The 144,179-nt window shown below is 41.7% G+C and overlaps 1 protein-coding gene across 1 annotated transcript; it reads left to right on the plus strand.

Annotated features, from left to right (window-relative positions):
• The first annotated feature begins 7,604 nt into the window (after positions 1-7,604).
• LOC148045665 (uncharacterized) lies at positions 7,605-86,132 on the plus strand. Its single transcript, XM_087717049.1, has 3 exons — positions 7,605-7,617; positions 9,768-10,346; positions 85,825-86,132. Exons 1-3 carry the CDS (start codon positions 7,605-7,607, stop codon positions 86,130-86,132), a joined length of 900 nt encoding a protein of 299 aa, XP_087573175.1.
• The last annotated feature ends 58,047 nt before the right edge of the window (positions 86,133-144,179 follow it).

Consider the following 144,179-nt stretch of genomic DNA (forward strand, 5'->3'; position numbering starts at 1 on the left):
TACCATGTATTATGATTTTCAATTGCTCGATCTATTTTGCCTAGCAAACACAACTACTTTGGTCTTTGATACATTAATCCTCCAATCCATACATTTTATTGCATCAGACAACCTATCTAATAGCCAGTGCAAATTAATTCAGTCCTCAATTACAATAATAACACATCATCCACATGCAGAAGTGCAAGCACATTCATGTCTCCCAGCCATGTACCTCTTCTGTCACTTCAAACATTACTTATCTTTTTCTCCATAAATACGTTAAACAACTAAACAAGTTCTGTGCTTCCTTGCCTTGTTTCTAGCTCAATGTTGAACTATTTACTAAGCTTTCTATTTTTCTCAAACATGATTTATTCCACCATAATCCTACTCTTACTATATTCAGCAACCAACCTTCAACTCCCCTTCCTGCAAAATTTGCCATAATTCACATTTTGTCATGTGCTTTCACTGAATCAAAGAAATGTACAATAAACGTGTTTTCTCACATTCACGTATATCTCAGGGACCCACTAAAGCAGTGTTTTTCAACCTTGGCAACTTGAAGATGTCCGGACTTCAACTCCCAGAATTCCCCAGCCAGCATTCGCTGGCTGGGGAATTCTGGGAGTTGAAGTCCGGACATCTTCAAGTTGCCAAGGTTGAAAAACACTGCACTAAAGAACAAAAATCGTATCTGCTCCTCCATCCTATCAAAATGTTAACTGCGTTTCTCAAATTTTACTCACTTTCACTTTTGTAAGCTTTCAAAAAGAATTCTATGGTACAATTTCCTTTAGCACCAAATCCATGCAGCCCAGATCTTACAACCAGTAGGTAGACCAATAAACATTGAGGGTCAGAGTTAAAAGTTGCTTTATGTCCTCTATTGCAGAGGTGGTATTCAGCCGGTTCTGACCAGTTCTGGAAAACCGGTAGAAGAAATTTTGAGTGAGCAAAACTGGATGCAGTATTCCAGATGTGGTGAAGTAGTCCTTCTTTTACACATTACACCTAATTGTAAAAGCAGCATGGATTGACATACAGTGTATGTGCATGATACAGAACTGTTCTTCAAGGTGATTGATTTTATTAATGCATATGAGTTTGCACTACAACATGTGCAAAATGATAAATGAATGTCTGAGAGTTTCTGAAGATAAATAGCATGGGAGGAATACATAGTTGTATCTCCTGGTGTTATACAGATTTTTTTCCTTTCTTTTTTTGCTCAGCTTTGACAAGTATTAGACCATGTGGAACCATTACCTACCTCCCCCAACTCATCCTCTTAATTCTGCATACACTTGTCTATTTTAATACAGATCAAGAGGATTTTTAGCTAGTTTGTTTACACAGCTATCAAAACTTTCAGAGGATCCCAGGTTGCCAGAGTAAAAACTTGAGGATGGGGGAAGGCAGACAGGAATAGCAATTTTCCCTCATGTAGGATTCATCATTTTTTTCTTTCTTTCTTTACCCATCAGCTCAAACATTAAGTAATTACGCTTTTTAGACTTCTGCAATGAACACAGTGGAACTGAAAAATAAGCATTAGGGCCAATTTCCTTCCATCTCCCTCTCTCTCATAATATGTTCCTTTGCACGGGTTCCAAAAGCCACTCTCCCTGGTAGCAGAAATACCATAGCATTGATGTCTGTCAGCTACTCTATCACACCCCACCCCCAACATACATACACACACAAAACAATCACCTTCTCTTCAAGTTCTATTACCTACTCCTCCTTCTCCAAAAGGCAAACACTCTGAGGAGCAGTCTCTTGCTTAACATGTCAAAATGTGAGTTCTGGCTGTTGATTGCTTCAGCTTGTATCCCTTGAGGACTGCCAGTGCCAGAAATCCAAGTATAATTTTGCAGATGTTAGGATCTTGTGAGCCCCTAAGTTGCAAGGCTAAACCATTGAGCCAGTTGGCAACTTCCTCTAGTGTGAAGAATGTAAAAGTATACATTTTTAGTTTTCAACCAACAATGACCGACTGCTGGTAACTCCAACAAACAAAATCTTTCTTTCTTTCTTTCTTTCTTTCTTTCTTTCTTTCTTTCTTTCTTTCTTTCTTTCTTTCTTTCTTTCTTTTTGTCTTTCTGTATTTCCTTCCTTCTTTCTTTGTTTCTTCCTTCTTTCACTCCCTCCCTTCTTCCTTCCTTCCTTCCTTCCTTCCTTCTGTTCTTCTTTCTTTCTTTCTTTCTTTCTTTTTTTCTTAGTTTCTCCTTCCTTCCTTCCTTCCTTCCTTCCTTCCTTCCTTCCTTCCTTCCCTCTTTCTCTCTCTCTCTCCCCACCTCCCCCTCCCTGCCTCCCTCTCCCTCTCTCTCTTCTGAACACTGCTCCACTACTGAGGCTATTTTTGAAAAATGCTGTTCAAAACTATGAAATGTTCATCTGCCCTTCCAATCCTCTGCTATTCTTTAAGGGGATACTGTTCTTTGAGGGTAGCAACACCTCATGGCAGAAAATGTGAGGTGTTATTTCAGCAAAGTTTCCCCTTGTCAACTTCAAAAACTTTTTAAAGGCCCCCTCTGGTAAAAATGCATCAGAAAAGAAAAGAGAAAGGGGTGGAGTAAGAGGGATAACCAAGGTGGGGCAGAACCCCACTGAAGGCAATAGTCTTAAGATGGTAGGGTGATATATGTCTTACGAGCATTCATTTGTCTTCTAAATAAGTAAAGCAAATAAACAAGCAGGAAAATTTATTTTCTGTGGTGGCATTCTCTGTCTGGAATTCCTTCTGAAATTAAATGCATGCCAAATCCTTGGATGTTTGCCTTGATGTCTGCTTGAATTTGTTTTATTTTTTTAAACATTTTTAATATGCAAAACATCCCCTCTGTTTACAAGAATGCCTCTAGCATCTTGCATGTATATGAAAATGGTGGCTGACTAAAGCCAAGTGCTTTGTTTGAGAAGTTGCCCATGCTTCCCAAAACAAGTTATTTTGGGCTAGTGGAAGCGTGACAGAGAGGTAAAGAGTATGCAGGATCCAATCTGGGTTGGTCACGAGGACCAGAGGTTTTGTCTTCCGAACTTTCGAATGCGTGCTGGAGCCCATTTAACTAGACAGAAGTTCCCTCAAGACAGGAGTCTTTAGGGATGAGTCTGAAAACTCAGAAGACAAACCCTGTAGTCCCAGTGACCGGCCCAGGTTGGATCCTGCAACATTATCCTAGGACACGTATATTTGCTTCCATTAGTAAAGAGTGTGTCAGGGATCAAGCTCATCATGTCTTACTGGTAAACATAAATTTTGATTGGCCAGATCCACATAATAGCTATTTTGGAAATGTGCCCATCATTTGCTTTCTACATTCTAATTTGGTCCATGGTGCTAAAAATATTGTCTACCTCTTTTAGAGCTGAATCCATTCTCCAGTGGTTTCATTTTCCATCATTAATAGAACCAGAAGTGAAGGATAGTTTCTTTTCTTTTCTTTTCTTTTCTTTTCTTTTCTTTCTTTCTTTCTTTCTTTCTTTCTTTCTTTCTTTCTTTCTTTCTTTCTTTCTTTCTTTCCTTCCTTCCTTCCTTCTTTCTTTCTTTCCTTCCTTCCCTACCTCCTTCACTCCATCTTTCTTTCTTTCTTTCTTTCTTTCTTTCTTTCTCTTTCCTTCTTTCTTTCCTCCCTCCTTACCTCTTTCTTTCTTTCTTTTTTCTTTCTTTCCTTCTTTCCTTCTTTCTTTCTTTCCTTCTTTCTTTCCTTCCTTCCTTCTTTCTTTCTTTCTTTCTCTTTCCTTCCTTTCTTCCCTCCCTCCTTACCTCTTTCTTTCTTTCTTTCTTTCTTTCTTTCCTCTTCCACCGTATTTTTCCTCTTTTTTTAAGAAAAAAGGAACTCATTTTTGTCAGAGAAAGCAAGTTGTTTATTACGGTTTACATCCAAGCGTTCTCTATAGAATTTAGTATTCAACTGTACCCCAGAAAATTGTATAACAACATTAGCTTGCAGAAATGAAACAAGAATCATTATTCTTATGGATACCACTTAGTGTTAAGAAAATGCACATTTTCAAAGGAAGAAAAAACATGGCATAAATAATCTCTTTGCCTTATTAGGTCCAAATGTTAAAGTTTAAATTATTTTACTGCACAAACTTTCTTTCATATCTTGGCAGTAGCGATTTCCATTTTTATTCCTTCAGCATCCATAATCTCGTCGGAATCAAAAACAGATGGTTTGAGATCATTGGAAAGCTTTCCCTGTTGCCCCCTTCCCTAGTTTGAAAAGAAAAGGTCCTAAAAAGTAACCAAGAATAATGGAACCGGTACAGGAGAGAATTAAATGGATTGCCTTAGGAAGAATGGGGGAAACGATTCAAAAAACTACTGTTAGTTTTTATACTTTTGTTTTGCTAGTCATTACAATAGAACAGCCTGTGTCGCCTGCTGGCAACCATTCAGAATCCTCCATAACCAAAGAGGCTTGAACAACAACTTCGGATTTATTTCATAAAGAAAGCTCGAGGGATTTTGAACTAACTCTTACAAGGATATTACACTTCCTGAAATCCATAAGGCACTTATCAGGGGACTGATATGCAAGATCATTGCTGCAGATTAATGGCTACCCTTTCCTATCAACAGAGTGACGATCAGTCTCATCTCTGGAGCCCACCAGCTCCAGATGGAGCATCTTCAAGATGTATTTCTTAGGCTGTGTACAAAGAAGGATCTTACTGAAAGCTAGACGAGAAATTTAAAAACTACCAGTTCCTTTGGCATGTGTATTCATTCTTCTTGCTTCCTTTCATGAATTATTGCCCAAAAGTACTTTGGTGGGTTTCTAAGGTACCACAAGCAGGATCTGGAGAGCAGCTTTGTGCAAAGTAACAATTGAGCATTGTTCCAGCAGATGTGCGAAATACCAGTTAGTAGCATCAATTCTCACATTCTGCCACATCAGCACCGTTTCTAAGGCTCACGAGTTAATCTCGATTAAGGTTAAATTAACTTCTAACGCTCATGAGTTAATCCCATGCATTTTCTCTAGGGATAAGCCTCCTGAATGCAGTAGAAATTCAATTCTGATAAAAATGCATAAGGTTTTGTTTCGTTTTAAAGAAGTAAACGCATAAAGGTTTGGTTAATTCCCTCATGCTTTACATGTATCCCTTAGAATAAAAGAACATTCCAAGCAAACCTCTGTTTTGAAATGAAATAGACTGCCTTTGGATCTGGCTAATTTCATTTCAAAACTAATGCTTTGAACAGTGAAGTTCTTTCTGTATCAGCAAGCTACTCCTTAAGCACTGAATTACACAATAATTTATTATGTGTTTAATAATGCTTGATTGATTCAATGGACTTTTCCCCCACCCCTTCTTTTCACTCTTTTGGAAACTATTTGCAAAGGTTCCATTTCAGCTATTTTTGAAATACATATCAGCTTTTTTAATCTGTTAGCACGAGCAAAAGCAAATGTATGATATTCATAATTCCATTGACAATTCTCAATTGTCTTAAGTGAATTTTTTTCTATAATGGTGGTGAGCAAGAAGAATACCAGCTGAAATACAGAAGTGTAAAATCTTGAATGTGACTAATTCTTCCTAGATGGTTCTGTTTGAAGCTTTTAGAAAGAAGCCTCACTTCTCTTTGCTACATTTGGAAATGAAAAGCCCATTTCTAATTCTTAAAGGGTTTCTCTAGATTTCCTCCCCCCCCCCCAGACCATAAAATGTTATTCCATTTAGTATATTGCCTTTTGTTGAACAAACTGCTCTCCTGGAGTGGGAGGTAATAACAACATAACAGCAATCAACATCCACATTGCCTGCTCACAAGGATGCTTTTCTAACAAATAAAATAGTCAAGAATATTTGTTGCCAAAATCATGTTGGTTGTTTAATCTTGACCCAAGGAAACTGAATTGCGCTGAATATGTAGCTTAGGCTAGCCAAGGTTAAAAGCCTCATTAAAGTCAGCAAGTCTAACTTTTCCTAAAGTTTCTTTTTTTTTTATTAGTAGCAACAACAGTACCTTTCATTTACATAATTTTTCTCAGACAAAATTCCATCATATTGCTGCTGTTGAGATCAACTGCACTGACTCACAGTAACTTAAAATAGATCGGAGCAAATAGTTTAGGGGTGTGGAAGACATGGTTTGACAAAAGCTACTGAATTCCCAACAGCCTTGGCCAGCAAGACTAATAGTGAGGGATGCTGGCTTGCAGTAAATTCTTAAATTACACATGTCTGCATTTGTACAGCACCCACAGGGGCACTCACATCTCCTTCTTTCTCCTTTATAGGGATAACCGAATAACAGAGTTGGAAAGGACCAGTGGGGGGTTTCAAAAATTGTTTGAACCTACTCTGTGGGTGTGGCATCCTTTGTGGGAGTGGCTTGCCACCCATGTGACCGGATGGGAGTGGCTTGCCGCCCATGTGACCGGATATGAAGATGCCGATGACACTTGTCAGAACCACCTTAAATTACCTCACACACAGCACTGGCATGCATAAGAATATGATGTAAACTTGTTTTTTAAAAGGCATCTTTGGTTTGCGTTAAAACAACTTCAACACACGCAATGTTCTGATTGCACCACAAACGCAGTAGTCATCCTTACCTTTCACAGAGGCACTGAATTTTATAAATATGAGCATGATAGTGTAGAATAATCATATCCAAGGACCAGTGGTGGGTTTCAAAAATTTTTGGAACCTCTTCTGTAGGTGTGGAACCTCTTCTAACCGGTTTGGTAGATTTGATGAACCGGTTCTACCAAATAGGTGCGAACTGGTAGGAACCCACCTCTGGAAAGGACCTTGGATGGTCTTCTAGTCCAACCCAATGCTCAAGCAGGAGACATTATACCATTCCAGATGAGTGGCTGTCCAGTCTCTCCTTAAAAACCTCCAACAACTTCTGAAGGCAAAGCTATTCCACTGGTTAATTGTTCTCACTGATAGGAGGTTAGGATGGAAAAACAGCGCTTCCATGATTATCCCAGGAAGGAAAAGCGAATGTATTATTATTGTAAGTAACAAAGACATAAGCAGACAAATGCTGTGACATACATGATTAAGTCAAATGTCCTGACACAACAGCAGCATTGTGTGATTACATCATTGCATGTCTGTTTTCATTTTGGTTTCTCTGCAGTATTTTTCTGCAAATGCAGCTGAGGACTTGGCTATGTATTTTATAGAATGTTTAACTGCTAGGAACTTCTTACCAAGAATGTTGTACTATCCAAGGAAATAATGCATCCAGGCTGTTACATTATTCTGTTGAAGACAGTGGAGCATATTAGTGTAAACACATGAACATTACATTCACAATAATTTACATAAGCCATGAAAGACAAGCCAGCCTGCTCTCCCAAATCTGTTGGTCAAGAATGGTAGAGGCAATCTCAGAAAGAGGGTTGGTTCAAATAGTCAATATTTGGGCAACAGTTTAATGGCGTACTACTTAAACCTCAAATACTATATCCAATCTTCAGCTGTTGCACTTTGTAGGGTTCGTGTCAACTAGGCAATAGTCAGATGATTTCTTTTCTTCCCCTCCCCCTTCCCCCTCCTCCTTCTTTGAATGAGAGAAGGGAAACCATGAGAGAGGGAGGGAGGGAGGGAGATGCAAACTGTGCTTTTCATTAGTGAGAACTATGGTAAATCATGGTAAATTGCAACATTGATCTATGATTTCTACCCATAGCATATTTTATTTACTTTACAGATTGTCAACAATGTACTGCATGACTATGATTAGTTGATTGGTTGCTGCTGCAGGCTCAAATCTGTTATATTATTTTCTGGTGTAGAAAGTTGTGAGTCAGTTCTAGAATATCTTTGTTCCAAAGTAGATCACATCAGGATCAGTGTAGTGGACTTATTTCTAAGCTAGCATGCTTAGGATTACAGCCCCTGCCCGTTACTTTATTTCTTGACTCTAAGTTATACAACATTTGTTATTTTGATTGAACTATGATGGGCAATTCTGCGTAGCAGACAAAGCTATGTATATCCCATGTTGCTCCACATTGCTCCTGAAACCGACTGAACCACTTCAGTCTGGGTATCACTGATTTGGCAATATACTCAGCCCAAAGAGATCTGAGAACCATCAAACCCATCTCCCTGTTCCTATCATTGAGTTGAGCTTTGCCTGTTTGTCAAGTTGATTTCCAGGTCTAGCTTGCTTAGAAAAGTTGACATATCAATTGACATCAAAACAAAAGGTAAAAAGAGCATCATTATTGTTGTTGTTGTTGTTGTTGTTGTTGTTGTTGTTATAATATAATATAAGTTATAATAATATATCTAATATAAATAATATATAAAAATAATATAGTTAACTGGACACAAGCTGATTTGGACATTTTGGACCGAAAAACCAGGAAACTAATGATAATGCACTACAGTTTACATCCACGTGGTGATACTAATAGATTATACCTTCCCCGAAAATCAGGTAGCAGAGGATTATTATAAGTGAAGCAAATAGTTGAAGAAGAAAAACATGCACTGGCTGATTATTGAAAAGAAAGTCAAGAACATCTATTAATCAAAGTAAAGAACAAAAAACTATTGAAGGTCCAACAGATGAAACAAGAATATAGAAAAGATGTGATAAAATCAAGAATGGAGAGTTGGCGGAACAAAGCACTGCATGGCCAATTTCTGAAAAAAATAAAAGATAAAGTGGACAGTGAACAAACTTGGTTATGGTTAACATCAGGTACATTAAAGAAAGAAACAGAGTCATTAATCCTGCCTGCGCAAGGACCAATTACATGGTTTCTGGCTCAAATATCTGACCAGTTTACATGCAATATTGGCCAGGCAACTGAATGAAATTTTACAAAAGGGCCAAATTGATGAATGGTTGACAACTGGAAAAACATACTTGATTCAGAAAGATGCAACTAAAGGAACAACACCTGAAAACTACAGACTAATAACATGCTTGCCAACAACCTTCAAATTACTCACAGGCATTATTGCAGATAACATGATGGATTATTTGGAAACAAACAACATCTTGCCAGTAGAGCAAAAAGGCAACAAAAGAAGGAGCAGGGGCACAAAAGATCAGCTCCTAATTGATAAAATGATTTTAGAAAATTGTAAGAACAGAAAAACAAACTTGAATATGGTCTGGATTGATTACAAAAAGGCATTTGACTCACTGCCACATAGTTGGATCATAAAATGCTTAGAAACAACTGGCATTAGCAAAAATATTACATCCTTTACTGAAAAGGCGATGAAACAATGGAGAACTGAGTTGGCAGTAGGGAATGAGATCTACGGAATGGTTAATATCAAGCGAGGAATTTTCCAGGGTGATTCACTTTCACCTCTTCTCTTCATCATCGCAATGATCCCACTATCAGTAATCTTTAAAAAAATGAAATTAGGCTACCAAACAGCCAAAGAAGCTGAAAAAATTTCGCATTTACTATATATGGATGATTTGAAACTCTATGGAAAGTCAGAAATAGAAATCCAATCATTGACAAACACAGTCCGAGTATTCAGCACCGATATTTCAATGCAGTTTGGCATGGAAAAATGTGCCACTGTATCCATAAAAAGAGGCAAAATCACTGCATGTGTAGGAATTGAAATGCCCAATGGCCAACTAATTAAATGCAATGAAAATGAAGCCTACAAATACTTAGGCATTCTGCAGTTGGATAACATTAAGCATGGAGAAGTAAAAACTATTGTCAGGCGAGAGTACACCAACAGAGTTAGGAAAATTTTGAAATCTAAATTGAATGGTGGAAATACAATCAAGGCCATAAATACCTGGGCAATACCAGTTATAAGATACACAGCTGGTATAGTTAACTGGACACAAGCTGATTTGGACATTTTGGACCGAAAAACCAGGAAACTAATGACAATGCACTACAGTTTACATCCACGTGGTGATACTGATAGACTGTACCTGCCCCGAAAATCAGGTGGCAGAGGATTATTACAAGTGAAGAAAACAGTTGAAGAAGAAAAACATGCACTGGCTGATTATTTAAAAGAAAGTCAAGAACATCTATTAATTGAAGTAAAGAACAAAAAACTACTGAAGGCCCAACAGACGAAACAAGAATACAGAAAACATGTGATAAAATCAAGAATGGAGAGTTGGCAGAACAAAGCACTGCATGGCCAATTTCTGGAAAAAATAAAAGATAAAGTGGACAGTGAACAAATTTGGTTATGGTTAACAACAGGTACATTAAAGAAAAAAACAGAGTCACTAATCCTGGCTGCGCAAGAACAAGCTATCCGCACAAATGCCATTATGGCCAAAATCGAAAAATCCTCTGATGATGCCAAATGCAGACTTTGCAAAGAAGCTGATGAAACTGTTGATCACATACTCAGCTGCTGTAAAAAAAATCACGCAGACTGATTATAAATTGCGGCACAATTCAGTAGCACAAATGATCCATTGGAATTTGTGCAAAAATTATAATATTAAAACAGCAACAAACTCGTGGGAACATCACCCTGAAAAAGTCACCGAAAATCAGATGGTCAAGATCTTGTGGGATTTTCGCATACAAAGAGACAAAATACTGGTGCATAATACATCAGACATCACACTGGTTGAGAAAAATAAGGGCACAATCATAGACATCGCAATACCAGGTGATAGCAGGGTCGCCGAGAAAGAACATGAAAAAATAGCAAAATACCAGGACTTAAAAATCAAAATTCAACGACTATGGCACAAACCAGCAGTGGTAATTCCAGTGGTAATTGGCACACTGGGTGCTATTCCAAAAGCACTGGAATTACATTTTAAACAGTTAAAAATTGACAAAATCACCATCAGTCAAATGCAAAAAGCCGCACTGCTTGGATCTGCACGCATATTACGAAAATACGTTACGACGTCCTAGGCCCCTGGGTGGGGCCCGACTAGTAACCAATGCCAAATCCGGCGAAACAACTGGCCGCTGTGATACAATTTTATAATAATAATACTGTTTTACTCTGAGCTGCCATAGATTTTATAATAATAAGAATCACCTCATTGAGCAAATGACCAAAACTGGCAGCAGACACTGTGACAAGAAGCTAATTTTAGTTTGTACATGCTTTTAATGGATTTTTACTGTCATCTAAATAAAAGGAAATAAGTTGCTTGCTCATCTAAATCCTCATCCTTATCTTGTGAGATATTTATTTATCTAGTTACATGAAAAAAAAAATAATTAAAAACAATCCAAGCAGCATCTGCAAGGAGATGCTGAATAGATATCAAACCGCTCTTCTCCTTGAAAAATTTGGAGCCCAGGAGCTGGGAGATACAGTAAAGAAGATGTTCCTACCAAAAGGAAAATTGGCTGTCTACAGATATATTTCCTTCTTTCTTTTTAAGATAGACCTTCCTGCCATTTAAAATGCAGTGAGGCTGAGCAAACCATAATATTAAGTCATGGTATTACGAATGTCCGGATTGGCACCAACGCCTGCTTCGAAAGTACTCTGATTCCTGTAAAGCTTTTCATTTTCTGCTTCATCGAGTTTTTCAGAATTGCAATAAATCAGGAGCCCGAGAGCATTTTTTTTTTCCTGACTAAACACATTTCGTTAATAATGAATCATTTATTTATGATGGAAGAAAAAAAAAATGCTACTGACTTCTTCAAGGTTTTAGCCTACCATAAACTGAGAAAGCTCTCCTTTTATGAAGTTGCTGTTGAATACTAGCGCGGGAAAACTAGCGCGCGAACAAAGGGCTCCTTCCTGATTGGTTCCCGGGCGGAGCCGGTTCAATCCTCGCCCTGATTGGCCGAGCTACTCGACGCCCCATTGGCTCCTCGTTCAAATCCGGGGGTATAAATGTAGGGCGCGAAACACGCCACGTTGAATCGCAGTTTACTATGAGCTGAATAAAGTCACTTTCCTCTTAACTCTTGTCGCGTCCTTCCCTTCGCTCCAAGCTACAAAACTGGCGACGAAGGTGGGATCCCGATTCCCGCGACCACGGAGAAGAACAGCCAGCTGCCACCGCGTCTGAACCAGCTAGCACGCTATCCTCGGACCAAGAACGCCGGCAGCGAACGCGAAATTTTCTCCGTCATTCTCTCTCTCTCTCCGGCTCCACATCACGATGGCGTCATCGCTTCCTCCTTTCGCGCCATTCGGCGGAGCCACCGGAGAATCATGGGACGGGTTCATGGAGCGGTTCGAGTGCTACCTAATCGCCTCGAAAAACCAGGCTCAGACCGACGAGGAGAAGTGCAGTTTCTTCCTGTCCTGCTGTGAGCCGTCCATGTTCGCCTCTGCGAGAGCCCTGGCCGCCCCGAGGCCAGCCTACAAACTTGGGTGGGCCGAGCTGATGTCCAGGCTGAGGAACCACTACGCTCCCTCACCCTCTCTGTTTGCACGCCGTTTCGCTTTCCGCCGCCGAGTGCAAAGGGCCAACGAGTCCATTAGCCATTTCCTGGAGGCTTTGCGCACCGTGGCCGCCCAGTGTGATTTCGCAGACCTGGAGGAGAATCTTGCGGAACAGTTTGTGTGCGGGGTCCGCGACGCACATTTACGCGGCCGATTACTCCGGAATCACAAGATTACCCTGATGCAAGCCGTGGAGATAGCGCGAGCAGCCGAACTCTCCGAACAATCCACGGCCGACATGGAACGCCTCCAGCTAAACCCCCCCGCACAACCCGCCGCGGGGCCGTCCACCCAGACGAACCTCGTCGACGATCTCTCCCCTGCCGAAGACGAGGAGGAGGAGGAGGAAATCGTTGGCCAGATGAGGATGCAGCCGAAGCAGAGGCCACCCCAGCAACCGCCGGCGCCCGTTCAGCCAGCATCAAACGCACCTTGCCGCGGATGTGGCGGCCGCCACAGCCGCGCAGCCTGCCCGTACCGCTCTGCCGTTTGCCGCCGCTGCCGAGGAGAAGGGCACCTCGCCAGAGTATGCCGGGCTCCCCTGCCAGCCCCGTCGTTCATGCAACCCAGCAACCAGCGCCCGGCGCCGCAACGCCGCCAGCAACCACGTCCCGCGAAGCGCACTGAGGACTGCTACTCAACCTACCAGCCCTCCAGCGCTGACTGCGTGGTCTACCAGGCATCCCACGTTCCTGCCGGCCACCGGAAAATAAGCACCGCCGTCCGGCTCGAAGGTCAGCTTTGCCAAATGGAGGTGGACTCCGGTTCATCCCGTTCTCTCCTATCTTGGGCTTTGTTCTCCCGCCTTTGCCCCGGGGTTCCCCAGAGAAAGCTGCGCCCCGCCCGGGTCTCCCTCCTAGACTACCAGGGAAATGGGATTCCCACAGCCGGGATATACCACATCCGGGTGGAATACGGGAATTTTAAAGGGAAACTCCCAGTTTTAGTCGTTAGAAACAACCTGCCCGCTCTCCTGGGGTTGGAATGGTTCTCCGCTTTGGGCCTCACCATAGAAGGGGTACACAGGGTAGTTCCCCTCGCCGTAGATAGCGTCCTAGACGAGTTCTCAGATGTATTTGATGGGAGATTGGGCTGTTATAAGGGCACCCCAATTTCCCTCTGCCTCGATCCCCAGGTCGCTCCCGTTAGACTAAAGGCACGCAGGGTTCCCTTCGCATTGCGAGCAAAGGTAGACGCAGAACTGGACAAACTTATTGAGCAAGGGGTACTCGAGCCCGTAGATCACGCCCGTTGGGAAACCCCCATAGTCCTCCCGGTCAAACCCGACGGATCGGTGAGAATATGTGCCGACTACAAGTCGACCATCAATTTGGCCCTGCAGGCAAACCCGTATCCGGTTCCCGTAGTGCAGCACCTACTCCACTCCTTAGGACAGGGCCGCATTTTCGCCAAGCTAGACATGGCACAGGCCTACCAGCAGCTTCCCGTAGACGACGATGCGGCTACAGCCCAGACCATCGTCACCCACCGTGGGGCCTTCCGTTGCCGCCGCCTACAATTCGGCGTCTCGGTTGCCCCTGGGATTTTCCAGAGCCTCATGGAGCGGTTGCTCCATGGGCTCCCAGGCGTCGTTCCCTACTTCGACGACGTCCTGGTCGCAGCCCCCAGCCACTCGGAACTCCTGAAAACACTGCGGGAGGTCCTCACACGTTTTAGGGAGGCAGGACTGAAATTAAAGCGCAGCAAATGCGAAATTGCTGTTCCCAAAGTTGAGTTCTTGGGGTTCCTCATTGATGCCCAAGGCATCCACCCCACTCCTTCCAAAGTTGCCGCCATCAAAAACGCACCCGCACCCACCTCTAGGGCGGAATTACAGGCGTTCCTGGGGCTTCTAAATTTCTACGCCCCTTTTATCCCCCACAAGGCGTCACTAGCTGAGCCGCTACACCGACTACTTGACCGGTCAGCGGCCTGGAAATGGGGTAGCCGTGAAGCGCACGCGTTCGCGGCTATAAAAGATATTTTAACTTCATCGGCAGTCCTAATCCAGTACAGCGATAGGATGCCTCTAATTCTGACTTGCGACGCCTCCCCCTATGGCGTTGGGGCGGTCCTGAGCCACGTCCTCCCGAACGGCTCAGAAGCCCCCATAGCTTTCTATTCCCGGACACTCTCCTCCACGGAGCGGAACTACAGCCAAATCGATAAAGAGGCCCTGGCTGCAGTCTCCGGCATTAAGCGGTTCCATGACTACCTCTACGGTAGGAATTTCACCCTGGTCACGGATCACAAGCCCCTCTTGGGGCTACTGGCGGGCGACAAGCCAACCCCCCCCATTTTGTCCCCCCGCATGACTAGATGGACGGAGTTTCTAACAGCGTATTCATATACGCTGTTATACCGTCCGGGCAAACAGCTAGGGCACGCAGACGCTCTAAGCCGTTGCCCTCTGCCAGAGACGGACACAGCCCACGTGCCCGCGCTCTCTGTTCTGTCCATCGCCGAATCCGACCTCCCTGTCTCGGCCGCGGACGTCGCAGCCTGCACAAAGGCTGACCCCGTCCTATCTCAGGTTGCTTCATGGGTTTTGAGGGGGTGGCCCACGGAAAAGGTAGCGGAAGAATTCCGTCCATTCAAAATGCGACAAGCCGAACTCGCCCTTCATGGGGGGTGTCTTGTCTGGGGGGATAGGGTAGTGATCCCCACAGCCCTGCGGGCACGAATCCTGCCTGCACTCCATAAAAACCACCCAGGCATAGCACGAATGAAAGCGTTAGCCCGTAGCTATGTGTGGTGGCCCTTGTTAGATTCCGAAATCGCAGATTATGTAGGCCGATGTAGAATATGCCAAAATTCCAGGCCGAATCCCCCCACAGCCGCCCCTCGCGAGTGGGAAATCCCTAGAAGCCCATGGTCCCGTTTACATATTGATTTCGCCGGTCCCTTCCACGGCCGAAATTTTATGATAGTGGTAGATGCTTACTCTAAGTGGGTGGAGCTGGTGATCATGACCTCCACCACAGCGGAGAGTACAGTGAGGGCCCTCCGTAAGATGTTCGCTACCCATGGGTTACCGGATGTGATAGTTTCCGATAATGGGCCCCAGTTTACCTCCACCACGTTCCAAGAATTCCTGGCCGAGCAAGGAATCAGACACGCGGCCACAGCCCCCTATCACCCAGCTAGCAATGGCCGGGCGGAGCGCGCAGTTCGCTCAGCGAAAGAAGCCTTGGGCCGCATGGGCCAGGGCGACTGGCAAGAAAGAGTGGCGGCTTACCTCTTGAGCCAGCACTCCATACCCTGCCCAACGACGAATAAAAGTCCCGCAGAGCTCTTGATGGGTAGGAGATTGCGAACCTCCCTAGACAGGCTCCATCCACTCTACGCAGGGGATCTGCCGAGCAACCTGGGGGCCCTCCCTTCCCACGCGTTTAAGTTAGGGGATCCGGTATGGGCCCGCTCCTTTTCCGGGGATCCACGGTGGGTTCCCGCAACCATCACAGCTCTGACCGGCCCCTGTTCCTTCAGGGTCGGCCTGGCCGACGGAGCACAATGGAGGCGCCACGTGGACCAATTAAGGCGTCGCCTTCCCGCGGAAACAGACGGCCCGAGCCCTGCGCACACCCGCTCACACCAGGAGCCAACATCGTTGATTTTTTCCCCATCGGACCGTTTCCACCCGGGGAACGAGAGGCAAGCCGATGCGAACTTTCCGGACAGGCACGCCTCAACCGGCTACTCTTTTCCTCGAAGCCCTTATCGAGACTCTGAACCTACACCCCAACCAGACTGCACGGGACCGCAACCGGACACTCCGGTTGCCACGGAAACGCCACCCCAGACAGTTGGACATTGGACAGGGGACCCGGGGCCAGCTCTCTCCCGCGGGCCCGAACCACAGGTTCACCGCCCTACCACGGACACACCTCCGCCAGCGGGTTCCCCCCCGTCAACGACCGCCGGGGAGCCACGAAGGTCAGGGCGAGAACGCCACCGCCCCGCCTACCTACAAGACTATGTTTGCCCTTCCCAAAGGAACTCTTTGACTGGGGGGGGAGGGGTGTTGAATACTAGCGCGGGAAAACTAGCGCGCGAACAAAGGGCTCCTTCCTGATTGGTTCCCGGGCGGAGCCGGTTCAATCCTCGCCCTGATTGGCCGAGCTACTCGACGCCCCATTGGCTCCTCGTTCAAATCCGGGGGTATAAATGTAGGGCGCGAAACACGCCACGTTGAATCGCAGTTTACTATGAGCTGAATAAAGTCACTTTCCTCTTAACTCTTGTCGCGTCCTTCCCTTCGCTCCAAGCTACAAAAGTTGCAATACTGGAACAAACCTACGATAACCCTCTTGCCAAATCTTTCACAAAACCAGATAGTATGTAAGAAGTTCATTGAAGACCGTTTATATGAACAGACTGAAAGAGCTGAGGTGGCGCAGTGGTTAGAATGCAGCACTGCAGGCTACTTCAGCTGACTATTAGCTGCAGTTCGGCTGTTCAAATCATCACCGGCTCAGGGTTGACTCAGCCTTCCATCCTTCCGAGGTGGGTAAAATGAGGGCCCGGATTGTTGGGGGCAATATGCTGACTCTGTAAACCGCTTAGAGAGGGCTGAAAGCCCTATGAAGCGGTATATAAGTCTAACTGCTATTGCTATTGCTATTGCTATTGCTAAATCCAGAGGGCACAGATCACAGGGGAAGTTGCAATCTTCCTCTCTTTCCCATGCCAATTCATGAATAAAATTCTCTTATACCAATGTTCGTATTGTTTTGAGATAAAAAAATTAAAAGAGTAGGATGCTACAGGGGGGGAAAAAGAGGCAAATTGCAAGCATAGGTTTTCTTCTTTTTGCCAAAGAGGTAGGTCTTGGCTTTCTGCTTATCAAAACTTAGTAACAGCATTTTTACAAGAGCAATTTTGTTCACAGGACCTCAGAATTCACACATAGTTTTGCCATTATTCGGTTTAACCCGACTTAACAGTATTAATTCCAGGTAAGGAACTAATGATTTGAAATTGCTTATTTTCTGTCTCTCCTTGCTGGGTTTAGATTTCCTGTGTAAATTTGTGATTGGCAGATACCAAATACAGTTTTGTAAGCCTCCCATCATGTTAACAATTAGGCAGCAAAGGACATTTCAGCAGAAATGTAGCCACCATCTTAGCTCTGATTACTATCTTTCTACATTTTTGGTTTTCCATCTCCTCTTTAGTAGAGACACCCAAAGTCTCTCTCAACCCTCAACCATCTTATTCTCCCCAACACCCCACCAATATTTTTTTTTATACAAAGAAAAGAAATTCTACTCAAGAACGAAAATAGTTTCAAGAAAACTCCAAACCGGAAATTCCAAAGGTCAAGGTTAGTCAAGTAAAAATAATGTTGATATCCTTGTGCACAGGCCTTAAAAATACGGTCTTTACTTATGTCATTAGGTTGTATGTAATCTGACACATAATGAAATGCAAACTGGCTTTTCAGGTTGGATGAAGCAGCCAGTTTAACTTTGGCATTTCCTGGCTGTAAAGTGAATGAGAATGCGAATATCAAGGGCTGAAGCAGAGGAACGTTGTCCAATCTGGTTTTCCCAGGCAGTATTAAAAATAGTTATATAGCAAGAAGCGTCCTGGGTTAAAAGTTTTTAAAACTAAACCTGTTCTAGTATCTCTCAGTTCTCAGGGGGTCACACATTTCCCATCCCATTGTGCATATTTGGTCTGAAGAGAACCATGTGTAGGATTTCTTCCAATGATTTGTTCATTAAATATTCCATTATCTCAAAAAAAGGGGGGTTAAAAGCAATGTTCAGTGTGCTTACCAAGATTATACAGTTGGTGTTCATTCATACTTTCCCAATATTTCTAAAGTTTTTGATAATTGTGTCAGACAATAAAGTTAATTGATGTCAATGGATGTCAATGGAATCATCTTCATTATTCTTAGGCTTTTGCCTTGTTATCGCTATTGGATGTACATGTTATTTAAGCCTTAATATTACATGACAGTATTAAATGTTGTTGATAGTCTGATGTTCTGTCCCCCCTTCTCGGCTCGATAACAGACGACAGGCAAGCAACTTAAAAGGAACTCTCTTTATCAGTTCTTGGCTCAGACTGGCTGTGAGCCCAAAAATAACGTAAATAAAGTCTCTAACGAGATAACAAAATACCAAACAAAAACTCTTACAAGCAAGGCACTTCTCCAAGTGTATCCTTGAATCAGGGTTACAGCAATACAAAGCACTTCTCCAAGTGTATCTTACATAAAACACGACTGATGATCAATCAATGTTGAACGAACCAAGGAACATTGACTCCTGCAACTAGGGCGTGGCACCATCCATCCTTTTATCCCCAGAATATGCCCCTAACGAGCCACAGCTGCATAATTAAACTTGTATCCCGAAAAGACTCACAGAAGACTGCTGCTGAGTCACAACAGTCTGAGATATATCTGAGGTATATTTTTTGATATACAACTAAAGTGTATTATTTCTGACTGAATATGAAAGGAAGGAAAGGGGCGTAGAATGACAAAACCGCGGTCCCCTAAAGCGCGCTCGACGAAAACGCGTACCTGACGTCATCAGCAGCGTGACAAATATGACCGCAGAGAAAAAAGGGTGCTTTAAAAAGCGCTTTTAAAGCAAGCCGATTCACATAAAGGTAAGGGTTAGGGTTAGGGTTAGGGTTAGGGTTAGGGTTAGGGTTAGGGTTAGGGTTAGGGTTAGGGTTAGGGTTAGGGTTAGGGTTAGGGTTAGGGTTAGCTTAAGGGTTAGGGTTAAGGTTAGGGTTACGTTAAGCGTTAGGGTTAGGTTTAGGGTTAGGTTAAGGGTTAGCGTTAGGTTTAGCGTTAGGTTAAGGGTTAGGTTTAGGGTTAGGTTTAGGGTTAGGTTTAGGGTTAGGTTTGGGGGGGTTAGGTTTAGATTTACGAGTTAATTTTAACTTTACCGCTCACAGTGTGCTGTTTTCGTCGCGCTGTGATGACGTCACGTACGCGCTTTCGTCGAGCGCGCTTTAGTCTACCGCGGTTTTGTGGTGGAACCGGAAAGGGGAAGGTAGCAAGGTAGCAAGGAAACTGAAGGGAAGAGAAGGGGAGGGGAGGAGAGAGCAGGGGAGAGAAGGGGAGGCGAAGAATGGAGGGGAAGGGAATGGAACGGAAAGGAAACGAAAGGAAAGGAAGCAAAATACCAGCAGGCAAAGCAATTTCATCATAGATTAAAATGAAATGGTGTCATGCAGAAAACTGCAGGGAGGAGACAGGGAGTTTATCAGGAATCAACACTGATTCGAAGGCATAGAAAACAAACATGCCAAAAAGATATGAAAATAGAACCAAATGATATCCATCCAAATGGAATTTCCAAATATTTTCTAACTGCATAAGCGTAGGGCATGTCAAATTTTTCAATTTTCAATTTCCAAACATGGGGGTTACTCAAAGGTTGTGGTCCCGTCTTGGGGATTGTAAAGATACTTTTGGTTCCTTTAATATAATTTAGATGTGCTTGGTAAGCAACTACATAAGTATCATAACTTTTTAACATTTTGTTTGTTTCATCAGTGTCGCCTGACGCATTAGAGGCTACACTGTGAAGCAAAGAGAATAGAAACTCTGTGACTTTCTTCTCTTGAGTTCTTTATCCTAGTTTAAATGAACACCTTGATGTTTTCTGCCAGTTTCAGTAAAGGGATCTGTGGTTCTTTTTTCCATGGAATTTTCCATAGATTTCCTTATCAGTTCATAATCCAGTTGAGTAGAAAAATAACAGGAAAGGGGTCAAATATTCGAATTTTTATTGAATACCTTTTCACAATAGACTGTATTTCCATTGATTATGTACCATCAAGTCAGCATCAACTAAATCTATGTTAGGCATTCCAAGTGGCCTTGGCAATTTCTAAAATGTTGAAATAATTTGATTGGTAAGAAGCTGGTCTAAAGGAATAAGTAGGGTAGGGAAGAATAGGATAGAATGGAATAGAATAGAATAGAATAGAATAGAGCAGAAGAGAGCAGAATAATGGAATGGAATGGAATGGAATGGAATAGAATAGAATAGAATAGAATAGAATAGAGCAGAGCAGAGCAGAGCAGAGCAGAGCAGAATAATGGAATGGAATGGAATGGAATGGAATGGAATGGAATAGAATAGAATAGAATAGAATAGAATAGAATAGAATAGAATAGAATAGAATAGAATAGAAGCAGAGCAGAGCAGAGCAGAGCAGAGCAGAGCAGAGCAGAGCAGAGCAGAGCAGAGCAGAGCAGAGCAATGGAATGGAATGGAATGGAATGGAATAGAATAGAATAGAATAGAATAGAATAGAATAGAATAGAATAGAATAGAACCGAAGGCAAAGGTCTGAGAGAAGAGCCAGGTCTTCAGGGTCCTTTGAAAGGGGTAGGGGACCTGCTTGAATCATAGAGGAATTTAGTCAGAGACAGAACTGAGCATAAAGAGTAGTAAAATAAGCCTTTAAAGAGAAGTGGGGGACTCTAGTCTTGCCAGGTGAACAGTAGAAAACAGGTTCGCCTGGTACATCAGTTGCGCCCCTTCCTGGATCGGGATGCTCTGTGCACAGTCACTCATGCCCTCGTCCTTTCTTGCCTGGACTACTATAACGCTCTCTACATGGGGCTGCCCTTGAAGAGCACCGGGAGGCTTCAACTGGTCCAGAATGCAGCCGTGTGGGTTATCATGGGGTCACCTAGGTGCTCCGATGTTACACCCCTTTTAGGCGGCCTGCACTGGTTGCCGGTTGTCTTCCGGGTGCGACTCAAGGTACTAATTATGACCTATAAAGCGCTCCATGGCTTAGGCCCAGGGTACCTGCGAGACCACCTACTGCCACCGGTAGCCTCCCACCGTCCAGTGCGATCCCACAGAGTTGGCCTCCTCAGGGTGCCGTCGGCCAGACAGTGTCGGTTAGTGACCCCCAGGGGGAGAGCCTTCTCTGTGGGAGTGCCTTCCCTCTGGAATGAGCTGCCCCCGGACCTCCGATCCGTCCAACATGCCCTAAAAAGTTGGCTTTTCCAGCAAGCCAGCCTGGCCTGAACAAAACAAAATAAATTATTGGCCATTGTTAATTTTAATTCGATTTTTTTTTAAAAAAAATGTTATTGTCAATTCTTATTGGGTTTGTTTGGATTATTCTATTTTTTTTTAACTTTTGTATTATGTGTTCCTTTTAATGTTGTACGCCGCCCTGAGTCCTTGGGAGAAGGGCGGCATATAAATCTAATAAACCTAAACCATAAGATTGGCATTTTAGGGCAGCCTTGCCCTCTGAGAAAAACCTAAACTCATTACAGGAGCCTTTTTTTTTTTTAATTTTGGCTTTTGATTTTTTTTGTAAGTTGAGTCCTCATTCCTCAATTCTTTTCTTCATAAAATCTATATATGTAATTGAACTCGAGCTGAAATCTGCCTCTGCAGTCCTAGTGTCAGAGGGGAAAAAAACATAAAATAAAAATATTGGGATAAGGCAAGAATTAGTAGGCAGAACTCCCCTCAAATTCACACAGCTGTGATCCTGCAACATTATAGGTGCTCATCATTTTTTTTCCCTCCATAATCCTCCTAGGTCTCATTCGTGTGACATGGAAACAATTACATTAAAATGCAGATGGAGATTCCAGCAATCTCCCTGGAATAGACAAATATACTTTGAAATAATTTACAAATGATGCACAGAAAACTGCGTGCCATCTGGTCCTGGGGAGAAAACACTTTTCTCCCCATAGGCTTTTTATGTACGATGTTTCTGTTTTCACACAGAGAACAGAGAAAAAACAATGAAGAGTAGGCTTTAACTCATTCAGAAACAAGCGGTTTCCCAAGGCTGAATGCAGATAGATCGAGAGAAGAAATATTTTATATTTGCAGAGAGAATTCTACATTTCTCTCTAGGGCTGAAAAGATAAACATTAAAGAACAATTAGGAAGGAGTCCGTAACAGAATGGATTCCCAAATCAATAGGTCACCCAACTTAATTCTTACATTGTCAGCTCATTTGATTGATACTCTTTTGCATTAGTCAGAGTTGATACCTACACAGCTACCCCCCCCTTCATTGATTGATTCAGGCACAATGATATCATTAATGTGACTTTTAAATAAAGAATCAATAGGTAGCTTTAACAGCAACTTGTAACTCTTGACTTCTGCCCAGCTTCCAAAAAAGGTTGAGTATCAGTGTTCTGAGTAACACATCCGCCAAAAGCAGAACTCTGAGGCAGGTAGATTCCTTAAAGAACATGTTTATTGGATACATCATATTGGCACAGCTAGTGAAAACCAATTCTAAAAGTTCCCACAGTTTTAGTCTAATTAAAAGAGAAAATACCCCCCCCCCCCCCCAAAATGTCACTGTTCACATTGTCCAATGAAAGTTGCTAGCAGGCTGCTCGGTCACGCCTCTCCTCTTTCAACTGCCACTTGTTGGGATGACCTTGGTTTTCACAAGAAAACTTTTTGTTTTGACTGTTAGCCAGTTTATCTATTTCCCCCCTCCCTTCCCCCTCTCAGGGTTTGTGGCAGCTATGAGGCAGCAAAAGATGGTTTCAGCCGGGTTCGCTTCAGAGTTGACATTGAGATTCTCAAGGATATTAGTATTAATATGGGTCTTGGACTACAACATTAAAACAAGTTTGAATTTGAGGTTTGATTTAAATAGCTTTGTATTTTGTAGCAAGTTTCGGCAGAAGGCATTGACCAATTTTTAGCACCATAACTGGTGTCTGAAAATTGCTGGACCAATTGCAAAGAGCAAGAGATTGCACATATGCTAACTTTCAATCAATCAATCAATCAATCAATCAGAATAGAGCTGGAAGGGACCTTGGAGGTCTTCTAGTCCAACACCCTGCTCAAGCAGGAGACCCTATACCATTTCAAACAAATGGCTCTTCAGTCTTTTCTTTAAAACCTCCAATGATGAAGCACCAACAATTTCCGAAGGCAAGCTGTTCCACTGGTTAATTGCCCTCACTATTGGGGAGTTTCTATTTAATTCCAGGTTATTTCTCTCCTTGATTAGTTGCCGTCCATTGTTTCTTGTCCGGCTTTCTGGTATATTGGAAAATAAATTGACCCCTTCTTCTTTGTGGCAGTTCCTCAAATACTGGAACACTATTATTATGTCATCCCTTCTTTTACCTTAATGTAGGAGAGAAAGTCTTTGTTTTCAATAATGTCTCCATTGTACATTTAAGACAGGGATTAGCAGGGTTTCTTGGCTTCTTTCTGTGTCTTGCACAATTGTCTGAACTCAAAACTTATCATATATATAGAAATGTTGAGTTGAAATTCTAGAAAGAGTGCAGAGAAGAACAACAAAAATGATTAGGGGACTGGAGACTAAAACATATGAAGAACAGCTGCAGGAACTGGGTATGTCTAGTTTAATGAAAAGAAGGACTAGGGGAGACATGATAGCAGTGTTCCAATATCTCAGGGGTTGCCACAAAGAAGAAGGAGTCAAACTATTCTCAAAATCACCTGAGGATAGAACAAGAAGCAATGGATGGAAACTAATTAGGGAGAGAAGCAACTTAGAACTAAGGAGAAATTTCCTGACAGTTAGCACAATTAATCAGTAGAACAACTTGCCTCCAGGAGTTGTGAATGTTCCAACACTGGAAGTTTTTAAGACGTTGGACAACCATTTGAACTGAACCAACTGAAATAGCATAGGGTTTCCTGCCTAAGCGGGGGGTTGGACTAGAAGACCTCCAAGGTCCCTTCCAACACTGTTACTCCATTCCGTTCTGTTCCATTCTGTTCTGCAAATCTCATGGGTTCGGGCATGATTGCCAAAATCTCATAAGGTACCAGTAATCTTTGAAAAAGGAGAGCTAAGGCTCCTTTTGCTGCCTCATAGCTGCCACCTGTCAAAGTTCAGAAGACATTACTGTCACCTTGCAGAACCCTGGGAAACAGTGAGAATTTCATGCACTTAATATTCTTTATATGTGCCTGTCAAAATATATACATATACTTTCATAGAACAGAGTTTTTTCCCCCCAAGATTAAAAGACAGGGGGAGGGGACAGAAATTCATGCAGTTAGAGATGGCTTTGTGTGTTTTTCTTTTAAAGTTTGGGTTTGGGCCCTTTCTTATTCAGCCACACTTCTTAAGCTAAACTGAACCTGTCACACTTTTTCCTGTTTCCTTTTTCCCCTGTCACCTCCCTCATCTTTAAGAGATGCATGAGAAATGCCACACATGCCACTCTATGTTGGGAATAATTTGGGCAAAAGGTTTGTCCAATTCACCATTTCCTTGATAAATGGGAGAGAAAGTACATCATCTTTTTTTTTTTAAAGAACGTGGGCAGAGTCAAAACTGACAAGACTATTTTGTATTGTGTTTACACTCTTGACTTTCTCTCTGGAGCATTATAGGTATTCCCTGACTTACAACAGTTTGTTTAGGGACCCTTTGAAGTTACAACAGCACTGAAAAAAAATGACTTATGACCCTTTTTCATACTTAACAACTGTTGCAGAGTCACCCGTGGTCGCATCCATCAAAATTCAGACGCTTGGCAACTGATTCCTATTTTTTAGAGCCGAGGTGGCGCAGTGGTTAGGGTGCAGTACTGCAGCCTACTTCAGCTGACTGTTATCTGCAGTTCAGCGGTTCAAATCTCACCAGCTCAAGGTTGACTCAGCCTTCCATCCTTCCGAGGTGGGTGAAATGAGGACCCAGACTACGGGGGTGATATGCTGACTCTGTAAACCGCTTAGAGAGGACTGAAAGCCCTATGAAGTGGTATATAAATCTAACTGCTATTGCTATTGCTATAGAGAGGGCTGAAAGCCCTATGAAGCGGTATATAAGTCTAACTGCTACTGCTGTTGTTATTGCTATTGCTATTTTGATGATTGCAATGAGACATGGGATCACTTTTTGCAAACTTCTGACAAGCAAAGTCAATGGGGAATCCAGATTCACTTAACAACCATGTCATTAATTTAACAATTGCAGGGAGTCACTTAACAACGGTGGCCCGGAAAATAAATTCATAACGAAAATTTACAAATATTTATTAGAAGTAACATTAGAAGAAGAAAAAGTTAAAGGTTGCGTGATAGCGTGGGCCAAAAACTTTGGTTACAACATAGATCTAGTGGATTGGGAAAGAATTTGGAACACAAATTATAAACTAACACGATCAGCAGCACTTAAAGAAAATATATACAAAATGTTTTATCGTTGGCACTTATCACCAACAGGATTGGCTAAAATGTACCCAAACATGAAGCCCACCTGCTGGAGGTGTAAAAAAGTACAAGGGACTTATTATCACGTATGGTGGACCTGCCTGGAAGCACAAAAATATTGGACAAAAATTTCGAAATGTGTGCAAGAAATTACAGGAGAACAGATAAAATACAAACCCGAAATCTTTCTACTGGGAATAATCAAAGGGAAATATACAAAGAAAATTAAGTACATATTAACACATCTGCTAACTACAGCTAGAATAGCATTTGCCCAATGCTGGAAACAAAATAATACCCCCTCGGACAAATTAGTGATAAAAAAAACCTTTGGATTGTGCAGAGATGGACAAATTAACACTGAAATTAAAAGATAAAGAAGAGTCGGAATAGTATGAAATTTGGAACAATTGGTACAAATGGCCGCAAAACAGGAATAAAATTAGTTAAGCCAAAAAAAACTATACATAAATATATATAGAACTGTGTATAAAGGTGTGTAAATATAGAAGTGAAATATTATATACATGTAGAGGTATGATGACACAACAATGTTGATGTAATGACTGTAAGGTGTTGTAGAAGGGGGAAAAAATCTGCAAAAAAAACAACAACAACAACGGTGGCAAGAAAGGTTGTAAAATGGGGGAAATTTCACTTAACCATAGGAATTTTGGGCTCTGTTGTGGTTGTAACTCAAGTGCTACCTGTATTTTTCAGAATTCATGTCCTTCTGGAAGAATTTGAGGTTTTGCCTCTTTTCTAATGTACATCATGTCTGAGAACGCTAACTATGATGAAGCAGCCTCGAGAAAGTTGCTTGATTACACAGTGTCTTGGGTATCTCATTTTCTGTTGCTGGATGTAATAATAGGGGTATTTTTCTTGCAGCCTTTTTACCCTAATTCCTAAAGTTGACAAGAGTCACTAACAAACAGTAAACCTTTGATGTAAGGGACTTTGGGGCAGGTGTGTTTGTTTAGAATGTCCATTCAATCCAAATGGTGTTTTTGTTTAATTATCCGCCATCGAGTCATTGTGGACTTTTATATAGACCACAATGATAAATGTTCTGATGACAATCTGCCTCTAACATGGTCTTTTAGGTCTTCCAATGATGCACTTGAATCTATTCACCTGGCTCCTTGCTCACCTGATTCTCTTTCCTTCCACCTTTCTGAGCGTCTCAACCTTTTCAAGACAGCTGGGCCTTCGGAGAATGTATCTGAAGTAGGGTCATTTGAACTTGGTCATTGGTGCCTCAATTCAAAACTCTGAATTGATTTGTTTGATGATCCATTGGTTTGTTTTCTCAGCTGTCTGTGGTATCCTAAATTGTCTAGAATGATTGCCTAGAATCATTGACTGAAATGGGCGGTTCACCGACAAAAGGGCGAACGACAAAACCGCATGTTCTAAAGCGCTCCGACGAATGAGTGCTGAATCGCGCCAACAGCGCGGCGACAGAAGCGCGCTGTAAAAATAAACCTAACCCTAAACCTAAACCTAACCTTAAATGTAACGCTAAACCTAACCCTAAACCTAACCCTAAACCTAACCCTAAACCTAACCCTAACCCTAACCCTAAACCTAACCCTAACCCTAACCCTAACCCTAACCCTAACCCTAACCCTTACCTTAACTTAAATCGCCCTTCTGTCGATTGAAATCGCCCTTCTGTCGACTGAAATCGCCCTTCTGTCTCCACGCTGTTGTCACCGCGCTGTTGTCAGCGCATTGATGATGTCACGGTTTTAGCAACGCGGTTTAGTCGGCGCGGTTTTGTCGTTCGCCCTTTTGTCGGGTCACGGAAATGGGCAGCTATAGAAATTGAATAGATGGATGGATAGATGGACGGATGGGTGAATGGATTGATTGGTTGATTGATCAATCAATCCATTCAACCATCCCTCCATCCATCCATCCATTGATTCAATTTCTATAGCCACCCATTTCAGTCAATGATGATTAATTTATTAATTAATTCTCAGGAGTCCTCTCCAACACCAAAGTTCAAAGGCATCAATATTCTTCTTATTCTGCTTCTTCAAAGTCCATTTTTTGCCTCCACGGGTTAAATGCTGAATGGTATTTATAGATGCAGAGAAGCCTATAAAATAGTTTGCCCGGTGCTTCCAATGTGCATTAAATTAAGAGGTTTTTTTGGTAATAATGTTGGCAAACCACGAGTAGTCTTTGCCTAGTTCTGCCGCATTCAGGTGAGAATCAAAGAGGGAGAGAGGATGATGCTCTAAGAAAATGTCCATCCTTGGCATTATAAACAGACATAGTCACAGTAATGTGAAAGTAAAATGGCTTGTGATTTGTCAGGGGATAGACCTTGTTCTTTCAGCAGTCTGGGTTATTCTATTCTGGTGGATAATATAGAAAGCCGATGTATAAAGTAATAATATTACCTAGTAATAAGCAGCATCCAGAAATCATGAGTCACTGACCAGCAATGAAATTAAAATAATAACCGTGGGGTTATTTTTAGGTTTGGTTTCTGAGGTTTTAGATGGCACCGAAGACACATTTTCCAGCTGTTGTTTGCAAACTTGGGATTCAAGACTGCAGCTGCAAACTACACACCCATCTCCTCAGACTAGTTTAGTTCTAGCCTTAAGAAGCAAAAGAATGCATAGAAGTCTATGGAGATTCTCCAGGTCATGGTTGTTCCAAGGTAATTTTTCAGGAGGCAACTGAACCTTCTCGTTTTTCTTTGAGAACAATTCACTTCTCAAAGAAGTTTCTTCAGCTCTGACTAGATGGTAGGGAATGGAAAGATGTATATTCCTTGCAGACAAGACTTTCTCCACACCCATTTGCACTACTCAGGTGACTCTGAGGACACAGATAAACCTTCAAGTGGCCTCAACAACTCTCCAAAAGAGTGCAAATGACCAGCTGTCTGCAAGGAGTATAAATCCTTCCATTCCCACCATCCAGTTCAGAGATGGGTTGCTCACAGTTTGGCCCGGATCGAGCGAACCGCTAGTGGTGGTGGTGGGAGGCTCTTCCCACCTGCCCAGGTGCTTCTGTGCATGCGCAAGTGCGCATGTGTACACAAACAAACCTGTAGTAAAAAAAATGGAAACCCACCACTGATCCAGTTCCCCACCAACCATTGCCTTCTTCCAATATTTTTATTTTTCAGGGGAGGAATGGGAAGAAGAGGGGAAGGGTAAAGGGGAGGAAGGGGAAGGAGAGAAGGGAAAGGAGAGGAGGAAGGAAGGAAGGAGAGAAGAAAGAGAAGAAAGGGGGTAGGAAGGAGGGAGGGAAGGAGGGACGGAAGGAAGGAGGGAAGGAAGGAGGGAAGGAGAGAAGAAAGGAGGGAAGGAAGGAGGGAATGTAGGAGAGAAGGAAGGGGGGAAGGAAGGAGGAAAGGAAGGGGGAAAGGAAGGAGAGAAGGAGAAAAGAAAGGAGGGAAGGAAGGAAGGAGGGAAGGAAGGAGAGAAGGAGGGAAGGGGAAGGAGGGAGGGAAGGAAGGGGAGTAGGAGAGAAGAAACGAGGGAAGGAAAGAGGGAGGGAGGGAAGAAGAAGTAGGACCGTTGTAAGATAAGATGGATCTATGGGATGTTAAAAAAGCAATCTTCAAGTATATTGTCAACAGCAGGGAAAAATTGTTATAAATACATATTATTAATAACAGTTATGAGATCATATAATTGTGAATGTATATATGAAATTGATAAAATTAAATTTTATTAAAAAAAATTAATTTTTTTTTTAATTTTTCAACTTTTGAGATGACTTTAAGCCCTGAGATGGTCAGGACCAAAGTTATGTAGCTTCTGACATGAACCAAAGTTAGCTAAGTACTGCCACATTCTGAATTGCTGGACCAAACACTTGATTAAACATTGAGATCTTCAACTGATATATAAAAACAAAATAATTTTAATGTTCAATTTTAATGTTTATGTTCAAAAGCAAAACATTCTCTAAACAACCTGGAATGCTTGTAGCAAATAAAAAATGTCCATGGCTGGCTGGGGAATTCTGGGAGTTAAAATCCATACATTTTAAATTGAATTGAATTCTTTATTGGCCAAATGTGATTGGACACAAAAGGAATTTGTCTTTGGTGCATAAACTCTCAGCGTACATAAAAGAAAAAATATACATTCATCAAGAATCATAAGATACAACATTTAGTGATAGTCATAATTTACTAAATAATCAATCAAATCATACTAGGAACAAATAAAGCAATATAAATCATAGAGATGCAAGCAACAAGGTTATACACTATATTGCCAAAAGTATTTGCTCACCCATCCACATAATCAGACTCAGTGGTGAGCGAATACATGTAGTTGTAAGCGGGAGGAGATAGGCAATTTAAAGTTGCCAAGGTTGAACAACACTGCTCTAAGGGCTGGATGACAAAAACGTATGGACTCATATTAATTTTGAATTGACACTAAATTAGCTCCAAACTACAATACTTTGTTCTTTTATGTCTCTTACTCTTTTTCCAACCTAGAACTGCAAATATTAATTGGGATGCTTTCAGCCAGTAAGAATTTTAAAAAAGTTCAAGTGGAGATTGAGAACTCTGGATTCACTGAAAGAATATTTATTTATTTAATACATATGCCACCCAGCTCACTATCCAAAGCACCGTGGGCATTTGTGTGCCACGCAAAACTGCTGCCCAGGATGTAAATATTCCTCCACTTTTTGACATACTTGTAAAGAAATTTAACACCATTTAACCCCATCGCTATAAGTGAGCAAGACTGAGGCTGTGATCCCACACCTGTTTTCTTAAGAATCACTGCCAGTGGGCTTTATTTTTTGAATATACATTCATTGAACTACACAGCTGTAGGAAGTTATCACCCAGCCCTCTCCCAGAAAAATGAAATATCCTAGGAAATATTGAAAAGGCAGAATATTTCTCTGGATGTGAAAAGAAAGAAACATGTTTTAAAAGACAGAATAGCTGCCTGTAGCTTCCTGCCCATCCCCACTTTGTCAATGGGCCATTAAGAAGGCCAAACTAGTCCACTCTACATAATAAAGGCTTCTCCACTTCAGATGCAGGGGAATGGGATTAAAGCATGATAATATTGCCCCCAACTGACCACATGGCATCTGAGAACTCAACCAAACCTGGATCCAAAACACAGCCTGGAGAGTTGCCCCTGCATGGTTCCATGGGAGTCTGACAACCAATCAGAATACATTTCTTACACAGGAACAGGAAACAGGGAGGTGGGACTGAACAGGTTATAAAAAGCCTAGCAAGCCCCTCCTTCAGCCCTTCTCTTCTTCTCCACCAACATTGAAGCATCTGATTCCCCTTTTCTGTTCAGGACTCAAGCCATGTGGTCCTGTCCACCAATAAACCATCTTTCCAAGCAGCCTCCATGTCTCCAGTGTCTTTTTCCCCACTTGGAGCCGAACCCAGAAGGACATTTCTTTCATCACAGCCAAGCACATACCTTGTCTGGTAGCTGCCCAACATCACTCCGTGCTCAGGTCACCTAGATGAATTGGTGAATGCCACAAATATTCCACTGGCATGTTAAAATCCGTGCATTACAACTACATGGTTGCTTATTCAGAGTACTGCTTACAAGTATGTAAATTTGTCCCTAAGAGGGAAACATTAAGCAGTGCTGACTTATTTTCAGAAGCAAAGTGGAAAATAATAAAATAAAAAACAGATGTAAAATCTCAAATACGAACGGAGAACAAAGGGACTGGTCCCAAGGACGGTTTCCAACACCTGTTTAAAATTCACCCATTGCTTATGTTGGTGGACTATGTTAAATTCTGTTATTTTTAATTATTTATTGATACGCCTTTTATGGCTCTCTCTCTCTCACTCTCTGTTCTCTTGATTTCTTTCTGGTATGAATAAGTCAGGGCATACATTAAAAACGACAGAGCCAAGATCTGCTGAGAGGAAGAGAAATGCAAAACTCAGCATGTTCAGTGGTGCAGTTTAAGGCCCATTCCCCCTTGATCTGCTAAGCAAGGAGCTTTTTATGGAAAGCCACTCAACAGGTCTCGCTTGTTAATGGCTCCCCTGCTTTTATCCTGTTAGCAAATCAAGCTACACTCCAGCTTTTTCCCCTCCTGCTCTTAGAATACTCCGCTCCATTTGGCTTCTATCACCGTGTGAAAATATAAACTTCCAAATAACTTTTGGAACGCTGGTCTGAAACTTTTGCTACCTGAAATAGACAAAATCTCTCCCACCTTATTAGGACCAACAATCACTCACACAAGTGATACGTGAATGAGTCAGCTTTGAAAGCCTGAATGAAAGTAAGAAGTGGTGTGCGGAGTAGGTAGCCAGATGTTCAGCTTTGAAAGAGCGGCTACTTCATTCGCACACCTCTTCTTACTTTCATTCTGCTTCCTTGTGATGTGATCTGAGCAAGGTGTCAAGCCAGCCTCCCTCAGCAACCAAGAAATAAACCACTTAACTCCATTTCGCAGAATTGAGAGTACTTTTACTGGTTATGGAAAGACAGCAGCTAAGCAAAGCAAGATCTGAGGCAAAAGCGCGCAAAATCATAGATATCAATATGTAACGCAACCCTCTTCCCCTGGTTACCCCATCCCACAGTCCAATCTGCAAATCCCTTAGGTGTCATATGAGTTCCATCTTCAAAGAGCATCATCAGGTTGGTATGCAGGACAGTTGGCCTTGGCCACCCCAATCACTATCTCCAGCATGTGCAGTGGATGGTGAGAACAAAACTCCCTTTTTACAATCTCTCCTGTACTTAAAACTTCCCTTCCCAAATACCAGCCACCCCCCTCCCCATTTCAATGGCAGCCGAAAGCAAATAGCGAAACAGAGGCTAACACAAGGTCTATATGCCAGGGAGTATGCTTTGCATCACTTCAATAGTCTTCTGCCTGTCTGAGTGCCTATTTGTTGTTGGTATGGTTGACTTTCACAAGAGAGAAAGATGGAGCTGTCTTAATTTCCTTCCCATTTATCTTAGTTTTTCTTCATTTCTTCATTTACCCTACCTTTTCTGTGTGACCTGTCAAATGCGTGCCTGACAAAAGCATGCCGACAAAACCGTGGCAAGAAAAGAGCGAGGTCGAAATCGCACCCACAGAAGCACGCCGATAAATGTGCGCCGACGAAAGCGCGATTAGGGTTAAGATAAGGGTTAGGGTTAGGGTTAGGGTTAGGGTTAGGGTTAGTCTTAGTCTTAGTCTTAGTCTTAGTCTTAGTCTTAGGGCTAGGGCTAGGGCTAGGGCTAGGGCTAGGGCTAGGGCTAGGGCTAGGGCTAGGGCTAGGGCTAGGGCTAGGGCTAGGGCTAGGGCTAGGGCTAGGGCTATGGTTAGGTTAGGTTAGGTTAGGTTAGGTTAGGGTTAGGGATATTACATTGTTTTTGCGTTGTTTCTTGATGGCGCGCTTTCATCGCTGTGCATTTATCGGTGCACGTCTGTGGGCGCAATTTTGACCTCACTCTTTTCTCGTCGTGGTTTTGTTGGTGCGCTTTTGTCGAGAGCACATTTGTCGGTGAACCCCTTTTCTGTATCCAGAGAGGCCTCTCATTTGGCTGGAGTTGAAGCCCATCCAGGTCCCAAGGAAATCAACTTCATCTCCATTGGTTCCTGAATATGATGGCTCTTCTTTTTGCCATCCATCCTATCTTATTCTATTTTTTCCACCTTTCTTACTTGCTTTTTATTTAGGTTAATTTAATTATTATATTTGTAGACCATCCCAAGACATTTAGACAGGAGTCATGGCCCACAACCAGGCCATGGCCTATTTGCAATTGGGCCATGGACTGGCAAACACATGCACATGCAGCTTGACTCGTGTGAGTGCCGGGCCAGTGCGCACCCCCTGCACACACAGTTCAACTTACAGCCGAGCTGTGAGTCAAGCTACATGCATACCAGCTCATCGTTCATGCAGCCCAGTTCCCCTGTCTCCTGCAGCAGGGCCGCTAAGCCGACTATAGATCAGGTTTCTCAACCTTGGCAACTCTGTCATACTGGCTGAAGAATTCTGGGAGTTGAAGTCCACGTGTCGCTTATTTATTAAACTACCTGCCATCCATCTCACCAATGCTTAGCACTGTTAAGGTTGAAAAACTGCTGTGGATGGTCTACGATGTGATGATAATTCTCAGAGCAAGAACAAACCATTCCTTCTCTCCATTTCTCTTAAAAATCCTCCAGTGAAATGTGGCTACTGAATCTGCATTGCTTATAAGGGCGAATCATTTTAGTTATCTGTGTTTAGAGTCGATGTTATGCTTTGGAACAAATGATTTGGAGGAGGACTAAGATTTTGATCATGGCCATTTTTAAACCAACTTCTTTTTTTACTTTTAGAATGGCTTGATAACATCTGAAATAACATTTATGTTGGCCCGTTATGAGAAGAAAACATGAATAGTTCCAGCAGGGACCATGTTTACTTTCCAAATTCTCTGAAGCTAGCCAATTTCTGCACTATTCTAGGAAGCTCCACAGTATTCTTAAGAGCACATCTCACCAGCGTCACCAGGAAGTTCCTATTCCTTGTACACAAATTGAAATAAATTCTTATTCTCTGTCTGTTGTATACATTGGCTAATTGTTTGACCATCTTTAAAAAAAAAATACCACCATGCCCTAGGATCTTTGAAAGAGGCTATTGCTGAGTCATTGCACTGGAACAAAGGATAACTAGAGAGAAGGATCTTCTACTTATTGTATTACATCATATCTACACAATGGGTAGATAAACCAAAAGTAAAATTATCAAGCTAGGTTTCCACACTGTTAATATGTCTTGCCCAATTTTATAAACAGGCATCTGAGCATACACCAGGATCAGTGGTGGGATTCAGCCAGTTCGCACCTATTCGAGAGAACCAGTTGGTAACTTTCTAAGTAGTTCAGAGAACCGATTGTTGGAAGAAATCTCCTTTTGTTTTTTTTCCACTTTACAGGGCTAATCCTGTAAGGAAGGCAGGAAGGAAACATTCTAGTGTTGTTTCTAGCCTCATCTTTATTGACCTGCTTACAGAAACTGCTTCTCTGGTTAACCCTTATTACATTGTAACAGCTAAGGCGAAGCGCCCATCGACCTGAGTGACCTTGAGTTGACCAAGCCCACCCAGTCACATGACCACCGAGCCCCACCTACCCAGATGGCCATTAGGGCAGAAAACCGGTTGTTAAATTATTTGAATCCCACCACTGACCAGGATGTATTATTTCTTTTTTAAAAAACATTTGTCATTTTTTTTTGTAAGAACCTGTCTAATGTAAGGTACATTCCACAATCAATTCCCCCTCAAAGCAATGTGGCTTGCAACTCTATTGGGAAGTCAAATCAGTTAGCTCAGGAAGTATCACTGTAAATTTCTCAGGAGCTGCTGAGCAGGACTCATCTCCACCTGCCTTGTCCTGTCAGCCATTTTTGTTTTTGTTTTCCTTCTCTCCTGGAACCATTGGCTTATTTTCATTGTTCCCTATTCCCTATTCAGTTTGCTTTCTGCCCACCACCCTTAAAATTTACTGATAGCTCTGATACTCATGCATTGGCTTGTGGAAACCTATTTGAGAAGTCCTTGGTGCTTTCAGAGCTTGGTTATTTTCTTGCAGATGTTTCATCTGTTTCATTTCCCAAAGTAGATAACATCATCAGTACTAGCATTGATGATGTTACCTAGTTTGGTAGAGAAATGTCTGCAAGAAAACAACCAAGCTCCGAAAGCACCAAGGACTCTTCAATTCAACTCTGAGCTACATATATTGTCAATGTCCTTTATTGACAACCCTCTACATATTTCAGAACTCAAGCCACATTTAGTTTATTGGAACTGACTGTTATATAAAAATTTCTTTAAATATCAAGGAAGGAAATTCCCTTCAAGATTCCTTCTCTCTCCATCTCATATTATGCACACAGTGTTTCAATCTTCAGAGGGTTGCTTTTCAGGACAGTTGGTGAGAAAAAATGTTGGGTTGGGGAATATTGCTTGTTGAAATCTATTTGAAGATCTAAGGGATTAGATTCCTACAATAAGACTTCTTCCTGTCTCATTGTTTTCCTTTCTGTGATAGTTGTACATGGCTCCACATTAACCTTACATGAATGTTATTAATTACTGTATTCTAAAACAATAGAATGCTTTTGCCTTCATTTATTTCGGAATCACCTCAGATCATTGTCAGTTTCAAAAGACAGGCAACACAGGGCAGGTGCAAGTAGGGAAAATCTAAATCTTGTTAGCTTCACACACACACACACACCAGAGGTGGCTTCCTACCAGTTCGCACCTATTCGGTAGAATCGGTTCGTCAAATCTACTGAACCGGTTAGAAGAGGTTCCACCAGTGGACCCGGAAAGCAGGCCACACCTACAGAAGAGGTTCCAAAAAATTTTGAAACCCACCACGGGTCCTTGGATATGATTATTCTACACTATCATGCTCCTATTTATAAAACTCAGTGCCTCTCTGAAAGGTAAGGATGACTACTGCGTTTGTGATGCAATCAGAACATTGTGTGTGTTGGAGTTGTTTTAACGCAAACCAAAGATGCCTTTTAAAAAACAAGTTTACATCATCTTCTTATGCATGCCAGTGCTGTGTGAGAGGTAATTTAAGGTGGTTCTGACAAGTGTCGTCGGCATCTTCATATCCGGTCACATGGGTGGCAAGCCACTCCCATCCGGTCACATGGGCAGCAAGCCACTCCCACAAAGGAGGCCACACCCACAGAGTAGGTTCGAACAATTTTTGAAACCCACCACTGACACACACACACACACACACACACACACACACACACAGAGAGAGAGAGAGAGAGAGAGAGAGAGAGAGAGAGAGAGAGAGAGAGAGAGAGAGAGAGAGAGAGAGAGAGAGAGAATTAAAACTAAGGCAGAATTAGTAGGGGAACAGAAATTAGCTAGTATTATAGGCATGAATCAAGCTCGGCATTGGGAGAAGAGGTGAATCTAAGGCTCTTCCAGATGGCTGCATTAACATCCAGTCCTCCAGTCCTTGAATTGGCAGGAAAATATACTGGCATTAATTTCTCTGCCCTGATAGACAAGTCTTAGTCAGCTTTAGTAACAAGGTAGTGAATGATGCTGTCTTTACCACTTTAATGACCAGTGTGTTTTGGATGGATTCCCTGGCTTCCTTTCCTTTCCTATTCGCCATCATTTGCCTGTGGGGAAAAAACAGCCACTAGTCACCTTCCTTAATCTGTGATAGGGCAGGGTTGAAGAAAATGCCCGCATTACAAGGTTTATCTAGGTTTCAAGCTGCCAGAATAACTGGTGGCTGGGGGGGTGGGGTGGGGAGTGCTCTGTGTCCTGTCACTTGTGGTATTTCTAAAGGCAGATCTATTGCTTTTCTGAAAGATCACTAAACCAAATTTCAAAGTCCATTTGATAGACATAGAGAAGAGATACTGGATAGAACCACTGATATGCTGGCGTTGAGTAGCTGAGTCCAGAAGCACCTGGAAGTAGCCTTAGAGCAGGCAAAATGGCAGTGACTCCTCCCCTACCTCAAGTTCAGCTGTGGGTTTCACATTTTGTAACACTGGTTCGCCCCATGCGCGTCCACCCTCTTCATACTACTTTAACACTACTTTCAGCCAAAGTAGCTAAAGATGACATTGGGATGTCTTTGTGGTGGACTGGAAATGAGACAACGGCAATCTCATGTGCACATATCCTTTCAAAATTGTTAGTTGGGCATCCTCAACTTCACAACAGCTAGTAGGACATGATGAGCACCTATCTGTTTTATACTGTGTAGAGCCGAGGTAGCGCAGTGCCGAGGTGGCGCAGTGGTTAAATGCAGCACTGCAGGCTACTTCAGCTGACTGCAGTTCTGCAGTTCGGCTGTTCAAATCTCACCGGCTCAGGGTTGACTCAGCCTTCCATCCTTCCGAGGTGGGTGAAATGAGGACCCGGATTGTTGTTGGGGGCAATATGCTGACTCTGTAAACCGCTTAGAGAGGGCTGAAAGCCCTATGAAGCGGTATATAAGTCTAACTGCTATTGCTATTGCTATCAGTTAATATCCTCAATGAAAAATTACAAACAAGTAAAGCAAGATGTATTTATTAGCAGATTTATGAAGGCATACTTTAAACATTACAAAGGCTATTGAGTTGATAAAGAATCTGTTTTTCTCAAATATCTATACCATGAGAGCATTTTTTCAATTTGTGATTAGTTATCTGAATGCATATTTAATCATTCCCACTGAAATAAATGAGATTTAAGTTATTCAGAATTAATTCGACTGTCACTGATTTCAGTTGATCTCCTCCAAGTATGATGAGTCTTTGATTGGTTATGTGACATGAAATCGTTTTCAACTGTTAACAACAACATAGATCAATTTTCTTCATGATGGACAATTCGTAACCTGTTTTTTCATGTCTCCCAATGGTGCATTCATTCTATGTCTGAATCCATCCATCTTGCTGCTGAATGGCTCCTCTTCTTCACTTTCCTTCCTTCGTTCCCTCCAACATTAGAGTATTTTACCAGAGAGCTGAGTCTTTGCAGAATTTGCCCAAAGTATGATAATTTGAGCCTGTAATCATTTCTGCCTCAAGTGAGAATTGAGGAATGATTTGTTCAATGGCTGCTTATAGTATTCTCAGGAGTCTTTCCAACACCAAAGTACAGAGACATCAATACATTTCCTCAGAGGTGAACTGCTGCTGGTTCCGACCAGTTTGAGCGAACTGGTTGTTACGATTCTGTGCAGTTCGGTGAACCGGGAAATCCCACCACTGGCTGGCCCCGCCCTGCCCCACTCACTCTATATTGCCTCGCCCACCTTGGCCAATGACTAGAGTCATGCCCGTGCCAAGCTACACTCTGTCTCCTTCGCTCCCTCGCTTGTTCAGACCACGTGGCCCAGGTGAACTCTGTGCCTCGCCCGCTTGCCTGCCTTTGCCGTGGCCTACCAGGCCAGCCATGCAGCCCAGCTGATCTCCGCACGTTGCCCATTCTGTTCATAGGGCCTTCCCACAAAGGTAATGTACCAGTTCCCACCTCTGGCCTTCCTCAGGGCCTATGGGTGGATGCCTCCACCTCGCTCTTCGCCTCGGGTCGGGGGATATACCAATTCCCACCTTTGGCCTTTCTCGATGCTTATGGGAGGATGCCGACCACTTACCCTTTGCCTTGGGTCAGGGGAAACACCAGTTCCTGCCTTTCTAAAGGGACACACCTCCCCCTGCCACCACCCTGCCGAATCGGCTCCCTTACCTCTGCAATGCAAATGCAGTCATGCAAATGCAAGTAGATAAATAGGCACCACTTCAGTGGGAAAGTAACAGCCTTTCATGCACTTTGCTGTATAGCCATGCTGTCCACATGACAACAGCAGCATCTTTGGACAATGCTGGCTCCCTCAGCTAAAAAACAGAGATGGGCACTGTCCCCTGGAGTCAGAGACAACTGAATAGGGGAAATCTTTATCTTACCTTTATGCTTTCCCTGTGAAGAACAGATTTCTAGATAGGAGTGGCATGATTCTTCTGAAAATTTATAGGATAGAGGAAATGGATAGTAAGACATTTTTCTCTCTCCCTCTCCTCCAGTTGAGAACCCTTGAGTTCTTTATAAAAGATGCCTGCTTAGAGCCGAGGTGGCGCAGTGGTTAGGGTGCAGTACTGCAGGCCACTTCAGCTGACTGTTATCTGCAGTTCAGCGGTTCTAATCTCACCGGCTCAAGGTTGACTCAGCCTTCCATCCTTCCAAGGTGGGTGAAATGAGGACCCAGACTGTGGGGGAGATATGCTGACTCTGTAAACCACTTAGAGAGGCCTGAAAGGCCTATGAAGCGGTATATAAGTCTACTGCTATATAAGTCTAACTGCTATTGCTATTGCTATCAGCCTCTGATTGATCTACAAACAGCCAATGTTTCCTATCCTGGTGGCCTGCATGGCACATCTGGCTGGGAATTCTGGGGACCTGCAACCCTAACATATCTGGAGGCTGTCGGGCACAGGAAGGCTGTCATAATACATGACATCATTCACGTTGAACTATGTAAGCTGCCCTTGAAGAGTCAGGTGGTATAATGAAGGTTTGGTTCAAGGATTTGTTGCTCCTTCTTCTTTGGTACCTCTGTGGAAACTGTCCATGTTTTCTGTTCCTAATGACGGGCCAAAGAGGTGCTTTCTCTGGCTGGATATAGTCAGTGATCATTTTTCTTTACAATTTCAGAAACAATGTAAGATGTGTATTGTGTGCCTAATATAATAAGTTGGGTCAAATAAATAGTTAGAATTTCAGTACTTTGTTCTTCTCAAAGCAGAGAGGCACTTTATGTTACCAGTAAAATGAAGTAGTAAAACTCCTGCTAGGCTGAAGGCAGGTGCTAGTTATGTCCCTGCCTGTGGCATAGGCAGGAATAATTATATATTTTAGGGAAAAAGTCTGTTCTCTAGTGTCAGGCCTGCAGCGGTTCCTTTAAGAATCTTTGGCCTGCCACACTCTCATTAAGGGGGCGGGGGAATAGCAAGGGGTAGAATGTGTTGTTTTCAAAAAAAAAAAATTCCTTTCTAGAAACTCAAGGTTATTCTTTGTCTCCACACCTTTGCACCTGACCGGAAGCAGCTGGGTGTAGGTGCTAGCGTGGAAGAAGATGATTGGACCATGTGATGGATTGTGGGTGTGGGGACAAGATCATGAACTTTTAATTGGGTGGGATTCTGATGTCATTTCCAGAATTGGGATTCCATAGCAATGTACTAAGATGTCTGCTTTATTAAATTGGAACTTTAAGGAAAGTTTTGCCTTGGACTCTGATTTAATTCTACATGATACTTGGAATGCTGACACAGTGTTAATTTTGTAGCATATACTATTATTGCTAAGGAAAGCCTTCTACTCCCACATGCGCAGGGCAGCTGTATAGTACAGGAAAAGTGATATTCAGCAGAATTCATAACCACACATAGAAAATGTTTCCCTCTTCTATGAAACAAGCCCAGGTGTGGAGATTCTGTGTCCTTCTTTATATTGTTGTATGCCAAACTCTAGTCTAGGACAACTCTGTGAAGCTAACTCGCCTCTCCCGATTCACCACCACCAACTACCGGTTCGCCCAAATCAGTGTGAACTGGTAGCAACCCACCTCTGATCCAGCAGCTGCCTCAGCCTGGCATACATCAGCAGAAAAAGGAAGAAGAAGATGATGATGAAGAAGGTCAGCTGGGGGAAGTAAAGTCAATGGGAAAGTGAGCAGGAATTGGAAGTTGCTCCTGTGACTTTTTTGCCAATCTAGCAATAGCAGTTAGACTTATATACCGCTTCATAGGGCTTTCAGCCCTCTCTAAGCGGTTTACAGAGTCAGCATATCGCCCCCACAGTCTGGGTCCTCATTTTACCCATCTCGGAAGGATGGAAGGCTGAGTCAACCCTGAGCCGGTGAGATTTGAACCGCCGAACTGCAGTTAGCAGTCAGCTGAAGTGGCTGCAGTACTGCACTCTAACCACTGCGCCACCTCGGCTCTTCATATTGCCTGCAGCATCTTCCCCCACCTCCCATGCACCAGCTGCACTCTGTAGCACTTGTCCATGGAACCAACATGCTCATGTACCAGCCTGCTTTCTTAAGATTCCCATTTCTTCTTACCTAATGACCTACATAGTTCCAGGGTTATGACAGTAACAGGATTGATGGAATTGCTCTCATTAAGTGATGCTGTCACATGACATTGTGCCCTATGGCCACATAGTTTACCAATGGAAATTCCCACTTCCCTATTGCTGTCCCAGTCACAAATTGCCATTGTAACCTGAGGATTTCTAGGAGCATATTATAAACTACAGATATAATAGTTTTTGTTGCAGGGTTCCCTGAGACCTGATATTTATTCCAAGGGTTCCTACAGATTAAAAAAGGTTGACTAAGGCTCGTCAAGAAGCTATGATGACCAATTTGGGGGAAAACAGGCTTAACCTCAACTCTTCCAAGAAGCTGTGAGGTTTAATGCCATTCCATACCTGTTCTGCCTCGGGCAATGAGGTTCTGCTCGGGCAGCCAGTTAACTCCACGCTTAGGAATCTCTTTCAGACAACGTTTATTATCAGGCATCCTTAATAACAAAACTTACAGTTCAGTGTTAAGATTATTCTGACTTTCCATGATCTGTTCCATCACGTAGTGTAAAAAGATGATGATTTTATCCCCATGCTGAGTGGAGATGTAGAAAGCTACTATTCCGGTTCACAAAAGCAATTGAACTGCCCGGCTATAAACTTTGCATGTGGGCAAGATGACCCGGTGGCCAATCAGAAACAGAGATGTGATCACATGTCATGGAACTACATTTCCCATAAGACAGTCTCTACCTGCATTTCCCATTAGGTAGTTTCTTAAAGGAGACAGTTCTTAATTCCTACACTAGCTATATATTGCTGGGGCACAATACCCCATATCTGGGCACTTTCCATCACTTGTTCTGGAGAGGGTAATGTTCGTTCAGATAGAACGGGCATGCAGCTGAAGGTCCCCATGGACCTTCTAGACTGTTGCTTGAAGAAGAGGTGATAGCTGCGACTAGGAGAGCCTTTGCACAGATCCATCTTGTGCATCAATTGTGTCCCTTCTTAGATCCTTCTCATGATCATTTACACATTGGTCACCTCACAGTTGGATTAATGCAATCTACTGTGCGTGAGGCTATTCTTTTAGATCGGGGTGCCAAACTCGCAGCCCGCAGGCCAGATGTGTCACATGCTGGCCACATCCATGCCCAGTTCAGCAAAGAGGGGGAAAGTAATAATACGTCATGTCATGCCGCTATGACACCGTGAGTTTGACACCGTGAGTTTAGATCACTCATAAGGAGCAGCACAGATGGGCAAAAAGATACAGTCATATAAAAACCCCTGCTACATGATCTGCCCTGGATCTCAGTACTCTTCCAAGTGCAATTCAAGGTATTTGTTATCACCTACCAAACTCTTCACTGGCCCAGTTATTTGCAGATTTTGGCCCATAAGATTAAACCAGGTGGTCAGGGTTCTAATCCCTTCTATTTAACCATGTTATCTTATTGGGATTTAGGAAAACATGCCTTCTCGGACATGATACGTTTGCTGTGGAACAATGCACCTCTGAAATCTTGATGGCCCCCACCTCTACTGTCCTTTCACAAGGCACCCAAGAGCTAGCTTTTAGCCTGGGCAGTGAGCCAGACTTTAAGTGAGCCTGTCTTTCCAGGGCTTGTTTAACCAATATGCGACTGCTCTTAGATGTGATGTACTTTTTAGATGCTTGCTCTGATATTTTTGTGTCGGTTTTAATCCTGATGTCAGCTACCCAAAGTTGCCCTTATGAGTGAGGCAGACACATTCTTTGAACAAATAAACTAAAAAATAAAAATAGTAGGTCTCTCTTACTAGCCTAATGACTGTGCTGTTTATGTTACGTGCAGAATGTCCCCAGAGGCATCATATTTTATTTTTTAATAGCTATTTTTCTTTGCCTGCTCTACCTACTTTTTCACAGGGATCTTTGGTGTTTTTTCTTTTTTAAACAAATCTGTTGGTGCACCATTTCATAATTTTTCCAAGCAACTGGCTGGGGGGGGGGGAAAAATAACAAAATAGTACACTGATGAACTTGTTAAAAAAAGGAAAGCCGAGTGGAAAAATAAGTAGCTCTGGGAAAGAAAAATAATTTAAAACCCACCCAGTTTCAAACCAGGGATATTCTTTATGTAACGCAAATGCTACAATCATTATGTTAGAACAGGTCATTCTCATTTAGCAACTGCCTGGAATAGTGATGGTTGACATTTACAACGGTGATGAAAAAGTAACTTTGCCACAAATACTTGCATTTACAACTTTCGCAGATCTGTAAAACAGGGGAAAACTGAAATTAAATCATAACAACGGTCAGTTTCACTTGGCAACTATATCTCTTAACAACAGGGGTGAAATTCAGCAGGTTCTGACAGGTTCTGGAGAACCGGTAGAGGAAATTTTGAGTAATTGGGAGAACCAACAAATACCGCCCGAGTGGGGAGGGAATGGGGATTTTGCAGTATCCTTCCCCTGGAGTGGGGTGGGAATGGAGATTTTGAAGTATCCTTCCCCTGGAGTGTGGAGGGAATGGGGATTTTGCAGTATCCTTTCCTTGGAGTGGGGAGGGAATGGGGATTTTGCAGTATCCTTCCCCTGGAGTGGGGAGGGAATGGGGATTTTGCAGTATCCTTCCTCTGGAGTGGGGAGGGAATGGGGATTTTGCAGTATCCTTCCCCTGGAGTGGAGAGGGAATGGGGATTTTGCAGTATCCTTCCCCTGGAGTGGAGAGGGAATGGGGATTTTGCAGTATCCTTCCCCTGGAGTGGGGAAGGAATGGGGATTTTGCAGTATCCTTCCTCTGGAGTGGGGAGGGAATGGGGATTTTGCAGTATCCTTCCCCTGGAGTGGAGAGGGAATGGGGATTTTGCAGTATCCTTCCCCTGGAGTGGGGAGGGAATGGGGATTTTGCAGTATCCTTCCTCTGGAGTGGGGAGGGAATGGGGATTTTGCAGTATCCTTCCCCTGGAGTGGAGAGGGAATGGGGATTTTGCAGTATCCTTCCCCTGGAGTGGAGAGGGAATGGGGATTTTGCAGTATCCTTCCCCTGGAGTGGGGAGGGAATGGGGATTTTGCAGTATCCTTCCTCTGGAGTGGGGAGGGAATGGAGATTTTGCAGTATCTTTCCCCTGGAGTGGGGTGGGAATGGAGATTTTGCAGTATCCTTCCCCTGGAGTGGAGAGGGAATGGGGATTTTGCAGTATCCTTCCCCTGGAGTGGAGAGGGAATGGGGATTTTGCAGTATCCTTCCCCTGCCACGCCCACCAAGCCATGCCCACAGAACCGGTAGTAAAAATAAAAAGAATTTCACCACTGCTTAACAACCAGGTTGAGCTCCAAATTGTGCTTGCTAAACGAGAACTACGTATAAGAAAAACCTATTGCAACAAAACCTGTAGTAAGGCTTAGTCTGAAAAAACAGGATTTTCTTAAACTGGCTTAGAGTCAAGCTGTCCTCAGTGCAGGACACAAACAAGTTAAGGGCATAAGATGTGGTCCAGATATGACCTAAATCTCCTCAAGTCAATTGACATGGAGCAGGAGCAGCAGTTATATTTCATAATCCGAATTCATAATTTTTGATATGGTTCTGTTTCTGGAAGGTCAGCTAGAGAGGATCCTTGTCATCTAGTTTGTTCCAGAAGCTTTCTTCTGATCCTGCTTGATGCAACGTATAAACTAATCCTGCAGATTAATATCCTTTTATAAACACTGCATTTTCAAATGGTATGGAAATCACAAAAAAATCCCCCTTAAAATGATTTGTTTAAATTGATAGACTAGCATTACCCTTAAACCGAAGTGTCTAAATGCACCTGTTTAAGTCAGTTTCTTGTTCTCTTAGGTATTATTTAGGCATTGAATTTTCCCCATTAGTGGAGTGATTGACACTGTGGTCCTTACAATAACACATGATTGTAACTCCTGAAAATAGCAATTACCTAAAATGGAAACCAGATGCTGGGAGAAATTTGACTCTCTTGGTTTCTGGTGAAGTAGGTGAATTTGTAAAGCAGAAAACCACAATCATTATTCAGATAGGTTGTACATGAATCGTACATGAATTAATGACATAATAGCTAAATCATATATGGTCAAAAGTAATGCTTAACTTCACTTATCAAAATAACCTAATGCAAAACACATTCTTTTTTTAAAAAAAACAACAAATATATGTGGGATTTTTTTGAAATCTATACTATCTTTTTAATATGAATACCAGACCTACAGGCTTCTTCATGTGTACAAACCATTGTTTTTAAAAACAGAAGAGCTGACTATGAGGGACTCATCCAACAAAGTATAACGTGACAACACTTGATGGAACTGTAGTGTGGATTTTGGGGGGCAAAAATCCCAAATGCTCCCTCTACAAATTTGCATTCCGGACCAGGACTGTGCAGTCAAACCTGAGGGGATTTTGCCACTGCCGCATTGTGTTCTTGTGGGTTTGCTTTTCCAAACCCACTGTGTGGATGATAAGACGTCATTCCTGGCATGGCTCGGCTAGAGAGGTGCATGTGAAGTGGTTAAAATGGAGGCTCAGCCGCCGCCGCTATTTTCAATGTCATTCCTCTCTGTGACATCACTGCTGTAAAATCAGGGCCGTGCTTGGCTCCTTTCTCCTGCAGATGTGGAAGCCTGAAGTTGCATTCCATGGTCCCGCGCCACATTTCATCCGTGTTTTTCCTTTGCTTTCTCCAAAGCCTGACCGCATGTGGTGTGTGGATTGCCGCTCCTTGTTTGGGGTCTCCCTCTCAAACGTTGCTACCTAATCCCAGACAGGGTCTGCCGGGCCCACACCTGCAGCTGATTGAATCCTCCTGGAGCACAAAGGCTTGATTTACGGCTTCAAGGAGACACAAGGCCTACTTGCAGCTGGACTTCAGCAGGAAAAGGAAGTTGTTTATCATCTTGTGTGCATTTCATTAGCAGTTGTGTACCCGATATATGCGGCTTGTACAATAATTTGTAATCACTGACAGAGAGCTTTATGGGACCTGGCATGGCTTGGAGAAAGCGCTTCGGAATAGGCAAATTACACGCAAGAGCTTCTTCACTCTTCCCCCCTCAAGGCATTTTCTGTTTTGGTGACCCAGCGAAATGAAAAGAGCGAGTGCTTAAAATCAAGAGAGCTACTGAAATTGAATTTTGTGTGTGTTTGTGTGTGTGTGTGCGCTTTTTTTGCAGGGGGAGGGGACTTCATTTTGTTTATTTGGGCAGTTTGTGCTTTTTTATTTTTGGTGATAGGAATGCCAGTAGCAAATGGGATACCTGTTCTGCATCTCTTCCCCTTTTGCATGCAGAATCAACCATTCATTGCTTCACCGAGATCAGTGTTTCTCAACCTTGGCGACTTTAAGTCCTGGGGACTTCAACTCCCAGAATCCCCCAGCTGGCTGGGAGATTCTGGGAGTTGAAGTCCCCAGGACTTAAAATCGCCAAGGTTGAGAAACACTGACCTAGATTTAAAAAATGCCTGACTCCAAGCGACTCTGGGTGATTTTTATTCTAAAAAGCCGGAACGATAAAATAGAAAGACAGATGACAGGTGTCCAAAGAGAGGGCGGGGGGGAAATAGAACAGCACAAAATGTTACTGGGACTCATCAGCCATTTTACTCTGGAAAAATAGCCAAGTTTTTATTGCCGTCCAGAACTCTAACCTGATGGGAATAATACAAATCTTTAGAGTAACGTTACTGCTACAATAAAGGCATGCCTTAGATAGCTTTTCTTCATTTTAATTCTTTTTAATCTTTTTGCTATTTGCTATTGGTAAACTTCCTTATTGGTGAGATGGTGGCATATAAATTATTTATTAATGGGGAATTTGCCAAAAGGCTTTGTTTAATTGAGGGAGCTTGAAATGCCCTCATTGCCAGATTTAATCAGCCAATCAGCCACTATCAGAGTTAAATGGGCCCTCAAATAAGCAGGGTTTAGTCTATGAAGAGCATTGTGTGGTAGCTGCCATCTTGAATTGCACCTGGAAGCCAACTAGAAGAAACAGTACTTTCTCCTTACTGCCATGTATGAGATGCAGTTGCCATTTGAGACAGAACTTCAAAAGTTTTTCAGTGCTTCTGCAAATACAAGTCGAATTAATTTAACCTACGGTTAAATTTTGGAATGGAATGCAGTCGGCGGCTGTTGATGGAACTCTCCAAATGATCTGATCAAAAAATGCCACCAGCTTTTTCAACAACCCTGGAACTTCTGGAGATCATTGAGTTCCAAAGGTTTTATTTCTTTTAAAAAACACAAATATTTCATCATTCGTCAATCATTAAAACATTGAAGTACAATTTTTTTGTATGACCCTCCCTCCCTCCACCCCCCAACCCCCCTATTCCTCCCCCCCCGACTTCCCAGAACCCGTACACGGTATGGATTTTTAACTAACACAGTCTAAAATCTATTGAGAAAAAAGAAATAAAGAAATTAATGACATTCTACATTGACCTTAGCTTCTTCTTGCTGAACTATCTTTAAACAATTTAAATCATTTCTGATCTTAAGCATAGGCTAACTGGAATTTCTTGGTCCCGTATTTATTTTGTGTATAGTCAATCCATTTTTTCCAGTCTCGTTTATATCTCTCATTTGAGTGATCTTTAAGATATGCCGATATTTTAGCCATCTCGGCTAAGTTTGTGACTTTCAATGTCCATTCTTGGATTGTAGGCAAGTCTTCCTTCTTCCAGTATTGCGCCACCAACAGTCTTGCTGGAACTTCTGGAGATCATTGATCAGGATTTTTCCTGGCCCTTTGACAACCTCTTCTTTGGGAACCAGAACTGCTGCTCCTGGTAACCCAATTCAACAAGCCCATTGGACAGTCTTCTCCCTTACCTAAGTTCTAAATGAAAATAAGTTCTCAATAAAGTGGACCCATGAGAAGGAGTTAATCTCAAAAGAATGGGAAGACTGCCACCTCTACCCTCTGAAAGCAGCTTTTAGTGATGATCCTGGATGGAAAGGACACACCGAGGAACCCACAATTGATGCCCTCAAAGTATCTTGTGTTATATTCTGTGAGGGCAGCTCCACTGATCAGCCTCACTGTCAAGCCATAATAAAGATAGGCTATAGTAGAACGAGAGGAAAACACATTAATACTGCTGTGTGAATAAACCCTTTGATTTTTCAAGGGTTTTCTAAAAATTAAAAAAAAATCTATTTTGAACTTTTGCAAACACTATTAATTCAGTCCCAATCTTAAGATAATTTAGAACCAAATGTATTTCCAGTGGTGTCTTCAAACAGCTGTTTGGCCCATAAAGAGCAAATTATTATTTTTTTAAATAAAGTTTTTTATTTTTTGTTCTCTATATATACATTCACATAATTATTATTCTTTTTTTACATTCATAATTCTAATACATTTGTCATTCCATTTATAGAATTGTAATATTCCATTCAGGTTGTTTTGTTTACCATCCCTCACCTATTTTGACACCACCTTCTCCTTTCCTTTTCTCCCTCCCTCTCTTCTTTACTTCCTTCCTTCCACTTTTCCCTTCCTTCTTTCCTTACCTCTCCCCTCCTCCTCTCTTCCTCTTCCCCTTCCTACCGTCTCTCCTTCTCTCCTTCTCCCTTCCATCTTCCTCTCCTTCTCACTATCTTCCTTCCCTCTTCTTCTTCTCCTCTCCTCTCTTCCTTTCTCTCCCTCTCTCCCTTCTCTACTTTCTTCTTTCCTCCTCTCCTTTCCCTTCCTTCTTCCCTTACCTCTCTTCTACTTCTCTCTACCTCTTCCCCTTCTTACCCTCTCTCTTCCTCTCCTTCCCCCTTCTATCTTTCTCTCCTCACCTTCTTTCTTCCTTCCCTCCTTTTCCTCTCTTCCTTTCCTTTTCTATTGCTTCAGGTGTCTCTTCCAGCTCTTAATTTCTATTTTCTTGGGGTGGTATTTCCACAAACCCAAAAATCTTTGTCTATCATTTCTTGCTTAAAAAAAGAGAATATATATATTTTTTTGGTCAGACAAAGACAGATAACAAATAACACATAGAACCTTCTTCAGTCACGTACAACATGTCGTTTGGTTGTAAAGTTTTTTTGCATCACTTCCATAGTCTTCACTTTCAAATGTATGTAAGATCACAAATTATCAACTCATTTCAAACAAATTCTCATATCATCAATACAGTATATTATATAAAAATATTATAATTATTATACATTCGACTATAAATTGCTTTTACATCCTTTTGTATGAAATATCCCAAATTTGAGGTAAAACTATATAATAGCATTCCATTCAATAACATTTCATCTTTCTAACATATTCTAAATAAGAATTGATTATATTTAATAACAAATACTTTGAAGTCTCCTCTGGTAGTCCTCATTTGCAGTTTGTATAAAATTTCACATCCTCAAACTAGTACTAATATATGTATTATTATCAATATTGCTCATTTATATGACTATATATAATACTCTAAATTTAACTAAGTTTGACTTAATTTTTATTATAAACTTTCACTACATCAACCTGTATCTTTCCAGTAGTAGTGCAGTTTTATACCTCGTGTCATTTGTGGAATTAATATTCTGGTTGTTTTCTTAGTGGGTCTTTTATGGACTTCTTTTTGCAGCTTGTTGTTCATTGTATATCTTATGAGCACTTGAAACCCTCCATCTGTTCTTTTCATCAACTTATCTTTGGTTATCACCGATGTTTCAGTCAAGATTTTTCTCCTTACTTCCATCAAATTTTCTCTTTTTTCTTCTTTTGTACTTTGAGGTCTGAGGTAGAGTTCCAGTCCACCTATCTCCCCTTTCCATAGTCCACTCTTATTATTTCCAACCACACTCAGTATGCTGTCAGTATCCACAATTTTCTTATCTCATAAAGAGCAAATTATTGATGTCAAATTCAAAGCCAGAGAAAAAGCATGGTTGCTCCCAAAATCTAGAAAACAAAATTTTATTTAATATGAACGGCAATGAAGCAGATTTTTTATACCACTGAGGGGGGGGAATTACATGGTACCTAAGGGTCCAGAAAAGATTCTTATTCATTCAAATTTATTCAAATTATCTCCCACCTTTCTCCTCAGCAATAGGATTATAATTCTCAACAAGTTTCTTTTGAAAAAAAAAGGTGTATATTCTTTTTCTCCAGTTTTTCTTTACAGTAATTAATCAATATAAAACAAAAATAACACAGAATATAAGCGACAAATAATACACAATATAAGAGAAATATCACATAATGGAAGCTTGTTCTATGCTTGAACAGGAATTGGAGAGCAGGTACAGGTCTCTCAAAAGTCAGGCCTTTCCCCAACTTCATTTGATTATTGGAGTATTAAAGGGATTAATCGAGCATTGTGTTTACAAGTGAGAGGAGCTGCTTAAATATTTATTTATTTAATCAAATTTAGGTGCTGCCCATCTCACTCCCCAGGTGAGCAATTTAACTGCTCTCTAAACATTCCACTAAATGGCATTTCTATTCACATGTTTATCCTGATGTGCTATTATGCAACAGATGTGCTGTTGTGCAGCTGCTGTGAACCCAATGTAACAGAGCAATACACTTCAGAACAGGGAGTACTGACAATCGTACAAGTCAGAATGTGCAATTTAGTGTCCCTTGTGATACATCTAGAGCACTAGAACTTCAGAGTGAAGGCAGTGCAACTTTCCTTATATTCATTGACGACATCAATAGCCCAAATTTGGTTGGCTCTGTGACATTGCATTTATTATGCATTTATTATATTTATTATATAATTAACCAGTGGAATGGCTTGCCTCGAGAAGTTGAGGATGCTCCATCACTGGAGATATTTTAAGAGGAGATTGAACAGCCATTTGTCTGAAATGGCATAGGGTCTCCTGCTTGAGCAGGGGGATGGAATAGAAGACCTCTAAGGTTCCTTCCAAATCTGTTAGTCTGTTATGTAATGCCTGATTGGCTGAACTATCTCAAAAAAGAAAACAGAAGCATTTAACAATAAAGCAGCAGCAGCAAATAAGGCCGGGGTGTCAAACTTGCGGCCCATGGGCCGGATGTATCATGCACTGGCCACACCCAGGCCCGGTTTAGCAAAAGGGGGGGGGGGAGTTGCGATACATTAGATGACGATAATGTGACAATGTGAGTTTGAAACCCCTGAAATAAGGGAACAAATTAAGTTGCAGCGCTACACATCTTTAAAATGCATTTTTTGTATTTCTGAGTAAAAAACAGCCAAAACTGTATATGTTGCAGAGTGACTAAAAGGTCCTCCTACCCATGTGAGTTCTCATGAGCCTATGAGGCAGGAATGTTCAAGGTTTTCCTTTGCTCATATTTTAGGCATTTTCTGAATTAACATAAGTGAAATGTGAGTTTTATTTAGGAGGTTTTGTTTTTGCAAAATTTTCAGTGCAGTTCTCAGCTCAAAAATGTATTTTTGTATGAAATTGTATAAAAGAATTTGCTAGTTTAAGAGTCATCATTCAAAGTTATCAGTTAATACATGTGCAACTAACATGATTGGCAAGATATGGATCCATCTATCCCCAATATAGATTTCCCAAACTACTCATGCTCCATTGAGTTTTAAAAATCACATAGCCTTTGAATGAGATCCGTGATAGTCAAACCTTTACGCAGTCTGTATTTATCCTCCCTTCTATTTGAATGGCTATCGTATCAACCAGAGAAAGAGATTTGTGTTCAGGTTCTCTGCCCTTTTGTTGATATTCCCAGTTTACATGTTAAAGCACATCTACGGAATAATTCAGTAACATTGTCTTTCACTTAATGTGAAAATAGCCTGTCTCCGCATCAAAATCGGCATAGCCTGTATATAGTATCTGGAAATTTAATACAGGGAATGGTTATAACTGCAAAAACTATAACATCTGGAATGCCATCCTGGAAACCTTCCAGGACATTTCCACAAGGAACACTTTGTAAAAGTTGTTACCCTTCTAGGCATTTCAAAATTTTGTAAGCAGAATATGTTCCCAGCTCTGCCTAGGAGCAGAGATTGGATTATAAAGTGCTAAATGTTTTTTACAACTGTGTGAGCCATGATAGTACATGGATAATCATTCAAGGAAAATTATTTTTACAGGCAGTTTTAATGGATTTCTTCCAGCACTCAATTATACTCGTATTTCAGGAATCCAACAATACAGGACAATTTCTCTTCAGCTCATCTCCTGCCCGGAACCCCGAGATCCCATCGAGGATGGAATGCTATTATAGCAGCTCTATTGCCTATAACTCAGGGACAATGATTGTTCTGGAGAAAATAGACATCTGGGGGAAGAGGGGATGATTACCCAATAATCAACTAAGCTTGGGCTAAGCTGCTTCCAAGATGCATTGTAATGCTTTCGGAAGCATTTAAGTAACATGGTTATATCTGTAAAAGAGTAAGCCAGTGGTAATTTGCCAGACAAGCAAGTCATTCTAATGCTGTGTCCCAATGATTGTTACAGGAGGGATATCAGTGGTAGGTTTCAATTTTTTTAAGAACCTATTCTGTAGGTGTGGCCTGTTTTGTGGGAGTGGCTTGGTGATCATGTGACTGGGTGGGATGGCTTGGTGATCATGTGACCGGGTCACAGCGGCTTGGCAGTCATGTGACTAAGAGGGAGTAGCTTGGCAGTCATGTGACTGGGTGGGAGTGGCCAAGTTGATATCACTGAATTCTTTGCCCCAAAGAATGACCTACAAAAAGAAGACATAAAAAAAGGAAATTTATTATTTTGTGCACTTACTACTTAAATAAGAATAAAATAAGTATACAAAACAATAAAACAGCTACTTACAGAGGAAATATGGCTGTCCTTGCCGGTCTTCAACATTACTGACCACCTTACACACACACTTCCAGCCCCTCTGCCTCTTCCCTCTTCCTTGATTCACTCAGACGTTTTTAAAACTCACAGCCTGTGCACACGCACACACTTTCAGCCCCTCTGCCTCTTCCCTCTTCCTGGATTCACTCAGCCATCTTTAAAAGTCACAGCCTGTGCACATGCACACACTTCCAGCCCCTCTGCCTCTTCCCTCTTCCTGGTTTCACTCAGATGTTTTTAAAAGAGTGGAAGTGTGTGTGCGTGTGCATAGGCTCTGAGTTTTAAAAACATCTTGTGTCTGCACAGGCTGTGAGTTTTAAAAATGTCTGAGTGAATCCAGGAAGAGGGAAGAGGCAGAGGGGCTGGAAGTGTGTGTTCCTATAGTATCTTGCAGCCCCTCTGCCTCTTCCCTCTTCCTGGATTCACTCAGACATTTTTAAAACCCACAGCCTGTGCGCGCGGGTGCACACACACACACACACACACACACACACACACACTCTCTTTCAGCAGCCCCTCTGCCTCTTCCCTCTTCCCCAACATATAGATACCTTTCACCCTGGCTTGGCTGATAAGGAGTTGAACTCTGTGGCTTAGTGGTTAACACATCTGCCTAAGATGCAGTACAGCACAGGTTCGATTTCCAGTAAGGGTATGGCTAGCTGATGAGAGCTAAATAGCTTGAAATAGATCTATACTAGTCTCCCTTTATTATTTATCAGCACAAATAACTAACACACACACACACACACACACACACACACACACACACACACACACACACACATATATATATATGTTCCATGTCTCTCTCTTTTCCATTAAAACCAATTTACGGGTCTCTCAAATGAATTATAGATAAATTTTATAATAAAGCTCTTCAATGTAGGCTACACGGGTATTCCAAAACCTCCACCCTGCAAAAGGTTTGGATTGTCATTCTCCGTTGCAGATTATGGGACTCGATCCAACCTTTTTGGGAAAGCACCATCAGGGAAGGTTAAGCTTCACATTGAACTTTCCATTTGATTCCTCTGCTTTGTCTTATAGCCAGATTTCATCTCCAGCAAAAGATGCATCCTGTAGAAAATGACAATTCTTATCATGTGCTAAAAAATGTGTCTGGCATTGGACCTGTTGCTTCCATTGTTAAGTGGTTATATTAGGTTTCCAAGGGCATCCGGGGAACATGTGAATGAATTCAAAGGGCTTCAAATCTTATTACCTTCTTTGAAGAAATGTGGGCATTGCCTTCATTCTATTGGATGAAGTGAAATAAAATAGAAACATGATTTCTAGTCCCCAATAAATCTCCTTAAAACCTATAGAGTTCCCTAGGTGTGCTAAATTTAAACCAAGAAAAATAAGTTAGTACATAGTACTGGCAAGTGTAAATAATTAAATATTTTTTGCCTCTGTTAAGCCAATATGTGCAATAACTATTTCAAGATGTGTCAGGAATCAATGTATAAGTTGTACGTTGTACTCTGAAATGGAGTGTAGTAAACTACTGTAATTAGGAAAGTGCCCACATTGCCGTTTTCCTCCTATGCTTCTCACTGCTGCCACCATGTGAACAAAATTATTTTTTTTCAGGTTGCCATGATCAAAAATATACTTCACCCAGTAGAGAAGGGAAGAAAGAAGGGAAAGGAGAGGAGGGTGGAAGGGAGAGAAAGAGAAGGAGAGATAGTAGGAAAGGAAGAGGAAGAGGGGAGGAGAGGTAAGGAAGAAGAAAGAGGTAAGGAGAGGTGGGTGGAAGGGAAAGAAAGAGAAGGAGAGGAGGGTGGAAGAGAGAGAAAGAGAAGGAGAGAGGGTAGGAAGGGGAAGAGAGTGTAGGAGTAGGCGAGAGGTAAGGGAAGAAAGAAGGGGAAGGAGAGGAGGAAGGAAGGAAGCAGAGAAGGAAGGGAGGGAGAAAAGAAAGGGGAAATAAGGTGGTGTTACAACAGGCGCTAGGGATGGTAAACAAAGCAACCCAAACTGTATATTATAACCTTTTAAATGGAATAACAAAAGTATAAGAATGGCACAGAAAAAGAATAACTATGTGAATGTATACCTATAATTGTATGTAAGAGAATAAATGACAGCAAGAATATAAAACACAATATATGTAAACATTATTTTGTTATAAATAGCTAAGTATAAATAAATATAGAATAGTACATAAAAATGGATAACGAATAAGGGAACCATGAATGCAAGATAGAAATGTATAGAAGGGAAAACACTAACTGTAAAGAAACCGATACGGAACTGCTGTATGATATATGATGGAACTTCTTGTTCCTATGCTGTTTTAAGTCATATGTTTGTTTTTGTTGATGTGTTTATGTGTTTAAAATAAAAATTTATTTTAAAAAAATATACTTCACCCTCTGTTAACTTTGAGATTCCTTGTAGACTTTCATGCTGATTCCAGTGAGCTTCACAATATTGGTAGAGACAAGGAAAGAATTTAAATATGTTGTGATGCTAAGGTGTTCAGATTAACTATACAATTAACAGTTGATTTTAATATTATTGTAATTTGATTTTTTAAAACCACAAAACTGTAGACAAAACATATATATGTAACACAAACTTAAAGTAGTTTTGGTAAAGATCTGTAACAGCAGCTTACATGTGAACAATACATAGAAAAACATACCTATTTTAACTTTGTTTAGAACTTTTCCCAGTTTTAGACACGAGCTTGCAGCGAAGCTATTTTGAGGGGCTGCACAAAGAAAAGGGGGGGTTAACTTATTTTCCAAAGCAGAAACAATGGATGGAAACTAATCAAGGAGAGAAGCAACCTGGAACTAAAGAGAAACCTCCTAATAGTGAGAACAATTAACCCAGTGGTGGGATTCAAATAATTTAACAACTGGTCCTCTGCCCTAATGACCATCTGGGTAGGTGGGGCTCAGTGGTCATGTGACTGGGTGGGCGTGGCAAACTCAAAGTCACTCAGGTCGATGGACGCTTCGCCTTAGCTGTAATAAGGGTTAACCGGAGAGGCATCTTCTGTAAGCAGGTCAATAAAGATGAGGCTAGAAACAACACTAGAATGTTTCCTTCCTGCCTTCCTTACAGGATTAGCCCTGGAAAGTGGAAATAACGAAAGAAGATTTCTTCCAACAATCGGTTCTCTGAACGGCTTAGAAAGTTACCAACCGGTTCCCCTGAATAGGTGCGAACTGGCTGAATCCCACCACTGAATTAGCCAGTGGAACAGCTTGCCTTCAGAAGTTGTAGGTGCTTCATCACAGGAGGTTTTAAGAAAAGATTGGATTGAAATGGTATAGGGTCTCCTTCTTGAGCAGGGGGTTGGACTAGAAGACCTCCAAGGTCCCTTCCCACTCTATTCTGATTCCATTTCAGCTTACCCTTGATGGATAGACAAAAGACTCTGGGAACAGTTTACTGTGAAGATGATCCAACACCATTCTGATTCAATTTAGCCTATCAAGAGTGAGAAATATTAGCTGTCCCCAGTCACATTGTAGGTTTCTGTGTGTAAACTTTTGTTTACTTAGGAATTCAATCTAAACATGAAATGTTTCTGCAAATTTGAGTGCATACCTAGTATTTATGTGCAGTACTATTTACAGCTTCTTATTAAAATCACTGAATATGACATATGCAAACTTGGGGATACCCTTTTAGGTAGTACTTTTTAATACCTCTTTTGACAAAAAGGAGTAATAGCTTCCAAATGTTTTCTATTTTTGCTTTTGGACTTTTCCCAACATTGCCTTGTAGAAGAATTCTTCTAACTGAGAAATTTGGATGTCTGTTGTGGATGGTTGTCCTGCTGAAATATGCATCCTCTTTTCAGTTTCAATTTCTTCACTGATGATGTGACATTAACTTTTTGAATCAATTAAAATTAAGTTGAAATCATTCTTCCTTCCACCTGCACAATATTTCTTGTGGCACAGTTCCCAAGATATTATTTTCTTACAATGCCTCCATCTTGTTTTCTCCAAATATATTTCCCCTGGCTGTTGTTGAACAGTCCAGTTTTAGCAATAGCAATAGCAATAGCAGTTGGACTTATATACCACTTCATAGGGCTTTCAGCCCTTCATAGGGTTTCAGCGGTTGGGGTAAACCATTCTGAACCGACTGAATACCACCTCTGCAGTGCACCAAGCTCAGAGGGTGATAAGGAGTGTAAGAACAGAAGAGCTGTTATAGCAATAGCAATAGCAGTTAGACTTATATACCGCTTCATAGGGCTTTCAGCCCTCTCTAAGCGGTTTACAGAGTCAGCATATTGCTCCCAACAACAATCCGGGTCCTCATTTTACCCACCTCGGAAGGATGGAAGGCTGAGTCAACCCTGGGCCGGTGAGATTTGAACAGCCGAACTGCAGAACTGCAATCAGCTGAAGTAGCCTGCAGTGCTGCATTTAACCACTGCGCCACCTCAGCTCTTTGTTTCATCAACTAAATATTTGTTATGCTCACAGCCTCAGACACAATGTTGATAATGGAAAAATATTTGGGTAGCGAATTAAAAGTTCTAATTTTATAAATCAGTGGTCTCAGGTCTTTAAAATGTTTTATAACTTTAAAATAAGATTAATTTATCAAAAATTTCAGGTCTATTGGACTCCTCAATGGCTGCTTAAAAAGGCTTGATTATCTATTTTTCTGTGTTGGAGATTTAATCCGTTGAAGATATATATATATATATATATAAACATCATTTTGTGATATCCTTTAGTTACCCTATATTCATAATATTTTGAATAATTTTGTTGGGGTAGAGTTACAATTTTAAAATGTTAATATTTTTCAACTGCATTGCTAAAATTTGGAATCTATCGCAACCACAGCTAATAGCCAGTGTCAAATTATTGCACCAAACCAGGCTTCATCCATCTCTTGGGAAGATAGGCTTTCTTTCTTGACCAGAATGAATTCCTTCGGAATGCCTTCTTTCATACACTTTACACTTTTCTTTTCTTCAAAGATTGCACAAATCCTGGGGATGTATTTTGGTCAATCTTGATAGCTGAGACAGCCTTGATTTTTGCCTTTCTTCTCCAGACGAGAACTCAACAAGACCTCCTCCATACTAATAAGTATTGATAGTGTCCTCCATCCTCATAATGAATTCACTTCTCAAATCTGAAATCCTTTCAGTTCACTTCTTGTCTTAAGGAAACAAGTCATTCTTAAGGAATGTATCTCATGTACTTCAGCAGCTTTTATATGTCAGGAGTCACTTAGAAGTGAGATGGGTGGCATATACATTTAATTAATACATGAATAAACTTTGAAAACTACCCGTTGCTGGTAGTTATTTAGTTCCTCCTGCATCTCATATGACAAGATCTTTGCCTATTCCAACAGAAATTATAAGTATCGATACAGGTTCAATATTTTTCATCCTTTCGCTAGGCAATTCCCATATTCTTCATTCTACGTTTGTTTGGATGTTCTTGTTCTAATGATGTTTTACTTAATTCATTTGAACCACTGACTTTTATACAATTTAGGCTGCTTAGGGGCAAGTTGCACTTCCATTGTCAGCTACCTCAGCTACAAGGATGGAGAAAAGTGTGTGCCTTGGATGGGTATTCAGATTAACAAAGTTGGAAGACCTTATAGATCATCTAATTCAACCCTCCAGCCAAGCAGGAGACACTACGCCATTTCTGACAGATAGCAGTCCAGTCTCTTCTTGAAAGCTTCCAATTGTGGGGCACCCACAACTTCCGAGGGCAAGCTATTCCATTGGTTGATTGTTCTGACTGTCAGAAATGTTTTCCTTATTTCTAGGTTGAATCTGTCCTTGGTCAGTTTTCATCCCTTATTCCTTGTCTGGGTGCCTTGGAAAATAGCTTGACCCCTGTGGCAGCCCCTCAAATATTGGAACATTGCTATCATGCCTCCCCTTCACTAGACTAGCCATGCCCAGTTCCTCTTCTGCGCTTTGTGATTTTGCTTAAATACGAAGTCTATTTTCTTTTGATTTTGCATGCTTTTAAACACCAGCTGCTGTAAAAAAATCCTCCCAGAACTCCTGTATAATGGAGTAAAGTTGAAAAATTATTTATGTTATACACTGTTGTGTGTTCCAAACTGACATTCCAAAGCCACCGGGAGAATACTATGCCATGGACTCCATCAGTCTATTTCTAATACTTCAATTGTAGAGCTTACCCTTTAGGGTGCAGATATCCTGGCAATAGAATGGATGAAGTGCTTATATGAAACTGAATTTACTGACCTTTTTTTTTGGAAGAATATGTGTTTTAAAAATAAACATAAAAGTTAAGAAAACACATCCGGATTAATAATTACTTATGAAGTCAGAGAGACAAAAACTTTAGCAGCTGCTGACCCAGCCAGTACTTCTACTATATTTTATATTATTGCTTCGTAGAACATTAGAAGCTGCATCACCGTCTCTTTTCAAGAAGTATATATGAGGGGGGAAGGGAAGGGGAGGTATATAGGGGTATTTCATGAGAAGAGTACTCCACTCCTCTGCTCGCAATAGAATCCCTTATGCCACCAGGCACGAAATTTTGGGCTTGGACAATCTGGAGCTGCATCGTCGGCCGTTGGATCTAAGCATAGTACACAAAATTGTCTGCTACAACATCCTATCTGTCAACGACTACTTCAGCTTCAACCACAAGAGTACACGGGCAAATAATCGATACAAACTCAAGGTTAATTGCTCCAAACTCGATTGCAGAAAATAGCAAGTAGTCAACGCCTGGAATGCTCTACCTGACTCCATTGTTACATCCTCAAACCCCCACAGCTTCAACCTTAAACTGTCTACCGTGGACCTCATTCCTAAGAGATCCGTAAAGGGGGCTTGCATAAGCGCACCAGCGTGCCTACTGTCCCTGTCCTACTGTCTTCATTTATTTGAGATTTTGAGATTGAGATTTATTAGATTTATATGCCGCCCTTCTCCCAAGGACTCAGGGCGGCGTACAACAATTAAAAGAAACACATAATACAAAAGTTAAAAACAAATTAAATGGAATATCCCAAACCCAATTAAAATTGACAATACATATTTTTTTAAAAAAAAATTCGAATTAAAATTAACAGTGATCAATAATTTATTTTGTTTTGTTCAGGCCAGGCTGGCTTGCTGGAAAAGCCAACTTTTTAGGGTGCGTCGTAAGGACCGGAGGTCGGGGATTATACGAAGCTCCGGGGGCAGCTCATTCCAGAGGGATGAATTTGAATTCATTTCCTTTGTTCATCTCCATGTTCAAACTTATACCTGCTTTCTTGTACATGTTTGATAAACCGATAAATAAATAAATAAATTTTACCTTGGTTATCACACCATTACAAAAATAGATTTGTTTATAAATACAGAACCAGTGAGGCACCTAGAAATTTGAGTAGGTCAGCAAGTCTCTTCTTAATATTCAAAATATCTCCATCCCATTTTTAGTAGATAGTTTCTGGCATGCCATAGACCTGTGCTGACCCATGGACCGGGGTTGGAGACCCCTGCCCTATGACATCTAGGCCATGGCATTTCGAATTTATCCTAGTAAGTATAATAATATGGTGAGTAATAGGGCAAAATCCTTTACTTCTTTGTGCTCTGATGAATCTTGGATTAATTTATTTACAGCAGTAGTCTCATAAGATTTAGGCATACCTGGATTTGATCCTTAGAGGGGATTTTGGCTCATTATTGCATATTTGAATTTCCTGTGTACTGTACTTTTGCTCCAGAATAAAAACATTGATTATGGATCTCTTTATGCCTTGTTGAAAACATTCTGGGCATTGTATCACGAGGCCAGCTTTTCCCAAAGAGAGTTACAAGTCCACGTAGAACCTCCAACTGTTGGATTTTGTATTTGTATTTTGGAACTTGCTGAAAGACATACAAGGTCATATGCAACAAGGAAGTTCCCTGTTGATTGTACATTGGAGAAGGGCTACGAGTATGGAAAATCTTACCCTAAGAAAACATGCACCAAGTACAGCCACATAGGATGGTAGGATACGAATAATTAGAACAGAGGAGGGGCCCTCTTTCTTCTCTGTCCAAGTTTGTTCCCCTCCGGGAACTTACTCTAGTGAACAGATGTTGATGAATGCTAAACTACACTGCAGGTGTTGTGCGATTCCAGAGAATAAGAGTTAAAACTGGCTAATGCGTAGTGTGGTTCTGGTTCCACTCCATGTGTTGCCAAGCGAACCTCTTGGGGAGGACAACCAGTCTGATAAAAAATCAAAATTGCGTTTGCCATAAGCATCCATTTTTGTTTTGCAACTTTTGCAAAAGCAAGTGCTGGGAAGGCAGGCTAGAACAAAGAAAAGGAAGTCATAGTTAAAGAGTCACACTATATGAAACCAGTGTTGTTGCTGCTGCCCGTGCGTTTAAGAATGGTTCACTTCTGTTACATTAAAACAATATTGTGGTCAGTTTTGAAGCCGAGGCTTTCAGAAGGGAGCTGTCCATGTATTTTATGGGGAATATGAGATTTTGCATATCTGGTCTAAAAAAAATACTTCAAATTGTTTCTGTGTGTCATATTTGTATGTGCGGGTGTGTCTTTTTGAATCGGTGTTGACTCCTGCTGATTCTTTGGACAAGATTCTGCAGCTTTCTTGGCAAAGTTTCAGATACGGTTTACCATTGCCTTCTTCCACTTGAGAGACCGCCTACTGCCAATTACCTCCACTCGACCAATTAGATCGCATAGATTAGGCCTCCTCCGAGTTCCATCTGCCGGTCAATGTCGACTGGCAACCAGGCGGAGGAGAGCCTTCTCGGTGGCAGCTCCGACCCTATTGAACGATCTCCCCGTGGAGATTCGTACCCTCACCACCCTCCAGACCTTCCGCATAGCCCTTAAAACCTGGCTGTCCCGTCAGGCCTGGGGTTAAAGACTGCAACCCACCCGAATTGTATGAATGTTGTGCTTTTAATGATGTACCGTCTTATGTGTTAATTTGTTTGTCCTCCCTTCCTTCCGAATTGTGAGCCGCCCTGAGTCCCCCCAGGGAAAAGGGCGGCATATAAATAAATAAACTACTCATACTCATACTCATACTCCAAGAGGTGAAAGAAAGTGACTGGCCTAAGGTCATCCAGCCGACTTCATATCTCATAGGACCAGAACTTCTGGTCTCCTGGTTTCTAGCCAGGTGCCTTAACCACTACATCAAACGGACTCTCTGATATTTTATCACTTCTCTTATTAAGGGCATAATGGGGAATTGGTTGTAGATTGTTTGGAATTTGCCGAGGATAAATGATAGATCTAAAAGTTACAAATAAAAAGATAACTATGGTAACCTGTTGTTTGTGTCAATGGGGCTTTTCTTTCTTTTTCTCTGCTTAGAAATCGAGGAAGCCGAGGTGGCGCAGTGGTTAAACGCAGCACTGCAGGCTACTTCAGCTGACTGCAGTTCTGCAGTTCGGCTGTTCAAATCTCACCGGCTCAGGGTTGACTCAGCCTTCCATCCTTCCGAGGTGGGTAAAATGAGGACCCGGATTGTTGTTGGGGGCAAATATGCTGACTCTGTAAACCGCTTAGAGAGGGCTGAAAGCCCTATGAAGCGGTATATAAGTCTAACTGCTATTGCTATTGCTAAATCATGGCTGGCAAATAGGGATATAACTTTTGGATTCTGCCCGAGTGATCTCCTTCCGATATAAGGGCAATGGGCACAGCTGGGGATAAATAGGTGCAGGGGAAAAGGCAAGGAGTGTCATTTCCTGGAACAGATAAGGCAGACAAGGCTTGCAATGAGCTGTGGGATAAACATCAGCTGCTGATCTACTTCTGTTGCATCCCTGCGACTTTGACTTCTTCTTGTCCTTAGCTTATGTCCAAGACTGACTTCAAATGTCATTAGCTCTCCTAGCATTAAAATGATGTCTTCTCTTTTATGCTGACAGAAAACCAGGCCAGTTCCAAAGATGTTGTCTACCCTTTACTCAACAGTAAACCTTGCGTGATTTGCAAACTATTCCGTTAGCAGGGTAGACAGGTGATTGTAAGGTGGATTCCCCCCTCCCAAACTGACTTCTGTGAGGATTTGAAGAGGTTCTACAGTTGGGGTAGGGGGAGAGATCTACACAGGATTTGCCCCACCACCACTTTAATATATCAGAAAAAGTTGTTCTCCCTTCATGTGTGAGAAAAAAACTCTTCCCAAGTGTTATAGCCCAGCAACAGCCTGTGCTGCGTTCTAATTGGTCGGGCGAAGCACAGCCTGTGATTGGAGGTTCTAATGACAGTTGGTGACCTGAGGGTATAAATACCGGACAGTTGTAACGGATTTCTGAATCGCTTGTCATCTTGTCATCTTGTCATCTGGTACTAATAAACATCATTGCTATCTGATCCATGGACAGGTGATTGTAAGGTGGATTCCCCCCCCCCCAAACTGACTTCTGTGAGGATTTGAAGAGGTTCTACAGTTGGGGTAGGGGGAGAGATCTACACAGGATTTGCCCCACCACCATTTTAATATATCAGAAAAAGTTGTTCTCCCTTCAGGTGTGAGAAAAAAAACTCTTCCCAAGGACTAAGGGAGAAAAAAAATTCTGTGGAGGATTAAACATTCTAACATATCTTATAGAATGTTTTCCTTTTCTAGCTCCTTATGGAGAGTTTTCTTTTAAGGACTAAAGGGAGTGGTGGTGGAAATCTCTCCACAAGGGAGCATGGAGGGGGTGGAAATAAGATATAATATACTGTGGCAAGATTTTTTTTTTAACCCATTAGTACTAATGTACAGTGGAAATCGTGGGGCGTGTCATCTGACATTCAACAGCCTCACCACTTTAGATTAGGGGTTCCAGGAATTTTGTCTTTCATGAACAAGTTCCACAGCTGCAAAAAGTATGAAAACCTCTGCTCCAAGGAATAAAGTAGACGCACAATCTATATATTTCAAAATGGCACTGTGTGTGTATGTGTGTGTGTGTTCCCGCATAACTCTAGAACTCCTTGAGCAATTTCAACCAAACTTGGTGCACAGATGACTTACTCTCTGGAGAAAAATAATGTAGGGGTATGACAGCCCTAACACCCCTCGGGGTGTGGGTGTTCTGTTAAGATTCAGCCTGCTGTGCCTTTAAGTGGCTTCTTCTGTACTGCCCTAAAATGGTTTCTACTGTACAGAGCAGTGGAGTTGCCGTGGTAATGGCTTCATAGGACTCCACAAGGGGGCTCTCTCTGGTAAGGGGGAAAATCCAACATTAGAAATTACGTTTGGTCCAGACAGTTTCCAGACATTAAATAAATACCTGGACAATGCTGGGTTATTGGCTAGTTCATAATAAAGGGGAAATCTGCGAAGGAAAGGCTGGTCTGAACCTTTCCATCTGCTGCCCAGGCTGGGAGTATAAGAGAGAGCTATCTATATGAGATTCCCTTGGTATGTCCCTACCCAATGTAAACATATCCTATTTTGAGGGAGGCAACGTCAGTTTCCCGATCTTGGGGAAAGCCAATCTCTATGTTGGATTGCCTTATTTCTCTTGTTGAGGTCACACTCTGGGATCTTCTATAAGAAAATCCAATTGCTCCTAGGTTGATCTTTCAATGGGCCTAAAACTGGTGGAGCTAAACATTCAAACACATTATAATGTTCTTAAACTGCAGGTTTTAGAGCTCTTTGTAATGGCTTGTTTGTGTGTTGAAGATCCAGCTTTGGGCTGACACTGCTGAGTTCTGCGTTCTGAGACGCTTGTGTAAAACAACAGAGTCTCACGAGGTTGTGGAAGGGGAGAGAGTGTGTGGGAAATGACAATATTTAGTTTAGTTTAGTTTAGTTTAGTTTATTGGTTTTGTATGCCGCCCACTCCTGAAGGACTTGGGGTGGCTTACAATAAAAAGGGAAGGGGGATAAATAAGACAAACAACAATTTAAAATACAACAACATTCACAATTAAAGTGGGGCTGGATACTTCAACAGCCCCAGGCCAGCACTTAGTAGCTTTACGGAAGCTTTACGGAAGCTTTACGGAAGCTTTACGGAAGGCCGGGAGGGTAGTAAAGGTCCGGATCTCAACGGGGAGGTCGTTCCAGAGGGCTGGAGCTACAACAGAGTTCGGGAATAGGGATAACAGTTATGTTACAACAGTCTTACAACACTGGTTCTTAGAACACATTCCTTATGTGATACTATGTCCTACCCTCCCAAAAAAAAACTAAAAATGATTCATTTGAACTGCATTATGAATCTTAGCATTGAATGATTCCTACAGCCAAAACAGAGTTTCTAGTCTGCCTCCCTCACCATGGTAAAATGTTTTGAGGGAATAAATTTTGGACAACGGCTCTTAGATTTATGGGGAGTGTAGCAACGGGTTTATAACTGCATGAATCATCTGGACTACTCAGTTCACCATATGCCTTAATAAAACTTTCATTTTAATAAAACAAAGTTCAGGCAAATATTCCCAGAGTCTGCCTTGACATTCCTTATACATTACTCTGACTCAGGAAATTATTCCTATATATTTAACAGCCGCTATAGTGGATTTGGGATCAGGATTAGAAAATACTGACTACTGTGACATTGAGCAGAACTCCTTTGGGTGCGGGGATTAACTCTTGAGTGGGCCAAATGAGATAAGACCCCAAGATGCACAATGTTTATGTGTCCTGTATTCTCGGCTGGTTCTTATCCTCTTCATGCACTTAATGTGCATCGCTCTGCAAGCAGATGAATGCTTCCATACCTTTAGGAAACTGGTGTCTGCTTTTTTTATTCATTCATCTTCATTCTGCATTAACACTCTCTAATGTGCTGGACTTCTTCAGCGATTGAGACAGAGATCTAGTCCAACGTAGAGAACCTGGGACTTTTTGCAGATAAATTTGGGCTCTTGCAACTCCTGAAGGAGATATTTTGTGAAGAACCTCAAGGAAATAAGGGAGAACACGTGGTGATGTCCAATTTTACGTATATTATTAGAATAACAGATTTGGAAATGACCTTCTAGACCGAGGTCTTCTAGTCCAACCCCCTGTTCAGGCAGGAAACCCTATAGCATTTCAGAGAAATGGTTGTCCAATCTCTTCTTAAAAACCTCCAGCGTTGACACATCTACAACTTCTGGAGGCAAATTGTTCCACTGATTAATTGTTCTAGCTGTCAGGAAATTTCTCCTTAGTTTTAGCTTGCTTCTCTGCTTGATTACATCCATTGTTTCTTGTCCTGCCGTCATGAGTTTTGGATTATAAGTTGACTCCCTCTTCTTTATGGCAGTCTTTGAGATATTGAAATACTGCTATCATGTCACTCCTAGTTTTTCTTTTCATTAAACTAGAAATATCAATTAATACACACATATCTACTCTCAAATACAAAGTTTTATTGAGTATCAAATAAACTCATCCAACTTTCAGTGGAAGGACCAGAGAACAGTCAGTATCAGCATTTGTAAAACAGAACGTGGAAGCAACATGGTTTCATTTCCACACCTTTTGTGGATATGATTTTAAAATGGCAGGTGGTAATAACAGCCTCATCCTAGAAATCTCACTTTACTGGAGCCTCACCAGACAGAGTCCGTATGGTGTAGTGGTTAAAGTGCTGCTTCACTAAGACAGGAAAGACCATTCTCAACCATGGAAGCTTAACATGGGAGAAGGGAGTGCTAAGTACATCAGTTTGAGGTCTTATAGGGAAAAAAATGGGATGTGAATCTAATAAACGAGCAATCGGACAAAGAGATTATGTCTATTCCTTCACTCAATTTATTCTAACAGAAGCAGAAATTCAAAAGAGTAAAGTATTTAAGTCCTAAATCCTTAAGTACAATCTTACATTTGTCCAAAGTCACTAGGTAGCTTTTGATAGCTGGATGAGTCTGCCTAATCTATTTCTGGTTCTCATGACCTTATTTTTTTTTTTAAATCCATTATTCCCATAGTACATTAAATTAAATTTGTATCTAAATGCATATATTAATACATATTTGAAAATATCATTCTTATAAAATGCACATTTCTAAATATTGCTTTTGTTCTAGTTCTTCGTGATTTAAGGAATATTGTTTTTCTACTACTGTCACTAATTTTTCTACTACTATCACTGCGCCGAGGTGGTGCAGTGGTTAAATGCAGCACTGAAGGCTACTTCAGCTGACTGAAGTTCTGCAGTTCGGCTGTTCAAATCTCACCGGCTCAGGGTTGACTCAGCATTCCATCCTTCCAAGATGGGTGAAATGAGGACCCGGATTGTTGTTGGGGGCAATATGCTGACTCTGTAAACCGCTTAGAGAGGGCTGAAAGCCCTATGAAGCGGTATATAAGTCTAACTGCTATTGCTATTGCTAATTGCTTCTTCAAGTTTTTTTTTAAGATCATGCTTGTGTTGTTAGCCATGGGATCTCATCAGCCTCTATCTCTCAAGACATTTTTTTTAAAATTGCCTTCAATTTTCCAATTACCGAGGTCTTCTCCGAAGATTCTTGCTGTTATATTATTGAGTTTTATGATTAGTTATTCCATTAAGCAGTCCATCTTTCCTCTGTTTAATATTATTTGTTCTTCTGCTTGCTTCCTGATCATGATACATATTTTTTAATAGGTAGATAAGGTCACTCGGTGCATTCATTTTAATTTTTTTTATTACCCACAACTATACACAGTCAAAAACTTAATATAAAATAATATGATAACTAAGCCTTCCCTCTTTCCAAGGTTGGTAAAATGAGGTCCCAGATTGTTGGGGGCAATATGCTGACTGTGTAAAACCGCTTAGAGAGGGCATTTGAGCACTGTGAAGCGGTATATACGTCTAAGTGCTATTGCTATAATCAATAAAATTAAAATAAATATTTTGGGGGGAATTTTTTTCATTTTCCAACATGATGTCAATTTTTCTGAATTCAGCTTGCCCATCCAGTAGTGTTGCTTCCCTGCCTTGGTGAAGCACAAAATCCTGAGCATTATCTTCTTAGCGTGTGAGATAAGTGGAGTTGTTTGTAGTTTGAGCATTCCTTAACATTGCCGTTGTTTTATATTGGAAAATAAAATTATCTCTCTCAATTTGCTTGGCCACTGCTGCGTTTTCCACAGCTGCTTTGAGTCAGCAAGTGGCACTTTCACTGCATAAACTAAGCTGCTTGGCTGGTATTTCATAATTTCCTGCAGCTTTGTTGTGAGTATTATAGTATATTCTAGGGTCTGTTTAACAAAATGCCTGGCTGTAATTCAATGATTAAATCTTTATACTGTACATGTCATTGATTTCGGAGAGGTTTTGTACGGTTCTCCCATATATTCACACCCTCTCTTTTTGCATCTCTTCTTTCTCCAGTAGAATTTTGACTTCTCTATCTTTTAGCATAGCCCCCTTTACATAAAACAGTCCCTCTTTGATTTCTTTAACCATCTTAAGCAAATCTCTTGCCTTTCCCATTTGATTCTGATCTTCAGTTTCTTTGCATTAAATGTTTAGATATAATGCCTCACATTTTGCCCTTCGCTACAGCTTAGTGTTTATTCGGGTAAATTCCTGTCACTGTTGCCTTTTCTTTGTCCAACTACTTTTAATATATTGGCACAGGGCTGGGTCCCAGCAGGCACTGCTGCCGGTTCACTTGTGTGCGTGCCACGCGTGCACTCGCACTTGATGCACACTGCACACACACGCACAGTACAATTAAAATTGCTTTGTGCATATGCAGAACTGAAAAACAAGATGGCGGCTCCTATGGCGCCACCCAGAAAACCAGTTCGGGGGCATGGCAGGCCTGGGTCGTTGGCGGTTTCCAGCAACCCAGACCGCCAAGCCCAAACCAGTCCGAACTGGTAGGAACCCACTACTGTATTGGCAGACTGTCATTAATCTTCCTTTGCATTTTGGGATATTTTTGTTTGCTTCCTCTGTAATACAGTCACTAATGTTAATTCAGTGTTCTTCAGGCACTCTGTTTATTAGTGAAATCCATTAAATCTAGTCTTTAATTTCACCACATGTTGTTGTTAGTTATGAAGTCATGTCCAACCCATTGTGACCTCATGAACAATGTTCCTCCAGGCCTTCGTGTCCTCTGAAGTCCATTTAAGCCTACTGCTTCAGTGATTCCATCCATCTACCTCATTCTGTGTCATCCCCTTCTTCTTTTGTCCTTAATCGTTCCCAGTTTTAGGCTCTTCTCCAGTGAGTCCTTCCTTCTCATAAAGTGGCCAAAGTATTTGAGTTTCATCTTCAGGATCTGGTCTTCTAAAGAGCAGTCAGGGTTGATCTCCTCTGGGACTGATCAGTTTGATCATCTTGCAGTCTATGGGACTCGCATGGGACCTCACCACATAATCTTATTAAATACTGCTAAGTTCCAGCTTGATTAATTTATTTTGTTTCATTGTTTGATTTAAGTTGCAAGCTAGAAATTATGATTTGAGCCTAAGTCAGCCTAAGTCTTGCTTTGCCAATGGATCAATTGCTTGAGTAGAATATACTGAATTTGATTTTGGTGTCTCCCATCCCCATGAATAGAGGTATCCTTTAGTTCTTTGGGAAAAGGTATTCCCTATAAACAATGAAATTGGGGGTGGGTGGGTTACAGAGTATCTCCCACTTCCTTTTGTGCACCAAATATTCCCATTATTTCAGATTCTACTTTACATCCAACTTTAGTATGAAGTCTTTGATTTTTGATATTGTGTCAGCAAGATATCATAACTCAAAATAGAACTCTTAAGTTCTTCCTCTGTATTTTAATTGGAACATAGGTTTGGAGTTCCCTAATATTGATTAGGCATTCTGGGTTGGAACTGAGGTCAGTCTGCCTCCTGGAGTCATGGGTATTCCGGTTCCACCACAAAACTGCAGTAGACTAAAGCGCGCTTGATGAAAGCGCGTACCTGACGTCATCACAGCGCAACGAAAACATCACGCTGTGAGCGGTAAAGTTAAAATTAATGCGAAAACCTTACCCTAACCCCCCCAAACCTAACCCTAAACCTAACCTTAAACCTAACCCTTAACCTAACCCTAACCCTAATCCTAAACCTAACCCTTAACCTAACGCTAAACCTAACGCTAACCCTAAACCTAACCCTAACGCTTAACGTAACCCTAACCCTAACCCTAACGCTTAACGTAACCCTAAACCTAACCCTAACCCTTAACCTAACGCTAACCCTAAACCTAACCCTTACCTTTACGTGAATCGGCTTGCTTTAAAAGCGCTTTGTAAAGCACCCTTTTTTCTCTGTGGTCGTATTTGTCGCGCTGCTGATGACGTCAGGTATGCACTTTAATCGGGCGCGCTTTAGTGGACCGCAGTTTTGTCGTGCCACGGGGTATTCCCATCACTAGAGATTGTCAAGAAAAAAAGTTTGACATCCATTGATCTGGTATTGTATGACATGTATCCATTCATTGCCTTTGCCATCTTTTCTTTGAAGGTCACTCCATTTCTAGGATTTTCTTGTCCATATTAGATCTGTGAAGTAACTCAATCCAGTCTAGTCCAGTTCACTGAATTTCCAGGATGTCAGTCTTGACGTTTCTGTTCTGATAACATCATTTGCCTCAATTCAAAGTTCTAATAGTCCACATTCCGACGGTATTCATATCTTCACAAGACTGAACATCTGAACACAACTGGGTGGGGGTTTTTTTCAGCTTTAATTCAGCAACATCATAGGCAACAATCTATTCACATGCTGTTTGCCTTTTCCTAGTAGCTTGGGAGAGTTTTATTTCTCTCTTTATAAAGCTGAGAACTAAACAACTAAGTAAAATGTTGCATGTTACTGCTTTCCAGAAATGGTGCAGGAATTCAAATCTGTTCAAATCTCACCGGCTCAGGGTTGACTCAGCCTTCCATCCTTCCGAGGTGGGTAAAATGAGGACCCAGATTGTTGTTGGGGGCAATATGCTGACTCTGTAAACCGCTTAGAGAGGGCTGAAAGCCCTATGAAGCGGTATATAAGTCTAACTGCTATTGCTATTGCTATAACTCTCATTTCTAATTTGAAGCCAAAAGGAAAAAAACATCATAAGGAGCAAATAAAAATCTAGTGGTAGATCCCAATCATAGGCTTCAGGACAATCCTGGATTAGATGAGGTTCTCTAGAACAAATACAGGCATAAAAAATTATCCAGATATTTTTAACTATCATTAGCCACAATTTTAACAAAGCTGATGTCAAATCATGGGCATTGCAGCTCAAAACCTCTGGAAGGTACAAGATAACTCACTATTGCAACAACAAAAAACATGTAGTGTAGTTTCTTTGTCACCTGTTTCTTGATCTTTTCTTTTCTATCCAGACTGGCCTCTAAAAAAGATTGTAACCCTGAGAGAAATATGGGTTTAGCTAAATATGCTTAGTAATGTAGTTCGGATATCATAAGCTGTGGCATCTTTCATTATTTGTTCCCTATTAGAAAGAAGCTTAACATTTACCAAAACCTATGGAATAAGTGTGTCATTGTGAATGAGAGCCGTTTGCCTGGGCCTTGCATCACATTGCTTAATCTGGCCTACGGCCTAGGTAAAGACGCACGGATTATAAAGAAAACACTTCTCTCAGAATGCAGTGTGAAAAGTTGTAAAACATAATATTTGTCCACAGATCGTGTATTTGTTAAGGAATGTTCAACAAGCTTGGTAACATTTTAACTGCTTTTCTGCCCTGTCTTACTTTCTCTTTCTTTATGCAAACTGCGATCCACGTACAAAAAAACATATTTTCCTGAGTACTGTAATAGGAAGAGAATAAAGGCTATCAAGAAGCCTCAGTGATGCTTGTGAATGCTACGTAGTCGTGGTTAAGGCACCGAGGTAGAAACTAGGAGACTGGAAGTTCTAGTCCAGCCTTATGCATGCCTGCAGCTAGGTGACTTTAGACCAGTCATTTTTTTCCCCTCTTTAACTCACCTCACAAGGTTGTTGTTGTGGGGAAAATAGGAGAAGAAGGATTGTGTTGCTTATAAAATAATAAAGGTGGGATTGACTCAGCCTTCCATCCTTCCAAGGTGGGTAAAATGAGGACCCAGATCAGTGGTGGGTTTCAAAAATTGTTCGAACCTACTCTGTGGGTGTGGCCTCCTTTGTAGGAGTGGCTTGCCGCCCATGTGACCGGATGGGAGTGGCTTGCAGCCCATGTGACCAGATATGAAGATGCCGATGACACTTGTCAGAACCACCTTAAATTACCTCACACACAGCACTGGCATGCATAAGAATATGATGTAAACTTGTTTTTTAAAAGGCACCTTTGGTTTGCGTTAAAACAACTTCAACACACGCAATGTTCTGATTGCACCACAAACGCAGTTGTCATCCTTACCTTTCACAGAAGCACTGAGTTTTATAAATATGAGCATGATAGTGTAGAATAATCATATCCAAGACCAGTGGTGAGTTTCAAAAAACTTTGGAACCTCTTCTGTAGGTGTGGCCTGCTTTCCGGGTCCACTGGTGGAACCTCTTCTAACTGGTTTGGTAGATTTGACGAACCGGTTCTACCGAATAGGTGCGAACTGGTAGGAACCCACCTCTGACCCAGATTGTTGGAGGCAACTTTCTGACTCTGTAAACCACTTAGAGAGGGCTTGAAGCACTGTGAAATGGGATATAAGCCTAAGTGCTTATAAGTGCTATTGCTACTCTGAAAAAAATCTTAAGCAAAAGATACAGAAGTCAACAATTTTGCTCAGGTGGACACAATGAAAGGTCTAGAAATAGGAACTGATCAATTATTAGGATTTAATTTTGTCCGTCCAACTCCTACTGATGACATCATCCAGCTAGACTCCTGGGCACAAAGTTTGCTGTTTAACTTCCATTTCTAGTTCTGGAATGTAACCTAAACAATTTTTCCTCTGTCATTTGGAGGGAACAAATCCTGAAGGTCTGCTGAAACAATCAAGTCTTAATTGCTTTCCATAGGGCTAACAAAGTTGGGGCCCACCTGATATTTGGGGAATGCGGTTTCAGAGTAATGGGGCAGCAACCGAACATGTGTGCGACCTATAAGAATAGGTTAAATTGAAAATGGTTGTGGTGAAGCGTCTAGATAGTCTGTTCTTTCACTTTTAACTTTCTTAGTTCAAAGTTCCTTTGCTGTTTCTACAAATTTGCTGACCTTTGGTTTAATTCCAAATCCTGAAAATCTAAGTGGTGTCCTTCTCTTATCTTCTCATTCTGATTCACTTCATAGATCTAAACAGTAGAGACCAGAGGTGGGTTCCTACCAGTTCGCACCTATTCGGTAGAACCAGTTCGTCAAATCTACCGAACCGGTTAGAAGAGGTTCCACCAGTGGACCCGGAAAGCAGGCCACACCTACAGAAGAGGTTCCAAAAATTTTTTTGAAACCCACCACTGGTCCTTGGATATGATTATTCTACACTACCATGCTCATATTTATAAAACTCAGTGCCTCTGTGAAAGGTAAGGATGACTACTGCGTTTGTGGTGCAATCAGAACATTGTGTGTGTTGAAGTTGTTTTAACGCAAACCAAAGATGCCTTTTAAAAAACAAGTTTACATCCTATTCTTATGCATGCCAGTGCTGTGTGTGAGGTAATTTAAGGTGGTTCTGACAAGTGTCGTCGGCATCTTCATATCCGGTCACATGGGCGGCAAGCCACTCCCATCCGGTCACATGGGCGGCAAGCCACTCCCACAAAAGAGGCCACACCCACAGAGTAGGTTCGAACAATTTTTGAAACCCACCACTGGTAGAGACTAACCTTCAGAGAGATTCTTGCTTTTGCATTCTTCTATGGTTTAGGTGGCACACATCCATGTTTACGGAGGTCAAAGCTGGTCACCGTTCTTGCAGTTATTTCTAGAACCATTTCAGGAGAGCAAGGCTGTGCAGCTTGTGTTTTTCTGGTATATGGTTTCTTTCCTTTACCCCTGGCTTTTCAAAGGGAAAAACTGAGGCTCGCCTTCTTCTGACTCCTGTTACTTATTTAACAGGCTATGATCTCCTTTTATAATTTCCCCCTAGCCTCCCCTTACCACAAAATTTGACAAGTGCATCTTTTACTCCCCTCTTCTGGTAGTGCATACTATGACCTCAGTTCCTGCTTCTTATTTTCCCACCTGACTTGGCACTTGTTTCTGATTCATAAATAAGCAACATTATTTTTGGACAGACTGGTCCTTGGTTGGCACAGGCTGGAAAACATTTTGTTCTTTTGCGAATAACCTATCAGCGTTTTTTTTTTTTTTTTCAAAATGGACCTGCAAGCAAAAATGCATGTCCTTCATATTTATTACTGAGGCTTGGGTGCTGCTATTATCCAGAATGGTTTCCATTGTTGCTTCCCTAATGCAAATGCCAGCAGCGGTCAAAGAACCATGGAGTGAGGAAAGGATAGAATGGAAAGTCAGAGAGACTTAAGGAAAATTGTGTGTGTGTGAGAGAGAGAAAAAAAAGGAGTGCATGAGCCTGAAGTGGTGTGTATACAGGTGAGCAGATGTATGTGCATAATTGCCTGTGACCAGACAATCTGCATGGCTTCTAGCTCTGTAAATTAAAATGTACCTTATAGATCTACACATAAATCAGTAACACTGCTGGTTTTCTGACCAGTTCCTGGATCGGAGCCAGTGCTAGAAGCAATCCTTGTGAGATGGAGCTTTTGATTGACATCCAAGGTTACTGGATTGGGCTCATAAAAGCTTAACGGCCCATAACACTCTGCAGCAACGATTGCTGGAGAAGATGTTCTGTCTAAATTCCCAAACTTTCTCCCAAGGAAGCTTCTGTTTAAACCTGTAGAATCCACTACACAATCCTCATCCCAGCAGACGCAATGATGTGTGGGAAAGAACCTACAACCTACTTTCCCCCATGCTACCCCTTCTCAGTACCCCTCTGATTGATGACGGCCTTTTGGGGTGAACCAGACAACAATCACAACCAGATGAGCTAATTCTACTTTATTGTAAAGCTACATCTGAAAGTACAATCCTTCCCCCCCATACCTCCCCCCCACATCATCTCCTTTGCAATCCTGGGAAACTAGGGAGGGTCTTTTCTAAATGCCTTACCCTTTCCACTCTCCAGCTGCAGGCCATGCTGTCTCTTATTTGACGGCTGTCTTGGCACTGTCTCTTTGCCCAGTCTCCCAAGGTCTTTCCCCCATATCATTACACCAGAGGCCCTTTGCCATCGCCAACATATGGCACACAGGCCTGTGTGAGACTTTCCTCTGGGTTTTCCTCCCACTAAAAAAATCCTTTGAAGGCCTCCGTTGGCAAAACAGACTCATCACCTGGCACAACAAAAAATGGAAACTTGAAGTCAGGATCCCTACCACTGGCCAAGCGTCAGACCACAGAGTTTTTGGCAGAGATGCACCAAGTGGGTGAAGAAATTTCGCTGTCTTTGTTGCACCAGTGCAAGATCGTCATATTTATGGATGGAAACTTTGCTTGTTATGTTGATACATTTGCTAGTGATGTAAGTTTTGAATGAATCTCTAGCTATTTTAAATCGTAGGATTACAATATCTTTAATGCTTTAATACACATGGCTACATCTTGCCCATTTATTAAGTAGTGGGTTTAATTGATATTTAGGTATGTTATCCACTTCCAACGGAAGTCAGGTGCAAAAAAAGTCAGTTTGAGCAATCCAGGAGATATATAATAACTAAAAACACCGTTTCCCGGAGATGATTGCTCACTTCATCTGACTGTGTAGCTTGAGGAGAAAAATGTATGGTGCTGTGGGAAGAAAGGAGGATATCAACCTAGCCAGCCAGATGGATTAAATCAATCCCAGCAATCACTTGGTTGGCAGATACGACAGCCAGACAGCAATCAAGTAGAATGGAGCAAGGAATGGGTAGAAAGAAAAGTGTGTCATTGTGGCATTATAGCAACAGCACTTAGACTTATATACTGCTTCATAGTGCTTTTACAGCCCTCTCTAAGTGGTTTACAGGGTCAGCTTATTGCCCCCCAACAATCTGGGTCCTCTTTTTACCCACCTCGGAAGGATGGAAGGCTGAGTCAGCCTTGAGCCTGGTGAGTTTTGAAATGCCGAACTGCAGCTAGCAGTCAGCTGAATTAGCCCGCAGTACTTTAACCACTGTGCCACATCAACTATTATTATGACACCAGCCCTCCTCTTTTGTACAAAAATTGTGACGTTATGCCATTGAAGGCTGCAGTGCTTGTCCCATGATACCACTTTTGGCTTTCTGATGAAAGCCCAATACCTTGTGAATATTACTCTATATCTGGAAGATAAATGCCCTCATAGATATTTCCATGTCTTGCTCTATCAGAAGATGTTCTGATGGGTGGAAGAGCAGAGCAGCTTAATTGTATGCCCACTGATGAAATTGATGGCATTTTGGGTTGCAAGAAAAAAAATTAGTTAATAGAGTTCAACAAAATTCTATAGAGGTCCACCAAAAAATCTGATGAAGATAGATTATCCACTATAACGTGGCAAATTTCAGGTTAGTTCATTCCTTCCATCTGTTCCATTAAACTTCTTGAAGCCTAATTATAATCCTGGAATATAATAAAAGAGCACATTGTTATCAATTAATAAATAACAGTCATATTTCTGATGCCTTGTCTTGCCTTCCCTCCCCACCACCACTGCCAAAAAACCATGTGTTACTTACACATCTTGATTCTCTGTCACCACATCATCCATCCTTCCAAATATCCGGACTCGGGATTATGGAAAATAAATGATCTTCTTCAGAAACAGAAATGAATGTCCAGTACATCAGAATGTCATAACATTGTTCTATTACGAATTATAATGCTTTTGTGAGCCTTGGGTCTATTTCCCTTTTGTAGATGGATTACAATAAATGTGTTGTAATTCATTCTTTCATAGACGGCTTGTGATTTCATCCTTTTGAACATTTCTGTTAACATTTCGTTTGATTTTTCCACTCCTCTTACTTCAGTTTCAGATGATTTCATGATTGTTGACATACATTTCAAGATTATTTGGGCATATGTCAGAACTGACCATAAGAGCAATGTTGTTTTCTCTTTGAGCAGTAACTTGCCAGTTTTCCTGTTTTCCTGTGAATGTGGTGCCAACTTTGTAGAAGTATCTCCAAAAATTAGAAAGGTGTCATTCATCAAAATGTCTGCAATTGTAGTGCTTGCTTCCATGGGAATCTGACATACATTTTTTTAAACTTATGCACTACAATCTTCTCTTAAACTAATGTTCTCAAGATGTTGATACAGAGTTGTACATTTCAACAAATCCTGGAAGGAGCCAAGTTGGAGAAATTTGGTCTACTGAACGGCTGCTATCCTACATGACTCCTTCTAAACTTTGTTTAAGGGTTAACTTAGATCTTCTTCTGAACTCATAAAACTGAGTATAACCAAAAATAAAATTGTAATTTCAAACCCCTTTTCAACTGTGGAAAGAGCGATCAATAGGAAAATAAGCAAAATTGTCCATGTGTTGAACCACATTACTGTTGCGTAAGCGATCATGGGATTTCCTAAGTTAAGACATGAACATGCATTTCCAAAAGTTTCCACTGGCACTGAAGTCATCAACCGGTTAGTTTTTCAAAGCAAAAATGACTTCCTGCCCACACAAGATGGTTGTCTTCCAGACTGTGTAGGTGATGAGCAAGTCTACTTCCTAGACACCACAGGTGGTTTTAGGTCAGTTCCTGTCTAACCGCTTTTACTGCTTAGTCAGTTATGTTCACTGCATTATTCAGAAGAATTCAGACTTCCCTTTGGCAATACCCAAGCATGACAACCGTTTACCAAAGGAAAAATCTACACAATTGTTGCTAATAGAAGAAAATATCTAATAGCTCAGGGTTGAACTGTAGAACGCAGGTGCTCTCTGAGCCTGGTTGTTTGCTTCTAGGCATTTCATTATATTGTCAGTGCACCAGTGGTGGGTTTCACATTTTGCTACCATGTGCCGTGTGTGCACCTCTTCCGTGCATGTGCCCGGCCTTCCACGCATGTACTTTGCTCACATGTGTGCCTTCTGCCTATGTGCCCCAGCTCAAAAATGTGCCTAAATAGGACAGCATACAGCCAGGGTGGGTGGGTGGGCTCACTTGCAATTTCCGCTACCGGTTGGGGTAAACCATTCTGAACCGAATGAATACCACCTCTGCAGTGCACCAAGCTCTGAGGGTGATAAGGAGTGTAAGAACAGAAGAGTTGTTATGAACAGAATAACAGTAATCACAGGAGGGAATCCCCTTGAAAGAATTCAGATGCCAGTCTGTCAGCTGGTAGTCAGCACCACAATCATCTTCTCATCCCGTGAAGGTTCTGAGCCAGATCTTTTCAAATAACTTGTCTTTTAAGAATATACACTGTTATCCCAAAGGTCTAAAATTGCTTCCTGTCTCCTAAACCCTCCAGGAAAAAAAAAGGTTTGAAATATGATTGCCAATTGTAGATACTATCTTATTTGTTTAAAACATTTTATCCTCATCTTAGCCAAACTGGTTCCTTGAGTGCCTCGTTCATCTCTAAAAATTTCCTGTTGGCAAGATGAATTCTACAAGCTATGGCATAGAGGGGAAATTCAGATTACAAATGAGAGCAAAATTGTAATACAGCTGTGTGTTTTATTTTATGGGGGATATTCTTTTTTGTTAAGAGAGGGTGTTTAAGGGCACATATTGTTTTGTAAAAAAAAAATTAAAAAGAGGGCTAAGCAGTCTGCAGGTTTAGGCATCATTCTTTACCATTTCTTATTATAAAATGGCAATATTGCATAATGGAAAGTTTGCCACCTAAGTGTTTGGGGGAAGACTCCCAAAGTAGCTTGCTTCTCTCTCCTCCTGTATATTGCCCATTTCTTTTTTCCTCCTGCATTTTGCAACCTATTTCCTGCAATATTGGCATTGGAGATTACATGTCGGCATTCTGAGCCAATTCAGAGCTTCATATCCCGAAAAGGCAGACAGCAGTGGATATTCTGATTTCTGACATTCAAGACTTCTGCATAAAACATAGTAACCAAGTTCATGATTATTGATTGAGCAGAGGAAAGCAGAAGGCTTGTAATTGTAAGTTTATTTATAGGCCGCCCTTTTCCCTGAGGGGACTCAGGGCGGCTTACAAGGCTGTTCGGGACTTCCTCATAAAGCTATGATGAAGGGAACAAATAGGTTCAAAACAAGAACAGCAACAGCAATGACTTCTTAAGAGCCGAGGTGGCGCAGTGGTTAGGGTGCAGTACTGCAGGCCACTTCAGCTGACTGTTATCTGCAGTTCAGCGGTTCTAATCTCACCGGCTCAAGGTTGACTCAGCCTTCCATCCTTCCAAGGTGGGTGAAATAAGGACCCAGACTGTGGGGGCAAGTTGCTGACTCTGTAAACTGCTTAGAGAGGGCTGAAAGCCCTATGAAGCGGTATATAAGTCTAACTACTATTGCTATTGCTATTTTAAAAAATGACCTTATTTTTGAAATAGTCAGAAGTGGAGATTGGTATAAATGCCTGTTGAGTTCAGTTAATTGCGTGTTCAAAAAATTGATATCAGATGTTTTGGCTGGTGGTTTCTAAGTTTCTATTAAAAAGGGGGGGGGAACCAATAGATCTGTAGGAAGTTACCACCCACCCCTCTCCTAGAAAAGTGAAATATTCTAGGAAATATTAAAAAGGCAGAATGTTATATTTTCCCTAAAGGAGAAACATGTTTCTAAAGACATAAACTCAGAACCTCAGCTCCCTGCCCCCCACCCCCAGCAGATATTTTGGTGCCAACCAGTGGTGGGATTCAAATAATGTAACAACCGGTTCTCTGCCCTAATGACTAGCTACGTGGGCATGTGACTTGTTGGGTGTGGCCAACTCAACGACACTCACGTCAATGGGTGCTTTGCCTTAGCTGTTGCAATGTAATCACGGTTAACCGGAGAGGCAGCTTCTGTCAGTAGGGCAATAAAGATTAGGCTAGAAACAACACCAAAATCTTTCCTTCCTGCCTTCCTTACAAGATTAGCCCTGTAAAGTGGAAAAAAACAAAAGGAGATTTCTTCCAACAATCGGTTCTCCAAACTGCTAAGAAAGTTAACAACCGGTTCTCCCAGATAGGTACGAACTGGCTGAATCCCATCACTGGTTCCAACCTATCTAAAAGGCAAAGGCTAAGCTATCTTATCTACAAAACAAAAGACCTTCAGCTCCAGGGAGATAGGATTAGCCCTCACTCAAGATCCAAACCAGGACAAAGCCATTAATAGGAATTGCCCAAAGCCCCTTCATTACATCATCACCCATCAAGATTCAACCAAGTTTGGGATTCAAGACACTACAAAGTTATCCCTGCATGGCTCCATGGGAGTCTGACAACCAATCAGAGCACATTTCTTACACAGGAACAGGAAGCTCCAATGAGACGGTATAAATCTATCTCCCTCTCTCACCCATGTGCTTTTTCTTTTGCCCAGGACCTCAAACTATGTGGTCCTGTCCACCATTGAACCATCTTTCCAAGCAGTCTCCATGTTTCCAGTGTCTTTCTCCCCACTTGGAACAGAACCCAGTGTCACGTTCCGGTGTTCACGTTGCATACAAACAGAGATTCAGTTTGTTTGGTGAAAAACTTTTATCTCTATCTAAGAAACTACGTGATAACCAGCACTAAATGACAATGATACAAAGGTAATCAAATCCAAGTCAGTTCTAACCAAGTTAACACCATCACCCATGTATATATACCATTACTCCACCCAGCTCCACCCACAACTCCATCCTGATGACACCCACCCATCATCACCAATCATCATGACCCACACCCTCAGCCACACCCCCACTCAGAGTCATCATAGCCTCTTTCCTGGTTAGCCACATCCGAGCAAAAGATTTACATCAGAGTAGGCAGTTGCACCCGTGTAGAAGAGCCACATGCAGCTACAGGCTTAATCGACATCAGAGAGGCAACATCAACATGGCAGTGTTAGTAGCGTGTAAGCATGGCCGAGCGGGCATGGTGATGGACAGGTTCCCCCTGGATGGCAGCCTGAGGGCTGACACCCAGATGAGCATTTCTTCCAACATCTAACAAATATAAGATTTGATTTTTGCCTATAATTATAATATAATGCCTTATTTCTTAATTCAAAATACAACAGTTTGTAACCTTTTTTGTGGGAAAAAAAGACAAATTTTATGTTAAATAAAATAAAAGCAACAAAACTACTGCTGTTATTAAGCAGGCATAGAAATCTGTGATATGTCCACTTTGAAATGACTGCATATTAGGAAGAAACGCTGAGAATATGTTGTGCCCATCCTCATAAAATGAAATTCAGAATCTCTAGATTGTAGTGGGTAAAAATATTTATTAATAAACAAACAAGCACTACACCAAACTGACTCACTGAAAATACACAAACATCTTAGTAATTGTGGACACTTATTCCTTACACCTCCTTCCTCCTTATACCTGCAACTCTTCTCCTTCTCCTCCCCCCCTCCCCCCTCCTGTCCCAAGCAAAAATCCATGAGGGTTTCACACTTTTGCAATGTATTTTCTAAGATTATCTATAATAGGGGTTTCCTCACCAATAGTGGAACTTGTTACTTTTAAAAAAAAAAAAAAACCAGAACTCCTACAGAAAACTGACTACATTTCAATTTTTTTTATTTTTTTGTTTCCTTTGTTTTGCTCTTGGTCTCTTGTAGAACTTCTTCAAGCCCAGCATTTCATTGTCACTTGGTTTACAGCATGCCAAATGCTCATTTATCTATCCAGTGGTGGGATTCAAATAATTTAACGGTTCTACCCTAATGACCATCTGGGTAGGTGGGGCTCGGTGGTCGTGTGACTGGGTGGGCATGGCCAACTCAAGGTCACTCAGGTCGATGGGTGCTTCGCCTTAGCTGTTACAATGTAATAAAGGTTAACCGGAGAGGCAGTTTCTATAAGCAGGGCAATAAAGATTAGGCTAGAAACAACACTAGAATGTTTCCTTCCTGCCTTCCTTACAGGATTAGCCCTGTAAAGTGGGAAAAAACAAGAGATTTCTTCCAACAATCGGTTCTCTGAACTACTTAGAAAGTTACCAACCGGTTCCCCCGAATAGGTACAAACTGGCTGAATCCCACCACTGTATCTATCTTACTAAGCTTTAAAATAGCTAGGTTTAGCAGGGAACAAAGTGAATAACTGGCTAAGTGTGTTAGAGATGTTTGACTCCTATTAGATCCAATGCTCCATTGCCATTGTTTGATTAACTGATTGATTGTGTGCCATCAAGTCAGTGTTCTCAACAACCACAGGTCCCCGTTTTTGCCCCTCCAGCAAAAGAGCTACATTCACAGAGGAAGAAGCTGCAGAAATATTTTCAGAGGCAAGAAGTAGAAAACAATCCCAGATTTTGTCTCCTTTCTCAGAAAGACATTTCAGCGCATATAGTGGTCCCTGGAACTGGTATGGAATTGTATTATAAAAATATAAAACATTATTATGTTGTATTATAAAAATAACAGAATTATTTGTGTACATCCAAATATCTCAATCATTTAGTTTTCTTACAACGAACATTTATTAAGCTACAAGTAATGCATGCTGGAAAACTAGCTGGAGTTTTCTTCTGCTGGAAATAAACAATGTTATAAGATTTAGAGGGTGGGTTTAAAATTATATTGTGCATTAAAAGAGTCCTTGGATTAGTCATATTTTTACTTGATCTCACCAAGTTTATCTTTGACTTTGTTACACAGCATTAAAAGCGGAGGAGCGAGCAAATGTTTGACATCTGCTCCATGTTACTTAAGGATGATTTCTCTAATTAGGTCAAATTGACTTGCTGTCAATGATTAAATGTAATAGATAATAATAACATGGCTTAATCATTGGCCACCATTATTGTTAGTTCATTGATTGCAATAATTTCAAAAATTACCCAGCAGAATAAAATATGTTTAGCACCTGGTTTGTCCTTCTTGGAGGAACATCTGTGATAAATATGTAATAGATGTGGAATTTTATGTCTCTTGATCTGGAAGGAAGTAAATAATCTTCAGTTTTAAGTGTGTGAATGGGCATGGATTTATTATTGGACAAGGAAGAGGATCAAATAAAAATCAGTGTAAAATTTATGGTTGGGACTTATAGAACTGTCAAGCAGAATGAATCATGTTTGCCATATTGAGGAGTTTTGACAGTGTCTCCGAGCTTCAGTTTTGTAGAAATTTATGGCTCTTTTGCTGATAAGAGCTGTTGCACGTGGACAGATTAATAGTAGCCTCTCAGATGCTGGGGATGTGGGTTCAGCCTTGGGAAGGTAACCCATCACTAACCAAAGAAGTTTATTGCTCTTGTGGCTTTCCTTAATGGGTCCACATAAAGAGTTCTTCGCTAATCCAAGCTTCAGTGTGGAAGTTCACATGGAAATGGGATAGATAGTCATTTCATTCTTTAACCAAAGCAAGTTTTATCAGGGTTCAATTGAATAAACTCTCTTCTTTGCATTTGTGTGACCAGGTTAGAGGCATCCAGTTCAATTCACTTACGGCATGCCCGCATTTCCACTTATTTGAGTGTTTCTTAAGCAATTTTGTATTGACATGCTTATTTCTTAAATAACTTTAAAGGTTATGAAATAATCACAAGAAAATAGACAAAAATAAAGTTGTTTAAGTACAAGTTAGGGGTTGACCATTTCCACATTGGCAAATTTATAGCAGCCCTCCCTGAGGCAGAGTATCAATAATCAAGACAGGCTTTCCATTGCCATAGAGATGCCTGGGTGACACAATAAAACACAGAATACAGAATAGTCGGATTGGAAGGCACCGTGGAGGTCTTGTAGTTCAACCCCTATTTAAGCAGGAGACCTCATACCATTCTGGACAAAATGGCTGTCCAGTCTCTTCTTGAAAACCTCCAGTGTTGGAGTACCCACAATTTCTGGAGGTAAGCCGTTTCCCTGATTAAATGTTCCGACTGTAAGGAAATTTCTTGTAAGTTCCATAAAGTACAAGCATGGAACTAGCAAGTAATAGCATTTGTGTAGCTATATTTGTAGAACAAGAAATGATGACCAGATGCCAGTGGGTGAATCAGATGGTATACTGATTTTATGCTACTGATAGAGGAGAATATTTGAAGCTCAGGGTTAAAATGAGGGGTCCTTCGTGGTTTTCTTGCAGACGTTTCATTACCCACATTATGTGACTTCATCAGTGCTAATTGTTATGTAAGCTCCCCGTTGGGAGAACGAGTACATTCAGAGAAGCGTTGTGAGAGTGTTGTTGGAGAACACACAAGCCAGCATACAGAGATACTTCAGTTTAAGTAGGCTTTTACTTTCGTGGAAATAGAGGTATCAGAGTGTATCAAACAGTCCAAGTCATACACGGATAAGACAGTCAGTCATCAATGTCTTTCAGTTAAGGGATAATCCAAATAACATAGTCCAGTATCATATAATCAGTTCAGTACTCAAAGTTTGTTAGCAGTTGCAAAACTTACAATAGCTCAAGGCACTTTCTAACAGCCAGCTTCCAAAACACTCAGATCAGATCAGCCCAGCATCTAACAAACAGAGAGCTAACAGTCATTCTGGCTCCCTCTTATGGCCGATTGAGGAAACAGCAATCAATCACACTTTACAGCATGATTTAAAGAAACAGCTACAGCATTGTTACATGATTTATATATTGCCAACCCAATTGTTAGATTATATTCCTAACATATCTGCAAGAAAAAACAGACAAGTTCAGAAAGCACCAAGGATCCCCCCCCCCGATTTTATGCTACTTATTTTGAACTCGGTGACAACAAAAATACTTATTACTGTTTCAAATTGTTTTTGTAAACAGTCAAGCTGGGGTTATATTTACCAACATCTTTTTTTATTTAACCAAGAGGGCTCAAGATTGACTCGGGTAAAATGAATTCCCAGATTGTTGGGGGCAATAGGCTGACTCTGAAAAACTGCTCAGAGAGGGCTGTACAACACTGTGGAATAGTATATACAGAAAATCTAAGTGATGTTACTATCTTTTTGCATATTATGTACATTGCTTCAGTGGTGTAGCTGCATCCTTTCATAGCAACTGTCCTGCCTTTCCTGAGTGTTCCTGAACTGTCAGCTGACCAGACTTACCTTTCTAGTTCCATATGCATTGTTAGAGCAATCCATTTCCTGGTTGATTTTGGCTGCTGCAATTAATTTAATTTGCCTCCTTTTGATATTTTGAAGTGTCTGTCAAAAGTGAGATTACTTGTAATAAATGCTCAAGTCAAAGGTTTTTATAAGCATATGGAAATACCAGGGAAAATATACAGTCAGGGTTTCTGTCTTTCTTTCTTTTTTTAAAGAGACAGTTCAGACATCTAATGATTTCCAGCTTCCAGCTAGCCTCCTGAATCCCAGTCAAGCAGTCTTGAGCAATGTCAAAACACCAAGAAACCCAAGTATAATTTGCCCCCATCCCACAGAAGGATGTCTAAGTTAAGGGTAGATAATAGTTAGATGATTTGCCCTTTTAAATTTCCTCTTAAGTACATTTGTGTTGCCGTTAGTTACAATTCAGTCATTTTTTTTTAAAAAAAAACCTGTGGTTCTTACAAATCCAGAGACAACTGGTTAAGCATCTGCATATTATTTATCCATATAGGTTCTCTTTTGACTTGCCAAATTTAGCAAACATTCATTTTAGTTGTGTATTTTTGTGGCTACAAGAGCCCAAAGTCCCTTTCTTTAAAATAAATAAATAAATAAATAAATAAATAAATAAATAAATAAATAAATAAATAAATAAATAAATAAATAAATAAATAAATAAATAAATAAATAAATAAATAAATAAATAAATAAATAAATAAATAAATAATCCACACAAATGTCATTAAGGCCAAAATCAAAAAATCCTCTGATGATGCCAAATGCAGACTTTGCAGAGAAGCTGATGAAACTGTTGAACACATACTCAGCTGCTGTAAAAAAACCTGCGCAGACTGATTATAAATTGCGGCACAATTCAGTAGTACAAATGATCCACTGGAATTTGTGCAAAAATTATAATATTAAAACAACAACAAACTGGTGGGAACATAAGCCTGAAAAAGTCACCGAAAATCAGATGGTCAAGATCTTGTGGGATTTTTGTATACAAACGGACAAAATACTGGCGCATAATACACCAGACATCACAGTGGTTGAGAAAAACAAGGTTACAATCATAGACATCGCAATACCAGGTGATAGCAGGGTAGACGAGAAGGAATATGAAAAAACACGAAATACCAGGACTTAAAAATCGAAATTCAACGATTATGGCACAAACCAGCAGTGGTAATTCCAGTGGTAATCAGCACACTGGGTGCTATTCCAAAAGCACTGGAATTACATTTAAAACAGATAAAAATTGACAAAATCATAATCAGTGAAATGCAAAAAGCTGCACTGCTTGGATCCGCAGGCATATTACGAAAATACGTTACGACGTCCTAGGCCCCTGGGGGGGGGACTAGTAACCAATGCCAAATCCAGTGAAACAACTGGCCGCTGTGATGCAATTGTATAATAATAATAATAATCCGCACAAATCCCATTAAGGCCAAAATCAAAAAATCATCTGATGATGCCAAATGCAGACTTTGCAAAGAAGTTGATGAAACTGTTGATCACAGTTTCATCAACAGAACCAACTAGTAACCAATGTAACCGACACAGAACCGACTAGTAATCAATGCCAAATCCGGCGAAACAACAGGCCACTGTGATACAATTCTGTTGTTGTGATAACAACAACAACAACAACAACAACAACAACAACAACAACACAGTCTTGGAAAAATGAGTAAATTTTTGGTTCGGCTCAACCTTTGTTGATCACTTATTTTCTTCAGATTTCTGACATCTGGAATGTACATTGTATTATAATAATACTACCATGTTATCAAATGTCCATTATTTAACTCTTGGTCATACAGTCCAGTAAAATTATGCTTATTCTTTTATTATTTACTTGGAGCATTGTATAAAATTTTTAGGAAACATAATAGTCTAATTCCAAACTTCTGATTGTTCATTCTTATAAAGTGTTGAAACTTTTAGATGTTTGCTGCCCGCTGACTATTTTCCAAGGATATTTTTTTTAAAAAAAACCTATAAAATGTATGTGTCTGATTTCTCTAGGGCCATGGTAGGGTCATGGAAAATTGTCACCTTTCTTTACCAAAAGGTAAGGCTTGGCAATAAAACTTGAGGACTTACCCAATGAGTCAGTATTAGCTCACCAACCATGATTTCAAAATATAGGGGATGCATAATATTATGGCGGTTTTACAGACCATCACCAAGTGGATTAATGAAGCTGTTAGTAAAGTAGATGATACTATAGTCCAGAGCCTTGCAATCTAGTCCCTTCCATATGTTTTTGAACACAACTCTCATAGACTCCATCCATAATGAATATTGGTATATTATGTTGAAAACTATCATCCAAACCATGTAAAGGAACCTTGAGTGGTGAGATAGATTGAGTGGGACTATTTTTGTATCAGATAGAGAGATAGAGGGAAAGAGAAAGCAAAGGATACACATTTAGTATGGGACTTAGGTAGCTCCGCTCAGTTTTTCTATCATTACATCCCTCTCCTTAAAGCAGTGTTTCTCAACCTTGGCCACTTGAAGATGTCTGGACTTCAACTCCAAGAATTCCCCAGCCAGCATTCGCTGGCTGGGGAATTCTGGGAGTTGAAGTCCAGACATCTTCAAGTAGCCAAGGTTGAGAAACACTGCCTTAAAGTATCCACATATATATCCATATACTGTATATATCCAAGTATAAAGGAACAGAAGCTCCCACATGAAATGAAACATGAAACCTCGAGAGTTCAGGGTTCCTGTTTCCTTCATAGCTTCCACATGTTCCTACAAAGCTCCCTCCCACTGAAATCTGCATCATAAGAATGGACTACTGGAGGATGAACTTGTTGGTGTTGGATTGCCTACAGCTAATGAAGCCTGAAGAGGCCTGTAGACCGAGAAAGATAATATCGAAGTTCCCTTTCAGATGGGAGACGCTATAAAGGATCTTGGCTCTAATTTATGGAGGATTTTTTCCTGAGAGGATTCTCTGTTGGAAAAGCACCCTGAGTAAATTTCTGTTAAGTTTGAACCCAGCACATGTCTGTAAAACCCCTCTATCCATAGAGCAGCAAGCACAAACACAATTCAGCTCAGTGAACAAAAATTCATCGTTGATTAGCCATCAGCAAACATCAAAACCATTTCATTGGCAAAAAAAAAAAGAATAAAAGACAGGGGAAAAACAGGGAGGGACAGAGAGATAGACATTAATAACAGACCAAAATACACATTATCAATATATTTATCTGGCTCTATGAAAAGAACAGAACTTTTCAGAGATTCTGGAAACAAAACTGTGAATGACTAGCATGTATAGTGCCAAAGAGATTGGTTATTCCAGATTTAATCCTTTTGTGTACATAATAGCAGCAGAATAGTGATGAAAAGTGAAACATCAAGTGATCTCTCCTTTATCCCGCACCACTGGTGGGATTCAAATAATTTAACAACCGGTTCTCTGTCCTAATGACCAGATGGGTAGGCAGGGCTTAGTGGTCATGTGACCATGTGGGCGTGGCCAACTCAACATTACACAGGTCGATGGACGCTTCGCCTTAGCTGTTACAATGTCATAAGGGTTAACCGGAGAGGCAGTTTCTGTAAGCAGATCAATAAAGATTAAGCTAGAAAAAACACCAGAATGTTTCCTTCCTGCCTTCCTTACACAATTAGTCCTGTAAAGTGAAAAAAAAACAAAAGGATATTTCTTCCAACAACCGGTTCTCTGAGCCTCTTAGAAAGTTAAGAACCGGTTCTCTCGGATAGGTGCGAACTGGCTGAATCCCACCACTGTCCCACACCATTAAAGGAACAATGTGGTGGATAGGATTGATGCAACCAACATTTTCAATACAATATTTGCAACATAAGGACACAGTCTGAACAACAGCCAGGATTTTAACCGGAGAAGAGGACTCCCTGATGAAATAATTTGAATATGTGTGATGTAGAAATTCATTACCTTAACTAACTTCCATCCAAGAAGCATAGAAGAAGGATGGTCAATCTATTCTCCAAAGCACCTGCGGGCAGGACAAGAATCAATGAATGGAAACTAAACAAGGAGAGAAGCAACCTAGAACTAAGGAGAAAGTTAGAACAATTAATCAGTGGAATGACTTGCCTCCAGAAATTGTGGATGCTCCAACACTGGAGGTTTTCAAGAAGAGATTGGACAACTATTTGTCTGAAGTGGTATAGGGTTTCCTGCCTGAGCAGGGGGTTGGACTAGAAGACCTCCAAGGTCCCTTCCAACTCAGTTATTCTGTTACTTATGTAAAATAATGATTTGGAAATAAGGTTAAGACGAAAGTATTAACTATTAGTCATGCTTATTTTGGCAGCATTAAAACATGTTCTTGTTTTAGGAAAACAGCACAAACTAACCTGTTTCCCCAAAAATAAGACCTTCCCGGATAATAAGCCCAATCAGGCTTTTGACCGCATGTGCTAAAATAAGCCCTCCCCCAAAAATAAGCCCTCTCCAAAAATAAGCCTTTCCCAAAAATATTGCAACACAGCAGCAGCCATGAGGTGACCACACTTGCTGTCTCCTGCACCTCAAAAATAATAAGACCTCCCTGAAAATAAGGCCAAGTGCTTGTTTCAAGGGTCAAAAGAAAATAAGACCTGTCTTATTTTCAGGGAAACATCGTATATATGCTATAACTTTTTTGAGATTGTTCTTTCTCACTCTTTCGTCTGAAAAATGTACTGCATTAAGCAATTTGCACGCAAGTTCTCTTCATGCCATGTCATACCATGCCTAAGGTATCCTGCTCATCCAATGACTCCAGCTAGCTTACAGAAGGTTGAAAACAACACATAGTGGTAATAAATATAAGTGTCACAACAGTACCTGCAACAGTACCAGGGCAAAAGACAGAGTTAAAATTATTTATTTATTTATTTATTTATTTATTTATTTATTTATTTATTTATTTATTTATTTATTTATTTGTCTTGTATGCCGCCCACTCCCGGAGGACTCCGGGCAGCTCACAAAAGATAAGGGAAAGGGGGGAACGAGACAAAGACAACATATTAAAAACAAAACCAACATTCACAATTTCCGTGGAGGTAGACGCTTCTCAGCTCCCCTCAGCCTGCTGGAACAGCCAGGACTTGGTGGCTTTGCGGAAGGCCGGGAGGGTAGTAAGGGTCCGGATCTCAACAGGGAGCTCATTCCAGAGGGCCGGAGCTGCAACAGAGAAGGCTCTCCCCCGGGGAGTCGCCAGCCGACATTAGCTGGCAGATGGAATCCGGAGGAGACCCAACCTGTGCGATCTAATTGGTCTGAGAGAGGTAATCGGCAGGAGGCAGTCTCTCAGGCAGGCCAACTAAAATGCAAATTTTTAGTAGGTTTGCACATCATGGGAGGAGTCAGGATTTTAAGGCCCTTCTGAATGACAGCTGGTTTGCAGCATATGGATTCACATACTAGAGCTGCAGCCATGTGTTTTCTGGACTCTATATGGTTTCAGGTTTGTCCGCTTGAGTTTAATATGTTTGTAATGCTAATTAGAACTTTTGTTCTCTTTCCAATCATGCCTTCTCCAAAGTTGTTTTCAAATTTGTCCTTTAAACATAAGCAAGGCCAGTTGAAGTTTCTAAAGCTGAAATGTGTTTTTCTTTTTCCAAATATTTGCATGGTTTCCAAAGCCACAAGTGTATAATTTTTAATAAATTATTCCTGCTGCTGAAAGAAGATTAAAGCAGAAATTAAGATAATTTAATTTGTGGAGAAATAATAAATATTTCAAGAATGGCGTTTGCTCCAGAGATCATTTCAGCAAATGTAGACTGAGCAAAAAATAAATACCTGCGAGGAGGTTGTCTATGAAACAAGCAGTTGGTGTTTCCGAAGTAAATAAAAATGAGCAAATGAGAATACCACAACAAAAATATTTTTCAGCAATGCTTAGGTAATTTTATGTGGGAGCTCATTGCTTCTGTATCCCCTACCTAACCTAATCAGATTCTGCACAGTTTGAAGAAATTTTGCAGTTAATTTGGATATTTGCTATGTGATTTTGCAGGAATACAGATAATGCTGAGGATTCTGTATTTAAAACTTTTGAGCTCAGATTTAAATTAAATCAGTCTTCCTGTCCCTCACTCAAAGGACACCTAACAATATGGACAATATTTAATAATATTTCAGAACTGAAAATAACTAACTGTAACGTGCTCTACATGGGGCTGCCCTTGAAGAGTGTTCGAAGACTTCAGTTAGTCCAGAATGCAGCCGCGCGAGCGATTGTGGGTGCACCAGAGGTGGGTTCCTACCAGTTCGCACCTATTCGGTAGAACCGGTTCGTCAAATCTACTGAACCAGTTAGAAGAGGTTCCACCAGTGGAGCTGGAAAGCAGGCCACACCTACAGAAGAGGTTCCAAAATTTTTGGAAACCCACTACTAGGGTGCACCTAGGTACACCCACGTCACACCTATCCTCCGCGAGCTGCACTGGCTACCCATTAGTCTCTGAATCCGCTTCAAGGTGCTGGTCGCTACCTATAAAGCCCTACATGGCATCGGACCTGGGTACCTGAGAGACCGCCTCCTGCCAATTACCTCCCTCAGACCGATAAGATCTCACAGGTTAGGCCTCCTCCAGATTCCATCGGCCAGCCAATGTCGGCTGGCGACTCCCCGGGGGAGAGCCTTCTCTGTTGCAGCTCCGGCCCTCTGGAATGACCTCCCCATGGAGATCCGGACCCTTACTACCCTCCTGGCCTTCCGCAAAGCCACCAAGTCCTGGCTGCTCCAGCAGGCCGGGGGGCTTGTGAAACATCCAGCCCCATGGAAATTGTGAATGTTGCATCTTTTTTAAAGTGTTGTCTTTGTCTATTTATCCCCTTTCCCTTGTCTATTGTGAGCCGCCCAGAGTCCTCCGGGAGTGGGCGGCATACAAGACAAATAAAATGAAATGAAATGAATGAATGAATAACTTCTACTTGGTCAAGAACAGAGTTTCATTATCACAGCTGTTATTTTGGATGTGTAACTCCTGCCAAGTCATGCAGAACTTGATTTTGTACCAACAAATCAGTGCCCATTCTTAGGGACCAAATTCTCGATAATGATCTGTCTCCAGTTGTGTCTTTCAGGCATTCCAATATGACACCTTTCACCTCTGTAATTATGTCTAGTCACCTTGCTGCCGATTGTCCTTTTTCTTCCTTTCCACTTTTCTCAGTTTTATAGACTTGTCCAGAAAGAAAGGAGTTTGAATCGCCAAAGTATTACTCAGAGTCTTGTCATTTATGTCTTGAGTGAGAAGTCTGAGTTTATTTTTTTAATGATCCATTTCTTTGTTTTCTTGGCTTTCCATAATATCTTCAGGACTCTTTGCCAATTTTGCCAATTTTCAAAAACATCCATCTTCCATCTTTCTATCCATGATTTCCATCTTCTTCAAAATCCAACTTTTTCTTCCAGAGAAACAAACATTGTCTGCATGATTCCAATATTTGTAAGTTACATCATGCCTTTGAATAGACTTTTCCAAGGACCTCATTGCTACTCTTTCAGGGCTACTCTGCAGTAGTATATCTTAACTGCTAGGTTCTTTTATAGCCCTAGTCAATCTTAACAGGCAGAAACTCAATGCCATTGCAATATCAATCAATCTATCTATCTATCTATCTATCTATCTATCTATCTATCTATCTATCTATCTATCTATCTATCTATCTATCTATTAATTAGAATAGAGCTGGAAGGGACGTTGGAGGTGTTCTAGTCCTGCTCAAGCAGGAAACTCTATACCATTTCAGACAAGTGACTGTCCAGTCTCTTCTTAAAACCTCAAGTGATGACGCAACCCAACTTCTGAAAGAAACTGTTCCACTGGTTAATTGTCTTCATTGTTAGGAAGTTTCTCCTTAGTTCCAGGTTGCTTCTCTTCTTGATTATTTTCCATCCATTGTTTCTTGTCCTTCCTACAGATGCTTTTGTAAATAAATTCACCCCACCTCCCTCTTTCTGGCAACCTATCAAATATTGGAAGATTGCTATCATGTCACCCTTAGTCCTTCTTTTCTCTAAACTAGCCAAGCCCAAATCCTGCAGCATTTCTTCATATATTTTAGTCTCCGGGTCTTTAATAATCTTGTTGCTGTACCTTTTATCATTAGCTTTTTCTTCTTTAGACCTGAGTTTCATTTTTTTTATTGTGCTTCTTGATTTTCATTACTAGGGGCAGTGGTGAGTTTCAAAAATTGTTCGAACCTACTCTGTGGGTGTGGCCTCCTTTGTGGGAGTGGCCTGTCACCCATGTGACCGGATGGGAGTGGCTTGCCACCCATGTGACCAGATATGAAATGCCGACGACACTTGTCAGAACCACCTTAAATCACCTCACACACAGCACTGGCATGCATAAGAATATGATGTAAACTTGTTTTTTAAAAGGCATCTTTGGTTTGCGTTAAAACAACTTCAACACACGCAATGTTCTGATTGCACCACAAACGCAGTAGTCATCCTTACCTTTCACAGAAGCACTGAGTTTTATAAATATGAACATGATAGTGTAGAATAATCACATCCAAGGACCAGTGATGGGTTTCAAAAAAATTTGGAACCTCTTCTGTAGGTGTGGCCTGCTTTCCGGGTCCACTGGTGGAACCTCTTCTAACCAGTTTGGTAGATTTGACGAACCGGTTCTACCGAATAGGTGTGAACTGGTAGGAACCCACATCTGACTAGGGGTCACAGATTTTTTGCATTTCCAGCTATCAAGATGGTACCATCAGGTGACCATTGCCATCTCTCACCTTATGTGAAACAATACCTTTGCCATTCTCATCAAAACTGTTGTCTACATTCAGCCTCTTCCTATGTCTCTGCTGCCACGTACAGGTGCCTGCTCTGTTAAGGCATTCAGGATAGACAGTGTTATCCTTTTAATTAAATGTAACTTTCTCTTTCCTGTACTGAAAATTCAGCTGCAAAAGGCTCCGATTTAAATACTCTCCAGCCTTTAAAGACAGTGTTTCAAATCAAATTACTGCCATACCATTTTAATGATCCAAATTGCTCCCCCCCACCCCAGCAGTAGGTTATCCAGTCATACTCTGGTTACAAAAGACACACACTTTAAATTAAGAAGTGTGCAGCTGCTCTTGTGGTTTTTATTTATATTAAAGCTGGGGTCATCTTCTTCTTTTGACCAAGAAGAACCTTTTTATTTTTTCCTTTTTCATTCTTATTTCTTAGTAGCTGACTCAATAACACGACTGGAAGAGGCACAGATGGGATTTTTGGATCTCTTTTCTTGGTTTAAAAAAAAAAGCAGAATTTTACGTATGTAGATACATTAAGGCTGTTGGGGGACAAAGTAATATATTCTTCTTAATGTTCTTCTACACGCAGGTGGGAAACTGTCTCACTAAGGTTTAGAATCATGCTTTAGTTTTTATCTGTAGATTCAATAGGTGTCTCCAGAGAGGCATAGAAAGACCTGAGAAGGGTGTGGGGTGCCTACATTTATTGGTAAAAATGCAAAGGAAAGTCACAATTCCCAGCAGGAGGAGAAAGCTTAGAAATCAAGTCTATTATTGTATTGTATTGTATTGTATTGTATTGTATTGTATTGTATTGTATTGTATTGTATTGTATTGTATTGTATTGTATTGTATTGTATTGTATTGTATTATTTGTATGCCACCCTTCTCCAGGAGGACTCAGGGCAGCGAACAATGCAAGGGGGAACAAAAGGGAGAACATAAAAGACAAAATACAAATAATAAAAGTAGACAACAGTCGCACAACCATACATGTCGAGAGGGGAGGGAACTCATCACCCCCAGGCCTGCCGGCAAAGCCAGGTTTTGACAGCTTTTCGGAAGGCCTGGAGAGAGGTGAGGGTCCGAATCCCTGCGGGGAGTTCATTCCAGAGGGCCGGAGCTGCCACAGAGAAGGCCCTCCCCCGGGTAATAGCCAGGTGGCATTGGCTGGTAGATGGCACCCGGAGGAGGCCAACCCTGTGAGATCTAATGGGTCTGTGGGAGGTAATTGGCAGCAGGCGGTCTCTCAAGTACCCAGATCCAATACCATGAAGGGCTTTATAAGTTACGACTAGCACCTTGAAGCGTATCCGGAGACTGATCGGTAACCAGTGCAGCTCGCGGAGGATAGGTGTAACGTGGGTGTACCGAGGTGCACCCACAATCGCTCGCGCGGCTGCGTTCTGGACAAGTTGAAGTTTCCGAATACTCTTCAAGGGCTGCCCCATGTAGAGCGCAAGTCTTGGGGAGGAAGAGTGGTATTTCTCCTTCCTCTATGCATAGTGATTGTACATTTAAAAATACAAGGGCAGCTTATGTGTATTTAATATATATGTAGTTAAGGAAAATTCAAGGGTGTGTCGTTAGTAGCAGATCCTTTTTCACTAATTAGCCATTGAGATCCATATTTCCTTTTGAATGTAAGACTGTAAGATAAAAGTTAGATCCGGTGCAGTGGTGGGACTAAAACTTTTTTACTACTGGTTCTATGAGAGTGGCTTGGTGGGCGTGGCAGGGGAGGGTTACTACAAAATCCCCATTCCCTCCCCACTCCAGGGGAAGGATACTGCAAAATCCCCATTCCCTCCCCACTCCAGGGAAGGGTTATTGTAAAGTCCCCATTCCCTCCCTACTCCAGGGGAAGGATACTGCAAAATCCCCATTCCCTCCCCACTCCAGGGGAAGGATACTGCAAAATCCCCATTCCCTCCCCACTCCAGGGGAAGGATACTGCAAAATCCCCATTCCCTCCCCACTCCAGGGGAAGGATACTGCAAAATCCCCATTCCCTCCCCACTCCAGGGAAAGGATACTGCAAAATCCCCATTTCCTTCCCACTCCAGGGGAAAGTTACTGCAAAATCCCCATTCCCTCCCCACTCCAGGGGAAGGATACTGCAAAATCCCCATTCCCTCCCCACTCCAGGGAAAGGATACTGCAAAATCCCCATTCCCTCCCCACTCCAGGGAAAGGATACTGCAAAATCCCCATTTCCTTCCCACTCCAGGGGAAGGTTATTGCAAAATCCCCATTCCCTCCCCACTCCAGGGGAAGGATACTCCAAAATCCTCATTCCCTGCCAACTCCAGGGAAAGGTTATTGTAAAATCCCCATTTCAGATTATTACATGGTAGGGAATGAGTGGTACAAATGGGTAGAGGACAGGTGTAAAGCTTAAGGAAAGATTAAATGAAGAAGACACAGGAGTTAGAAATTAGTAATATATATGTAGAGATGAATAAACATGTATAAATGGAAATGCCATACAATGAAGGATTGTAATTGAAGGAATGTATGTATTTAAAAAAACATTAGAATCATATACTGTATATAGATAAAGAGAAATTAAAACAAGAGGGGAGAAATGCATATACAATGGATGTATACCGATGTGGAAATGTGTAGAAGGAAATTGATTTAAAATTCTTTGTTTAAAAAAAACTGTTTAACTTAGTCTGCTTAGGTGGGACCCACCGAATTGCTGCCCTCGTACAGGCTGGCCACTCAACCTGAAGGAAGATGGTGCCAGTGATGCAGAAGACTATTCAACTATGCCCTGCTTAACAAAATAGCACATGTGTTTTCAGATGGAATAGCTCTTCACCAGAGGAATGTTAACTCTAAACCCCACTTCCTTTGATGTATTCCAAAGGGTCTCAAACATCCTTTTACTGCTCTGGAGATCACTGCTTGGAAGAAAAAGGTGTAACTTATAAAGCTCTTTTGAGGCATGAAAAAGGATATTTTTCAATCAAGCCAGGACTCCCCTGGTAGAGATCCATTTCAGCTCAACGGGGTTTGACTGAAGAAACCTTGTTCCAATCAAACACCTGTCTGGCTAGTCTACTGCTTTATGCCACGGCTACAGTCTGGGAAGGATTCATTCATACAAATGCATTTTTGTGAGAGTGGGTAGACTATATCTAGTCCCAACACATCTGGAGCACACTAGGCTATGGAAGGTTGCTTTAGAATGCTTGCTCAAAAGCTGAGAGCATATCTCAGCCAACCAAGGGCAACATTTAGTATTTGGGGGAGAATTAAAGAACTCAATAGTGGAGAAATGCAACTGTGTGCATTGGCAGCATTGAGACTTTCCATTTTCCCCTGGGGCTGGGAAAAAGGAGTTAAGGGAGCTGGTGTTTAGGCTAATGTGAGAGTTTACACAACCTTTTTGTAAGATTAGTGCCTCAAGGAGTTGCTAGAACTTGAGGCCCCTTGGGCAGCGGTGGGATTCATTGACCTTCGCTACCCTTTTTGCAAATGTGAGCGCTTCTCGCATGCGCAGGTTGTGCATTACGTCGGGGTGGGTGGGCGGAGCCTCCAGCTTCCACCGCTACCAGTTCACCCGAACTGGTAAAAACCAGCAGAATACCACCACTGCCCTGGGGCTCTGCTATTGAACTTTATCAAATTTGAAGCCCCACATCGTTTGACAAGTTCAAGGACCTGCGCAGATTTCAGTCAGGCATCTTTAATGCTCGGGGTACATGCAGAATCTTGGAAACTGGAAGAAGGACCTCTCACCCCCTTTTCTAGTGAGGTTTTTTTCCTGAATAATTTCATACATTCATAGGGCTGGAAAGGACCTTGAGGGAGTTCTACCCCAACCCAAGACAGGAGTCCTTATAGTATTCCAGACAATTGAATGTCCACTCTTTGCTTGAAAACCTCCAGAGATGGTGCACCCACAATTTTTGGAGGCAAGCTGTTCCATTGATTTATCATTCTCACTGTCAGAAAAATTCCTCCTTCTTTCCAGGTTGGATCTCCCTCTGACAAGCTTCCACCCATTGGCCTAAGAGGTTATGGAGAATAAATCAATCCCCTCTTCTTTGTGATAGTCCTTGTGATAATCTCCCAAAGATAAATTCCTTGTGTGTGTGTATGTGTGTCCAATCACACTTGGCTATTCTATTCTGTTCTGTTTTGTTCTATTCTATTCTATTCTCTATAGGTATTAACTGAGTCTTGCTTTCTAACAAGAAAGCTAACCAGAAACTCTGAGTCCAATGATAGATGGCCTTGATTCACGACCACTATTATGCTGTAATTATTGCAACAACCTCATGTAGGAAATGAAAAATGTTTGGATACAGCCGACTCAGTTGACTTGACCCATTATTGAGCTCAGGTGTTGGAGGAATAACAGCACCCTGGGGAAAGGCAATGGTCAGCATGTTTGCAGTCTTTGACACTCTTCCCACTTCCTTACTCCATGAATTCAGCTCAACTCATCTCTTAACTTTTCAGGGGTTGCAGAGAGATCACGAAAAAGCACAGATCAGATTTAGCAGATACATTAATTTATTGACGTGCTCCTCAATAGGGATGTATTTTCTTTCTTCGACCTGATTGTGAGAGCTAAACCAGCCAGCAATTTAATGCAGTAAAATTTTGGAAAACAGCATGGCAACAATAACAAATACAACAACGGAGCCCACAAACACTAAATAGGCAAGGAGGAAAAAGGGGGAAAAAAGAAAGAAAGAAATGCGAACCACTGTCAAAAACAATTTAACCGGAGCAATTAAAGCCCCTTCAGAAAGATGAAACCATTTGTAAGTCAACATGCCTTCCTCCAAATGGAAAGTTTTGACCGTTGTGTAGAAAGCTATTAGAGAACAGACTAAAGAAATAGGGCCAGCTCTCCCATTAGGCAGATGAGGTAGTTGCCTCACAGTCGAGTGGGAGTTGCTGGAAAGCAATGGATGACAAGGTGTGGGAGTACAGAAGGAAGTGTGCCATGTACACCCTCTAAATTGGCCTGGTGTCTTTCCGTGGAAGGGAGAATATAACCTTATTGCTGCTTGAAGTAAGATTCAAGTGTCTCATTCAAGGCATGTCCAACATTTTGGCTTTCCTGGGCCACACGGAGTGAAGAGGAATTGTCTTCCATCGCCTATTAGATACATACTGTACATATGAGCCATGGTGACACACTGGTTAGAGTGCAGTACTGCAGGCTACTTCTGCTGATCACCGGTTGCCAGCAGTTTGACAGTTTGAATCTCACCAGGCTCAAGGTTGGCTCAGCCTTCCCTCCTTCCAAGGTGGGTAAAATGAGGAAGGAGGGAAGGAAGGAGAGAAGGAGAGAAGAAAGGAGGGAAGGAAGAGGGAAGGAAGGAGAGAAGGAGAGAAGAAAGGAGGGAAGGAAGGTGGGAAGGAAGGAGGGAAGGAAGGAGAGAAGGAGAGAAGAAAGGAGGGAGGGAAGGGGGAAGGAGGGAGGGAAGGAAGGAGGAAAGGAAGGAGAGAAGGAGAGAATGAAGGAGGGAAGGAAGGAGGGAAGGAAGGAAGGAAGGAAGGAAGGAAGAAGAAGTAGTTGAGTTGAGTTGAGTTGCGTTTATTTATAGGCCGCCCTTTTCCCTGAGGGGACTCAGGGCGGCTAACAACTTATGGGAGGGGGAGACGTACAATAACATAAAAATACAGTATGTAGTTAAGATCAAACAACATTCATTCAACATTCGGGCGGGGGCAAACTATGGTCTTTACCCCCAGGCCTGGCGGGATAGCCAGATCTTGAGGGCTGTGCGGAAGGTCTGAAGGGTGGTGAGGGTACGAATCTCCACGGGGAGATCGTTCCAGAGGGTCGGAGCTGCTACAGAAAAGGCTCTCCTCTGCGTAGTTGCCAGCCGGTAGGATTGTTGTAAAATAAGATGGGTTTATGGGATGGTAAGAAAGCAATTTCAATTATATTGTCAACTGTAGGGGAGAAAAATTGTTACAAATACATATTATTAATAACAGTTATGAGATCATATAATTGTGAATATGTATATATGAGAAATAAAATAAAAAATGAGGACTCAGATTGTTGGAGGCAATATGTTGACTCTGTAAATTTAGTGGATCGAGGAAAGGAAGAGATGAGAGCCAGGACTTCAAGGAACTCAGGTTTATTTTCAACAACTATGTAGCAGTTAGACTTATATACCGCTTCATAGGGCTTTCAGCCCTCTCTAAGCGGTTTACAGAGTCAGCATATCGCCCCCAACAATCCGGGTCCTCATTTTACCCACCTCGGAAGGATGGAAGGCTGAGTCAACCTTGAGCCGGTGAGATTAGAACCGCTAAACTGCAGATAACAGTCAGCTGAAGTGGCCTGCAGTACTGCACCCTAACCACTGCGCCACCTCGGCTCTTGTACAAGCGATTCAAAAGCATCCCCTGCTTGACATCTATTTAAACAGGCTGTCAAAGCAGGGGTAACCAATGGGCGCGCTCCCAACGTCTGGCAACTGATGATGCTGCGCCCTAGCCAATCAGGGCGCCTCTAGCGGCTAGCAACAGGCGATGCTGCGCCCCAGCCAATCAGGGTGCAGCCTGGTCTGTTGCTAGCTGCCAGGTCATATGTCGAGGACTTTCTGAGTCCTCAACACCAAACCGCTTAGAGAGGGCTGTAAAGCACTGTGAAGTGGTATATAAGTCTAAGTGCTATTGCTATTGCTATTGCTATTGCTATTGCTATTGCTATTGCTATTGCTATTGCTATTGCTATTGCTATTGCTATTGCTATGTATGTATGTATGTATGTATGTATGTATGCATGCATGCATGCATGCATGCATGCATGTATAATATTAAATGAGGGGGCACGATAGCTCAGCGGTTAAAGATGCTGAGCTTGTCAGCTGGAAAGTTGGCAGCCCTGATTTGAAACCCAAGTGCTGAACAATGGGGTGAGCTTCCATTCCTGCCCCAGCTCCTGCCCACCTGGTAGTTGTAAACAGGCATATGTGAGTAGATAAATAGGTACCACTTCAGTAGGAAGGTAACAGAATTATGCGTGCCTTTGGCATATAGCTGTACTGGCCACATGACCACAGAAAATGAAATGAAATGGACATGGTTTCGAGCTCCATTTTCAGGTCCAGTGGCCTCCTGCAACCCTCTGCCAATGAAAACAGATCTTGTGAGGGCCACTTTTCTCTTTTCAGGGTGGCCCTGCGGGCCAGATCTAAGCACCCTGTGGGCTGGATCTGGCCCATGGGCCTTAAGTTTGACACCCTTGATGTAAGCTGAAACATTATGCCTAATTGCCTAGGACTTGGCTCCACAAAATCCTAAATAAATGAATATGAATTTGATTTTCAGAGGGGGAAATGGCAAATCAGAGGTGGTATTCAGCACGTTCTGACCAGTTCTGGAGAACCGGTAGCAGGAATTTTAAGTAGTTCAGAGAACCAGTAAATACTACTTCTGACTGGCCCCACCCCCATTTATTCTCTGCCTCCCGAGTCCCAGCTGATCAGGAGGAAATGGGGATTTTGCAGTAATCTTCCCCTGGAGTGGGGTGGAAATGGAGATTTTTACAGTATTCTTTCCCTGCCACACCCACCAAGCCTCACCCATCAAGCCACACCACGCCCACCAAGCCACACTCACAGAACCGGTAGTAAAAAAAAAATTGAATCCCACCACTGGAGCAAATGCTTTGAGTCCAATGTGATTTCCAACAGCAAGACCGTCAGAAGCAAGCATTACTGCTTGCAAGAACCGACCATTGAAGCTGGCTATTCCAAAGGGGATGTGAATACGCATAATCATTTCCATCTATTTCTTTCAAAAAGATTATTTACAATTGTGAAATTGAGCATCTCCACACTTACAAACTGCTTCCTCCCCCTTCAAACGTATGTAGCTGGCAACCTCTGATTAAAGGAGCCTATTTGTTCATCCTCTACCGAAGAGTTTTGAAAGATCCCTGAGCCAGAGTCTTAAGAAATCTAACGGCTATCATTCACTTTCTTAACCTTTTCATTAAACAAAGCTGTGATACTAATTTCTTGGCATCCACACAAGCTTCCCTTCAGTCTCCCTAAGGATAGCCCTCCAACAAAAAAGATTTTATAATTTATGGGGAAACACACCATTTCTGGAAATATTTATCATTACTTAGTGACAACAAAATAAATTTTATTCATTAAAGCTCTGCATATTTTTACTCTGAGAAAATAGATTTGGTTTTTTAGCCATCTGAGGGCTCTTGAGCTGCTAAGAAGCTCCCTCTGCAGTGGCTGCCTTTTCATTAGGTATCTCATCGCAATCCACCAGAAGTAGAAGTTAGAGGCGACCACGTGGTGTGTTGAATGTGCTGAATTGCAAGAATGGATATGAATTATTATTATTTTTTTACAAAAAAACCCATAGTGCAAGCAGCTTGTCCTGTATGATTCCCCCAGAGAAGTGTGGGTGGGTTGACTTTGAAACCCCCAGCGAGAGGCCAACGGCAACTGCAGCTGCTTGTCATAGTAGCAGCGTGCCGAGTATGAGCAAATGGCCTACAGATCCCAGTCCTTGAAACAAGTCAACACTGACTTATGCTGCCAATAGCTGGAGAAAGTAGCAGGCTTAATATAATTATTTTCCTTGCTAGCATTAGACTCCCCTCCCCTGATCACATTGCAGTCCGTTGGGTTTTGGATGATGAAGAGTCTGTTCCAGACTTGGTCAGTCAAGATTAATTGAGTTTAGGCACAGTTTCCACTGTTCTAAGATTTCTTCTTCCAAAAGGTCATGATTGGTCACGGAGGTTCAGCTATAGTTCTCCCTGACTCATGGGGATCTGAAGAGCAAAAGATGGGATGGATAATGGTAGACTGATAAAGTGATTTCTTAGGAGATCTGGGACGTTACTTCAAGTTGTTGATCTATCTGGTTTAATAGCTAGATCAACACCTGCCTTTCCTAAGCTGATACTCCTTTGCAGTGGTGGGCGTGGCTTGGTGGCAGTGGTGGGATTCAAATAATTTAACAACCGGTTCTCTGCCCTAATGACCATCTGGGTAGGCGTGGCTCAGTGGTCATGTGATTGGGTAGGCGTGGTCAACTCAACGTCACTCAGGTCGATGGGCGCTTTGCCTTAGCTGTTACAACGTAATAAGGGTTAACCAGAGAGGCAGTTTCTGTAAGCAGGGCAATCAAAATTAGGCTAGAAACAACACCAGAATGTTTCCTTCCTGCCTTCCTTACAGGATTTGCCCCGTAAAGTGGGGAAAAAACAAAAGGAGATTTCTTCCAACAATTGAAATAAATGAAATGAAATAAATTTGTTGGATTTCTTCCAACAAATGAAATAAATGAAATGAAATAAAACTCAATTGGTTCTCTGAACTGCTTACAAAGTTAACAACCGGTTCTCCCAAATGGGTGCGAACCGGCTGAATCCCACCACTGCTTGGTGGGCATAGTAGGGGAAGGATACTACAAAATCCCCATTCCCACCCCACTCCAGGGGAAGGTTACGGCAAAATCCCCATTCCCACCCCACTCTGGGGCCAGCCAGAGGAGGTATTTGCCGGTTCTCTGAACTGCTCAAACTTTTCGCTACCGGTTCTCCAGAACCTGCTGAATTTCACCCTTGCTCCTTTGGTGTATTGACTGAGAGGTATATCACTTGAAATCCATGACACCGGCGCTCCGATTTGGGAAACGGATTGTTGACAATTTCTTCAAATTTCTTCAAATGTCTGACAGGAATTTTTCTAGCCTACCTGAAATGGCTTTAGGGCAGAGTGCATTTCAAACATCTGCTGATTAAATCTGTGTTGGTCCACACTCATGAATACAAGGGAGTTGCAGATGTGTGTGGGTGTCAGTTTTACATCTTTATTTTACCTTATCGAAGAAAACAGCTATGAATAACAACAGACTGTAAAAATGTTGGGAAGTAGGGAATGGAATATGGAAATAGAACATCAGATACATGCGGCAGGCCTATTACCATTTTCTAGTTCTTTTACCTGTAGATTGTACCGCTGAGCTGTAAGAAGGAGCCGGTTTAGTGATATAAAATTCATCTGTTAGGTAGGTCAACCATAAGGTGTTCTGTTGGCCTAGGCAGCAAATAAACATTAATTATTTTATGCTTTAGATAACAGCACCACTGTCACCTAAGCTCAGGTGCTTAGCATGGGCCTACCTTAGATGGCAGAAATCACAGGGCTCTTGGTTAGATTGGGAAAGGGGGGGGCACATGGACACATCTCAGCAATCTGAGAAAGACTTTACCACTGAGATGTCCTGCTACTCTAAGTGCTGGTAGAAGGAGATGATTGGTAGAAGCTGGACCTGAGAGAAATGTCCCGTCCATCTCTCTGATCTCCGTTGATGGAGAGCAGAGGTGGGTTCCTACCAGTTCACACCTATTTGGTAGAACCGGTTCATCAAATTGACCGAACCGGTTAGAAGAGGTTCCACCAGTGGACCCGGAAAGCAGGCCACACCTACAGAAGAGGTTCCAAAAATTTTTGAAACCCACCACTGGTCCTTGGATATGATTATTCTACACTATCATGCTCATATTTATAAAACTCAGTGCCTCTGTGAAAGGTAAGGATGACTACTGCGTTTGTGGTGCAATCAGAACATTGCGTGTGTTGAAGTTGTTTTAACGCAAACCAAAGATGCCTTTTTAAAAACAAGTTTACATCATATTCTTATGCATGCCAGTGCTGTGCGTGAGGTAATTTAAGGTGGTTCTGACAAGTGTCGTCGGCATCTTCATATCCGGTCACATGGGCGGCAAGCCACTCCCACAAAGGAGGCCACACCCACAGAATAGATTCAAACAATTTTTGAAACCCACCACTGGTGGAGAGTAAGTCCTTGTTCTATACAATTATGCTTACATGGAGAGGCCATGTTGGATTATTCATCTCCACGAGTAACAGGAGGTGTCATGGCCCCGTCAGAGCCTGGATCCAAGGAGGACAACAAAATGGTGCTAGAACTAATGGAGGAAGATGTGCGGCCTCTCTCGCCCCGGAGGAATGATCAGAGGAGTAGGACAAGACAGTCCCAGGTCCCTTGGACCTGGGAAGGATCTCCAGCAAAGGAAAGAGGGTGTAGGCTGGCCAAGCAAGGGGGGAGGAGAGGGAAGGCAGCGGAGCAGAGAAGCGATGGAGCTCCAGAGACGAGTAATTACCTCCCCTCAATCACAGAGAATGGAGGCAAGGCGGGATAAGCGCAGGGCGACCCAACGACTCAGGAGGGGGACATCCTGCCCCTCTTCACAAGGCTCACCTGATGAATGAAATTTAAAGAGATACTGTTGGGAGGGGCGCTTATCGGGAACAAGCGTTGCCTTTTTCTAGCCTCACGTGCCTTTACTGACGTCTGGATATTTTGCTGTGCCTTGCCCTGCTTGCCTGGCCTGCCTATTTGCAAGTTCGTAATGATACAGTTCTGCTCCGCGCTGTGCTGCAATCCCAGTGGACTCTTCCTGTGATGAGGATTGCCTGGGACCAAGTTCTTTGAACTGTGGCTACTCTCAGAACTGTGCTGCTCTTCTGGACTAACAGCAGCCAGGAACTATTGAAGTGCATGTTTAGAGTTTTGCTCCTGGACTTGAAGTGAACGGTGGGACATTTGGAGGGAAAGTTGGAACAACTAAGGGGAGTTAAGCCTTTGTTCTGGCTGTGTTGCTTACGTGCCCAGCCCCGGGTCATCACAGAGGGGAGGTTAAACAAGTGTAGTGTTCGACCTGGGTACTTGAGAGACCGCCTCCTGCCAGTTACCTCCCATAGACCTATTAGATCCCACAGATTAGGCCTCCTCCGAATTCCATCTGCCGGCCAGTGTCGGCTGGCAACTCCCCGGGGGAGGGCCTTCTCTGTGGCTGCTCCGGCCCTCTGGAAAGATCTTCCCGTTGAGATCCGGACCCTCACCACCCTTCCAGTTTTCCGCAAAGCCATTAAGACCTGGCTGTTCTGGCAGGCCTGGAGCTTCTTAATCTCTTAGCCCCACTTAATGGGTATGACTGTTGTTGTTTTTACTATTTGTTTGTCTTTTTATTTTCTATTTTGTATCCCCCTTCCCTCTTTGATTGTTAGCCGCCCTGAGTCTCTCGGGAATAGGGCGGCATACAAACTGAATAAATCAATCAAATCAATCAATCAATCAGTGGCTAATAGGGGAGATTGGGTATCCTCTCAATACAACAGACACCAGATTGAGGACAGGCACAGGGATGAAATCCAGCAGGTTCGGACAGGTTCTGGAGAATCGGTAGCAGAAATTTTCAGTAGTTCGGAGAAACGGAAAATGCCACCTCTGACTGGCCCCAGAATGGGGTGGGAATGGAGATTTTGCAGTATCCTTCCCCTGCCATGCCACCAAGCCACGCCCACCAAGCCACACCACGCCCACCAAGCCATGCCCACAGAACCGGTAGTAAAAAATTTGAATTTCACCACTGGACAGGCGTCATCCAATCTGCCTGTGTGCACTCAAGCCACAGAATTGTCATGTCGTTGCCCTGTACGGATTTGCCCTGCTGTGGCTCAAACCCAACCACGTTAACAAAATGCCTGGTGGGCTTCAGGCTGTTTGGTTCTTGCAAAGCTAAACTTCCCATGTTTGTAAGAGGCAATCAAAAGAGAGCGGCCCGTTTGATCGAGTGTTGATTCGTACAATGTTTTCATGTCGGAAAAAGTTGAGCCTGCTTTTCGAATAACCGAAAGCAGGGGCTGGTGTTCATTTTGCTGACTTCATATCCCTTCTGTATCTTGAGAACATCGTGCATATGTGATGCTTGGCTGTATTTCAAATGATTGTGGGTGAAAGGCTCTGCCTTCCTTATTATCGCAGAAGATTTTATAGCTCTGGTTTAAAGCTTTTTTCCCCCCCTCCCCATCTAGGCCCCTTTGGCTTCTGCCCTACCAAACAGAACAGGTGATGTACACCCAGCTATCTAGTGCATCCCTAACAGGCTGATATGTTTGGACATATTGAACACAGATGGGAAATCAAAGACAGATCAATGCTTGGCAACACTACAAGGGAATATAACTGGTTTCCCCTTTGGGGTTTTGTGATGTCAAGACAATAACAAATGTGGATGTCAAGTGGTGTTTAATATATTTATATTTGCAGTAAGATAATATAAATAATATTTTTAGCTATGAAAGTATGCCAACATCTTCTTTTCTGGAATGTGTGTGGGATCTTACTGGGGGAAAAGCCTCCACATAAAACTTTATGCCAATCCGTGAAAAACCCCGACAGGGAAAGCCAACTATCACTGTAGGTAGAAAGGAGCAAGAGTGCACACACATGGTTAGCATATAAATTGTTACACAAAACAATCTTCAGGGCAGTTCTCTTTTGAATGTTAAGCTCCATCTCCGTAGCATAAAATTGTCCCTGGACAAGTGAAGCTGCATATATTGTTGTTTGGTGAGGTTGCTCTGACTGTCTCTAGCTGCTCAGTGCTACACAGCAAGAGGTGATAATAACAATAATAACAATACTTTATTGACTAGCTATCAGGCTGCGCCATGGTGGCGCAGTGGCTAGAGTGCAGTACTGCAGGCTACTTCTGCTGACTGCCAACTGCCAGCAGTTTGGCAGATCAAATTTCACCAGGCTCAAGGTTGACTCAGCCTTCCATCCTTCCGAGGTTGGTAAAATGACCAATCACTTCCACTAGACCGATTAGATCCCACAGATTAGGCCTCCTCCGAATTCCATCCACCGGCCAGTGCCGACTGGCGACTACCCGGAGGAGAGCCTTCTCTGTTGCTGCTCCGACCCTCTGGAACGAACTCCCCATGGAGATTCGAACCCTCACCACCCTCCAGGCCTTCCGCAAAGCCATTAGAACCTGGCTGTTCTGACAGGCCTGGGGCTAAAGAGCTGTTGCCCCCATCTCAAATGGTATGACTGTTGTGTGTTTTTAAATTATGTATTGTTATGTTTCGTCTTTTATTTTTTGTCTGTACCCCCCTTCCCTGATTTGAATTGTGAGCCGCCCTGAGTCCCCTTTGGGGGAAAAGGGCGGCATATAAATATAATCAAATCAAATCAATCAATGAGGACCCAGATTGGTGTGGGCAATATGTTGAATCTGTAAGCCGCTTAAAGAGGGCTGTAAAGCACTATGAAGTGGTATATAAGTCTAAGTGCTATTGCTATTTGAAGACAAAATATAAAATACAGAACAGTAAAAACCAAGTGTTACCAAATAGAGTAAAACGGCATAAACAAAAGAAAATGCAAATCATATGTCTGTGTCACTCCTACAATTTACTCCAATCAGATTCACATATGCAGTTCAGGATGGTACTGTTTGTCTCAGATAAAGGGCCATGTTATGTGTAATTTTGAGGTTCTGACCTCACAGGACTTGTTTAAAGGTATCAACAGAGTGTTCGCATATTTATTTAACCATTGTGTCCCATAGCAAGGGGGATAGAGGGAACTGAAGATAGACAGAACTGGATCTACTCTCCAAATTGTTGGTTTAGTGAAATTATAGAGATGACCCTTTCTTTTTTTTCTAAGGGACAATTACTTCACCCATTCTAGAAAGGAGCTTGAAGTAGGTACTTAGATTAGCTCTTCTCCGAGCTAAGCTTTAAAGGTTTAGAATACTGTAACTTGTACTTTTCATAGGTTCCAGACAAAAGTTTTTCTAAAACTAGCAATTCCAACTAATGACCTGTAAGTCTACTACAGCATTATTATGGAATGTGTCCCATAAAAATAGATTTCTGATTGGTTATGGATAGCTGTTGTGGCCCAGCAGGAGCCGTTGGAGCTGCCGATGGACTCCTATAGCGAGGGACCCTATGAAATGGCTCTGGAAGATGTGGAGGACCCTGGGGTTCAGACTCCGAGCAGGGACTAGAGAGGCTGGTTGACCACCAGGAGGTACCTGAGGCATGGAGCAGTGGTGAAGATGAAAGGGAGTTTGTCCCTGATATCAAGCACTGGAGCAGTGGTGAAGATCAAAGGGAGTTTGTCCCTGATGTCAAGCACTGGAGCAGTGGTGAAGATCAAAGGGAGTTTGTCCCTGATGTCAGGCAGAGAAGGGCGGAGAAATGGAGGCAGCAATTATGGAGACAGACTCATAAGAGATAAGCAAGCCCAGGTGGTTGTGGTTTGGCTCCTCCCAAGAGAGTATATAAGAAGAGACTTTGGGAGGAGACCTTTTGCAGGACACAACCGTTTATACCAAGCTGGAGAAGCTCTTGTGCGTATTGTATCTCTTATCTGTGGGAGTCTGGGTTGCTGCCAACATCTTGTCTGTGAGTAATTACTGTGAATAAAGTGTGGCTAACAGTAAACTTGTGTCGGCATTACTCACCGGACGGAGGGGGGGTCAGAATAGATAGCTATCTGCAGAATCTATACCTTGAGATACAATACCTAAGATCCAATTTTAAAATTACATTGGTCATGCCATGCCTGCCATGTTAGGTTATGATCTGCCTTGTATAAATATTTAACTGGGTGGCGAGAGAGAAGTTCCCTGAGGATGGGCTCCAGCCAGTGGTGGGATTCAAATAATTTAACAGCCGGTTCTCTGCCCTAATGACAAGCTGGGTAGGCATGGCTCAGTGGTCATGTGACCGTATGGGTGTGGCCAACTTAACATCACTCAGGTTGATGGGCGCTTCGCCTTAGCCATGACAATGTAATAAGGGTTAACCGGAGAGGCAGTTTCTGTAAACAATAAAGATTAGGCTAGAAACACCACCAGAATGTTTCCTTCCTGCCTGTAAAGTGGGAAAAAAACAAAATGAGATTTCTTCCAACAACCAGTTCTGCGAACTGCTTAGAAAGTTAACAACCAGCTCTCCCGAATAGGTGAGAACTGATTGAATCCTATCACTTGCTCCAGCATGAGTCTGGAAGCTCCAGAAGAAGCCGTCTGGTCCCGTTGATCGACCCTGAATGAATCCTGTAGATATTTGCAGTGTCCCACAGTCACGTGACCACATTTTGTGATAGTTTTGCTGAAATGTGCAGCTTTTGGCAAATCTGCACCATAGCAAACAACGGATTTACTGAATGACCATGATATTCATTGAACAATCGCTGCATTCCCTTAACCTCTGCTACAAAAAAGGTAACAAAATCAGGTCAATGACCAATCCAATTTGCAAACTCCCGTGACATGCTACTATAATGGGTAGGCTCCATTACAGTTGTATGTTAAGAACCACTTTCATTTACCATCCTTTGTGCAAAAGTCCCTCCGTTATTCTGTTTGAATTTTTTTTCCAGATTTGCCAACATGGGATAAAGTACTGAGTCTGCAAATGTCATTTAGTTCTCTCAAAAGAAAAACAAACTACAACTACCCTACTTTTTTAAAAAAAAAATAGAATTTAAGGAACGGCTGTATAAGTCTTGTATTCACGGCTGTGTTTCAGCCCCAAATTCATGTTTCTTTTTCAGCGTTGCTTTCTATTTGTCTTTCAACCAAGCTGGCTGCTATTTTTTTCCACAGTTCCATGGCTAGGTACAGGTCTGTTTCCCTCAGCCTAACCATGATGGCAATCTCATACTTAGAATGCATTTTCTTAGTCTGCTACTAACTTGAGTGATATTTGGTGAAAATACACTCTCCGAAACCTATTTCTTGAGTTTTGTATTTATTGAGCAGGCTGTCTCTCAATGTCACCGTAATTTACAGGAAGTAGAAGAACGTGTCTTTAGCTTGATTGAATCATAACCCATCACAAAGCATTTCAACCTCCAATGCCACCATCCGGGGATGCTGTTTTAAGTTGTCAAAAGTTTTCTTTTTAATGAGAGTACTTAAAGGCACACCTGTTCGGACTGATGTTCCCAGTGCTATGTCAATATTTCCATTGATTCAGTTTATTACCCAGCTATGAAGACTCATTTTAGCCCAAAATGTTGGGTAAAATAGCTAAAATTCAAAAGAGGGATGGAGGGAAAAGCCCGTCTGAGTCCGACATCGTAAGGTACCAGAAGGCAAAAGAAGTTAGATGAAACGAGTTAATTCTGCTAACTTCATTCTGTTCTACAGTATAATTGTTATATATATTCTCTATCAGACCCCTGGCCTGATGTGAAGTAGGACTTCAACTGCAACAGATGGAAATGTTTGGAAATGCAATTTACCACTGATCTAGCAGGAACTCTTTCACAGAATAAGATGTCTTTGGGGAATTGGAATTTCAATTTCAACATTCTATTTGAAGGGAAAAAACTATTTTCCTTTTGGTTTTGGAGTAATGATTTTGGATTCCCTTAAATATTATAGCCTTGACCCACTAGGAAGTACCACAAGATGGTTTACCAACAAGAAAAACAGAAATTCTGAAGCCAGCTCTTTTATGTTTCCTGTTCTGAATAGTTTGTTAGTGGCTATCTAGGATCTAAGGAAATCATGGGGTTGGGAGTATATATATATTATTGTACTAGCACTATAATGGACTAGTGTCCATTTGGACTGGGCACAGATGCTGGTTTTGAACAATGTTTGCAGTTCAAGAAGAAGTCAAGATGTGCCAGGATATGTGTCCTTCTATTCTATATTTAACTAGCTGGATACCCATGCTTTGCAACAAAACTATATGATCGGGCTATGCAGGAGTAATTTGGTTCACAATCTGTTGGCTCAGTGGTAGTCGGTGATTGAAACACATAAGGGAATATTTCTCCCACCACCTTGAGTCTGAAAGCAGTTCCATAGGTGGAAAGTGTAGACATTTTGGTGAGGTACCGACATTTAGTACTGTAAGGAGCCCCAGACCGCTCCTGAGTGAAGGAGTGGAACGTCTTCCAATTTGAACTGAGGTAACGGAATATGAGGCAACTGGCAGTTGGAACAGAGTTCTTTTCAGGTGGGGAGGGGGAGTAGAACTCCTTAGCATCAGAGCGTGTTAATTACTGTGCAAGAATTACTAATGATCTGATGGTCATTTCAAAAAATCCTTTCTTAGCGAGCACCTAGAAGCCAAGAGGAACATACATGCCAAATTTCACATTTGTAGGGTTTACAGTTCTGGAGATTTCATGATGAGTGGCTGGTACTTGGCTTTTCTATATATAGAAAATATCAGTTTGAATATAACTTGGGTATTAATGATAGCTATTTTGGAAGTAAATTTGCATATTTGAATACTGCATCTAACTTGCAGTTTTATTCTTTGGGATGATTCTATTCCTGTCCTGGTGCTCCATTATTTTTGATTTTATTTTTATGATATTTAGTATTTAAGACATTGGTTTTTTGGTTACTTCCTAAAGTGCGGTAGCACTATCAGGTTGCTATCTATTAGGTACAGAAAACAAATTTGGATAAATAATGCAGGATGAATTGTAAGCACTTTCATGAGAATTGCGGTGTTTTATACAGGGGGAATGTCCATATTTTTTGACTGTAATGCTCAACACAAAATGGGTAAAACAGGGCAAGCCTGTTTCTAGAGTCAAAAAATATAAGGAATATGAAAAGTGTGGTCCATAACTTCTCAAATGAATAATAATACAGTTATTCAGCAGAGACGCCTGGAGCTGATTGTCATGCATTTAGCACAAAAATGAAAAGCGTTTTGGAAAAATAAGAATTATTTACTTACTTGTTTTCTGTACATAATAGATAGCAACCTGATAGTGCTACAGCACTGTAGGAAGTGACCAGAAAAACAATGTCTTGAATACTAAACATCATAAAAAATATGGTGCTTTTTAAAGGCTCTTATTTAACTATATTTATGTGACTTTTTTTAAAACAATGTTTTGTCAGATCAAACAAAGGTTCTTTCATTGTCCTCCTGCCCAGAGTCTTTCTGGAGTTCTGCAGCAGCAAAATTCAATCAATCAATCAATTCTAGTTGCCATCAACTCTAATAGTTCTGAAGTATTACCCTATTTCCTGCTGGAAGGAAAGGAAGAGCAAAGGAGTCCTACAGGGGACCTGGAATATGGCATCCATCATCCATCTTGGGCCAAGGCATATAGGGACATTGAGGAGTGTCAACAACGAACCGCATGGGTGCATTGTGAGAGTGGGCTCCTTTTCTATAGTATAGCTATCACTAGCACAGTTTCAATTACTGGAAATGCAAAAGAAGTATTCCTCTCTCTCTTTCCCCAAGAATACTTTATTGCTATCAAGCAAATTTTCAATAAAAGGAAAGAAGGAAGGAGGAAAAGAAGGAAGGAAGGAGAGAAAGAAGGAAGGGAGGGAGGGAGGGAGGGAGGGAAGGAAGGAAGGAAGGAAGGAAGGAAGGAAGGAAGGAAGGAAGGAAGGAAGGAAGGAAGGAAGGAAGGAGAGTTTTTCAGCCGAACTGTAAAACACAAGAAACCATTCCAAAATTTTACATCTTTCTCCAAATATATCATGTTATGGTGAAGGTACTCTTAAGGACCAATGTGGACATTTACACACAGAGAGAACCTTTGAATGATATCAGATCTCATGGGACATTACCAGAGGTGGTATTCAGTCAGTCCTGAGAAGTTGTGGAGAACCGGTAGCACAAATTCTGAGTAGTTCGGAGAACCAGCAAATAGGCTGGCCCCGCCCCTGCTGCCTCCCAGCTGATCTTCTTTTGTTGCCCTGAACAGGAGAGCAGAGCTGGAAAGCAGGTTAGTAGGATGAGCAGGGAATGGGGATTTTGCAGTAACCTTCCTGGCCTGCCATGGCCACAAAGCCACACCCACAGAACCAGTCGTGAAAAATTTTGAATCCCACCATGGACATAAGAGCCGAGGTGGCGCAGTGGTTAAATGCAGCACTGCAGGCTACTTCAGCTGACTGCAGTTCTGCAGTTCGGCTGTTCAAATCTCACCGGCTCAGGGTTGACTCAGCCTTCCATCCTTCCGAGGTGGGTAAAATGAGGACCCGGATTATTGGGGGCAATATGCTGACTCTGTAAACTGCTTAGAGAGGGCTGAAAGCCCTATGAAGCAGTATATAAGTCTAACTGCTATTGCTATTGCTATTACCATTAAAGAAACTGAGCTCAGAAACTTATGAATAAATACTCTTCCCTTGGAATTGCTAATATTACAGAGAGGTGGGGTGGCTCACTAACGTAAAGAAAAATTCAAAAATCTGATTTTACCATGATGTGCTGTCAAAAAGTAGTGTCTAAGAATGGGAACTGAATGTGTGGTTTAGCTTTGATCTCAAATTGGGGGGAACGAACGGGTAGGTGAGACATGCTAAAAACCTACCAAACAATTTTGAAGGAGGCTTCAGTCTGTTTTTTTTTTCCTCAGCTGCAACTTGTTAACCTTTTCAAGGGAGTTTACTAAAATGTGATTGCCAGACTGCAAATCTCTGGTGATCGCCTTTTGAGCTGTTCTGATTTCCAGTAGTATATTCTTTTAATGACGCTGGGATTGTAAATTATACTGACCATGAAGAAGGTAACGAGAGAGAGAGAGAGAGAGAGAGAGAGAGAGAGAGAGAGAGAGAGAGAGAGAGAGAGAGAGAGAGAGAGAGAGAGAGAGAGAGAGAGAGAGAGAGAGAGAGAGAGAGAGAGAGAGAGAAGGAAACATTAACATTCGAACATCATTTTTTTGGCTATGCCTACTGAGTAAGCTTTCTTGTGTATAATTATTTTGTGACCACCAACTCATCAGCCTGAAGATTCCAGATGAACTGAGGAATGTCAACACAACTTGCATAATCCCACATTTTATGGGCTTGGCTGACATTCAGGGAATTGTGCAGCACTTGTGATCTTCCATTTGGTTATGTTTTGCTGCTATCATTCCCAAATTATATTTCAATTCATGATGACATCTGGAATTTCTGGCCCAAAGCAAGATAGAAGTGACCTAAAGCTGAACCAAATTTTTTTTTTAGACTATATTTGAAATAAATAAGCAAACACCAAACTGATTAGATACTCCCATGCCCAGTTTCTTGGCAACGAGCCTCATTGACTTATATAAGACTCTTCTTTCAATATATTGAGAGACCGCCTACTGCCAATCACCTCCACTAGACTGATAAGATCGCATAGATTAGGCCTCCTCCGAATTCCATCAGCCAGCCAGTGTAGACTGGCAACTACTCGGAGGAGAGCCTTCTCGGTGGCTGCTCCGACCCTCTGGAACGAACTCCCCGTGGAGATCCGGACCCTCACCACCCTCCAGACCTTCCGCGCCGCACTTAAAATCTGGCTATCCCGGCTGGCCTGGGGTTAAAGACTCTAACCCCTACTCGAATTGTATGACTGTTGAGTTCTTAAATGATGTAGTGCTTTTATGTTGTAAATAGTTTGTCCTTCCCCCCCCCCCTTTGAACTGTGAGCTGCCCTGAGTCCCCCCAGGGAAAAGGGCGGCATACAAATAAAGTGAAACTAAACTAAACTAAACTAAACTAATATTAGATTCTACAATCCACGCAGGTCATTTTAGTTATTTTGCTCTAATAATAGCTGCCGATAGAGAGGAGACTGAGTGATCTAATCGATCAAAGCTAAACAATAAATGTTCTTCTCCAGGTAGACTCTATAGATAAAAATTCAGAAGGTGACATTCAATTATGGCTTAAGGGCCCCTTTCCTGAACTGTCCCTCTTTCCCTCTCCGTATAATTTTCTTATTTTTGTTTATTAATTTCCAAGTTATAATATGCTATCTTCTTTAGAAAGTAAAGACGTGAACAAAACAGACTTCTGTGGAAAACAGCTTTAAATCTGCTTGAAGTGAGTCTCAAGAGTATCTTGTTATTTTCATCCTCGTTTCTAAAATGGATGTCATTAACACCAAATAAAAAAATTATAATATACTGCCTTTCATATCATAGATTTATGTATTTTCTACATGGCTTCTGCCCTCACTTCAGACTATTTTCTACACCACAGCTCTAAGTACTATTTTCATGTATTTCTGCACAACTTTTCCAAACTCAAGAACAAAAATAAATCTCAAATGTATACTTGGCATTTATTTCGAGAAGGCGGAAGGCGGAAGGCAGAGATGGGAGGCAGGAGGCGGAAAGGAAGTTTCTACTCTATTCTTCATCTCAGCCTTGCAGCAAAAGAGACATTTACCGTATATACTCAAGTATAGGCTGGCCCGAATATAAGCCGAGGCACCTAATTTTACCACAAAAAACTGGAAAAGTTATTGACTCGAGTATAAGCCTAGGGTGGGAAATGCAGCAGCTATCGGTAAATTTCAAAAATAAAAATAGATTTTTTTACCGGTGTATTCAATGAAATACTTCACTCACCTCATGATGCTGATGTCCCGCTGTGATGATGATGTCCCGTGCAGCCGCGGGAGCGATGTCCCGCCTCCTATGACACACGGCACAGTGATTCCTATCATTGGATCACTGTACCAGAGGAGGTGGGACATCGCTATGTGGCTGCTTGCCATAACAAGGAGGAGGTGAGACATCGTTGCAGAGCGGCAGGAGGGGGAGGAAGGGGAATCGTAAGACAGCCCTGCATTACATTAGAACGTGAGGAGGGGGGATGGTGCGGTGCGCGCTGCGCGGCAAACTGACACAGAGGGAGGGGAAACTCACAGGGGCGCCGGGCCATTCACGAGCGTCACCCAGCGGCATGGCCCCACCCCTTTTTCTCCTCCATTTCGGGCAAATTTTTCACTGACTCGAGTATAAGCCGAGGCGGCTTTTTTCAGCCCAAAAAGTGGGCTGAAAAACTCGGCTTATACTTGAGTATATACGGTAAATCTCCCTTCCCAATACAATGAGATTCTCTGGGAAGCAGGAATCTTAGTCTGTTGGTTTGAGCTCTGAGCTTGGCAATTTGGCTGCAAACATTTCATCGCAAATCAAGGAGACATCTTCAGTGTGTTTTGAATTGACAAACAGGAATTTTGTCAGTGACAACCAGTGTGGCTTAGCTTTCAAAGCATCTTCCTGCCAGGAGAGGAAAAGGTAAGACCGCCCTCTGATTCAGCCGGAAGAGATCCCCATATCCTCCACTGAACAAACAGCTGTATGACAGGCTGTGAGCTGCCCAACTATTTGGGAAGGAACAGATAGAATAGAATAGAATTCTTTATTGGCCAAGTGTCATTGGACACTCAAGGAATTTGTCTTTGGTGCATATGCTCTCAGTGTGCATAAGGAGAATAAAATACATTCATCAAGAATCATAAGATGCAACATTAAGTGATAGTCATAGGTTACTAATAAGCCATCAAATCATACTAGTGAGCAAATAAAAACAATATAAATTGAAAGATATAAGCAACATGGTTATAGTCATAAGTGGGGAGAGATAGATACTAGGAAGGAAGAGAAGAAGAATAGTAATAGTCTTAGTAAATTATTGACAATGTTGTGGGAATTAGTTGTTAAACAGAGTGATGGCATTCAGGGGAAAAAAACTGTCCTTGTGTCTGGTTGTTCTGGTGTCCAGTGCTCTATAGCATCATTTTGAGGGTGGAAGTTGAAACAATTTACGTCCAGGATGCGAGGGGTCTGAAAATATTTTCATGGCCCTCTTTTTGACTCATGTAGTATACAGGTCCTCAATAGAAGGCATGTTGGTTGCAATTGTTTTTTCTGCAGTTCTAATTATCCTCTGAAGTCTGTGTCTGTCTTGTTGGGTTGAAGAGCCAAACCAGACAGTTACAGTGGGGCAAAAAAGTATTTAGTCAGCCACCAATTGTTGCAAGTTCTCCCACTTAAAAAGATGAGAGAGGCCAGTAATTGACATCATAGGTCAGTGGTGGGTTTCAAAAAATTTTTTGAACCTACTCTGTGGGTGTGGCCTCCTTTGTGGGAGTGGCTTGCCGGCCATGTGACCTGTTGGGAGTGGCTTGCCGACCATGTGTTTTCTTTCTTTCTTTCTTTCTTTCTTTCTTTCTTTCTTTCTTTCTTTCTTTCTTTCTTTCTTCCTCTCTCTCTCTCTCTCTCTCTCCTTCCTTTTGTCTCTCTGACCCTTTTTCCTTTTTTTCTTTCATCTCACTTTTTATTTTTTTATTTATTTCTTTCTTTCTTCCTTCCTTCCTTTCTCTTTCTCTCTCTGTGTGAGTCTTTGTGTGTGTGTGTGTGTGTGTGTGTGTGTGTGTGTGTGTGTGGTGGGTTTCAAAAAATTTTGGAACCTCTTCTGTAGGTGTGGCCTGCTTTCCGGGTCCACTGGTGGTAGATTTGACGAACCGATTCTACCAAACTGGTGCGAACTGGCAGGAATCCACCTCTGTCATAGGTAGACCTCAACTATGAGAGACAAAATGAGAAAACAAATCCAGACAATCACATTGTCTGATTTGGAAAGAATTTTTTTGCAAATTATGGTGGAAAATAAGTATTTGGTCAATATCAAAAGTTCATCTCAATACTTTGTTATATATCCTTTGTTGGCAATGACAGAGGTCAAACATTTTCTGTAAGTCTTCACAAGGTTGGCACACACTGTTGCTGATATGTTGGCCCATTCCTCCATGCAGATCTCCTCTGGAGCAGTGATGTTTTGGGGCTGTTGCTGGGCAACATGGACTTTCAATTCCCTCCAAAGGTTTTCTATGGAGTTGAGATCTGGAGACTGGCTAGGCCACTCCAGGACTTTGAAATGCTTCTTATGAAGCCACTCCTTCGTTGCCCGGGCAGTGTGTTTGGGATCATTGTCATGCTGAAAGACCCAGCCACATTTCATCTTCAATGCCCTTGCTGATGGAAGGAGGTTTGCACTCAAAATCTCACAATACACTTTTTTGCCCCACTGTATAGAGGTCCAGATAACAGACACAATAATTCCTCTGTAGAATTGAATCAGCAGTTTGAATCAGCAGAATTGAGGCAGTTTGAAGATGTGCAGGGAATTCATTTCCCAATGTCCCTTTCCTTTCATCATTGGGGCTTTGGGGCTGAGACAGAGGTGGGTTCCTACCAGTTCGCACCTATTCGGTAGAACCGGTTCGTCAAATCTACCAAACCGGTTAGAAGAGGTTCCACCAGTGGACCCGGAAAGCAGACCACACCTACAGAAGAGGTTCCAATTTTTTTTAAAAAACCACCGCTGGTCCTTGGATATGATTATTCTACACTATCATGCTCATATTTATAAAACTCAGTGCCTTTGTGAAAGGTAAGGATGACTACTGTGTTTGTGGTGCAATCAGAACATTGCGTGTGTTGAAGTTGTTTTAACGCAAACCAAAGATGCCTTTTGAAAAACAAGTTTACATCATATTCTTATGCATGCCAGTGCTGTGTGTGAGGTAATTTAAGGTGGTTCTGACAAGTGTCGTCGGCATCTTCATATCCGGTCACATGGGCGGCAAGCCACTCCCATACGGTTACATGGGCAGCAAGCCACTCCCACAAAGGAGGCCACACCCACAGAGTAGGTTCGAACAATTTTTGAAACCCACCACTGGGCTGAGAGTTCCTTGGGCACATATGTGGGCCTCACGGACCCCAAGGCCTGTGATTTGCACATATATCCTCTAGCCCATAGTTTCATATTCTCTGAACAAGCAATAGATGTTAAACACTTTTGAGTAGTCCTGCCGGGATGCATTGTATTCATGTGAGCTGTTTTTTGAATCTTTTGCTCTGTTTCCCAGCGGCAAATAATATGGAAGGAATCAATCTTCCATTTTCCGAGTGGAAAATAAGCTGTTTTGATACAAAAGAAACCAAACTGAACACCTGCTCGTGCGCGCATACCAAACACGCCTGTATGTTCCTCCGTTGTCTGCAGATGTACACAAATAGAGTGTTTTCCATTTATCATCGCTGTCGAAGGTGTTCCAAATCTTGTTCCTGCTCTGGAATGCGGCTATCCTTCATGATGTCTTTTAAAGCATAAAACATTTTAAAGCTGAAAGTCTTTCACAGCATACTTTACCTCATCCGTCATCACCCCAAACATTTGCCGAGTCTCCAGCCTTTCTGATTGTGAGTGACTTCTTGTACAACAAAAGCCGGAAGGTAAAATAACTCTTGAGTCTTTGTTCTCCTTTGACATAATTAGATGCTACCGTGCCTCCTTTCTTAGCACACTTCTCAGAAGATTTATGAAGCATTTAGAAAACCTCTCTCATTTCTCCATAGCTCCTGAACTAAGTGGCTCCTTAGCCAAGAAGTGACTTTCAATCTAACCTACTGTACCTCACAGGATGATTGTGAGACTAAAATTACCACAGGACAAACCGGTGGCACCTGTTCAACCTCCATATTGAACATCCCAGTCCCTAGCTAAGAGGGAGGAGCAAATTCACAATATAATTTTTCCTTCAACTTCCCAGACATCCTTATGATGACATCAAAAAATCTCTCCACTAGTTTCCCAGCTACCAAAACCAGCAAAATTACTGGGCATCTGGAAAAGCTGAAACATTATACCTTGGTATGTGGGAACTGGATATATCATTCCTCTTAAATCCCAGAAGAAAACCTAGATGTGGGTATTGTAAAAGATAGAATGGCCCACATGTGGGTAGGAAAAATTGAGGAAGTAAGAGTGATCACAGGAAAATGTGAACTGACCCAAAATAAACCCATCTGGATATACTAATCTCCTTTGTTCCCACTATCATTTCCACAAATTCTTATTCCTTTAGCATCATTTAAATGTAATGTGAAGTTACCAGAAATCACCAGCAACTCAGGAGGGCTTGGGGCGATCCTAAAAGCGCTTGGAGTCAACTGGATATTCTTTAAAGTCATCCCCTTAATATACAATCAGTGGCTAAGATACTGAGCTTGTTGATCAGAAAGGTCAGCAATTCAGTAGTTCGAATCCCTAGCGCCACATAATGGAGTGAGCTCCCAGGACTTGTACCAGCTTCTGCCAACCTAGCAGTTCAAAAGCACATAAAAAATGCAAGTAGAAAAAGTAGGAGCCAACTTTGGTGGGAAGGAAACAGCGTTCAGTGCGTCTTCGGCATTTAGTCATGCCGGCCACATGACCATGGAGACATCTTTGGACAGTGCTGGCTCTTCGGCTTTGAAATGGAGATGAGGACCTCTCTCTAGAATCAGGAATGACTAGCACATATGTGTGAGGGGAACCTTTATCTTTACCTTTATATAATACAAGTTAACTCAGTAATAAGGTTTGGGCTGTGGTTCGCCAGTTTTGCCTTCAGAAGAGTCACATGAATCAGTTATCTGAAAACTAACAGTTTATCCTTTTAGCCTTCAAAAAAAAATCAAAAATGGAGAGAGAATGGTCACATCCATAAACATAAACCTACTGAATTTACCAGTAAAGATTTTGTCCAAGAATGTTATCACAGGCATGGGAGAGTGTTTTAGAGCCGAGGTGGCGCAGTGGTTAAATGCAGCACTGCAGGCTACTTCAGCTGACTGCAGTTTGGCTGTTCAAATCTCACCAGCTCAGAGTTGACTCAGCCTTCCATCCTTCTGAGGTGGGTAAAATGAGAACCCGGATTGTTGTTGGGGGCAATATGCTGACTCTGTAAACCGCTTAGAGAGGGCTGAAAGCCCTATGAAGTGGTATATAAGTCTAACTGCTATTGCTATTGCTATTTTAGCCTGCAAAGCAAAGTAAAAGCTGTTTGGAGATTTTATGAGATGATAACACCCTTCTGTCCCTCCCTCTATTTGTCAAGAGAGAGAAAAAAGTGGGGGGAAAACAGGTGGATAGTTAGACACAAAGTGGGGGGAAAACAGGTGGATAGTTAGACACAAACTTTGCTGAATATCTAGTGTAAGGCTTCCCAACCCTGGCAACTTTTCAGATTTGTAGACGTTAACTCCCAGAATTTCCCAGCCAACTGGGGAAACCATGATCTAGTGGAATAACTGATTTTTTTTGAACAGGATGACTACAACTTCTATTTGAATATTTCCCTTATTTGAAAGATGATCCGATTCAAGTCCAGTTGATACAACGAGCAAAATAAAGAGCAAAATAGGCTCTTCTCTTGCACCTCAATGACATTCAGTATGAACTACACAGGTCACCCTAAATTACGTTGCGTTAAACCTAGACTAGTCCTTTCTAATTTTATATGCACGCCTATGCACATATTATGCAAATCTGTATTTTTCCAGAAGTAATGTGTTCCTTTCATACTGGCACGTCATAACATCTGGGCTGAGAGCTCCCACTGCTCTAATTTGAGGCCAGCCTTCCCTCATCCAACCCTCCAGATGTGTTGGGATTGCAGGCTTCAGCATTCTAGCTATGCAGGCTTCCAGTTGCAAAATTTACTAAGACTAAAAATCAGAAAGTTGACTTTACTAAGCGTATCTGCCCCATGAGCTCTCATCTGGATATCTAAGCAGATCATGGAGAACTCAACAATGACTGATCGGGGTCTTTGCCAAGATCCTTCTCAGATTTCATGCCCACCCCCCCTTTAAACAGTATGGCCTAGCCCCTCCAACCAGTTGTCTGGACACAGGACTTACATGCGAATTCTTGTTTGACATGAAAGAGTCCGGTTTACAGTGAAGTTAGAGTTCCCTGAAGCAGAGTTTCTAACTTATGTTTAAACTGGTATGCTGAGGGTTTTGTAGACATCCAAAAGATGCCCAGGAGAGCATTCGGTTTAAAGCATTTCAGAAGAGGCATTTTCTCACAACCATTTTTAGGACATGCTCTGAGATAAATGTTGTTTCTGCGCACAGGGAGAAAGAAACGGTGAGAAAGTAAAAATGCAACAATGATTTTTTTTTTTTAACCAAGATTTAGAGTTGTGAGATGAATAGGTTCCAACCAGATCTTGGCTTCGCTGTCAAATTACTGATAGGTTTGCCCATAATGTAGCCAACTTTTTTAAAAAGTAGTAGTTTAGGAGGAAAAGAGAAAGAAATCAATATGAATGGAACATTGAGGTCTGATCTAAGAAAAGTCCCAAACTTCCAAGGCTTGTTTGTTTCTGCGCCTGAAAAATTAAGATCAGGTTTATCTGAAGGTTGTTAGAATCTCCTTTTTCCTGTGTGATCCTAGCCCAGCATTGTGTAAAACCTGGCAGATTCGTATGCCACATTTTCCCATGATTTTGACAGAAACCCAGATAAAAGTTGGCTGTTTTTCCACTGTGCCTCACTGTGGGATTTTGCCTTTATTTGGACCTGAATCTTAGAACATAACTCATGCTCTGGGAAAAGAAATTCTGCTATACAAAAGGAAGCAATTGCCACAGAAATGAGGGCTCTGCCTGCCATTTAAAGATCTTTAAAGTCTTTAAATGATGTTTTTGAAATGTTTTAAGGAACCAACTTACTGTAGTAGTTAAGCCTAGAGATCAAGAGATGGCGAGTTTTACTCCCGCTTTAGATATGAAAGCAGTGGTGGGATCCTGCCGGTTTAACAACCGGTTTGGTGAGTTGCGTGCTTCGCATGCACGTACGCACCTGACACGCGCTCCGTGTGCATGCACAGTTTTATTGAAACTTACCTTCCATGTTATTTCTGGGGAGTAAGACAGCTGAGGAGCAGCAATCCGCTCTGCTGCACGAATCAGCTGAGAGGATAAATGTAAGTTAAGCGCAGGGGGAGGGGGGCAGAAGGGCCCACCTGAACATTGGAATGAACTGGTTCGCTCCCAGCTGATTTTCGGCGCTACCGGTTCGCCCGAACTGGTCCAAACAGGCTGAATCTTACTCCTGTATGAAAGCCACTGGGTGAAGTAGGCCAATTTCAAGGAGTCAATGAGGGTAATAAGATTTAGCTTTCTGGAACAAGGGACTCAGCAGTTTTAAATAATAAAGTGAGTAAGGATTGGGAGTCCAGAAGACCTAGAATTGTAACAGGAAAGAGTTCTTTCCAGTGGTGGGATTCAATTTTTTTTACTACCGGTTCTGTGGGCGTGGCTTGGTGGGCGTGGCAGAGGAAGGATACTGTAAAATCTCCATTCCCTCCCCACTCCAGGGAAAGGATACTGCAAAATCGCCATTCTCTTTCGATGAGCTGGGACTCGGGAGGCAGAGAATAGATGGGGGCGGGGCTATTCAAAATTTCCGCTACTGGTTCTCCAGAATGGTCAGAACCTGTTGAATACCACCTCTGGTTCATTCAGATATCAAATTGTGGTGATGCAAATTGGAGGCAAGGGGGAATTTGAACTCTGGAAAGAATATATACCTTTTAGAATCAGAAAAAAAACCTAGTATAAAATCACATTGTCATAAAGGAATCTCTAAAACAAAGAAACAATTTCATAAATTATACAAAATTTAAAAAAAACACCAAAACCATACCAAGTCATGTTCCCTCCCTCCCCCCCCCCACAAATGGAAGGAAAATAAAGACATTTTGTTAGAGGATAAAGAGAATTTTGAATTGTGAGTTGCCCAGAGTCCTTTGCAGTGATGGCAGATATAGAAATCAATAAATAAAATTAATAGATGTCAAAGAAGTCACTATCATAGGTGGAGGACAGACATTAAACCTGCCTCTGAATTGATATTTTGGGTATCTTAGTGGCAATTGAATTCTAAACCTTATCGATCAATGGAAGATAAAAAAGAAATTACCTCTTTTTATTCTCAGGTTTCTTGATTTGTTGATTTTAAATTGCTAGTTTTGTAATCAAAACTTGGCTCGTGTCTGGAATAAAAGCCAGAGGACTGGCAAGTATCCAGTTTACACTAATTTCCAGAAGGCATCCAGAGAATTCAGGAAACTGCAGGCTGCCCTTTCTCACTAAACATTGCATTCTTTGAGAGCATCATTTTTTAAAAAAAATATTGCAACTTTCCTTTAGACGAACTAGGCAGGATCTCTGCATTTTGAGCAGAGAAAAGGATGCCTTCCTATTTTCCTAGCATAAATAGGAAAATCAGACAATTAGATTGATTTTGAACTCCACACCTGTAGGCCTAGACATGGCAGATTGAATGAGTGTAACTGCTTCAAAGCACTTTTGCACGCTCTTAAAGAGGTAAGTGGAAATCTGAAACAGGAGTTGTTGAATCTGAATGTTCTAACCACTATACCACACATATCCAGCAGGTAGATAAGGATGATCTACTGTTTACTTGAACATTCAAAAGGGCTTTTAAGGAAGGCTCTGAGCAAACTCAGCAATCATGAAAGAAGATGCAAAACTTCACACAGGTGGGAAACTGGTTAATGAACACAAGCAGAGAATCGTACTAAATGAAAAGGTCTCAAAAAGTCAGAAAGGCGAGAATAAATACTGGGGGTCAGTCATTAAGATGGAGCTTTGTCAACCTGATAATAAATGGTTTAAAATCAAAGGTGGGCTGATGGTCAGGTTTGTTTATACAGGAACACCAAATAACAGGGGTGGATCAAATGCAAGAGATAGAGAAAAGCCCTTAATAAGAAGGTGAATTAGCAATTAAATTACAAATATCAGTGTAACTAGGCTACTGCACACTGCAAAAACATTCTTAACATTGTATGTATGCTGATTAGAGGACTATCGGAGATGCAATAGACAACTCCATGAAAATCAAATGATGTGATGATGTGAAAAGACATTAAGAAAGAAGTAAAAGAATGAAACTTAGGTGACTATTGTACGGTATCATTTTTTTAAAATATCTGTGGTGGACCTGATTAAACCCTGAACAGGACACCACTAAGAGGTCGGAGTTGTAGAAGAGAGTGGGAAATCATAAAATTGAGAACCAGTTTGGTTTAAATGGTTAAAGCACCAGACAGTAAACCAAGAGTTCGAGTCCTGCCTTAGGCATGAAAGTTGGCCTGGTGTCTTAAGCCAGTCACTTTCACTAAGCCCAGCCCACCTCACAGGGTTGTTGTTACGGGGAAAAAATAGGAGGAGGAAGGAGTATTAAGTGTGTTTGATCCCTTATTTAGTTTCACACATGGCTTCTCCATTTTGGCTTTCTGTTCGTAAAATAAATGATGACATGATAGAATAAGAGTCGAGGAGGCGCAGTGGTTAAATGCAGCACTGCAGGCTACTTCAGCTGACTGCAGTTCTGCAGTTCGGCTGTTCAAATCTCACCGGCTCAGGGTTGACTCAGCCTTCCATCCTTCCGAGGTGGGTAAAATGAGGACCCGGATTGTTGTTGGGGGCAATATGCTGACTCTGTAAACCGCTTAGAGAGGGCTGAAAGCCCTATGAAGCGGTATATAAGTCTAACTGCTATTGCTATTGCTATATATCATGTGTTGTTGTTCATCTGAGATTGTATTGGCTTACTTTTAAGAATTGCTAAGGACCAGATGGTTTTTACTATGTCCTGGTATGTAAAACCATAGAACCTGGACTATTATGTGCTGAATGAATACTATATTGAATACTATAGTCACTGAGTCTCAAAATGTATACAGGTGATCCATGTTTAACATCCATTCATTTAGCGATCCTTTCTGATAGCACTGAATGAGTGGTAGTTACAACTGACCCACTAAGTTCTGGACGGTACAGCACCTCTGCAGTCACATGATTGCAATCCAGGCCCTTGGCCACCAGCCCAGATTTCCGACCTTTGCAGTGTCCCACTGTCATAATTGGCAACCATCCCTGCTGGCTTCCCGCAAGCACCAGAGTAAAAACCAGGAGACCTGGAATTCTAGTTTTGCCTTAGCCAGCTGGGTGAATTTGAGCCAGTCACTCTCTCTCAGTTCAACCTACCTCGCAGAGTTGTCGTAGTGAGGAAAATAAGAAGAGAAAGGAGTGTTTGGGGGGTTCGCCAGCTTGAGTTATTTATAAAAACAGGATAAAAAATAAATAAAATCAATCCATAAATCACGGCCTCTACATTTTGCCCTCTTTGGAAATCAGATTCCATGCACCCCCTTGGTGAAGTAATTAACTGCCAGCATTCCCCTGGCAAAAGAAACTTTTCAGAATTTAGAAGGCAAGAAAAAAACTTTTATCTATCTTTTTTTTTAAAGAAAAGATTTTAGTCTACTTGTTTCTTCTTTAAAGCAGGACTCATCCAACATTGGGGGTTGCAGGGAGAGGAGGGGGGAAAATGTCAGGAATATATGTATGTGGTGTCTGGAAATCAAGCATTATCAAAAACACAACAAAACAAGGACAGTGGTATTTTTGCTTTTCGCCCAAACACTTGTCATCACCTTAGCAGCTCAATACAAGCATTGCAAAGTCAAAAAAAAAAAAAATTCTTAACGGAAAGGCTGGGTAGAGGCATAATGTGCCAAATAGAAGGCCCTTGAGTGCCATCAAGATTTTATCTCCATTTTCCTTCACTGGTGCCATCAAGTGCACTCAGCTCTGGGCTCCCTGGTGGCATCATCCTGAGTGTCTCTGGCAAGATTCTTGACTATGATGGAGTATCCTTCTCTTGTAGCCCAAACTAGAATATCGCATTTACCTCCATTTTTGCCGCAACAATTAATATTTATTAACTAAAAGGAAAGGTGTTTCCATTGTGTTTGGCAGTCTACTAAGCAGAGACACATAGGCCTAAGAATACAGCAGAGCTGGGATTGGTCAGACTGGAGAAATGTAATCTATTGTGCTCTATTATTCTTGGCATCGAGGCTTATTTTTAGTGTGCAGCCCATTCCAATTTTTTTTTTAAATGCTGGGCATTGCAATTCATGGTTTATATAGTCTGACATGTCAGGATCAAATATCAGTGCCTGTGAATCTATGTGCAACTATATCTAAATACGAAATACATTGCATCAGGGCTGGCTATGTCCCATTCTCAGCATCAAGGCCCTCTTCCAAATATGACCTCTTCTGATCAATTGAGCATCTTTAACGGCTTTATCTAGGGGTTTTTAAATGAACGTAGTACAGAATGAATGGAAGTGCAGGCTTTCCAAATGCAGACTTTCTGTTATTTCTTTCTCTCTACATTCCTACTCTGTTATTATTCTGCACACCGGATTCCTATTTTGTGTGAGTCTGTGAGTGAGAGAAATAAAGAAAACGTTTTCAAACAATTTCTGAAAATATCGCCAAGGAAAGTGCAGGCCATCTTCCAAAATCAGATATAACTAAAGATTGTATGATAAAATGGGCACAAAACTTGAGAGACCGCCTCCTGCCAATTACCTCCCTGCGACCTATTAGGTCACACAGATTGGGCCTCCTCCGAGTTCCATCTGCCAGTCAGTGTCGACTGGCAACTACGCGGAGGAGAGCCTTTTCAGTAGTAGCTCCGACCCTTTGGAACGATCTCCCCCGTGGAGATTCGTACCCTCACCACCCTCCAGACCTTCCGCACAGCCCTCAAGATCTGGCTATCCCGTCAGGCCTGGGGTTAAAGATTATAGTCTGTCCCCACCCGAATGATGAATGAATGTTGCTTTTATTTTAATTATATGTTATTTATATATGTCATTGTGTGTCTTCCCGCCCTATCTGTTGTAAGCCGCCCTGAGTCCCCCCAGGGAAAAGGGCGGCCTATAAATAAATTTACCATTTACCATTTACCATTTATTAGTTTTATTACAGGAAAAAAACACAAAAAGAAAAGCATCATCTTTCATTACATCTTGTAGAAAGCGTATCCATTGGTCACAAGTACATTTCGTGCGTTCTGTCCACAATCACATATATTCCATTCAGTTTAAATTGTATACGTTAAAAATTTATATATTTTACTATCACCATACTGCAATTTTCATAAGATTTCAAAAACACAGCCACCTGCTGGCATTTTTTCCCCCTTCCCCCAGTTCCAGTCAATCTGCCATATCTTTATATCTTTATAACATATTCTAAGGGAAAAAAAGTCAATTAGTAGGACATCTAACATTTCCTCTCTCTAAAAATGGGCACAAAACTTTGAAGAACCAATAATGATGGAAACGTGGGAAAAGATTTGGGTAAGAAATGTAAAATTTATGCAAGCTCAAAACTTGAGAGAGAATTTTTATAAGATGCTTTATAGATGGCATTTAGATCCCCAAAAGTTAGCTTGTATGTATCCGAATTTACAATCCAAATGTTGGAGATGTGATTGTGTTGATGCTACGTATTATCATGTATGGTAAACCTGTAAAAAAGTTAAAGCATTTTGGATAAAAATAAGGTGGATTGTTCAAAACATTCTTTAAAAGAGGACAAAGTTCACTCCTCAGTTGTTCTTGCTAGGTATAATTACAGACTGTACAGTTATAGAGACTAATTTGATTCTGAACTTAATAACGGCACCCAGATTGTTGGTGGCGCAGTACTGAAAGAAGGAAGAATTGCCAAATATTCAAGAATGGACGTTAAAAGTAGTCAATTTTGCAGAGATGGCCAAAATCTCAGCACATTTGAAGGACCATTCAGATGGGAAATATAAGTTGGAAAGGAGAAGATGGATTGACTACATTCAAAATAAATATCGGACTAAGAAATTTCAATTAGCCTATGAATGAACAAGGAATGTTATAATTTATCTAAACTTAGTTTAATAAAAGGGGAGTTAAAGTACAAGAGGGAGGTAGGATGCTATAGTTAGTTAGCTTATGTTAGTGTATGATTGTTAAATGTTTATACCCTTTATTTTGCTCTGGGAAGTGGGGGGGGGAGGGAGGGTTGGAGGGGGGGAGGGTTGGGGTGGGGGGAGGGAAGGGAAAATATTTATAAAATTTATTAAAACTTTTCAATTAAAAAAAGAAAAAATACAAAAAAATCAGATATAACTGAATGGAAGAATATATAACAAAAATCCCTTCTCACCGTAAACGTTTACGGGCTCTGGGAAGTTGGGGGGGGGTAGGGAGGTGGGGTGTTAGGGGGGAGGGGGAGGGGGGACATATAGTATGTGCTAGATTTTAAAGTAACGTGACGGCACTTGTATACTGTTGCTCTTTAATTTCACTGTAAAAATAGGACAAGCTGAATATATTAATAGATTGTAGAAATACACCGAAGGGAGGAGTAGAGGGATAGAAGAGGGGTAGTGAGGGTGGGAGAGAGGACGGGAGGGAGGGGGAGGAGGAAGGGAGGGAGCGTATCTGGAGAGAGGAGTGGTAGAGGGGGAGGGGAAGTAGGGTAGAGGGGAATGATGGAGGGAAGAAGGGAAGTTGGAAGGGGGCGAAAGAAATGGTGTATGGAGGGTCGAAGAGGTACATTGGGTTTCTATTTTGGGGGGTATTGTCGACAAGAGGAATGGCTGTGTTTATTGTTTAATGTTATATGGCCCCGGTTATGCACAGTATATATGTGACTGTACGAAAATGAAATGGAAAAATAAAAACACAGTTAAAAAAAAAAAAATCCCTTCTCACCCAAATGTGTTGTTTGTGTCATCTTCACTCTCAGTTCTGGGAGTTTGAGGGTTCTGCACAGCATCTTCGCTATTTCTAGCATTGCATTCTTCTGGGAGTCCCATAGGATCTTAGCCCTCTTATTCTCCATGTCTTTCTGTGGAATCTCCCATCTGGGCTTGGGAGGATTCTAGTCCATTCATTGTTCAAATGGTCTGGAAAACCTCCTTTCATCCTTAGTGAGGGAACATTCATGCTTTATACCAGCACACCCCATATGTCCATGTAAGGGCTGTTCTGCATGGCAACACATAAGCGAGGTCATCCAGTATAGAAGGCAGCAGAAAATGAGCTGGCATAAAAATTGTGTTGGGTTCCCAACTCAGCATCCAAGCAGAACAGGGCTTCGGTCTGATTCCAGAGTTCTTGTTCCATGCTTAATGTACATTTAGACAGAGGCTTGTTTTTAAATCCATGGAGAAAAACATCTATTAAGCGATAAATATTTTGGATATACTCTAAATCGAAAATTAGGCTTACCTATGTGCTGATCAAGAACTCCTCTCCTGAAAATTGATCCTTTGACTAAGAAAAAAAGAACAAATGAGTTGGATAGTCATCACAATAAATATCGCCTAATAGACCAATTTTTTAAATTTTGAGTTATGCAGTTTTGTTTTCTTTTGGGTTTTTTTTAAAAAAAATCCTGCCGGAGCTTTATCTGGTTTGGTTTCAACATCACTCCTCCTGACATGCTTTTCTTATGCTAACTTGCTGGTTTTGTGATGGTGGCATAGTAAATTATACTCCCGGCTGGGCTAAGGAACCTTTAGGTCCCTGTCCCATTGGTCTTGCTAATGATTACACAGCTGCCCACTAGGCCTCTCTAATGTAGACTCCTGGGTCCTGCTGCTTTGGAAAGATGCAATGAAGTTTATTTTCCTTTGAAACAAAATATATTGAGATCATTGTCAAGAGCAACCTCAGAGGTTTACAGAAGAGGCCTACTAACCTTAGCAGAATATTAGAAGCCTCCAGGCTATTTGTACTGCCAGAGGTGTAATTTACCTATTCTGTTTCTCTGCTTCGGAGGAAAGAAATCAAGTGAAGAGGTCAAAAGGACCACTGGAGCAATACAAGGCAGGCGTAAGGCCTAAAAAGAATCAAATTCTCAGCTAGTATAAATAAGTAGATATGATTGCTTCAGTGGTTTGCAATAACTAAGGATGAAGATTGTCAGCTTTTGTCAGGGTGAACCATTCCAATTTAAAAAAAAAATGCAAAACTTCAAAACTCCTTTAATTAATTGCAAAATTAGCCAGTTCATCTAGCGGAATGGTCCTCAGAATGGACACGAAGGCCCCAAAAGGAGATAGCAATAGCAATAGTAGTTAGACTTATATACTGCTTCATAGGGCTTTCAGTCCTCTCTAAGGTACTTTTGAAGAGCATTTGGAGACTTCAGCTTGTCCAGAATGCAGCCGCGCGAGCAATCGTGGGTGCACCTCGGTTCACCCACGTAACACCTATCCTCCGCAAGCTGCACTGGCTGCCTATTGGTCTCCGGATACGCTTCAAGGCGCTAGTCGTCACTTATAAAGCCCTTCATGGTATTGGACCTGGGTACTTGAGAGACCGCCTGCTGCCAATCACCTCCACTAGACCGATTAGATCCCACAGATTAGGCCTCCTCAGAATTCCATCCGCCGGCCAGTGTCGACTGGCGACTACCCAGAGGAGGGTCTTCTCTGTGGCTGCTCCGACCCTCTGGAACGAGCTCCCCGTGGAGATTCGAACCCTCACCACCCTCCAGGCCTTCCGCAAAGCCCTTAAAACCTGGCTGTTCCGACAGGCCTGGGGCTAAAGAGCTTTGCCCCCCTTCTCGAATGGTATGGTTGTTGTGTGTTTTTTAAATTTTTGTACTGTTATGTTCGTCTTTTATCCCCCTGTCTGTACCCCCTTCCCTGACTGAATTGTGAGCCGCCCTGAGTCCCCTTCGGGGAAAAGGGCGGCATATAAATGTAATAAATCTAATCTAATCTAAGCGGTTTACAGAGTCCGCATATTGCCCCCAACAATCCAGGTCCTCATTTTACCCACCTCGGAAGGATGGAAGGCTGAGTCAACCCTGAGCCAGTGAGATTTGAACCGCTGAACTGCCGAACTAGCAGTCAGCTGAAGTAGCCTGCAGTGCTGCATTTAACCACTGCGCCACCTCGGCTCCTAGGTCCCTGCATAGGTCTTTTGTTCAGTTGTTTTGTTTTTGGACATCCATCCCAACTATTCCAGATAGGTTGGAATAATTCCTAGAAATCTCCACAAATATGCCTTAAGCCATGCAGAATAAGAGTTCTAACTTACAGCACAACAAGGGGAGCTAGGCCCCAAAAGCTGCTCTTTGATATAGTGAGGCGGTGCTTGTAAACCACAAAACTGAGTTAGCGCATGCTGGGAGATGTAGTCAACAGAAAGAAATGGAAACAGAGGTAGTTTTCGTCTATATTAATAACCTGCAGAACGGCCATGGTGACGGTTACATATGCTTTTCATAAACTTTCAAGCAAGTACTTTTGCCTTTGTAATTTACCTGAAACTCAATTTCTCCAGTAATTTTGTTACTACAGTGTTAATAGCACCTGTGGTAACCTGTAGGAATGCATTCCTTCCATGTTCTGTATTATTTAATACGTAGCCATGTACATGTATACATTCAAACTAAACTCTGTTGTTTCTCTGGTGATGTATGTTTTTATTTTCCATTTTCATAGCATATAATCACATGTATACTATTACATAGTCAATATCAAGTTATATTATTAAGTACTTACACCAATTCATCTTACCATCAACTACCAAAGGGGGGGGGGGGAACCCAGTTATTGGCTCTTCTGCTCTCCATACACCATATTTATACCTTATCTGACACTTTCTTCCCCTTCTCTCCTCCCCCTTTCTACATTCTGTCTTCCCTCCATCATTTTCTACTCTACTTCCCCTTCCTTTCTCCTTCTACTCTCTCCCCTTACCACCCCTCCTTATACACCTCATCTTCCCCCTTCACCCTCTCTCCTATCCCTCTCTTCCTATCTTTCTTCTCTCCTCTGCTTCCAACTCTGTTGTTTCTCCATATCATATAATATATGTGGGTATATGCATAGTTTTGTATTTATTTATTCAATTTATTTATATATTTTGTCATGTTTGTGTAGTGTATATTAGAGGTGGAGCTCCCTTGAGAGCTGTATGAATGAAATTTCATTTTAATGTATGCCAATAAGTGTGCATTCAAAGTGACAATAAAGTTATTCTAAGTAATGACCGCCCCCTGGGTTGGCAACCTTAAACATTAAAAGAGCCACAAAGGTCCTAACCCAAAGCCACTCATTCAATCCAGGAGCTGACCAGAAGTCTTGTTCCCCCACCACAGAGTCTCCTCCTAGCGCGGCATCCTTTTCCCTCTATTTGTCCTAACCATCAATTGTGGAGCCAATTGGCAACAGGGAGCCACAGCAGAGGGATGAAAGAGCCACATGCGGCTCCAGAGCCATGGGTGGCTGACCCAGAGGTGGGTTGCTCCCGGTTTGGCTCAGTTTGGGCAAACTGATAGTAGCAGTGGCAGGAGGCTCCGCCCACCCACCTCGATGCTTCTGCCCAGAAGCGTTGCACGTGCGTGCAAGCACACACAGAAGCGTGCCTAAACCAGTAGTAAAAAAAATTGGCAACCCACCACTGTGCTGACCCTTGTTCTAAGTCTAAGTTTAAGCCTGTGACCCATTGGATCATCCTTTCAAATATATTTTCTTACCTCCTCAGAGAAATAAAAGGACCAAGGGTGGGGGCAAAAAAAGCATTTGGAGTGGGAGAAACTTCCGGCTTCCTCACTGACTTTGCACGGAGAGTTGCTCTACTATTCCTGTTTAGGCGCAGTTCTTTCAACCTCTGGCCACGATAAAAACACTTTGCTGTACATTCCCTGGGTGTTCCTGTACTGTCAACATGTTGTTATTTTTCGCAGACAAAATACTGTCATCAGCAATGAGCTATTTCGGAACGGAGATCGGTGTCTAGTGCTGTTGAATGAGACTTGAGTGAATGAATTAATGTGGGAGAAATTACCTTTGGCTTTTCACTTGAAAAGGCAGGTAACGAAATTTTTATTGGTCTGTTCTCTGCCTTCCAAGAGGAAACGAGACTCACTGATAGGTGAAATCTTTTCAAGTTAATTTCCCTGATACAGAAATGAAGTTCCCCCATCGCCAGCAGAAAGGCCAAGTCCCATCCAGTTGTCCAGTGGCCTTTCACCTCTCCATGGCCAAGTGCCATCTGGCTCCCTATTGGCTACTAACACGCATTAGGAAACCAGAGTCTCCTGGGCGAGAGTGTCCCTTATTTTTAGCCTGATCACAAACATCAGTCTCAACACACCTTTCCTCCAGTGCCCATTTTATCCCAAAAAGGATATTCTTCCCACAGGTGGTTTCTGAACTTTTGGCCTCCAATGCTAATTTGCAGCCAAATACCACAAGGGTCACAATTGCCATAAAAATAAAATCCCTCCCTTGCAAAAAAATTTTCATCTTGTCTTGTCCTGTAAATGAACTACAAAAACAAAACACGGAGAGTAGTGAATTGAGGTGGGATGCACAAAATAATGCCATCTGGCCAAATGGAAGAGGAAATACACGATTGTGGGCATGTTCTCTCAGACACACAAAAGGTTGTGTTTCTTGTGGCTCTCAAATGCTGGAGGAAGAGGGTCTCAAAACTGGATATCCATTCCTCTTGGTAAATGGTAAATGGTTCTGTGGATTTTTCATTAAATGCTTTGACACCAAAGGTCCCTTTCCAAAAGCCCAGAGTGATGCTTTAGAGCAGGGGTGTCAAACTCACTTCTGTTCTGACCTAGACTTCCCAAGACCATGAAGCAAACTCCTTGTCCTGGCAAAAAAAAAACCTTTTATTAATTTACTGTGAATTCTGCTCATTCACATCCAGCAAAGTCTTTCAAGGGAGGATTTACAGTCACAGAACTTATCTGGCTTGGGGAGCTGACAGGCCGATATCTGCAAAACTTGGCAAGGAGTCTCGGGAGAGTCACGAACCAATGAAGTGAACTAATTGTCTCCTGCAAACTCCACTCTCCTGTCGTTTCTCTTCTATTTCCTCTGGGAGGGGCCTTTCATCGTCCACCTGTGGCCTTACTCCCAAGTCGACTCCTGTTCTTTAGCTGTTCCCTTCATCTGGCAAATCTGCGTATGCTCACATTGGGAACAGGCTCCAGCTGTTTGTCTGCTTCACTGATGCCTGACTCTGAAGGCAGCTGATAACTGGCATACGGCCCTGGCCTCCTCTCTGCCTCCGACACAGAGCCCTCATCAGAGCCTTCCCCAGACTCCGGGACTGGCCCATGTTCCTCCCCAACCTCCTCACTGTCCAAATCTGCTGCCAGCTGTGCTGGCCACTGGCGGGCCACAACAATGTCATCCCAGCAGCATCATGTGAGATATCGGGACTTTTCCCCCCTTTGCTAAACTGGGCACATCCCATGGGCCGGGAGTTTGACAGCTCTGCTTTAGAGGGAGGTATGCTGCTGTTTCTATAATTACTAGGAGGAGTGAAGCCACAGCTTGCTACAATGCTGTCTCTTACTTCAATCTTTTCACATTCGCTTCTATTTAATCCTGGAAAGAAAGGGGCAATAAAAACTGCCCCCAAAGCAGCATTTCCCCTGTTTAAAATGATATTTTGCCTTTTAGGATAGAAAAAAATGACTAGTTTCACAAGAGGCAGATTCAGCTCTAATTTGGAAAAATTGAAATATTAGAATACAGGTAGTCCTCGATTTATAACAATTGAGCCCAAAATTTCTGAGACTTTTGTTAAGTGAGTTTTGTTCCATTTTGCGACCTTTCTTGCCATAGTTGCTAAGTTAGTAAACCGGTTATTAAGTGAGTCTGGCTTCCCCATTGCCTTTGCTTGTGCACAAAAGATGATCACATGACCCTGGAACACAGCAACCGTCATAACTATGAACCAGTTGCCACGCATTTGAATTTTGATCATACGACCATGGGTATGCTGCAACGGTCGTAACTGTGAAAATGGTCACATAGTAAGTCACATTTTTCAGTGCAGTTGTAACTTTGAGCAGCCACTAGATGAACTGTTGTAAGTTGAGGACTATCTGCATATCTTTTAAAGAACATGGCCACAATAGTTTATTTATTTTTTCCTAGGTAAACTGTTGTCAGGAAAATCTATGGCTTGCAGTAAAAAAAAAAGTGTCTATGTCTCTTGCATTTCTTGATCTTTGGTGCATTTAATAAGAAAATTAATATAGGAATGAAATAAGTATTCATCCAGTGGCTTAGAGAAATATTCAAACTCAATTCACTGGGTCTATATTTTAAATATATTAATCGATAGAAGTGGTAATGATTCTGCTGCACATGATTCTATGCAGGAGAGGCAGGAAAGATTGTCAGATGGGATGCCACGCCAGTGATGGGAGTGGATCAACTTTGTCATTATCCCTATAATCTGCTGTTACCAGAGGGTAAATCAGCAGTAGCAAATACTGTATTATAGCTTAATCTTCCTGACAAATCATAAAAACAATAATGAGGGAAAGGAAGAAGGAAGGAAGGAAGGAAGGAAGGAAGGAAGGAAGGAAGGAAGGAAGGAAGGAAGGAAGGAAGGACAACAGAAATAGCAATAGTACTTAGACTAGCAAGGATTGCCTTTGCCCAGAAATGGGAAAACAAATTAATCCCAAATGAAGATGAAATAATAAGAAAGATTCTGGACTGTGCCGAAATGGATAAATTAACGAAAGAAATCCAGGGAAAGGAAGAATCAGAATTCTACCAGATATGGGATAAATGGTATAGGTGGATGGAGGAAAGAAACAAAAATCAATGAAAGAATATAACAACACTCAAAAATAATAGTTATGAGTAAAATAAGAGGGTTAGGAATGGTGAAATCCAAATGAAATACAATAGAAGGGGAAATAATATAAGGTGAGCGGTATCGATTGATGATTGCTATTATAAAAAACAGGAAGTTCCTGTTCGCACTGTATTGTATAAATGGGGTGTACGTCTAATTTGTGTGTGTGTGTATTTTACATGTTTGTTAATAAAAATCTTTAAAAAGAAACAGTACTTTACAACACTCTCTGAGCAGTTTACAAATGTCAGCTTATTACCCCCAACAATCAGGATCCTCATTTTACCAACCCCAAGGTTGAGTCAACCTTGAGCCCTATCAGGATCAAACTCCAAACTGTGAGTAGAGTTTGCCTGCAATACTTCATTCTAACCACTGCACCATCAGGGAGGGAGGAAGGGAGGGAGGTTAATGAAATAACTTTTTTCAAATATCTGCAAGATAAAACAGAAATATAAATCATGCTAGCAGCAATAAATCTTAGGCAAAGCAGTTTTAGTTGCAGAAAGTAGTCCTGTCCATTGAAACCATAGTGGTGATAAAACCAGGCAGATTTGTCCTAGGGCTCCTGCATTTGGTAGGTACCCTGAGCAGTGGACTCTGACAGCAAAAGCAAATTAAAGAGATGCCTTAAAAATCTATTTCAGAGTGTTTTAATAGACTCACACAGAAAGAGGTTTGTTTTTTTAATGTTTACATATTTTGGGCAAACTCAAGGTACTTTTACCGAATATGATGCTATGACTGTTAAGATAAAAGTGTATGTATATTAGCTATGATAAACTTCAAAGCAGGGTCAGGGAGGGGAGAGTATAAATATGGATTAGGGATGTAATATGATAAAACACAAAAGAAAGAAAATTCGAAAACACCACAGTAAACATGCAATGCAACCACACCAATCCAGAGACCACAGGGTTGTTTCTGTTTTGAAAAAACATTGGAGTTAAATTGTTTATTTTCTTCCAGATCATTTACTATAGCAGAAGAAGATTTTTTTAAAAAGCCATACAACTATAAATGAACCACTTTTAAAATTATTATTTTGGGATGACAGATTGCTAATGACTACCAGTTCTTGAATGCCACAAGGTCCTCCATCCCCACCCCAATCCCCCTGCATTATTTATTAAAGTTGATTTTTCTCTTATGATCTGTTACCCCAACAAGGTAAAATAGACTAAGAACCCAATGCCATAAAAATTGAGATTACTCAAGTAACAAAATCTTTAAAGTCTGAATGTGCTGCTCTCCACCCTCATTTTATCTTCATATGAATTTGGGAAGGCATTTTCTTGAGTGATTTTCCTGGATTGGACTCAGGCTGAACTTGCCTTGCTCTTCCATCTGTCCTTCAAGGCCATTCCCGATGTCCTCAATGTGATCTCAAGGATCACTGCAGTCTTTAGCAGTGGTGGGATTCAAATAATTTAACAACCGATTCTCTGCCCTAATGATTTCTTCCAACAACCAGTTCACCAAACTGCTCAGAACGTTAACAACCGGTTCTCCCAAACTGGTGCGAACTGGCTGAATCCCTTCCATTAGGAAGATATCAATCCCAAAGAATTATTTCAAGTGATCTCCTCGCTTTTCACAAAGCTGTAACTCATGTAATCTACTGGGATGGATGATAGTGACATTTTGTTTATAAAAACGTAGGAGTCCTATTAAAAATACAGGCATAAATCTTTTCTCAAAGACCTGTTACTCATATAGTCAACCAGATATTTAGGATATGAGGGCAGCATCCTGCTTTTGTTGCTGTTTCCCTGAAGTCAATATTCACAGACATACATCTGATCACCAGGATCTGTTAAGAACAGTTAGGAGTCACTGATTGCCTTACAGTCCACGAAATTATTTGATTGTTTTCATGATCATTGTCTCCATGATCTTTGCCTTCACTGCATTTGGTGACAATACTGTTGGAGTGTGCATTGTGTGAATTCATAATTTTCTTTAATCTGCCCTGAATCTTCATAAATCATTTCATTATATGAGCAAAGCTTCTCTTTCTCTGTTCCTTTCTCTCTGTTTCCTTCACCTCTACTGTACTCAGAATCTTTTCTTTTTTTTATCTGCTTTTCCTCACCTAAAAATCTGCAAACACCGTAACACTTTCTAACCAGGGATGGGTAGCTGTTTCCTCTTGTTCACTTTCTGGCACGTTCTCCAACTCTCTGGCATCCTCTTTTAAAATGTTGTTGTCAGAACTAGACACTGTATATCATGAATGTTCCATGCCATTGAGCAATATAAATAACAGACAGTTTGAGTTTCAACATCTAGATAATCATTGATAGGAACTGGTGGTTGTTGTTTTCATTGAAGCCAGAGGTGAGTTCCTACCAGTTCGCACCTATTCGATAGAACCGGTTCATTAAAGCTACCAAACCGGTTAGAAGAGGTTCTACCAGTGGACCCGGAAAGCAGGCCACACCTACAGAAGAGGTTCCAAAAATTTTTGAAACCCACCACTGGTCCTTGGATATGATTATTCTACACTATTATGCTCCTATTTATAAAACTCAGTGCCTCTGTGAAAGGTAAGGATGACTACTGCGTTTGTGGTGCAATCAGAACATTGCGTGTGTTGAAGTTGTTTTAACGCAAACCAAAGATGCCTTTTAAAAAACAAGTTGACATCCTATTCTTATGCATGCCAGTGCTGTGTGTGAGGTAATTTAAGGTGGTTCTGACAAGTGTCATCGGCATCTTCATATCCGGTCACATGGGCGGCAAGCCACTCCCATCCAGTCACATGGGCAGCAAGCCATTCCCACAAAGGAGGCCACATCCACAGAGTAGGTTCGAACAATTTTTGAAACCCATCATTTTTTTTTTTTTTTTGTATTTTATTTAACATTTATAGGCCGCCCTTTTCCCTGAGGGGACTCAGGGCGGCTTACAATAATGAGGGAAGGGGAGTGAAAGACAAAATACGACAAAAGAAAAGTGAAATAACAAAAAGTGCTAAAACACAACATTCACTCAGCATTCGGGAGGGGCAAGAAAATTTATCCCCAGGCCTGACGGGCTAGCCAGGTCTTGAGGGCTGTGCGGAAGGCCTGGACTGTGGTCAGGGTACGGATCTCCACGGGGAGATTGTTCCATAGCATCGGAGCAGCAACTGAGAAGGCTCTCCTCCGGGTGGTCGCCAGTCGGCACTGACTGGCGGATGGAATACGGAGGAGGCCCGCTCTATGCGATCTGATGGGACGCAGGGAGGTTATTGGATACAATCATTGATTGTAGCCATCATGGAACGTCATTTCTACGAACCTATATACAACCTGAGCCTAAGCTTTTCTTTTCTTGATCTTATTCCCCACAAATATATATATATATATATATATATATATATATATATATATATATATATATATATATATATATATATATATATATATATATATATATATATATATATATATATATATATATATGAACAGTTGTAATTTTTGATGTTCAGTTTGGAAACTGAATTATTTTTTTAAAAAAAAAGATCTGTAACATTTGCAGTGGTGCAGTAAAGGAAGGACCTTAAAACTGATTGGCCCAAAGTGTTCAGGGGATATCCTGGTTCTGCTCCAGCTACTGCAGCACCATAAACCTCCAGAAATTCCTATCATATTTTTTTTAAAAAAAATCTGGTTTACTAGTTATAATGAGTACTGTAAGTCCTATGATTCTCTCCCCATTTACTGAGTGCCAGCAAATTACACCTCTCCAGTGATCAGGCTCCAGTCTAAGGACATTCTTTTCAAAGGGCGTAAACTTCACCTTCTAGATCCTGCTTTGCTTATATATTTTAATCTCTAAAGCAGTCAGGGAGGCAGAAAGCAGAGGTCTTCAGGAGAAGAGACTCTTGATAAGTGGCCTTACATTGTCCTTTTCTCAGGGCAAGATGAGACATCTTTAAGGACAGATGAATTTATCGCTTGTACATGGCACCAGCTAGTGGAATGAGGAATACTGAAAGTCAAAGGGACATTGAATGATTTCATGGCCTCAGCTGTCATGTCGATGATCCAGAAGATCTTGAAGGCACTTTCAAGGATAAAGTAGTCATCAACAAATGTCCAATATTACTAGTCCAATCCTTGTCCACTTAATTTTAAACCTAGGTGGCATGACAAGGTTACAGAATTATATAGTTGTCATATTATATCTTTGTGTTTGTGTTAATACATATCATCTCTCACATAAGCCCACACCCATCACAGGGGAAGTGTTTTTATCTGTGAGCAGAGAATGCAGTAGTCTTTCCTGCAACTGTAACATTTTAAAGATGTCATACAGCTGACCCGTACTGCTCCATATGAGTTTTGTTAAGAAATTAGGAAGATATTACCACTGCAGACATACCTGGCTTTGTAAGAGAAGGTTATAGAAGAGAAGGTCATGTTGTAAAGAGGAAAAAAAATGGTCCATCCACTGAGAAGCTTTTACAAGAGGTTGGTTCCTGACCGTATTAATTGATGGAGAGACAAATTTTACACTGTAGCAAACGCCATATAACCTGAAAATATTTCACTTTTCAAAACTGGGAACCCAAGCTCAAGAGCATCAGCGCATTAAAAGGGCATGGAGAGAGAAAGGCTAGACTATGTAACCAGCCAAAGGATGACATGACCTTCCTTCTCAACACTGTGTGTGTGATTTAGATGAAGACTTGAAATAATGTCTGAATAGTACAGTCAACAACAGCCATAATTGTATGATAAGGTTACCCCACTGGAGGGTGCTTTGGAATAGGAAGAAAAGATTAGTTAATATATCAGTTTCTTCACTCTCCATAATCTTTCATGCTGGATTCCTTATGTTGCCGAGGGCACCGAACAGGATCCTCCCTGGATGGGAATCTTCCTTGTAAGGCAGACCTGGTCATTTTACATCCAGGTCACAGGCAATCCCTGTCTGGCCAATGGCATCAGCAGTGTCGGGGACAGGGTGTCAGTGGGACAATGGTGGGATTCAGCCGGTTCGCACCTATTCAGGAGAACCGGTTGTTAACTTTCTAAGCAATTCGGAGAACCGGTTGTTGGAAGAAATCTCCTTTTGTTTTTTTCCACTTTACAGGGCTAATCCTGTAAGGAAGGCAGGAAAGAAACATTCTGGTGTTGCTTCTAGCCTAATCTTTGTTGCCCTGCTTACAGAAACTGCCTCTCCGATTAACCCTTACTACATTGTAACAACTAAGGCAAAGCGCCCATCAACGTGAGTGATCTTGAGTTGGCCATGCCCACCCAGTCACATGACCACCAAGACCCGCCTACCCAGCTGGTCATTAGGACAGAGAAGTGGTTGTTAAATTATTTGAATCCCACCACTGCAGTGGGGTGACATTGGTGGAGATGGGGCATCAGGGGTGGGGTGTTGGTGGCAGACGGGGTGGAGCAGTGGGGGTGAGGGGTGGCAGCAGCAGCCCTCCACCACAACAGGCCCAGTTTCTCACATGGCCCCATGGGAAAATTGATTTAATTAATTGCCATGTCATAAGACAACAGTCCCATTCCTTTTGGGGCCAGTGATTGTATCTGAATTTTGAGAACATTTTATGCAAAATGGTAGCTGTGATGGGCACATGGTTTTCATGTGCCAGAAAGTAGACAAAGCACCAGGCTGCAATGCCTTCTCTGAGAAAATTCAGCTATTCCTTATATTCCTTCCGCTCAATCTTTTTCTTTTTTCTTTTGCTATCCCAAAGCCTGTTGACAATAGGGCTGCAAGTTCTTCAAATGTGACTCCCCAAAGATACGTCAAAGTACACAGAGATGTACATAAAGCCCATCTGCAATGTGTTAAAACATTTTTTTTCCTGAGACTGTTCAGCTACCCTCAATAGCACCAAAAACTCTGTTCATATCCCTGCGCGTTGCAAAACACTATTTTTTTGGAATCAATTGCAAAGCATAGCTCAGCCCTATATTTTAAGATTATTCCCAATTATTAGAAGACCCAGAAATGGAGGCGGTGATGCCATGAGGCTATGCCAAGGGATAACACTAAATGATCCAGGGTTCGTTGTTGCTTTTCTTACTTTTATGCTGTTTTATGTTTAGGCTGTCTACCCAAAGATTTAAGAACTTAGTGTAATTCTCTTTGGTTTTTAGAGGAAAAAAAGTGATATATTTTTCAGTAAGTTTCCATATTTTGGATTTGGGAGTTTCAAAAGGGGGGTTGAGATCTTAAGATCTTAATTTGCAAAAGAAAAAATCTCAGCAGTATTCTCCTTTCTATGAACCATGCAATTCTCCCTTGCTTCCGATGAGTTCTACTACATCTGCTTTATTTCTCTAGAGAAAGGAGAACATTTCTATTATTTTGCTATTCTTTGTTTATTTGTTAGTTTGTTCATTTTATTATATTTGGAGGCTGCCCAACTCCATATGAGTCTGGACAGCTTAACCAAATCTTGCAGTCTTTCATCTGGTTTTCCTAATTATTTCTCTTCCAGAGGCAATGTTTGTGTAGGCTAGTTTGCAATTGTAGAGGGCAGAGGGAACGGCCTGGAAGAATAGGAGGAATTGCTCCTATTGAGGCAACAGTCAAGACTGGCTTGAACTTGAGCCAAGAAAGCAAATTAAGAAAACATCCAGACAAGCTCTTACCTCGTTTCCACAAAGATAGGTTCTTTGTGCTCCCCACTTGCTTTCATGGCTTCCCAGAGCACCCAGAACCTTCCTGCCTCTGCTGGACTTTGCATTCTTCTCCACACTTCCCAGCAAATGCGGGAGGATCAGGCAGCCTGTGAATTATTGTTCTCTCTCTAAATATTCAATTTAACTGTACCTTTCATTGCCAATTTTGACTTAGAAAAGTTTTGACTTTGCACACATATTCCGCAGAATCAGTTTTAGTAACTGCTTGGATTTCTAAGAGAGCTGTTCCATTTGCAAAGCTGAAGCTGTATTTATCAGAGGATCTAAGCTGTCTCCCAGCTTTGAGCCACTGGATCTTAATGGGCTGTGATCCAACTACATGGCAAGCAAGTTGCAGGATCTTGCCTTCATCTATTGTCACTGGTTTAAGAGGTCGATCAAATACCAGAGGCTTTTTAGGTTCTGAAATGTGATAACATTAAGAAAGCGAAGACAAAACTAGTTAGACTACCATTCATCTTAATTTTTTAAAAAAGTACATATCAAGGTAAGAACAATGTGATGCAATGAATTAATTCCATTTTCTCAGTACAAATTTTTTTATAGGAAAAAGAATTTTCTGTTTGGTATCATATGGAATTCCGATATTTAGTGAGCATGTTTTAAGATGATATACAAAATGTTTGATACGTAATATCCGCTACCTATCTTTTATGCTAAAAGAAACATGAATATTATCAAGATGAAGGTTATTTTAAAGATGGATGGATGAATACTTCTAACTGGATCATAGATGGGAGACAGTGTAATGAATGTTCCTTTTAA

This window comes from Thamnophis sirtalis, unplaced genomic scaffold (assembly GCF_051295495.1).
Source record: "Thamnophis sirtalis isolate CommonGarterSnake01/CBP01778 unplaced genomic scaffold, rThaSir2_p1.2 scaffold_5, whole genome shotgun sequence".
Lineage (NCBI taxonomy): Eukaryota > Metazoa > Chordata > Lepidosauria > Squamata > Natricidae > Thamnophis > Thamnophis sirtalis.

Excerpts from the sequence above, each read along its gene's own strand:
- LOC148045665 (XM_087717049.1), top strand. Across the intron at positions 10,347-85,824 it reads ACTCAGCTGCTGTAAAAAAA|CTGCGCAGACTGATTATAAA; the intron begins ATCACGCAGACT and ends CTGTAAAAAAAC.